This window comes from Polyodon spathula, chromosome 12 (assembly GCF_017654505.1).
Source record: "Polyodon spathula isolate WHYD16114869_AA chromosome 12, ASM1765450v1, whole genome shotgun sequence".
Classification (NCBI taxonomy): domain Eukaryota; kingdom Metazoa; phylum Chordata; class Actinopteri; order Acipenseriformes; family Polyodontidae; genus Polyodon; species Polyodon spathula.
The window spans coordinates 2,648,795-2,789,906 of NC_054545.1; the positions used below are offsets into that span (position 1 = coordinate 2,648,795).

Consider the following 141,112-nt stretch of genomic DNA (forward strand, 5'->3'; position numbering starts at 1 on the left):
TTGAATTCTCTGTTAAATCTTAGGCAATCTAATCCCGAACCTTTTTTTCAAAAATCCTATATTTTTTAAACGAGAAACTTCGCATGGCACTCGTCCCTTACCCCGCAATAGAGGGAGTCAATCACAAACACAATGGACACTTTCCAAACTAAAGCTAGACTCTAAATCGAGTCTTTTGCTTTTTAACTACACACCCCTCTCCCTTACTCCATTGTGAAAACGAGGGTCTCCCGGGCTACAGCGATACACGAGCGGCGCTTGCAAAATCAAGATGCAATTAATGCAATCAGCTCGCGTTTTGTAAAGAAATTGGAAGACAAGTGTCTTTTATTCTTGTCCTACGAGTGCGACAGGCAGCGGTCTCTTTAAGAGCTGGCAGTTACGTGTGAAGGCGTCAGGATCTGGGCTATACCCCCTTCTTTCAGAGCTTTTCAAAATCCTCCAGTCATGCCGGCTGGGTAAACCAGTAACAACAGACCCGTCTGAGAGAGAGGGAAAGCAGCCGTGACGGGTTTAGGCTACCAGAAGCACTTTCTCGGATTCAAAACAGCGGGTCTTCTTTCTTGTAGGAAATCTAACGCTGGTCGGCTCACTTTTTCTTGGGAATATTTTTTTTTTTTGCACAAGACAACGGACGACGTAAGGATCTTTCAAGTTGCTCGTGTAAGCGCTGTGGTGAGTTTTGAAACGCGCTGTGTTTTTGTAACTCTTTAAATTTAAAAACAAATGTAAGGGTGGACTAGGAGTGTTGATCAGTTTCAGAGTCTGTGAAGTTAGCTGACTACCACAAGACCATCAGATTACAATTACCAATGCAGTGTCTTGTTATTTGCACGGTCTTTGTATTTGATACACTGGAAATATCGTTGAAAGGACGTGGATGTAAAATGAGAGATACTTGCTTATTTCCACCGTTTGGTGTCTGTATTCCCAGAGGAAGACGTCAATCAAACTACTGTGCATTTAAAGAAGTGATTTGTTTTCTACCGTTGACAAATCTTGCAGTGCAGTTGATTGTGGATGTAGTTTATATCCTCTGCGTGTCGAATTGCTAGAATGCACTCAGCTGGCGGATGCGTGGAACAGCCTGTGGATACTAAGAGGCGCGACAGTACGCGTGGTCAGCTCTGCACGGCGGCTCTGAAGCAGCGAGATACAGGGCAGGTCCTGACCTCGGTAAAGCGCACCACAGCACAACGGTTGAATTTGTATCGCGTTATTATGATGACGGTTATTATTATTATACGCCCGGAAGCAGAATTGACTGGGCTGCGTGGAATGGGTGAACCGTCGTGTCTGTGAATTTGAACGCACGAATGTAAGTGAAATTCCTGTTGTACCTTATTCTCTGCGTTGAAAGGAAAATGGCTTTTTGTTTTGTTTTTCAATTCTGCACGGCCATGGGGCTGCAGTACTGCAATTCTTACCCTTGGATTTTACAGTGTGATTGTGAACGCGCTGCAACCCAAACAGATTGCACCCCAGCTGCTCAGAGATTTGACTTCACTGTGTTGACGGTATCAGCTGGGACTTGCTTTACAATCGCTCAGATATTGTTCTTGCTGTTGGTCGCTTTACGCAGCATAAAGGACCCAAGCCATTAATATGCGCTCTACAAGTGCCAGGTGACTAAGACATGTTTAAATCAGACTAGTAGTAATATGCACGCGTGTTCTTCTGTACTGATGTTTTTATATGAATATGAAGGTTTGTTTGCATGCATAGACAAGAGGCAACGGTGCACCGGATTTAATGCCAGTGTATTGAAGCCAGGAGCTTTAAAGCAGTTCCTTTATTTTCTTATCATGTGAGGTTGCAGAAGGCTTAACCGGCTGACAGTACTGTATTTGCAGATCAGTTTTAAACAGTGTTTCACCTAACCTGGCGTAGACTAGGGTATAGCAGAGTTAATTTTGATAAGGAGCTAAGGGAGGAGCCAGTCTAGGAGAAGTGGTGTCTGACCTACACAGAGGTTTCTTCAGCAGACATGCCATGCTTTACAGTCGCCTTCCTGTCGCTGGATAGTCTGCGTGGGCATGTGTGTGTCTGCTGCAGGGCTGGAGATAATGGGGAGGGGGGGAGGCAGTGGGAAGAGTCGATCCCTCTTGTCTCTGTCATGCCCCATCTGTGGCATTGAGCACGGTCTGAGATGAGAAGCTGGATCTGTGGCATTGAACACGGTCTGAGATGAGAAGCTCTGTCTGTGGCATTGAACACGGTCTGAGATGAGAAGCTCTGTCTGTGGCATTGAGCACGGTCTGAGATGAGAAGCTCTGTCTGTGGTATTGAGCACGGTCTGAGATGAGAAGCTGGATCTGTGGCATTGAGCACGGTCTGAGATGAGAAGCTCTGTCTGTGGCATTGAGCACGGTCTGAGATGAGAAGCTGGATCTGTGGCATTGAGCACGGTCTGAGATGAGAAGCTCTGTCTGTGGTATTGAGCACGGTCTGAGATGAGAAGCTGGATCTGTGGCATTGAGCACGGTCTGAGATGAGAAGCTCTGTCTGAGATGTGGCATTGAGCACGGTCTGAGATGAGAAGCTCTGTCTGTGGCATTGAGCACGGTCTGAGATGAGAAGCTGGATCTGTGGCATTGAGCACGGTCTGAGATGAGAAGCTCTGTCTGTGGTATTGAGCACGGTCTGAGATGAGAAGCTCTGTCTGTGGTATTGAGCACGGTCTGAGATGAGAAACTGGATCTGTGGCATTGAGCACGGTTCAGCACAGAGCTCTCCACTCAGCAGCCTGTCCCGTGTGTCGCTGTATTTCAGCTTCCTTCGTTTGGTCAGTGCGAGGGAAGGGAGGCTAGCCCCACTTTGCCAGTGTTCTGTAGCTGTGTAATCACTGTCAGGCTCTGGATCACATTTGGGGCACAGGAAAGGATTGTGGATTATGTCACAAACTGACTTTTAACAAATCGTTCCCAGAGACGTGGGAGGACTGGGCATTGCTGCTATTATAGCATGAAGGCGTTCCTGTCCCCTCTGGGCAAACCACTGCAGAACAGGAGTACTTTCAATTGGGGATCACTTTTCACATCTAATAATATAGAATATTTAGGCTCCAAATAGATTCAGATCAATTAATGTTTTATTGAAGCTTGCAAAATAAAATCCACGGTGATCAATAATCGATTCACCGATTGATCGATTTCGTTGTTGAATCTCTGTGATTCTCTTAAACATCCACTTGCTTGCAGTAAAAGGGTTTGGTTAGCAGGTGAATGCAGTGACAGGTTTGACGGTATCAAAGGAGACCTGGTTTTCTTTGCCATGCTAGTTTACAGATCATTTATTTGCAGTAATAATGATTTGGTTTTCCCTGAAGCCCCTGCAATGTTTTTGCTGTGGTAAACAACACAATCAGACAGACAGCCAGACAGCTTTACCTGCCGGGTGCCTGCTTTCTGAGCGAACGCCTCTATTCTCCCCTGTAACTGAGTTGGTAAATGAAACATAACTTTCCCAACACACAGGTGCAGAGAGGGGTGGAAATGACACCTGCACAACCCTTACTGGCCAATTCAAAAACCACCTCACTTTAGTAATTCAGCTTTAAGCTCTAAATGCATATTGTAACTTGTATGAAACTAAGTGTACACCAGTGAAGGCATTCGATGACTGGGGGCAGGGTGGATGAGGATGGCGGTCAGCTCAGTAATCTCTCTCTCTCTCTCTCTCAGGGTGGTACTGTGCTATGGGATGGACGGAGCCCAGCTGGATGAGTACGAGGTTCAACTGAAGGAACTCTTCGACGGTTTTGACGGCAATGGCTCGGGATCCCTGTGTCAGGAGGAACTCTCGGACCTGTGCCAGGCTCTGCATCTGGAGGAGGTGGCACTGGCACTGCTGAGGGAGCTGGTGCAGGAGGGCAGTCTGTCGGACAGGGTGAGGGGGGCAGAGACTGTACACACAGGGGGCAGTCACACGGGGAGAGGGGGTGGGGGAAGAGACATAGGGAGGGCAAGGAGGACCAGATACTAAACCACAAGCCGGACACAGGCAGGGCAGAGCAGGGGAGGTTGGGTCTCAACACACACACACACAAACACAGAGACACACACAGGCACACCATCTGGTTCCTATGGAGGTCTCTCGGGAGACTGGCCCAAACATATAGCTCCAGTTCCTGTAGAGGAGGATGAGGAGGGGTCTGTAAATCACTGCAGCAGAGAGTGGCAGTGCGACACACTCCAGGCAGCTTGCTTGTGTGCCTTGCACTGTGTCCTGCGTGCAGCGTGTGTGTTGACTGAAGAACGCCATTTTCTGACAGGGTGTTCCAAGCACACAGGCTGTATGCAGCCCATTGTAAGAGGAGGTTTGTTACGGGTGCACTGCTATCCTTGCTCAGTGTTTAGCTAAAGGTTATGAAGGAGGAATGCTTTCAGTGACCTTGAGCTGTAAGAATGCGTGGACAGATTAGCAAGGGTGGAGTTCAGGTAAGAAACTGCAAGGCGACACTGAACAAGGGAGCAAGCCTCTCTAACAGGACCCTCCCTGATACTCTGCACAGGCTAGGGGAGGAAGCAGGACACGTGCGGTGTGATCTTTCACATGCTGCGTGCCGCTGGCACATAATATCGAATGGAACAAGTCACTGAAACCAGCAAGACTGGCAGACGAGTGCTGTGTATAGTCGGAGAGAGAGCGTGCAGTAGCAGTGTGCAAAGAGGTTTGCATTGCGATTGCTGCGTTTCCCTTACGGCAGTACAGTTGCGCGGTGAAGAAAAGTCCAAGGAGGAAGGGGTGGGGATCTCGCTGTGTACCTCTGATCGTCACCCCAGGCATTGAGACCTGATCAGCAGGCCTGTCTATGACGACCAACCTTGTTATTTGATAACGTGGGGATGGATTTAATAGTGCCGTCGCTCGCTGCAGCTCAAGGTCATCTGCTTTAGGAAGGGGTGGGTGTGTTACTCAAGCCCACTACCTTCCACACTGCAGCCCAGCAGTTTCTCTTATCCACTGAACAACCCAGATCCACTCCAGTCCCTTCCACACTGCAGCCCTGAACTTCAGGCTGTAGCTGCTTAATGCTGCCCTGTACTGTGGTGCGCCTCTGTGCTTGCAGTATAGCCTTGTCTGTCAGTTAATAATCGCATGGAGAGGAGATCTGGGGAAACATCTGTTTTCTGGCCCTGGAAAAGAGGTGATTGTGCAGACTTCATGACAATAGCAGAGTTTTAATATGTCAAAGGAGAAGTGGGGGGGCTCGCATTCCAACCCAAGGAGTCACAGTGTCACGTTTCAACAAAGTAAGTATGCATATGTATGATGTCAGACACTGGCAGCTGTTACTTTATAGTGTGGTTCTCTGCTTTTCATTAAATTAAAAAAAAAAAAAAAAAACCCTGCTTTCAGCAGAGCAGCCTAGGACACGCCCACTCGAGACGGACTTGACTCCTGGGCAGGTGCATTGTGGGATTACAGGGTAAAGATCATCTCGCAGTTCTGCTGTTGCCAAGGCTCCCTCACAGGTGCTGTGGTTCAGTGCAGCAGGCTGCTCTGTATCTCAGAGTCTAAACTCCACAGCTGCTGCTGATGTCATTGAAGGAGAGTGTGAAGGGCTGTCGGTGACTGAGCAACAGTCTGGCAAACAATGAAACCTCCTTAGAGAGGCTTAACTCTTTCTGTTCTCTGCACGAGCAGTAAGAGTTACTCACTGTTTAAACTCTTTAAAGCACCTATATAAAACTCAGTAGTTTTACTCAAGGTGAAAATCATTGTTTATTTCTTTACAATTAGCAGTAATCCAATAAAACAAGTTTCTTGATTTGAACCCTGGCCCTCCCCCTTGTCTTCCGTTCCAGGTTCATTTTGAGCAGTTTAAGGACGCGCTGATCCTTGTGTTGTCAACGACGCCAGGAGGGCAGCTGTCTAATGAAGAGAACAGCCAGGAGCCAGGTGAGAGCGAGACAGACAGGAGGCACAGACACATCTGCGAATGAAACCGTAAAACAACAAGAATCCCAGGATGCACATACAGGGTGCTTAGCAAACCAATCGCAAACGCCAGCAATACACACACACGCACGCACGCACGCACGCACGCACACACACACGTTTATTAGATCCTCGCTTTTAATGTCTCCGGCATGGTCATTAAAACATTTTGTTTCTGGGTATTCTGATGTGCAGTATCGTGCTATAAAGTACTGGAAAGCAATGCAAATTATAGACAAAAATGAATGTAAACAAAAGAAAAAAACATTCAAATGATCACACCGTGTAACAATTTTTTTTTTTTTTTGTTCCTGGGTAGTAAGTGTTATTTCCTAATTGCTTATGCCTCAAAAGTATAGAAAATGGCTATTATTCCCCACAAACTTTGCTTTTGTGACCAGGACAGTGATATTTCAAAATATCACTATTTCCAATGGGAAAATGGGCAAATTTGTGTCTTTTCGTTCACATAAAGTCAGAAAAAAACAACATATGAATCCAAATTAACGTGTATTTATACTAAAGTAATACAAAAATGACTACAAAAGATTTAGAAGTGAGTAGTTTTTCGAGATTTACGATTATACTGTAAATTTACAGTATAATCGTAAATCTCGAAAAACTACTCGCTTCTAAATCTTTTGTAGTCATTAGTGATATTTCGAAATATCACTGTCCTGGTCACAAAAGCAAAGTTTGTGGGGAATAATAGCCATTTTCTATACTTTTGAGGCATAAGCAATTAGGAAATAACACTTACTACCCAGGAACAAAAATTGTTACATAGTGTCATTATGTTCTGTTGGTCTAGAAACGCTTTGAAAATATTGCCCTGTATCAAATAGACAAGCGTTTGGGTGGTGCCGCCTTCAGCGTTCTGATATGCACTTGAAGACGGCAGCTTCCGAAACGTTTGTCTGCTTGACTCCTGTTGTCCTGCGCTGATGTGCTGATGGGCGTGTTCTCTGCTGCAGACTCGTCCCAAGCTAACCCCAAGTTCGTGAAGGACGGGAAACGATACGGGCGTCGCTCGCTCCCTGAGTTCGGAGAGTCTATAGAAGGGTTTGCTGAGGTCAGCGAGACAGAGCCAGCTGCCCCAGAAGAGAATCCCCAGAACGCCCCCCCTCGGGACGGGTGCAGGGTAACACCTTTTTAGTCTCTTGTCTTGTTTTAAATCTATCGCTGGCTCTTGCCATTGCATCTGCGACACATTGCTTAGGTCGACAATAAAAAACAACGGTTGGGCGAACAATCTGGGGGTGCCATTGAAACGAGGGACTCCTTCTCAAATTATATGTGACGTGTCATGTGATCCACTGGTCCTGTGAAGCTCTGTGTGCAGTTATACAGCATGGGAAAGCAGAAGGCTCTCTGACATCACAAGGGGTGGGATAGTGGGTGCCCATGTGACCTGCTCACTCCTGCATTGAGCAACCCTCGAAGACGTTGAAAGAGTCCAAACGTCTTTGATTTGAGTTTCTTTTATTTCAGCCAGGCCATGGTAAACTGATCTGCACAGCTACGCTTCTCTGGGTATCTTCTGTGTTTAAAGTTTCCCACCACATGTGCATTCCAGTCCAGCACTGACTTAGCAACTCCAGTTCCTCTTATCTATCACAGTAATGCTGAGAGAGGTTGATATTATTCGATATTCAGCTTAGAAACTGTGCCTGTTGGGTCTCGGAGCTGAGCAGCACTCACACACACACACACACACACACACACTCACTCACTCACTTGCACAGACACACTTGCACTAACACACTCGCACACAGACACACTGCCGCCCATACACACTCACTCACACCCCCTCCCATGCAGAGCAGCAGCAGCACTGACAGGCTGCGTTCATTGCACAGCACGGTCATTTTGACTTTGCCTATTTATATGCCAAGAGAATTTATAGGCAGTACAAATACAATGAGTTACTTAGGAAACGGATTTAGTGCTGCAAACAGAGACACAGAGTGAAGTTGGTGTGCAGCAAACTGTGCTGCCTGAGCACCAGTTTAACTGCCCTGGACTGTCACTGCAGTGTGATTGCATCCCTGGAAGTACTCTGCTGTGCACCTGCACTGCAATTTACCCTGCATGCACTTATCAGCATTGGGGCTGTTGCAGTGCTATGAGTATATGGTCTGGCATGTCACTTGGATTAAACTGGTCTGGTTATCATGGAATGGGCTGGTCACACTGTAGGCTGAATCTGAAAGAATGTTCCAGGGATGAAAACATCATAATGAGTTTGAATGGGGGAGGCTGTTGCAGTGACTTGCTTTTTTGCATCCCTGCAAACTTCGAGTTGGATTAGGAGTATCATGAGAGCTACACAACGACAGTCATGAAAAGTTCTGATTGGGTTCGGGATTTTAAAGTCCTGTGGAGAGATGTTTGCTGCTGGAGCAGGACCGGATACCAGCAGCTGTACAGTTAGGAGTGAGGAAGAAGATTGCTGTGCCTGTGTGGGGAGGCAGGCTGAGTATTTAGGAATAGGTTGGGCTGCAGTAATTCATTATGTACAGTGTGTTGGTTTCAGGGGTGAAGTCATGTTGCATAAAAGAGATAAGAAAGCAGAAATATGTTCTTTTCATCGTAAGAAAACGACCATTGCCCCATTCTTAAAATCCTCTGCCTTTGATCATAGCCTTGACTGGGAGCCAGGCGTGTTTTTTGTTAAACTCGTCATGCTCCCTGCTATTGCCTCGTCACAGTGTGTAAGCATGTGGTTGAGATTCCTCCTGTCTGGTGTGTAGGACCCCAGCATTGACTCGTGTTCTGACTGACTGCTGCAGAATCAAACTGTTTTAGAAACTTCTCTCTCAGCCAGGCGGCTGGCTGGCTGGCTGCCTTACAGAGATCAGAATCCAAAGGCTTCCTCAGAAGACACGATGCCTTTTGTTAACACTGTGGTGTTACCAGCCTTTGTTTGGGGATTATGATTGACCATTCCTTTGTCTACTCATTTAGAATTTCAGAACACAGGCCTGCAACTGGTCTGTCCCGGGTTCGGTTAAGACGAGTGCAAAATGTTTTTACATGTTTTACAAACATAATAGAAAGTTCACCGCCTCACATGGGCCACAGAATTCCAGTCAAGGAATGTTCTTTATTTTGTGTTTTATAAGAGCGTCATGCAACACAGGTTGAGACACGGGCTGCTTAAAGGCCATCAACAGGTTGTGTGTGGAGAGGCTGCATTACACTGGCCGCTGTTTCAGGACAGAGGAGCTTCCATGCAAGCAGGCTGTTGCAGTCAACCAGCTCCTTGTGCTCCGTGACGGGGGGGCTGACAGCTCAACAAAGAGCACAATCTCGGGGTCGCAGGGACCTGCGTGCCATCTGCTCAGCTGTGCGGCTGAAACGACACGGGGGGGGGGGGGATCGCTGCCTATATTGAAGTTCTTCCTCGGCTGCCCTTGATTTAGAGTTCTGTCAATTTAACCCCGCGCCTGTCCTGTATTGTCATGTGTTTGGGGGTTGGGGGTGTCGCACAATGGCATTATGATGCACTTCATGGGGATTCTATTGAGTCGTGTGTCCCCCCCCCCCCGAATGCCACTTTGCTGCTGCTGGAGCTTTGACCCGTGTGTGGGCCCTGTGCCGTAACAATGACCCCATTCTGAGTATTCTAATACCCCCCCACCCTCGGTCAGCTGATTTGTAAAGAGTAAAGCTGTGAAAGAAGTTGCTGGGGGCGTGGCCAGCTTGTGACGATCAGAATGTGGGCGGGCCTTGTGATTTTCATAGTTAACCCTTTTGTGCCTGGCATCCACCAAGCTGGGCACTGAATCAGCGGGTTCAGAAAGCAGTGTAATCTGTAAAAAGATATTTTGTGGACAGCAAAATGTTATTTTAAAAAATAAAAAAAACTAAAAAAAAATAAGGTTTAATAACTTGAACTCGGCATCTCGTATAAAAGGAACTCCAGACAGGGAATCCATCCCACTACTCGCAAAACACGGGGTTAGCACTGTTAAAGATCCTCTTTGCTAGCACTGAGGTCCTGGCACCCACTCTGTTCAGCTCTGTCTACTCGGGGTGTGTTCCGGAACTCCTGGTAAACAAGATTCTACTGGATTCTGGGTTAATCCTCATATCCATGGAAATAGGGCAGGTTACTAGTCTGTTTACATTTCTAATCTGGAATCAGAAATATATTGAAAGGAGTCCTGTTGTCCCTGGCTACACTGTACAGTGCAGTGCATTGATTAATACAATCCAAGCGCTCTATACACCTCTTCAGAGAGAGGGCCATGCATTCTTTACAACTGTGCTTGCATTTTAAATATAGGACGCTGGCCCACACAAAACACTCCTTTAATAGCTGCGGATTGTGTCAATTTCATTTGCTTATTGAACCGCACAAAACTTGCATTGATACCAGCTATAAATACGTCTGCTGTTTCTCTCCACAGCACTGGAAGACATCCACACAGTACAGTGAGGAGTATGAGGCTGAAGGTAAGAATGCGGTCCTAGCGCATTGATTTCAGAGCACAGCTCCTCGCTTCCAAGGAATTCGTGGTTCAGACTCTGCCTGACCGCTCTGGCATCACTTATTCCCTATAGACAGGCTCAGTGATGGTCTCTGGGTAACTCCCAGAACTCAGATGGGAGATACAGCCTGCCCTGGCTGTGGTAGAGGAGCTTGTGTGTTTCCATAGAGTGACACCCCCCCCCCCCCCCCCCCCCCCCCCCCCCCCCCTCTCTCTCTCTCTCTCTCTCTCTCTCTCTCTCCCTCTCTCTAGGTCAGCTGCGGTTCTGGAACCCCGATGACCCTGGCACGCCCCACAGTGTGCCTCCCCCCTCCCCGGACTGGCTGGAGGAGCGGCTGGGGGCTGTCTGTGAAGAGCTGGGGGTGTCTCGTCAGGGCTATACAGGCTGCAGGCAGCCAGTTTCAATGTGCGAGCAGCTGGGACTGGCGGTGAGGCGCGCTCCCTCTAATAATACCCAGACAAACATGTTGCATTATTGTATATATTGTAACTGTTTGAATATATTTATTTACAGATAATTACTTAATTTTGCCTGTTAACGTTGAACGCATTATGATCCTGAACCATTACCACCTTCTTCTAATTGATGAATGTAGTTCTTAATGGTTTGCATTAGCTCAGTACTGCTATCTAGTGGGCAAACACAGTGTCTCATTCTCTAAGTGCTGTTCGTTCCTCTTGGTTTGAGTTGCAGGGGCTGGACGATATTTTTACGAATCTGGACCCTGACGGGATGATGAGTGTCCAGGACTTCATTTCCGGGGTTCTGAGGAACGGGAAGCCCCCTACCCCCTCTGCCTCGACCCCCTACCAGCAGCTCAAGAGACGTCTCTCCACACAGGTACACCCTAGGCCCCTCTGCGCATAGGCAACTCAAGAGGCACGATCACCCCCTGACCGAAGCTCTAACCATAACCCTAAACCCTCCAAACCCCAGCCTAGCCCTCTTACCCCTCTCGTTGTGTTTTCTCAGTCGTTTGACGAGAGTGGCAGGCGCACGGCCACCCCCTCGGCGATGACCAGCACCATCGCTCTGCGGCTCTTCTCGGGGCTGGACGACGGCTCAGGGTACACCAATGCTGAGCAGCTGCTGGACGCCTGGCAGGAGGAGGGCATCGACAACTGCCATGAGATACTGCAGGTACAGGGCTGGGAGCAGGAGAGCGGGGCTCCCTCTGTGGTGCAGCTTGATCCGCTCCAGCTTTCATTTGGAGCTCTCTTAGCCAGCGTGTAGAGTCAGTCAAAGTGCTCTGCAGTAGTATTATTTTCTGATGGGAATGTGATTAGAAAGATGGCAATGTGTGTGTGTGTGTGTGTGTGTGTGAATCGGTAAGCAATCTGTCCCAGGCTATCCTGTCTTTGCGCATTCCCCTCTCTCTGTGTTTCAGGCTTGTTTGTGTGGCTGTGAAATTGTTTTTTTGTGCTTGAGCCCCGCTGTCTCTCTCTGTGCTGCAGGCTCTGGATTTCAGTCTAGACAGGAAGGTGAATCTGAGTGAGCTGACAATCGCACTGGAGAACGAGCTCCAAATCACCAAGAATGGGATTCACCAGGCAGTGCTGGCCAGCTTCAAGAGTGAGATCCGCCACCTGCTGTGAGTGCCAGGGCTGACGCTGCCTGTTACACACACTCTGCACATTGCACTCTGTTACATACACAAATACCAGACAAGCTAACAGTTTGCAGAAACAATTATGCACCAGTTAAAGCAAAAACGAAACCAGTAGAAATACAGGGCATGGCAGTGCGTGTGACAGAAGAGCTTTATTTGTGAATGAGTACTTTGCATTGAGTTGAAATGTTGATGTTTTTACATGTGGTGCTATAGGGGGCCACTGAGCCAAACAGAGGTGCAGCACACCCTGATATAAACAGAGTCTCGCACTTGTCTCTAATCCATCCGTCCGTCCATCTGCCAGGGAGCGGGTGGACCGCGAGATGAGGGAAAAGGGGAAGCTGCGCTCCGACCTGGACAAGGCTGACCGGCTCAAGACACAGATGGCCGCCGAGATGGACGAACACCACTCCGCCATCGAGCGTCTCAGCAACAGCAACCTCAGGTATCCAGGAGCACCAGCTCCACCCTTTCCTCTTGTTCTGTCCTCTACTCGATCATACTGCCTCCTTCTCTTCCCCTTCTCTATCGCGGTCTCCTATTCATTCTCCCCTTTCCTGTCCCTCTCCTCCTGTGCGCTGTCCTGCCCTCCTGATGTAATAAAACGATCCCTACTGCAGGAAGCTGGAGCAGGAGTATCGGGACAGGCTGGCCGCAGTGAAAGCCGAGCTGACGAGAGAGAGGGACCAGATCCAGCAGCAAGCCAGCAAGCAGAGGTCTGAGCTGGAGAGGGAGGTGGAGAAGGTGAAGGAGGAGGAGCTGTACCTGCGAGATCGCCTCTCACTTGCACACAAGGTAACACAGTCCTGCCACTGCAAATACACACCGCGGAGACCTGGAGCCAGTGCTCTGCACTGCAAATACACACCGCGGAGACCTGGAGCCAAATACACACTGCCTAGGGTATACTCTCTGCAATATCTTTATAAACTCGAGTGACAGAAGGTATAGTATGCATATATAGTATACAGATCTGTGAGACCAGCCTTTCAGACTCCCACACATTACACAGTACTCCAGTCTTAGAAAGGTTTGCATGGATTGTGCTCTACCTTGGTGTTAACCTGTGCTCGTAGAAGACCTGGATTGAGAGCTCTCCACAGGTATGATGCCATTGCTTACTGCCTCCAAACTGATCTCTAAACCTAAACTCTCGCTTTCTCTCAGGAGAACATGCGTCTGGAGGCAGAGCTGCTGGAGATCACAGAGAAGCTGGTGGAAACTGAGAACCTGGCCAGCAAACTGCAGAGCAACCTGGATAACATCCTCAAAGAGAAGGTATAGCAGTGTGACGCACGAGGGGAGTCTGTATAGCTACCATTCTGCTGTACCTGTCTCTCCGTGAATAAACATATAATTAGAAAGCCATTCTTTGCAGTCTGTGTCTCTGCACATTACTGTGTTTGCCCCAGTGTATTCTCACGTGGCGTGTGTTTGTTTATTGCTCCACATTGCTGTGTTTGCCCCAGTGTATTCTCACGTGGCGTGTGTGTGTTTCTTGCTCCACATTGCTGTGTTTGCCCCAGTATATTCTCACGTGGCGTGTGTGTGTGTTTATTGCTCCACATTGCTGTGTTTGCCCCGGTGCATTCTCACATGGCATGAGTGTGTATGTGTGTGTGTTTATTGCTCCTCAGTTTGGTGATCTGGACCCGGGCAGCGCAGGGTTCTTCTTGCAGGAGGAGCGATTCAAACTCATGCGGAACGAGTGTGAGCAGCGGTGCAGGGTAAGCATTGCATCCCATCAGCTTCCTGCGACATGAGAATCGATTCAGTGAATTGAAATGCAGCGCACCCTCCTGACCTCCCTCTGTCTCTGTGTGTGTCTCTTTCTGTCTCTGTCTGCCTCTCTCTCTCTGTCTCTCAAGGAGCTGCAGGACCGTATTGATGAGCTGCAGGCTGAGTACTCCGCGCTGGGCAGGACATCCCGCCCCTCCCTCGGACTGTCCCTGACCGAGGATTTTGACAGCAAGAGCGGTGTTGGTGTGGAGTCAGACCCCGGTAAGCACCGGCTCGCCCCGCTCGGTACTGAAAACACGCTGTCCCTGCCGGAGGCATCCGAGACACCACTCTGCACCAGATCACTCGGCCTTTCTTTGCAGAACTCAAATCCAGTTCATTTGTGTTTCATCTAGACTTTATTTCAATAAATATTACATACATACATGCATAAGGGTGGAAAAAAGAATGCAGAGCAGTTTGATCCATTCCTGGTTTAATAAGACGCACCTGAGCTTGTTACCTATACAAGCTGATGGTAAAACCTGGAATGGTTAAAATTGCTATGCAACAGGATTCTTATTTCTATCAACATACATACATACATACATGCGTAAGTTTTAAAATCTGTATCATGTTGATTTACTTATTTATTCTATTTCACCTGAATTGAATCAATTTTTGCATGGAGATGAAGTTCTAGAACATGCCTGTCCATGTTGATCACCTAGCGCAGGAGAGAAGCATATCTGTATATTCTGCAGAGAGTGTTCTCTGTGTGTTGCTCACAGTCGCTGTCTGTTTTCCCCAGGTCTGAGTTTGGAGGAGGGTCATCCCTTCAACATGAGCCTGGAGGCGGAGATGCTGGTGGAGCAGCTGAAAGATCAGCACCAGCAGGACGTGGCAAGCGTGAGAGCCGAGCTGCAGAGCAAGGTGAGCGATCAGGGGTGGCAGCGAGCTCCGGGGGTACAGAGGCTGCTGGAGCATAATTGGACATTATTAATCAGGGTGAAAAATGGGAGTCAAATAAATTAAGAAAACAATATATACCCTTAGTGGTACCTTTTCAAACCATCTTGTTAAGAACTCTTATCAGAAGCAAGCTCGGTTGAAAATGTACATCAGGTATGGAAATAAGACTCCATTCCTGGTTTTACTAGGATTTTAATAAGACACACCTGAGCTTATTACATATACACTGTGGCTAATCAAGCTGGTAGTAAAACCTGGAATAGTTGAAGCTGCTATGCAATAGGAGTCTTATTTCCAACCCTGTATATCCGTGAGTAACTCAGATATAGCAATGGAAAAGTAGAAGGCAAAAATGTTATAGCAGTCTGTTTTAGATTGCCGTTGCCTAGCTGCTGTAGTATTAAAGTATGGTGAAAGTGTTTCGTGTGGTTTGCTGTGTTGCAGGTCAGTGAGCGTGAGCAGCAGATGGAGGAGTTGAAAGCCGGCCACGCTCGGGAGCAGAGGGCACTGGAGCAGCAGTGCCGGGAGGAGATGGGCCGAGTCCAGAACCACATGGATGAGCTGCAGAGCCAGCTGGAAACCCTGGAGAAAGAGCGCGAGAGAGCGGAGCAGCTTCGCATTTTGAGGAGAGGGCGGAGCTGGAGCGGCAGCAAGGGGAGGAGAAGAACCGGGCCCAGGCCAGGGCCTCCGAGATGCAAGTCAGAGTGGAAACCCTGGAGAGCGAGCGTGAGCGAGGAGAGGAGGAGAGACGGCAGCTGGAGAGACGGCACATGGAGGAGCGAGTCCGGCTGGAGGAGTGCGGTGAGAAGACCCTGCAGGGACGAGTGCAGGAGGAGCGCGAGAGGAAGCGGGTGGAGCTGGAGGAACGAGAGGAGGAGCTTGCGGAGGAGTTCAAGCAGGAGCGAGGCTCACTGGAGAAGAGGCACCTGGAGGCACTGGAGGAACTGACTCTGAAACACAGCGAGGAGAGAGAGAGGCTAACCGGCCGGCTGCAGAGCCTTGAGCAGCAGATCCTGGAAGAGAGGTGAGAGGACCCTGAGTAGCGGTCTCCTTTTGGATGGTGTAGTCCTGGTATGCAGTAGCTCAGCATGAGGTAACACAAGGTGTATAGATGGGTGATGACAAGAGATCAGTATCCTCTTTGAGCTGTGCTGTTGTGAGGAAACTACATTTATTTTATGTATTTCTCCGTAAAGGAACACACACATGTTTAGTTGCTGGCTTATCTCTGTGTGTCAGCAACATTTTGACCAGAATACTCCTGCTTGCACCATGCCAGGTGAGGTCAGTTTTATCGATACTTTCTTGGCCAATAAAACAATCGGTCAGTATTTCCATTAACTCTACACTGTGTGCACTGTCACAGAGGACACTATGGCTGCTCTCTAAGTTTAGCTTCATATTCTGCTCTTATGGTACATCTAGTATTACTATATATTCAAAATATAGATAAGGCAATGCTGATGAATGATTGTATGTGTAATTAATTGAGCTTACATGTTATTGAATGTATCTTACATAACACAGTGTCAACAGAGAAATGGGATTAGGATTTGATACAGTAAGGGAGTCTTTTAGAACAGAAAACAAAACACCTGTTATGTTGCAGCACCAAATGGATATAAACAGATGATCCGCCATGAGGGCACTTAGTGCTAACTGTTTATTAATGATTGCCATGTGTAGGAAGAAATTGGAAGGCCACTTCAACCAGAAGATCAGAGAGGTGGAGGCCAGGTTCTCAGGAGACCAGGAGGCGGTTTCAGAGAGATTCCGGCAGGACATAGCCCAGCTGGAGGAACGATATCAGCGGGAGCTCAAGGATCTCTCGGAGCAACATTCTGAGGAGAAGGCTCGGTGGGAATTCGAGAAGAAAGAGCTCAACCGTGAAGGCGAGGGACATCGGGAACGTCTGCGGGAGGCCCTGGAGCGAGAGAAGGAAGTGGCATCCCAGGGGCTCATCCTAGAAAGAGACCTCCTGGAGAAGAGCCACAAAGAAGAGTTAAATAACTTAATCACTAAAAACCACCAGCTGCAGAAGGACCTGGAGGATCTCGGAGCTGTGGCTCGGGGCAAAGAGACAGAGCTCTGCGAGCAGGTGTCTGAGCTGCAGAACGAGCTTCAGGAACGGCTGGAGGCCAAGGCTGAGCTTCTGGCTCAAGCTGAGGACAAAGCCCAAAAGCTGGACCTCCTACTTCAGCAGACAGTGGAAGACTTTGAGCAGGAAAGGTCCGAGCTGCAGTCTCAGCTCTGCAGCTTGGAGAAGAAGACCATGGAGGTGTGGGCCCTGGTAGAGGAAGGAACGCAGGTGAAGCAGGAGCTGGCAGCAGAGATCTGCAATCTGGAGACCAGAATACAGGAGCTAGAGCTGGAAGCCTTGACCTTGTCAGAGGGCTATGAAGAGGCCAAGAAGCAAAATGTGGAAGTGTTTGCCAAGGTCTCACACCTGACTGAAAGGATAAAGGAGCTGGAAGGTGAAGCAGAGGCGCTTGCTGGCTTGCAAAGGGAATCCGAGCAACTCTAAAGGGAGGAAATCAGCTCGACCTTCAGGATTCCTGATGGGACAGTGGTCCAAGTGGAAGAACACGTTCCCGGAGAAATCAAGGTCACCGAAGGAGATGGTGAGATGCCGGAGGTTGCTTCTCTCAAGAAGATGATCAAGCAGTTGGAAAAAGAGACTAAAATCATTCCTCAGCTGCAGGAAGAACGCGATCAAGCCATGAAGGAGCGTGATGACTGCTGCACTGAGGTACTGGAGCTGAGTGAGAAACTTCAGGATCAAGGCAACCTCAGAGTTGAGTTGCAAACAAGGATAGAGGCATCTGAAGCAGAGAACCTGAAGCTCCAGGGGTGAATAACTGAACTTGAAGAAGCAGTTGAAGGGGAAGATACCAGAAGGACATCTGTTGGGGAGCAAGCAGAGAGGGACAATGAGGAGCTCCACTTGGACATCTCCAGGATGATCGAATGCACTAAAGAGCTGGAAGACAAAACCATGCAAGTGATGGAACTCCAGAGCATGTACAAGGAGTGCTCATGATAAATGCAGGCTGAGGGAGGAAAAGCTGAAGTTGGAGGAGAGAGTCCAAAGTCTGGAGGAGGAGCGGGAGCAAAGGTTAGGGGACCTGGAAGAGGAGTGTGCCAGGTCTAAAACAGAAATGAGCAGACTGGCGGAGGAGAACTCTATTCTCCATACTCAGATCAGAGAGTTGAAGAAGCAAGAGGAGCTGCTCAGAAGCCAGCACCAGGAGACTGAAAGCAGCAGAAAGAAGGAGGCAGCTGAGGTGAAGGCCAGGAAGGAGGAGATGCTGCAAGATCTCAAAATCCAGCTGGAGGCCAAGATCCAGGCCATGTCCAAGCTGGAGGACAGCTGCGCGGAGTTCGGGCGCGAGAACACGGAGCTGAAGAACACTGTCTCAGACCTGCAGAAGAAATGCCACAAATTCCAGGAAAAGAGCCAAGCCAACAGGTAACGTAGCTTCTCATCTGGAGGAATATGGGAAGTCGTGGTCCCTCGTGCACATCCCAGCTCAACTAACCCAATGTTGCTCCTGTAGCCACTCCTGTGCAACTGGTCCTGTCGTGTAGGGTAGTGTTTCTGCCAATGGTCAAGCTCCTTTTGTCCTAACTCTTCCTCTCTAGTAGTGGTGTAGACAAAGCTTATTAACTCTTGGATGTGCATGGTGTAGTAATGCTCTTAGAACAGCATGTATCTTTTAAAGGTGTATATACCTTTGGTAGATGGTTTGGGAGCATCTGGTGTAGATGCTTTTGTCATGTTTTTTGTGTATTGTGTTTATACTGTAGTCTACCTGCTTTGTAGTTCTAATGGTAATTACACTGCAGCATTAACAAATGCCTTCCATGTTTGTCATTTATTTTAAGATTAACTTGTCTTTTTGATTACTCTGGGCACATTTTATATAAGTGAGTTTCCCACAATCTAAGGATGAATTGCAGCAATGCATTGGAAATGTTACTTTCCACAAACTATTTGGCACTACTACAGTGAAGGGCTGGCTGGTTCCAGACTTCTCCCAAAGTTGCATCATGCTGCAGGGATGGAATTGAGACTCCTACTGCACAGCAGTTTCCCCCATTCCAGGTTTACAGATTTGAGCCTCATTAGCCACAGCTTATAGGTAAGAAGCTCAGATATGTCGTCTTAACTCATGGATTGTATCAAAGCGTTATGCAGTGGGAGTCTTATTTCAATCCCTGTGCTGTGAGGCAGTAGTGGCTGGAAAGTTATCTGTTTTGATTGACTCATATGATCACATCTAAGTGCACTGTGCTGTAACTTCATTCTGTCCTCTCTGTTTCGCTGTGTAGAAGCGAGGCTAGGAGGCTGGCTGAGGAGACTCTCTCTCTGAAACGGGAGATCTCTACACTGAAGGAGGGAGGGAGCGGATGTTGTATCCATTCATAACTCTAAACACTCGCTCATAAATTCTCTCGTTCGCTTCCCAGGCGCAAGGAGGAGCAGTTTAAGAAGGAGAAGATGGCGGCGGTGAAGGCTGCAGAGAATTTTAAGAAGCAGGTACGTTTCCTGAATATAAAAACAGCTGCAGGGGATGCAAGCTTCCTTCCCCCTCATCTGATTAAGATTGTTATGCCTTCATCTAGTTTGAGCTGAAGCGAATACAGTAGGCCCTCGCTGATACAGACCCTGTTATGCTGTACATTCGGACATGCCGAACACAACAAATGCCCTCCAACTATAATGCTGGGTCATTGTAAATTGTTTGATTGTTTGAAAAAAAGACTGGGACATGGAGAAGACCAGATACAAGTAAATCACTAGAGTTCAGAACACCTCGTTATTTCAGACAGCCTGTCTGTCTCCTGACATGTCAGGTTTAGTGAGGGACTACTGTAATTTAAAAGGAAAGACTGTTAGCTTCTCAGTTTGTTGGAGCTGAAATGAATAATTTAAACACAAAATGAAAGGATAGGGGAAGGCTTCTCAATGAAGCTGGATGCCTGTGTGTTGCCTAGGTGCTGGAGCTGCGGTCCCGTGCTCAGCAGCTGGAGATCAAGAACGCAGAGCTGGCTCAGAAGAGCGGTCAGAACGCCAAGGACTTCGTGGAGCTGAACCGGAGAATGTGTGAGGTGGTGCTGTGGCACCACGAGAACGGCCGGTGCCACCACCAGGGGGAGCTAGAGAGGGAGAGAGCTGCACTGAGCGCCGAGCTCAGCCAGGGGAGGAGCAAGGTGAGCAGGACTGACATGGGGCACGGACACGGGTATGAGGCACGAGGTTGATGGCTTTGTAGACTGCTGTGATGATGGTTGATGGCTGTGTTGACTGTTGACAGCTTTGTAGATTGCTGTGATGAGTGTGTTGACTGCTTTGTAGATTGCTGTGATGAGTGTGTTGACTGCTTTGTAGATTTCTGTGTTTGGCTGTGCTGATGACTTTGGAGATGGCTGTTGATGGTTGTATTGATTGTTGTGTGGATAGCTTTATGGATTGCTGTGTGGATTTAATGCATTGATTTCAAAACAAGAAAAACTCTCCTACTCTCACCTTTACCATTGAGTACCACTTCCACATTGAGTGTTTTAGAAGCAGATTGGAAGCGAATTTACCTTTTCATCTGGGTCAGTTTTACTGCAGTATTGAGGCCAAATCAGCACATTAATGAATGGATTTATTTAATATCTGCTGATTTGTATAGACTTCTTAAAGGCAATTATGAATGAGTATCAGCACTGTCCTACTGGGTAAGCTATCGGGACTTGTACACACTCTCCTGCAACACAAAGATGATGGTGATATGTTTTATACACTGCTTTACAATAACGATGATTATATTCATCGCTGTATTCTCCGGTCAGATGGCGGCGTGCATGTCCACTCTGGAGTCTGAGCTCTGTAGGGTTGAGGAGAGGAGCCGAGTGCTTGAGCAGGAGAAGGCACTGCTGAGCCAGGAGCTGTCTGCTATGAAAGAGAAGGTGAGTTTAGAGGGCTGGTACTGGGAGTGATGGTGTCTGGCTGCCTCATCCTGATCAGTTTAGATGTGGGATAGCGGCCGTTATGCACTGTGCCCAGATTAGTCCCAATGTAAAGTAAGGGACTGGCTACAATCCCAGGGCTGTGTGTTGTCTGTTGTGTTAAGAGGAATGGGTGTCTTTTTAAGGAAGGTTGTGTCTGTCCTCTATGGCTCGTTCCTGACCTGGTTTGTCTGTGTGTTGGTGTAGCTGTCGGGTTCCAGTGACCTGAAGAAGGAACTGCTCAGCATGGTTTGCAAGAACGAGAAGCTCCAGAAAGAGAAGGAGGTGCTGAGCGAAGAGCTGAACCACTGCGTGGACAAGGTACCAGCTCGCTTCCAACACAACACTGTTCTTTGTGTTACAGTAAAACATATTGTACACTGTGACTGACCCCCAATAGCAGTGATCCTCGATTACCTGTGCAACCTTAGGCAAGGTGATTCACAGTAAGCACTAATCAGGGTCTGTGAATTTGCACTAAAAACGTTCTCTCTGCTCTCCTCCCTGGTTGCGAAGATCAGAGTGCTTGAGAACCAGCTCGCTCAGCTTAGACATGACCGGCAGGCAGTGGAGCAGCACGCACAGACACTGAGGAGCCAGCTCAGCGCCTCCCTGGACAAGGTAGAGACCGGGAGAATGAGGGGGGGGTTAAGTTACAGGAGCAACCTTTTTACGTTCTTTATATATATATTTCATAATATTTTTTACACTTTTTCAGTGTACTTCATTAATATGTTGCTTGGTTTCTTTTTGGACATTAAGAATCTCTTTAGAACTCTGTTTCACATGTTTTTTGTTTTTTTTTGTATTTGCTTACTTTATAAACCGATGTTGCATTGAACTCAATATAACCTGTATGTGTTTTCTGCAATCTCTTGCCCCCAGGTCCACAGTCTGGAAGAAGCAATATTGAGTTTCTAGAAGGTGGTGGTTGTTGGTATGGAGGGGTCTGAAGCAGGCCTGTGCCCTGACTCTGTCTGTCTGTCTCTCCCCTGCAGGTGAGCGAGCTGAGTGACTGCGAGCGAGAGCTGGAGAGGCTGAAGGTGGAGAACGAGGCTGTATGGAGCCGGCAGGCCAGACTGGAGAGCCAGGAACTGGAGGTGAGGGGCAATCGACACGAGCACACGCACGTGCACAGAGTGTAACATGAACTCACGGCTGCCCAAACAACAATGACAGACTGTATTGTGGCCAAAAGTTGAGGCATTCGGTATTATCAGTTCCAGTACGTCTTCCCTGCCCACCTTCTCAATGCTTAGTGCATTATTTCCTTTGTATTTTATGAATGACATGATTGGATGAGCTCATTTAATCTCATTCCCATCTACAGTTAAATACTGACACATTACTGATGAACAAAATAATCAAGATTGCTCTAATACTGTGTGCCAGTCAGGGTCTGTGCTGATGGGGGTCTGCTAAAGCAGCAGCTTGACACCTGAGTGCAGTGCAGGTCTACCAGTCTACTCCCTCATTACAGCCCTCCACCTCTCTGACCCTCTGCGTACTTCTCCCTCTCTCTCTCAGACTCTCTGTGAGCAGCTCGGAGGGCTGGTGCCTAGGGAGCAGCTGGTCCAGGCCCAGCACAGGCTGCTGCAAGGGGAGCGTCGCAGGCAGCACCGGCCCGAGGACCTGGGGCACCAGGCAAGAACGCCCGCCCCCACAAAGCCGATTTATTAGGATTCAGCCAGAAAAAGTGAAAAGATTAGATGGAAAAGTTGTTGTGCTATACTGCTAAGCATGGGTGTCGTATTCCCGCTCTGTGGTTTGTGCTGTGTTGTGTGGCTGCTAGCGGATTGCTTCAGGGTCAAGTGTACCTACCTTCTCTCTCCAGGGCGCATTACCGGAGCAGCGTACCACTCATACAGACACCTACAGGAGGATCGGCGGCTTGTGAAGGAAGTTAAACGCCAGCCCCCTCTCCCCTCCCACTCCTCTTCTTTTTTATGAACTGTTCAGACTGAATAAGCTGACAATACTCAAGACATTCTTCCCAGGCTGCACTCTGGGAACCAAAAACCAAAACCATCACAGTGTGCAATGCAGCAGGGAACTCCCAGTCTCTTTCACCAACCAGTGAGGCTTAGCAATTAGGGGATCAGTGTTCCAGTCACATACAAATACATGCACAAAAAACACAAATGAAGGGATGTAAAAAAAAAAGTTTGACCAGCACAGTACTACTGCCTCAGTAACTGATGTTAAACTAATTATGAATGCTTTTTTTGTTTTTTAATGAATTTATTTAATTAAATTGATTTGAATGTTACACTTGCCAGTTAACAAATAATGATTATATTTATGTATATGGTAGCCTACTGGCTTTGTTTCCTAGCAATTTGCATCCCAGTGCTGTTTTTGATTATTGTTACTGACCTGGATACTGTCATTGTCGGTGTTTTTTTGTTTTTTTTTAAGGGAATACATTCAGTTTTCTTGACCCCTGTACTGTAACAGAAAGGTCAGCAGGTGGCACTGTTTACTGCAAGCCTCTTCAGTTGCTGGGGCTTTGCGATGGAGACTGCTGCATTGCCCACTGTAATAATAATTGGTGATAACAAGGTATCCTTGAATGGAAATGGAAGCAGTACTCTTCAGTGCACTCCTGTTCTTGTTTTTATACAATGTTATTAATGTCAGGGTGGAAATGCACTCCTGTTTGAAATGTAAGTTTTGTTTTATTTAATTGTTGTCGTCCATCAGCAGCACTGTGTATATTGGTAGAGGCTTGTCCAAAGATCTGCTCGCCTTGCACTGTAAAGTTTATTGACAGTATTATCACAGGTTAATTCAATACCACCACCTTTTTTTAAAGCTTGCTTGTGAAGAAGCTGCTCTTGCAGTTTTGCATCTGCAGCGCTCCCTCGATATTCCATTGTTCACTCATCTGATTATTTCACTCTTGTGCCTTGACGACAGTGGAGTCCTGCATTTTCCTGATTCACTGTTGAATATGAGTAACTCAGACAGTGAAATGAGCACTGAAGTCTGTGTTTGTTTAGCTTTCACAGCTAAACAAACATATTTAATTGAATGTATCTTTCGTTTTGCTCTTCGCACATTCACATTGAAACCACAATGCTTGTTACAAAGCCGAGGTGCTCTGCACTAAAGCAGGGTAATCTGATATAGCGTAGAAAGTGCCTGTCTCTAATCTGTGTATCCTCCTCGCAGACGTTCACAAGCACTGAAATCCACTGTGGTTTTATATTGCATTATAATTTGCTGAACCGTTGATGACAGCATGTGGAGTGTTCACAGCAAGAAGAGTTTGATCAGAGGGGAGGGCTTGTTGATCTTGGCAGTAATGAGACTGATAACTAGGGTCAGATCTGGAAGCACATGGGTGAAAAAACAAGTACTTTTTGTATTTAAAAAAAAAAAAAATGTATGTAAATGATTATTCAAGTTAAACAAAAAATGACACTGATGGAATTTTGTATGATTATTTTTTTGTAAAAAAAAAAAAGAAAAGAAAATACACCCGTTAAAGACTAAAGATGCTTGGCCGTTAATATACAGGGTGTAGATTAATGCAGAGTGTTTTTTCTGCCTTGGCCAGTCATGCATGTGTTCAGGTGGATAGCCCGTTGATTCATTTTGCACTATTTGGAGGATTCACTAAGACTCACAAACACGGTGTCCCTTCATGGGAGTGTAAAGGACCCTTGTTTGAAAGGCCTCCCAAAGTGCTCTTCTCTGGAACCAGTTTGACAGTTCGGGTTTTTGTTTCAGCCGTTTCCTGAATACAGTGTAAACTGTAAAACAGTACAGCACAATGTCAGTTTCTACAGTAAGGCTGGATCTACCATAGGATCTGGTTAAAATGAAAACCTGGTATTTTGTAGGTCCCCAGGATTGGACTGGGGTCCTGAGTGAGAGAGTGAGCAGATCCTGACTTGCCTTTCCTACCAGCAGTATTGTTTGTATTTGTGTTTGTGTGTTTTATGTCATTGTTTTGTTAATGATCGCTATTTTTGTAGCTTTTGTTTGACGTTATTTATTGTATATTGTTTTTTTTTATAGATTTGTAAAATCAATTTTTAAATGATTGTATTATTGAATGTTTGTAATTTATTATATTGTTGATTGATTTTTATTTCTATTTTAAAAACATGGATGTATTTATTTTATTTTGTTTACCATCAGATAGTATGTGTTTTTATGGAAAGACTTTCTATTGTAAGAACTAAACAATAAACAGTCCTTTAAACAAATGGAGCTTTATACCTGTCTCTCTTATGTGTTGGTTGTCAATTGAAATGAGCTGAAGACCAGCTCTGATTGCATCTGAGGGGTCTGCCTTGTACAGAGGGCTAGTTGCAGTGTCAAAAGACCCCACATTAAAATGTACAGAGATATAGCCTCTGTTACATACTGCAGCAAAGGGACCAAACGGCTGATGTAGCGAGGGGTGGCAATATAATGAGGGTCATTAAAACAAATCCCACAAAATACAAAAACTGCACGTGTTAGCAATCAAAACGTTTTATTTTTCAGGACGTTGCGAGATTAGTGCAAGTACTGCACAGAAACAGTAATGAGCCCAACATGTCAAGCAGTTCATTTCTACATAATAACAGCTCGATTCTTGATGCTGATTAAACTGTGATTCATTTGTGCATGCTTGCTTGGCTTGATGCTCCACTCAGCTGGCGGATTGCAGGGCTGCAGCATAGAGTGTAGTTCATTGGTTTCTGTTGGTGCATGCAGGTTCTGGAGGAGTCGCTGGTGGAATGCAAGGGTGGCATAGTAGAGGAGGAGGCGGGGGGTATATGTGGAATAAATATCTTTAATGAATGCTGCTTTCTGGCAGTCGAATAGGGCGCAAACTTTTTTTTTTTCCTCCTAATCTGTGTTATTACTTCACCAGGTTTCACTGCAATATAAACCTAGTTAATGTCTAACCTTTTTTTAAATGTTGTGTAATTGTGCTGTGAGTGTATATGCAGTGGCATGTCATTCCCTCTGTGCTGACCGGTGTGTTTGTGTGTTCGTTCTCTCTGTGCGTTGCAGGAGGGGGATGTGCTGCTCAGGATGGAGGAGCGGATGAGGAATGTCGAGCAGAATCTCCGTAACGTCAAGCTGCTGCTTCAGGAGAAAGTCTCTCAGCTTAAGGATCAGGTAAACTACATTGAAACCCTTCCTCCTATTTTGTTATCCCAAACCTGCACCCCAGTACCCACTACCTCTCACCTGCAGGGCATGTTGTGTGTGTGAGGAGATAAGTGTCTTTAGTGAGGATACAATACCAGACTGGGTGAAGGCTTTTATACTAGCGAGCGAGATTGTGATCTCCCATGTACACTTGTATGATATAGTTATCTAGTTACAGCTATTAAATGGCAATGGCTTTGGGCTTTGCCAATCCCAACTATACTGTTTTGTTTTAAGATATGAAAGTGAATGGAAGAGAGATCCCACTTGTCCAGTAATGTCTTGTTGTGCCTCTCTCTCTTTCAGCTCCACAGGAACACCAAGGCAGACAAGATGATCAAGGACCTATATATTGAGAACTCTCAGCTCCTCAAGGCTCTGGAGGTGACGGAGAATCAGCAGAAAGTCACAGAGAAGAACAACTACCTGCTGGAGGAGAAGATTTCCAGCCTGAACAAGATTGTGAGGGACCTGAGTCCCTCGCCCGTCCCTGCCGTACCCTACCACTTCACTCGGTCCTAGCATGACCCTACCACCAATGTTCTATCTGAAACCTTTATCTATACCACAACCCTGAACCTACATCCCTCCTACTCCAAACTATTAACTACCTCCAATCACAGCACACCTGTACCTAGGAGTTTCTACAGACCTTAATAGTTGTTTTGTTATATATGTATATTTTTTTACTGACTAGTTGTTCCTTTTACAAAAAAAAAAAAAAAAAAAAACTTTTGACCCAACGTGCATAATGGCTTGCAAGGACAAAAATGATGTTAGACTTTTCTAGTAGATTCTCTGACTGTGATGCTGATCATTTTTGTCATTGGGTGGAGCTTTCTAGAGTGGTCCACATCAACCACTTTTACATGTGGCTTGTTAGACTGGTATAAGAATAGATTTTTAGATCTGAAGACGCACTTTATGCTGTTTGAAGAAATCAGTTTTTTTTTAACCTTGCCTGAAGCTGCCAGAGCCATGAGGCTGCCTCTTTCTTGAGTACCATAACATTCCTGGATTTGATCAAATCATTGCTTTAACTCTTTTGAGCCGTGTATGGCAGTGTGGTCTCTTCCCATTGCTATCAGTACCTACTTTACTTTTGGTTCCTGGAGGATTTTTTCAGTGTGAAAGAAAAGAAAGACAAAATGACAACGGCAACAACGACAGAAATACTACTACTACTAATAATAATAATGTTTCAAAAGGTACATACATTGTCAATATTTGCAATGCGCCTGTTCTTAAAACCATTTTTTTTCCTTCCTTTCACTAATAAATGGTGCATATTTCACATTCACATCAAGCCTTTCACAAATCTGCCCTCTGTAGAGGGCAGCAAGTGACAACACAGAAAAAAAAAAACTATTAGAAATTAAGTCCAGGAAACAAACTTTCATTCACTACCTTCAGCATGTGACGTTCAGAAAGATACATTACACTGACAGCAGATCAGGTGACTGCAGATCTAACCCAGAATTGAGCTGCTGCATGCGAGTCACGCTCTGGACCACACTGTATAATGCTAGAATTAGAAGGTGTTTATCTCTGAAGCAATTTGCAGATTTCTTAAGGAGAGATGCAAGGAGATCGGGGGGCGGGGGGGGCATCTTGTTACCACAAATTACTAACTCATCAATGAAAGCCAGGACATACTTAATGGTAATGTGGCAACTGTATTTACAGAGAGATGTTTTTTTTTTTTTTATTTAAAATGGTGTTCATCACAACTGAGTATGTCTATCTGGGATATGGCCAGTCAGATGGAAACATCTTGTTTTGTGGCATTGGTAGATTACACTGTAAAAATAATAAATTCAACACAAAATGGGTTTGAATAGAGACAACAGTGCAGGAATATATAGTATTGGTTTGCTTTTTTGTGTGCCCCCAGTGCTTCTAAACCAGCAGCCTACTCAAAGCTGTGTTATTTGTATGGCAAATTATAATACTGAAAATAAGACTAGTCTTGAATGCAAGACCACATAGAATGTACGTCTCTAAGAAGAAATTAATTATAATGTAGAAGAACCACAAAGACCAAACAATTTTTATTTTACCGGGGAAAGAAACATAATCTAACCAGATGCTCAATTTCCATGTGCCTGCTTACTAAACATATGTGAAATATAATATGCCAGCGTGCCTCAAAAATCAGAACCATGCATAACATATTTGCTGGGCAACATTTCTAAATAATTCAAGGTTTTTGTGCTTTCTCTTTGCTTGGTCACTGTATAGCAGCAACATCTGCATCCAGATTCTCTTTGCTCGGTCACCAGCAACATCTGCATCAGATTCTCTTTGCTCGGTCACTGTATAGCAGCAACATCTGCATCCAGATTCTCTTCGCTCGGTCACTGTATAGCAGCAACATCTGCATCCAGATTCTCTTCGCTCGGTCACTGTATAGCAGCAACATCTGCATTCAGACCTTTGCAATATGCCATGACAACATGGATGCCATTTGCATTTTGGAATGGATCTAGAATATCATTTAAAATTAATGTTGTTTTGTTTTGGGTTTATTTTCTGTCTAAAACACTGAGAATTTAGCAGCAGCAGCACAGGATTGCTTAACTGCAGGTGAATCATTTTGAGTCAGTGCATTTAGAAAATGGCTCAAGATAGTTCACCTAGTATAAAACAGGATGGTCTTTAAATAAACAGCAGCCTCTTCTCTGTATTGTTTTACATTACTGTTCAGCTGCAAGTGCTGCATCATAGAGATAATACTGAGCTGAGAAGGCTAGACTGGACAGGCAGAAGGTGTTTGTATATGTATTTTGCACATTGCAGGTATAAACACTAAGGAGATAGGCTGGAACCAAGCTAAACACAAGGTTGCACATGCCAATAAAACTGTACAGAAGGAGTGGCCCATCAGCCCTAATGTCAACAGGGATCTGTCAGGTGGAGTAACTTTTCAAAATCGATGCATTTCCATACATTTAAATATGAGGTTAGTTATGCAACTTTGGAAACACAGTACACTGAATAACATCCCAGCCTCTACCAAGAGCTGCGGTGGGACATTGCGAGTAGGTGAAGTCTTTCTCATTGAAGCATAGTGAAAAGCTGACGTTCTTTGGGCAAGTTGCTAAGCTGAGTAACTGGTTTTGCTGGTTCAAGAAAAAAGCTGTCATTGTTATGTGTGCCTTGTAAAGTCAATGCCATTGCAGTGTGCGCTCTGAAGCGTTAGAGTTGCTGTAAGCTTGAGCTGGCTTTGAATAAAGAGGCGGTCAACATGTTGGAATGCGGTTCACCAATAAGGATGTACACCTGCCACACGATGTGGCTTTGTTCTTTCTGAAATGAAGCGACGCTGGTGTTTTTATTATTATTATTATTATTATTATTATCTCCCCTACACCTTCAAGTATGCTTTCCAGAAACAAGAGTACAATTGAACACGCTTCAGTGCCACCCATGCTGCACGGAAAATCAGGAAAGAAGGAAAACCCACCCCTTTTGCGACGTGAGTTTCAGGACTTACATTATTATTATTATTATTATTATTATTATTATTATTATTATTATTATTATTATTATTATTATTTCATGACGTGTGTTTGTTACACCATGTCCTCCTACTCCTAGGAAGTTGTGGGTGCGTAGTCTACACCGATGTAGTACTGTTTACAGAACTACGAAAAACTTTTAATTAATTTGTATAGTATGTTCAGTTTTTACGACAGTACAAAATACATACTAGTATATTTCGAGCCGTATGACCCTATTACATGGAGGGAAAGCAGGCTTAAATAAATTAAGTGGTTTTAATGTACACGCCGTTCCAACTGGATTAGGCAGTGTCTGCCTGCTAGACCACTCTGCGCTCACTGGCGCAGCAGCTGCTGCTGGGAATTGATTTTCTTTCCTGCGAGATCCGATTGAATTGGTGGTATTGTGAGGCTGTGTTTGGGAATCCAAGCGGTGTTTGTGTTTTTATAAATCATCACGGTTCTTAAAATGACTATATTGTACTACTACTAGTCAGGAAGATCTCTAGAACCGTCAGATATCACAGTGCCAGTTTGATTTCTACCGGCACTAGCAATGCAGCTGAGTCTGCTGCTGCCAGCAGCTGCACAAAACACATTCTTAAAATCCCCCCATTGCGCTTTCTCTAAACAGCCAACAAAACCGAGTATCTTTCTTCAGCCCTGATGTTAAACTACTGGCAGCAGTCTTACTGGGGCTTCTTCCTGGCGTTACAATTCGCACAGGTTAAATTAACCCCCAGATTTTGCGTTGTTTTAAAAGTCGTCTTAACGCCACAGAAACACTTCACCTACCCAAAGACGCCGAGAGGTACGGTTATTTTTTTTGTTGTTTCTACAGTCAACGGGAATTGTAGGCTGTCGGTCAAACCCGCTCCCAATGTCCGAGTGCAGCTTGGGTTACTCTGGCAACCAAATCCTGGCCACCAGAGGGTTAACGTGACGTCACGACGTCCAGCTGTGCGTGAGCATTCCCAGACTTCTCCGCGCGCCACAGATCCCGGGAGAGAGAGAGAGAGAGAGAGAGAGGGAGAGAGGGAGGAAAGAAAGTTTGTGTGGAGACGGGCACTGTTGAAAAACAAGTCGGGAGCGGTAATCATTACACTACAAGAACACAACAAAACAACCCGGGAACTCCAACAGTGCAGAACAGCGACGGTTCAAACTGTTCAGCACCGTTCACTATAGTGGGGTTTTTTTTTTTTGGCAGAGCGACTAGTTGCTACTCTTTTTTGGCCGGTGTTGTTAATAACACTGCATTTAAACAAAATGCCCACCCCTGCTCCGCTTCTCGAGGTGTGGATTTTCTGAAGCGAGGGTGATTTCGTTTACTGCATTGATGTCTCCCCCGCATCTTCAGGTATGCTATCCCGAAAGAAGAGTAAAAACGAAGCGTCGAAACCAGCCGAGGTGCCCGGAAAATATGTGAAGAAGGACACCTCGCCGCTCCTGAGAAGTAAGTGTGGCAGTGCAGTGCCAATGCTGTGCTATTGAAGTCTGCGCAGAGCGGGGCTTGTTATTTTGTACTACTGATTACTAGTCTAGCAACAACAACAAAAATGATTTCTTAAACTTTTCCAACTAAGATCCATAAACAAATACTGTGGGATATGACTAATATCAATTAGTAAATTGGGCTTTTTCTTCATTCTTTTGCCAGTTAAGTGCGGAGCAGATAATATTAAAAAGTCAAAATGATTACGAAATAATAATCATTAAGAATTGCTTTCCTACCACGGAGTGACCGCCTTGCTTCGTTAGTAAGGCAGAGCTCTGCCTTAACCCGTGTGACTCGCTCCGCAGACCCCGCCAGACAGTTCAGTGCACGGTACCGGCAGAGGCAATCGGCAGCTGTCACTCGGTGTCTCGGGTACTGAAACCAGGACGTGGTTTTTCCGGCCATTCTTGAAATTATTCAAAATACATAAACACACAAGAGAAACTCGAGGGCGGTGATTAGCAGCTTGCGCCTTGTGAGTGGCATCCTGTCATTAACTCGCGGAGAGAGGCTGCACGTTGTAATTCCAGAGTCAGGGTGGCATTCCCGCTGCATTCGGGAATAACAATTATTCCGGTATTCATGCTGAAATGTTTTTCAACCGTCTAAGTTGCTTTTTTGGGGGGGGGTGAGGGTGTGGTTATCAAGAATCAAACTCTAACAGTCTGTATAATAAAACATTACCCGGTGTAACACCTAGATCTCCCCGTTAGAATAGGAAGCTCTGAAAATGCACTTTCATTAGTTTATGCATCAGCTGGATGCAAGTGGCTGTTTAATTACTGTGCAGAATTTACAGCCTAGGGTAACGTTCAGCTGAAACACACTGGAAAGTCATGTATCTATTAACCAACAGGAATTCGGGTTTAGCTCTGCCTATTTCAAGTTGTTGTTGTGCTGTGTTTTTTTTTTGCAGCTGTTCAGTGTACTTGTGTATTAGTCATTCAGTCTGAACTTACCTCAAATGAAGTATATTTCAGTTGTGAGGTGCCAGGCTGGTGCAATCTGTTAAACGAAGTGTTCCTCTGTCTGTAGCTGCTTGAATAGCTAATAGTAACCCTACAAACTCAGACTTCTTCATGCCCTGATAAATGCCATCAGAACTGGGTGCAAGACTAATGCAAGTTTCCGACCCTGCTGTTTATTATTGTCAGGGATGTCAGTAAGACTCCCATTGCATAGAAGTTTTTGATCCATTCCTGGTGTTATTGCGAGTTTAATAAGACACTCCTGAGCTTGTTACCTATACACTGTGGCTAATCAAGCTCGTAGTAAAACCTGGAGTGGGTGACACTGCTTTGTAATTGCAAAATTACTTTGCTGGGTAATTTCATCAAAAGTTGAAGAACAAAAAGTGTGTGCTGCAGTAATCCGCATGGATATTGTCTCTTGCTTGGTACTGTAAAACATTACATGTTTGCCAGCTAGACATATTCAAAAATCCACACCTACAAAAATCATTGAATTTGTGTAGTTTTATATACGCAAGCATTTGCAAGTATGCCCGTGCAAAATGAAGCTCCCAGTGCAAAATAAACAGAGAAGAAAAGGTACCTGGAAACAAGATGTTGTGTTTTTGAGGATCTCTCTTGTGGAGTCGGAATCGCTGGCCACAGCAGCAGGGTGGACAGTCCGTGCTGATGAGCAGCACTAAATGCACAGTGGAGTATGTACAGCAGTATTCTCCAGCCCTCACTAGTGTGCACCGCGAGCTTTTCCTCCTGAAACCAGCTGTAAATTGGACCTGCTTCTGGGTTCCTTTTCATGTCCCAGTGTTTGCTGTGGTGATGCTGTTTGAGTATTTTTCAAGGTATTAAAAACAAAAATTAAAGTGTACCCCCTCCCCCTCCACACTGCGTTATGTATGGGGTTGTGTGGTTAGTAATTATGTTGTGTATGGTGTTGTGTGGTTAGTAATTGTGTTCTGTATGGTGTTGTGTGGTTAGTACTAGCATCAAAGCATTTTAAAACCATTCAGGATTTTTTATCTGACGCGGCATCAAAATATATGTCCATCCATAACATTGATAAAAGCTGATTTTAACACTTGTGCGTGGTATTAGTGTGTGTTTTATTTTTTTTTAAATGTGCCTTTGTTCTGGTAAATGGAAGTCCTATTTGTTGCTAGGATGTACAGTTCTTGCAGTAAAGGCCAGGTGAATTTAACACCTGATTTGATCAGGTGTTTTACTGGAGGTTATGTCCACACTCTGATCTGATCAGCAGTGTGGGATACTGTGTGCTCTGTTTTCAAATGTAATGCATGTGACTAAGACAACATTGTTTGTGTTCTCCCCTGGGGGAGCAGGACACTGCTCTCCTGTATAAGAAAAGAACACAGTACTGTTAGCACTGCACCATTTAAATATTTCATTTGCACGTAGAAAAGTGAATCATTTATCATTTTATATCATCCCCCCTCTCCTCCCCAATTTGGTTGTCTGGTGCCACAAATAAGTTTTATTTGTTACTTCTGTTTTTTTTTTTTTTTTTTGCAGTACGGACATGAATGCTTAGTATCACAGACATACCTTTTTAAACAAATGTAGAAATTATTTACTTATATTGGTCTATCCCCGCAGTGATGAATTTCAGCAAAGCCCTGCTACTGTCCTGTCATACAATTCAGTTGTGCAAATGTCATCTTGCACCATTTCCACCTAATGTTGTATAACTTGAATAACTATATTGACAGTACTCTGGTTTTCCTCTCTGCTCTTGCAGATTTGATGCCCTCGTTCATTCGGCATGGTCCGACCATTCCAAGACGGACAGACGTGTGTCTGCCAGACTCTGGACCCGCGGGTTATTCCGTGGCAGCGGTGCCGGCCGTGGTGCCCAGCAGCGAGGCCGTCATTTCCCGGAACCAGAGTTTCCTGCGGCCGCCAGTGCAGCGGCAGCCCCGTGAGATTGCGCGGCGGGAGAGCAACCGCCTCTCTGCGCCCGCCTACATTTCACGCAGCCTGGCTGACATTCCCCGGGAGTACGGCAGCTCGCAGCCCTTCCTGCCCGAGGTGAACCCAGTGGCGGAGAACGGAGAAGCTAGCAGCGGCGGCCGCTATTTCTACCCCCCGGACCCGTACTACGAGGGCCAGCGGCGGCGGAACGTACCCGACCGCGTGCACGAGGACTATCGGTACTACGAACACAGTAACGATCACTTCCAAAGGGGGCCGGCGCAAGGAAGGCACCCTCATGGTAAGCTTCACCAAGCTGCTGCTTGGTTGTTATGTATGTAGTATATATCTCTTTTGAGTTATGGTGAGAAAAAGCACTAACTATTGTGGGTAATCGGGATATATTTCAGCATTACAAGAGCCAATCAGGTCGCATTATTTAGTATAGTCTTTACTTCAGTATGTTTAACTTAGAATCTGTGGTTGAGTGTTCTTCAGAGTTATGGGTGAGGTCTGTAATGTTTACGAGCAACAGAGCACCTTTACCCGAGTAAGGGGGGGGGGGGTGGAAATGAAGCTGTGGTCGCTTCCCAGAGATTGAGTGCTCCCCCAACTCATTTCAGTCAGTCTTACTAAAGAGCAACCAGATGTGAAAATTGAGAAAACAATAAAACCAAAAGCATTTCTTTCTGTGAAGTTTGTTTCAGCCTGCAAATGATCTGGCAGCAGTTCAATCCACTATCTGGAAAAGTTTAAGAGTTACATGAAATCAGTTTATTGTGGCAACAAACTCTCAGCGACATTTAACGCAAAACAGGAGTGGAAACAGGTCACTATTTTGGGTATTATTTTTTTAATCTCTCATCAGTGCTTCTACAGAGTGATTGGCAGCCCCATTAGACATGGTGATGGGTTAAGGCTGTTAACATGAAGTCTTGATTTAAAAGCAGCTGCTGTCCACACTATCCACAATATTTGCACGTCCTGAATTGACTTGGGGGTTGAGTTATAATATTAATAGAGTAAATAAGAGGCAAGAAATGTTATTTTAAGGCATTGGTTAGAGTTAGGTTTTAAGAAACCTGGCTTCATTGACGGATGGTCAGTTTGGCTCCTGTGTGTTTTTAACCTGCCTTGTGTGCTGCTAATTACAAGTGCACCAGAAGATGCAGGAAGAAGCTAAATTGAAGGGGTGGGAGGCTAAGAATAGCTCAAGATGATGTCAGCAGGTACAGTTAGTGTAACCTCAGGAAGGGTGAGGCTCTCTGGGGGTTCTGTATGTCGAATAAGCACCGAGGAGGACCCAGCCACAGAGAGTTTATAAAACCCAAACAGAGGCGTGCTGTGTAAGAACACGTCTCGAATAAAAACTGCTGCTTGTTTTATTAATAGTAATGCACATTGCAGTACTGGAATGCATTGCATTATTTGTTTCACAATGTGTGGAAAGACCCCTTTTTGTTACATGCTGCCACTTTAATTGCAGGATGTCCGAGATTAATTCAAGGAAAGTATTTAGAACAGTACACTGGCTGGAAAGGATATGGCAGCTTCTTAAATTCTATTTTCAGACCTCAATCATGTCATTCTGAAAAGGCAATTGTCTGTCATTCAGTGCTATTTTAGTTTAACTGGTACAGTTTACTGCATCTGAAGTTCTTGACAAAGAAAACTGACTACAGATTTACAACAATGGAATACTGTCATCAGCCCAGCAGACTTTTTAAATTTTTTAAAAAATTTTTAATGCATGCTTGCAAAATCCTTAGTAATATCCTTAATATTTAGTTGACGTGAGGAGATTGCTAAAGATATAGGAATGATTGACATCAGTGGAGATCGGTAGAGCCTTGCTGTACTGTACAGTGCTCGAGTGACCTCTGAATTACCAACACTCCTGGTACAGTGTGTGATCAGTATGAACAGGAAAGGTGTGCTGTGCTGTATTGACTGTGCGACTCACTGCTCCGTGCATTTACAGCACAGCACAGCTACAGTGTGTGATCAGTGTGAACAGGAAAGGTGTGCTGTGCTGTACTGACTGTGTGGCTCACTGCTCCGTGCATGTATAGCACAGCTACAGTGTGTGGTGCTTCCACTGTCACAAGCAAAATACTTCCCTTTCACTTCAAAAGGGCCCTCGCCATAATGACAGGCTAGTTTGGCTTTGAGTTGGTATTAAATGTATTTTCCCTGTATTCATGGGAATCCACATTTTAATACTAAATCATACAGTTAGTATAGGCCCTTTTCACAAAGGGTTAACCCAGGAGTCTAGACAGTCCTGGAGTTTGTCATTGTCGGCCAGTCCCGTGAAATAATAAACATGCTTCTCGTTCCGAAGTTCTTGCAATCGCCCGGCATGTTTGTCGTTGTTAAAACATTGCTTCACCTTATGAGTAAAGTGCACAAACCGAGCTCTGGGGTTGTGTGTGAACACCCAGCCTCCCTCCAGACACTTCCCAATATCTTAAACGCATTTGTTGGTGACGGTGGTGTGTCTGTCTGTGTTGATAATATTTTGGAAAGACAATTAGATAATTTGCAAAGATTTGAAGATATCTAATGTAATCTCTTCAATTTATAGCTGCATCCTGTCAGTACCCTGTCCCTGTTATGTGTTTTGTAAAGGCCTACTGTTGAAACAAAGGCACACATTTAAAAAAAAAAAAATAAAAATTATTAGATTTTATTTATTTATTACCTACAGAAAATGTGTTTCTGACAGTTGTGTGTGTGTGTGGTAGTTTTTTTGTAATCTTACATTAGCTCAATTGATTGATTTGTTTTTCGTAGTCTGTTCTGCAGTAAATTGGCAGCAGCAGCAGTGTGTCCCTGCCTGTATTTCCAGGGCAAGGCGAATGTGTTTTGATGTAGAGGAGGATGAATTGCAGTGGAACTGCCTCCCACATTCCAGCCATTCAGCAGCTTCCATTCACATACAGTGTCCTGGTGCTGTCATTCCAGCAAGCCTTTATTCTGCTTCAGCGCTCTGAGGGTTTAATACAGGGCAGGGATGGAAATAAAACTCCTGTTGCATAGCACTGTGATCCATTCCTGGTTTTACTAGTTTGACACCACTGAGCTTGTTACCTGTACACTGTGGCTGATCAAGCTCATTGTAAAACAGGGAAAGGGTTGAGACTGCTTTGCAGTAGGAGTCTTATTTCCATCCCTGCAGTGCATTAAGTGCTCTTGCATGTCCTTTTCAAAGAGTGCTGACTTAACCCCCTGACCTGTGCGCCTGAATTTTAAATCTGTGTTTAAATCAACATGAGAAATAAGGCTGCTGCAGCAGGAGAAGAGAAATTAAGAGGGGCTGTGCTGTCTTGAACAGACCATTTCTGTGTGCAGGATTTTTGTGTAAACTTTCTACAGAGCGAAATCTAGTACTGGATAGAGTGGCTTTTAGGGACTGATTTGATCTGTTGGCAGTGAATAGTGTGTTCCTCTCCTGAGGGGAAAAAAAAAAACGTTATGCTTCCCACCATTTACTCTGAATTCTGGCCATGAATGCTTGCGTACATTTTCAGCAGCCATTAATCGTTTTTCTTTTTTTTTTCTGGCCTGTGAAGAGCTTCAGTTAGTCAGCATGACGTCTGTATGCTGAGACTATTGCATCAGCCTTCCCATATTGGATTGTTCCTTACCTTAAGAGCTGCCAGGAGCGTTTAGAAGATTTTATTTCCTATGTAGACCCTCTGGTCTATATATGCAATACATGTCCAACCCCAGAGGTTACAAATGAGGTCAGCATTTTACAACATGCAGTGTGCAACACGAAAAGCTTATGTATGGATCATTCCAATTCAGGTGGTCAAAGGTTGTTTCCTCCATTTTTATGTTGATATATTTACCAAGTGTGACTGAGAAAATCGTTCCAGGCAGTGTGTGTGTCTTTCTGAGTATGTCTGTGTGTGCAAGTGTGTTTCAGAGAGTTCAAAAGGAGAGCTGTGTAACTCATTAGTCCCCACGTCATGTCTGAAGATGCCATTTTCAATGTCTCTACCTTTTAATTGTGGAGGTGGACCTAGACAGTTAGCAAAATGTTAGTATGGAAGATTTCAAGATAGGCAGCTAAACTGTGAGCACGTGTTTTGATAATCCAGAGTTAAACCACCTATCCAAAAAGCCTCAGATATGCAAATGATCTCTGTCCTGTAGCTGACGGCACTCTCCTGACAGCCTCCTTTGTTTCACGTGAAGCTGCGTTTGCGAGTCCAGCCTTGGGGTTCACATCGTCTCGGTGCTGCAGTAGCACCCCGGTTTCCAGTACGAGCAGTAGGTTCTTTTGGATTTTTTTTTTCTCCGTATTGGTTTTTCAAGAACACGTGAGGTCTGTCTAATGCACAAGAATGCGAGCTGTGGGAAAGCAAAGTATTTTGTTCTTTAAAGCAGGAATTTGACTTGTGAAACAGGATATAGCCTGTATCGCAGCGTGCTGCTGGAGAACAGTTTCCTTGCTTTTTTTTTTTTTTTATCACTGATGGATTAGTGGCATCTGAAATATTTAAATTAAGCCAGATGTTTACAGACAAAACTGTGGCATTTCTAAAGCAACCCCCCCTTGTTCTGGTTCATAAGGACCTGTAATGATTTCAGCGTTCAAGCAGCAGGTGATTGTGGGCACCACAGTTTAAGGTGGCAGGGTAATTATCTTTTTGTTACACATCCAAAATGCAGATTGTATTTAAATAAATTGTGTGATTTCCCTTTTGCTTGAATGCCCCTCAACTTTATTTCTCCTGCCGTAGATCTCTGTATTGTAGCTCTAAACCTGGCGTGCACATGCAGCTGTCTGAGAGTGTGAGTGAGCCTTTGGTGTTTTACTTGCTGTCTTTGAAACTGTTCCCAACTCCCGAGACGGTTTAAGGGCGTTTGCTACCTAATTAGTTGCAGGTTTTTGTTTAGATTTCAGAGACTTGCATTGTTACTGCTTGCATCAGTTGGTGGTTATAATGGAAGATTGGTGGTCCAGTGGTTTTAAATAAATAAATAAATAAATAGAGCACTTGTAATGGCTTATGATGCCAAATAAAAGGATAAGGTCTATATGTACCTGGGTTTACTCAGCTGAACTCAGCAGTGGTAAGTAGAGGGCCCTTGCTGTACCAAGGATTCAAGCAGATCTAGCCAATCATGATGCAAGACTGTTTCTGTTTATGTAAAATCCAACACCAGAGAGCGCACTATTTATTTATTTATTTATTTATTTATTTATTTATCTATGTGTTTATTTTTAATTATATAAAAAACAGTGGCAGATCTAAAAACAACAACATTTTACAAGCCCCCAGCAAAGCTGATATTGTTAACATTTATCAGCTTTAAAAGGCATTAATTTAAGGAAATGTGTCAACACTATTTTTAACACCATAAGGGTGCTGTACCTTGTCTGCAGGCGGCGTGTTTATAAGAGTCTTCCCTGCATGACATGGGGAATGCAGCACATCCTCGCGAGTTAGAAGTTTGGCATAGAGATGTATGACTAATTTTTTTCAGGTGGGTGTTAAGCAGGGCACTTTCAGCACTCTGCACAGTGACGGCCAGCCAGACCGTCGGCTGCTGTTTTTAAAAATGTTCTTCTGAGAAATTGTGTAGCGAGCTCCCTGCAGCTTGAGAGATCCTGTTCCGTTTCCAGCTCTGTTCCAGAGTTGCGTCTGGTTTCTGCGCTGTGCTGTGTGACCTCAGGACCAGAGTGATTGCTGAACAGTGTGTTGCAGAGCTCACACCAAGAAACTAGGTTGGTTTGCTGTAATCTGCCGCTACTTGTCTCAAACCCTGCCTCAAACATTTATCATTACAATCAATGAAATTTCCAGTTTCTCCCAGTACTGTTCAGTACAGTATGTTGATGCACACTGGCCTGTCCTGAGGACATACCTAAGGGAATTCAGTGCATTCGCTTTTCTATCCTGAGGAAAATAATGTGGTCTTGAAAGCTGGTGTGTGTGTGTGTTTGTTTGTGTATATAGTATAATGTAATATCTATATTATTTATTATGTATTTTATATAGCTATTAGCTGATCCTACTGAAACGGTACTTAATCCTGGTACTTATTTGGTTCTCCTGTTATTGTTATTTTATTTTCATTTTTGTTTTAACTCAGCCATCGGAAGAATCCAGGCAAAGTCTCTGGGGAACCTGACCAGTCCGGGCGGAGATGACCTGCCCCTGCCCCCAGGCTGGACGGTGGACTGGACGATCCGCGGCAGGAAGTACTACATCGACCACAACACCAACACCACCCACTGGAGCCACCCGCTGGAGAGAGAGGGCCTGCCGCCAGGCTGGGAGAAGGTGGAGTCTGCAGAGTTCGGGGTCTACTACGTGGACCACATCAACAAGAGGGCACAGTACAGGCACCCCTGTGCACCAAGGTACGGTCTGCACAGGGCACCGCACAATCACAGCAGCATCGCTGTACACACATGCTCCATCCTGAATCGGTCCACTTGCTTCAGGACAAATGCGCTTGGGTGCATTGAAGTTGAAACGCTTGTCACAGAATTCACCAGTGCTTGTGAATTTTAAAACTAAGGTTACAGACACCTGCCGAACCTATGCACTGGAACTGAAGTTTATGGGTATTGAGTTTCCTTGTTGGTGATCCAATGCATCATATATCATTTATTTACTTATTTTTTATTTTTTCTCCTGCAGTGTCCCTCGCTATGACCAGCCTCCCCCTCTCCCCCCACCTGTCACTTACCAGCCACGGCAGGCAGACCGCAATCAGCCTGTTCTGGTGCCAGCAAACCCCTACCACACTGCAGAGATCCCAGACTGGCTGCAGGTCTATGCCAGAGCACCACTCAAGTGAGTACAACATCACAGCTACAATCACTGCGTGTGCGTGTGTAATGTTAAAAATACATAGTGTAACTTCACACCGTCACAACCATCTCCCAGAAGCACGAACTGCCAGGAGTAAGAGAACACTTCTGCAGGGTAGACACACATGGATTAATATCGTATACAGTAAGTATGACTCTTCAAATTAGTGCTTGTAAAGCACCCACAGGAAAAAAACACGTATTGATGTACTTCAACCGCTTTTTAAACATGAAATTACTTGATAATTGACCATTTAATTTTGCATTAAACTTCTTGTAATTGCAACCCATAGTGTGCCTGTGTGAGGTTAATGCTTAGTGACACGGTTCTCCCTACCGAAATCATGTCTTGATTTATGTGCTGACCTGCGGTTCAACATGTAGAGAGCTCCTTTAACCCCTGTGGTGCCCTGCAGAGCTTCAGTTGGAACAAAGCCAGCTGTTCGTGCCAAACTTCGCTTGTTTGTTTTTTTACCCTGAATCAAGATTATGTAGTTATTTCAAATACAACTATGTGAACAGCTGCATCCTGTTGCATGTGCTGTAGGTCACAAGCTCTGATTGCAGCTGTAGGTCAATCTTGCCTTTTGAACTACAATGCAAGTGTTGATTAGGCAGCAGGAAGCAGCTGCAAATCTACAGCATTGCATTTGACACATCTGCATATCCCAAAATAAAGTATAACAAATAATTAACATGAGGAGGGGGAGCTGCAATTAGTTCTAATTTGAAAATGTGATTTAAAACCATGGTTCCTTTTAAGGTGTTCCAAGATTTCTGTTGTGTTTCACAATGGCTGTAGACACTTTGCTTTTGAGAACAGATGTGCACGGATGGAAATAAGACTCCTATTGCATAGCAGTTTCACCCATTCCATGTATTTTAAATGAGCCTGATTAGCCATAGGTTATAGTAAACAAGCTTAGGAGTGTCTTATTAATCTCCTAGTAAAACCAGGAATGGATCAAACCGCTCTGCAACGGGAGTCTTATTTCCATCCCTTGACGTGTCCCCAATAACCCTCCTTTTGCGTTGCTGTTTCCGGGCTGCAGGTACGATCACATCCTGAAGTGGGAGCTGTTCCAGCTGGTGGATCTGGACACATACCAGGGCATGCTGAAGCTGCTGTTCATGAAGGAGCTGGAGCGCATCGTCAAGTCCTACGAGGCCTACAGGCAGGCCCTGCTCAGCGAGCTGGAGATGCGAAAGCAGAGGCAGCAGTGGTACGCCCAGCAGCACAGCAAGAACTTCACAGGAAACATGTGAGAGGAGGAGGAGGACATGGGCTTAATCTCCCACTTCCACAGGTTCTTGGACTCGGGGGTTTCCTCCTACACTTACCAATGCGCTTTTGAATAACTTGCCGCCCGTTTGTTTGGTTTCAGATCTGAGATGTAACGAGGTTTGGGGTGAGGAGGGGTCCAGCTAGATCGAGCCCATTTAGCACCCCCCCACCGCCCACCCCACCCCAATTCCACTGCACATTCGAGGTGATGTGCGCTGAGAACTGAAGTGACCAAACGCGGAGGGCAGAAAGAGGGCATCTTATAATCATTTATTTATTGGCTGCAGGGTTGTAGACAAATAATACAAATAATACGTTGCACCTTTGTCTTTGGGAGGCTGAGTTTTTTTAATTCCCTGTTAAATGATGGGCTGTGCAACCTTTATTAATAATGAATAAGCTAGAGCAGGACAAGAACACATTCATGTCTACTCTAAAGGAGTGATTCTTGCTGTGAACACCTGGACTGTCTGTCAACCTGTTTTTACGATTTGAAATGTCCTGTATTTCTATCTGTTTCATGCTGCAGTGTTTTGTTTGCTTGCTTGTTTTCAGTTGAACAGTTTGTGGCGTGGGCCCTTGCTCTGCAATGAGAATCACTTGATGATGTTGCTTAGCAGCGAGCCATTCCTAGGAGCTTAATTAACCACTTTCTCAGAGATCAGGTAGCCCCAAGGCTACATTTGCAAGTAAAAAAAAAAAAAAAGAACCCTGTTTTGTTTCCATCGATTAGTTTTTTTTTTTTTTTTTGTGTGTTTTCTTTTAGACCATCTTTGACTGGTGTTTAATGTCTAGTTGCAGATTGTATTGTATTTCAGCGTGGAACTTGATGTGCTCTTATTTACAGCCTGCTTTCCTTCATGGTGCAGAAGAGTTGATCACTTGGGGAAGTTATTTTACAACCAAAGGATTTCTAAGACATGGGATAAGAAACTTCAGCCCTTCCAGTCTAGGTCTTTGTTTCAACTACAGGGTTTGAAAAAGACCTGTTTGCATAGCGGTTTCATTCATTGCTGGTATTACTGAGTTTAATAACACACCTGTGCTTCCTGTACAATATGGCTAATCAAGCTTGTATTAAAACCTGGAATGGGTGACACTGCTGTGCAACAGGAGTCTTATTGCCATCCCTGAACCATGTTCTCCACTGCAATCTAGTGAACTAGCTGTCCGTTGCATTGCTACAAACAGTGCGTCTGTGTAGGTCCTGGGGCCAGTGCTGAAGCAGTCGTCTTCTGCATTTGCTGGAGATAAGCTGGCCCTGCCTGCACTGGTCCTTGGGAAGGTGTTCCACACCAGTGTGGTTACAGTGAGCATGCACTGCAGCCTCCCAAAGCTACTTTGCCATGCTCCAGCGTTTCGTCATCCCGCATCGAGTTTCAGCTTTGAGTCACTACTTTGCGCTTGCAGATGTCTAAATTAGACTAGCTGCTCCCTGTTCAAACAGTCATGTCCTGCACTGTCAGGCCTCTCCACAAAGCTCCAAGGATAACAAGAACATTCATGAATGAAGTCAGCAGACCAGCTAGCCATACACACTCCCTGAATCACGGACTCATGCTGGGGGCTCTATTTTGTTACCTGTAATGACAGATTTATTTTGTACAGAGAATATTTCCCTGTAATTATTTACATACTGTGTTTGTTCTTTTCCTAGGTCATGTGGGGCGAGGGGTTGGAATTGGGCTGTGCTCCCAGGATCTTTTTATTTATTAATTCTTTATAGTGCAATATGTGTGTAAACATTAATCCTGCAATATCAGCAATCTGTGCCCTTTACTTTATATTAAACAACAACAAAAAAAAGTTTTGCTGTAAACGGTTTGTGTGAGGAATGATTGTCTTTCTTTACAAACGGCCAGGAGGTGGGCAGCTAGCATACCAGTGGGTTACACAGATCGGAGTGCCTGAGGTATTAAGAGTCCCTAATTGTTTGTGGTGGGGGGATGAGGAGCCAATAATTTGACTGCAAGTCTTTTTAAGTGTCGTGAAGACCTTTTAGTATTTCTACATTCAGCAGTATTTACTGTTTTAATAATTACAAATTAAATACATATTTGTTGCAGCAGCTGACAAGTATATATGCACATGGGGAAAATAAATACATGAGACTTGAATCACTCAAACACTTTTTTTTTCCCATTATAAAACAAGATCAATAATAGTCAGCGCCTCATGAGAATGACGAGATTACACAGCATGGAAGACAAGTCGATGCTTACTGAAAAGCATGTTGCTGTCCTTGAAGCTTGTTTTCTTTTTTTTTTCCTGTTAAATCGCAACAGATTCATGTTTGATAAAGTATTACAATATAATAAGTGTCTTTGGTAAGACCCTGTTGGGGCTACCTGACCTGACCTGTCTTGTCTCTCATGGGTTCTGATAACAGGTGTTTGCTACACGGTGTCGAGGCAGCCTTGCTAACGTTGCTTGGCAGCAGACAGTCGCAGAGCTTTTCAGCAGTGCGGAGAGGCAGCGGCAGCAGCAGCGACGGCTCTCCTGGAATGCAGTGCAGTACATTCTACAAACTGAATTATTCAACCAAATCAACACACTTAAGAGCTTTCTACACACCACAAGTGACTGTTTTACAAGTAGAAGCAATAAAGCCAGACCTGTGCTTGTTTACGGACTGACAGTCAGCCAGAGAGAGGTGCCAGTGCAGTTCCAAGTCTGTCTAGGTTTCAGAAGTTGGTATGAGTTGAATCACAGTATAAATTAAGGGGATTAACACTGTCGGAGTTTGGTTAAAGGTCATGTAATACCAAGCAACTTTTTAAACAAATTTACAGGAAAAAAAAGTTAATGTGAAAAGAGAAAGCAACACAAGCTAAGCATTTTGGAAAAAGTTATGAAAAAGGGCGAAAATATCACTTGTAAAAAAAGTTGCCTTGTGCTGAATGTCCTTTGATCCTCAGTGCTGTGAAAGCTGCTCAGATCGCTGTGTTCCACTAAACCTTTTCCCAAGACAGAAGCAGTTCTAGTTCTCTTTTAGCCTTCCACTGATATTATCAAAGTCTGAGCTATAATATACGAAGGCTGCTGCATTGCAATGATCTAGTGTTGCTGCTGCTTCTGTGAGCCCAGATCAATTAAACAATAAAAATCAGGGCCAATGCGCTACCGTGGAGCAAAGGATTGCTCTGAACAGTGAAGCAGCTTGCGAGGAGACATCTTATTCCAGGCATTGTTAGGCTCCCCTACAAAATATGCAATTCAGCATTAACCATAATAATGTGTGTGTGGTTTGTTTAAATGATTGTTCATTTGGTGGAATTACCATTACCTTCAGATGATGGGCTAACTCTAGCTAAATAAATAATGCGACCATATTTGCCATACTAGATGGTATGATTGAACTGTGTTTCCGTCTCGCTGGTCGAAACCAAACAGAAAAGGCTTCTATAATTTTGCCTACAAGTGATGTCCTGAAATGAAATATTTACTATGCAAGTTGTTCTGCTGTTAATGGAACTACACTGGGTGCACTGTGGCCACGTGGGGCTCGGCTCCTGTGTAGCCCGACTGTTGAGCAATTTTGCTACTTCTGTTTTTTAACTTGCTCTCCATCTTCCATATCTGGTACAAAGCACATGGCTACCCAGCCTGACCGTGATCCTGGACTCGGAGTTGCACGCTTATTATTACTGTTATTACTGTGAGCTCACAAGCCCTTTCGCTTCTGAATGTGTGCTTTTAAATATGCTGCACGTAGTCCTACAAACTCCCTTCCTTCTCCGCTCTGCAGTGGTTCTGTGTCGGCACACTCGCTACCTCCTGTGCTCCGCTGCATCGAGCTGTGCTAAACAAGTGCTGATCTGATGGGACACATTCAAATGTGCTCTTTTATTTCATCCAGATATGCCAGTTGGAGACGTGGGGGGTTAAGAGCAAACACACGTACAAACCATGTAAGAAGAACCACTGCAGCTCACTGGCTCTGAGCAAGACTATCTCATGAAAACGAGAGCTTTGAAAATGAGAGCTTTTAAGCCCAGCCAGCGCACTGTACTAGCTGACAGTTAATATAATTGGGACAAAATTTTAGTGCCACTGGGGATGTACAGAACTGAATAATTTTACTCCCTTTAAAATGGTCATGTGGTATCTAAATTGCTAATTGGACTTGCCTCAATGTTCTCATGCCCAGGCGAAATGTTAACAGTGCAACTGCAGTTCCTTTGAACAAGAATAAAACATGAATTTAATGATTAAATAAATCAATCAGTAAACGCATGTTGACTGCTAAAGTGGTTTTGATACCATGTTGGCCCCTGCACCTGTGGATTAAGACTAGCGATATACAGTGTATGAATCTCACATTGTTCCCCATTAGCTATATACAGTAAGTGTATGCATCTCACACAGATCCAATCAAGTAAATTATAGTACAGTGACCAAAAATAACAGCTGTATGCTTTGTGCCTCTCATGCACCCGGAGAGTCCCGCAGGGTGGAGGGCGAGGGGGGCGGTGGTTTGGACAGTCAGTTCTGCTTTCTGTCGGGGTGTGCGTGTGGCTCGGGCTCAGGCGTGGGGAAGGCATGGTGGTACAGGTGCCGGTGCCCGGCTGCAGCGTTGTACAGCTTGTATAGAGCCTGCGGACGAACACAGATTGCATCAGCATGAAGTCTTAATAATAATCATCACCACCATGATAAGAATCATAACGCATGCATGCATATTGAGAAGGGACCCCTCCTTCAGGGAGCTATCTCCTTTAGTTCTCTCTCCCCCATAGGAGATCTGCCTTTCTTGCCACTGAGAATCCTGCTGGAAGATACAGGCCTCCTCATGACCAGTGTGGGGCTGACACTCTCCCCGCCACCAGCCTTATCTGTGCTGGGTGTTTTCTATCTGGTTCCAGGTTGGAAGCTCTGCTGTGCAGTTCAAACTGTTCTGTGTTTTACTGTAAGCTTCAGTTTCACACACGCCATGCACAATCTTTAGTTGCATGCAACACTCGAAAACCCAGAATGGATTAAATTGCTGTGCATCAGGTTCAATGCTAAAGATCTCCCAGAAGTAAACTGACGATCTTTACAGAATGAGTGAAATTGTGGTGCTTGCTGCTGATTTGAATGTAAAAGCAGAAGTGTGCCACAAAGTAAACCCCCCTTTCCCTTCCTTACCTCGTTAGTGCTTCCCTAAAGAAAGCGGGGAAGAAACAACAGAAGGAAACATCATTGTAAAACTACTGAGATACGGCAACATAGAATACTCCACACACTGTTAGACATGCCCCCTAACCCAGTTCCACAGTCTCCCCTCACCTGGTCCCACAGCGCCCCTGCCACCTGGTCGATGACGGCCCCCAGCTCCCTGTACTCCCCCGAGTAGCGGATGTAAGCCCAGGTGCAGAGAGTGATGAGCGTCAGCCCCAGGATCATGTTGCAGAGGCTGGCGATGACGTCCACGCCCACGAAGCCGGTGACGCCAGCCACCACGTACATGATGAAGATGACCACGAAGAGCGTGGCCGGCGTGCGGGCCGCATGGAAGATGTTCTTGGAGTCGTTGTGCTTGATGTACTGCAGGAACACCTCGTCAATCTCGCCCTCCAGCTGCTGCAGGTAGCGGCGGCTGAACTCCTCCCCGCCCATCTTCTTCACCCCGCGGAAGAGCCGCAGGGCCGCCTCGCGCAGCTCCCCATGCCGCGCCTGCAGGGCGGCGGGCGCCAGGAAGGGTCGGTCCCCCCCGCACACCTGCAGGGGGCGCAGTAACACAGAGAGTCAGGCAAGGAACATGCAGAGCAAAACAGGTCAGCAATCACCTAGCACACTGGCTCTCAGCTGCTGAGAGGGTATCTGCAAAGACTGACCAGGCGGTTCCAAGTATATTCAAGAAACCTCTCTTTTGTGTCATCTATATTGAGCAGTTGTCCTTTTTGTTATTTTCCAGGACCCCCTTGTTAAACGAGGCCTCAGTCTCAATGGGTAAATCTCCTGGTTAAGTAAGTGCAATACTCAGGTAGCAAGGTTGCATTAATAAAGGGGGAGTGTTTGAGGTCTGCGTGGCAGCGCTCTCACCTCCTCCATCTTCTTGTTGTACAGGTCCTTTGCTGCCGCTACTGCCGCCAGATTGTTCGCCTCTGCTGTAGCCTGGGACACACACAGAGGAGACACAGTGAGACCCGAGACCCAGCGGACCCTGTGTTTTCCACTCTGCTGCCTCTCAGGAGGGAAGACTACAAGGCCTATCAGGGTTAGAAACACCTGTCTCTCGTTTAAAAATGTATATCTATATATTAATAAATGTGAACACAGGAATGAGAATACAACTCCCACTGCATAGCAGTGTCATCCATTCCTGGTTTTTACTATTAGTTTTAATAAGACACACATGAGCTTGGTACTTATACACTGGCTAAAAAAGCTGGTAGTAAAATCTGGAATGGGTGACACAGCTCTGCAATAGGAGTCTTATTGCCATCCCTGCAACAGGGCCCAGTATCACTTTTTACTTTAACTGTGCGGATCTGTCAAGAACGACACTTTGCTGCAACAGTAAGTGAAGCATGCTTGTGAAGGTTTCGTGCTGCACTGCTGGATAGAGCGTACACACCTGCAGCATTGACTTGGGGTGAGGGAGCTCCTCCCCTTGGTAGATCTTTATGTAGGCCTGAAACAAACAGAGGAGAAGCGGTGACAACATGATTGCAGAGCACAGCCAGGGGGAGGAGGAAGAGGAGGAGACAGACTTCAATTAGCTCTCAAAGGCATTCACATTCTTCTCAAACGAATCCTCACTCATGAAATGTTTGCTCTGGTACCTTGAAGTACTCGACGAGGCCACGGCAGGTGATGTTGTTTCCGTTGATCTCTTTGACGTCGAGGTTCTGAGGACTGAGCAGCCAGGGCACCAGCACCTTCAGGTTTCTGATGAACTCCCCGTCGATCTCTGAGAGAGAGGATACACAATGCATCCAAGAGCTTAAAACAATCAATGCGAGGGGAGGCATTAACACAGAGGAGCGTCAGACACCTCTTTACTAGAGCTGCACCATCCCACTGTCTGATTATTTAGACTGAGCTCTCCACTGAAATCAGAAGAGGGACACTGCTGTTGACTGGGGTCATTTACACAAGTGAAGAAACAGCTGCTTGCATTTGTATGACTTGCTGTTCTCCACAGAGCCGCAATCATCCCAAATCCAAGCAGCTGTTTCTTCACTCGTTGCACTGTGAATGACAAACCAGTCCAATCAACACTGATGGCCATCACCTGATTATAGGCACCCGACAACCAAACAGAGTTTTCTAGTAAAAGGACGAGCTGCAAACACTCAGGAGCAGCTTCAGCTCCTGGGACAGACGTACCTTTGAGCCGGCCGTCGAAGTTGGGGTTGGTGGCCACCTTGAGCCCCGGGTGTGGCATGAGGAAGCAGGAGATGTTGGTGAAGCAGGAGTGGATGTGTTTGCGCACGTTCTGCAGCTCCTCGTGTTGGTTCTCAGAGATCTGTGACACAGAGAAGTGGCTCGTGAGCCACAGCGCAGGGGCAGGCTGGAGGAGACACTACCCTGCAAGCATTCACTGCACCATGAAGGACCGGGAGAGGCTCCTTCCCGTCAGAGGAGGGGCGTGGTTTCAACTGTGGCACTGATGTAATTGGATACATTTTCTCAGATTTTGGAATCTTTTTAAACTCCTCGGCTTGCCGGTTTAAAGCCCCTAGATGGACCACAGATAATGTCAATGTTGTCTCGGAGTTGGTTACACTAAGTTTGGGGGAACAGCAGTCCCTCGGCTGAAACCACACACTCGTCCCTCCCGTGGGGGCGTGTCCTACACGTCACATGACACACACAGGTCCTTTCCCCTGAACTAGACTGATCTGTGGAGGTCCAGTAGGTGTGTCTTGTCTGTGACAGAACTCCACAGTGAGGCGTATGCAGTTAATGAAAACACTGACACTCGTGGTCTTGTTTGCTGGCATATCATGGAAAAGTAAACTGCGATTGTGTCTGCCCATGTAAATATACATGAGCGACTGACCTTGAGCCTCTTCTCCAGGAATCTCATGCCTCCGTCCTGTCCGTAGGGGAACTCGTAGGGGAAGCTCCAGTCCCGCACCAGGAAGATCATGGACTGCACAAAGAGAAACATGGGCTCAGAGAAATGACTCGAGACTAGAGCTACACGGACCAGTCACTCGATTAGTTGGATCAAGCTCTCCACAGCTGAGGGGCATTGGCGTCGATCGGGCTGATTTAACATTCTGAGTGAAACAAGTGAGGAAACAGCTGCTCAGGTTTGTGTGGATCGCTGTTCTCTACGCAGTCCAAGAAAAACAGCGATCATCACAAATCCAAGCAGCTGTTTCTTCACTTGTTTCATTTGGAATTGCAAATTAGGCCAGTCAACACCAATGACCCTCATCTGACTGTCAGCAACTGATTTCTGTGGAAAGCTTTCAATCAAAATAATTCTGAATCAGTTCGCCCAGCACTAATGAGCAAATACGAGAACTCAAAGCCAGGATCGCTCAATCTGAAACACGCCAGCTTCAATTGAGTGGCCAGAAGGAGATTGTCATATCTGTGTCCACCAGGAGGCAGCAGATAGAAGTAAATTATTTTTATTTTATTTATTTATTTATTTATTATTTTATTATTTTATTTTTTGACAAAAGTTTCAATCAGTAGTACAGTACACTGTTTTCATAGAACGTGTCATTTGAGAAGCACACACTGACACACACAGACCCTGAGGAATGTCGGTTTTCACACACTGACACACACAGACCCTGAGGAATTTTGTTTTTCAAACACTGACACACACAGACCCTGAGGAATGTTGGTTTTCACACACTGACACACACAGACCCTGAGGAATGTCGGTTTTCACACACTGACACACACAGACCCTGAGGAATTTTGGTTTTCACACACTGACACACACAGACCCTGAGGAATTTTGGTTTTCACACACTGACACACACAGACCCTGAGGAATGTTGTTTTTCACACACTGACACACACACACCCTGAGGAATGTTGGTTTTCACACACTGACACACACACAGACCCTGAGGAATGTTGGTTTTCACACACTGACACACACACACCCTGAGGAATTTTGTTTTTCAAACACTGACACACACAGACCCTGAGGAATTTTGTTTTTCAAACACTGACACACACAGACCCTGAGGAATGTTGGTTTTCACACACTGACAAACACACACACCCTGAGGAATGTTGGTTTTCACACACTGACACACACAGACTAAGAGGAATGTCGGTTTTCAGACTCCTTACCTGGAAAGGCTTCAGAAACGTCTCTTCCATGGCCAGCCGGCCGTACTCTGTGAAGAGCTGGGAGACAGCAAGCAATGAAACAGGGTTGAGGTGCACTGATTCATTACAGATACGTACTGGTAAATGCATAAATACATATATACATGCTATAGCAACTTAGAAGAGCCAATTTTATCATATTGTATTTAATGTATACCTGCAAATGTTGCAGATCGTCCTCTTGTACGTTTTGGGATATGTTGTAAACCTGGATAATGAAAGACAGCAATCACTCTTACTGTGTAAGTGTGTGTGGATGAGTTCTTTTGTGTGTTTGTGTGTGGAGGGTGCTGGAGGGGTTCTTTTGTGTGTTTGTGTGTGGAGGGTGCTGGAGGGGTTTGTGTGTGTGTGTGTGCGGAGGGTGTTGGAGTGTGTGTGTGGTGTGTTGTGTGTGTGGGTGTGTGTGTGTGTGTGTGTGTGTGAGGGGTTTGTGTGTGTGTGTGTGTGTGTGTGTGTGTGTGGGGGGTGTGGGGGGGTTTGTGTGTGTGTGTGTGTGTGTGTGGAGGTGCTGGAGGGGTTTGTGTGTGTGTGTGTGTGTGTGTGTGGAGGGTGCTGGAGGGGTTGTGTGTGTGTGTGTGTGTGTGTGTGTGTGGGGGGGTGTTTGTGTGTGTGTTTGTGTGTGTGTGTGGGTGTGCGAACACAAACACAACCCCCACAAGTGTGTGTGTGGTTGGTGTGTGTGTGTGTGTGTGTTTGTGTGTGGTGTGTGTGTGTGTGTGTGTGTGTGTGTGTGTGTGTGTGTGTGTGTGTGTGCGGAGGGTGTTGGAGGGGTTTGTGTGTGTGTGTGTGTGTGTGTGGGTGTGTGTGTGTGTGTGTGTGTGTGTGTGTAACCACACAGCCTCCCCACTACTGTGCTATTGTGTTCGTGGATGGTGTGAGGGTTTGTGTGTGTTGTGTGTGGTGTGGTGTGAGGGTGCTCCCCAAACCACACACATAGGGTGTGTGTGTGTGTGTGTGTGGTGTGTGTGTGTGTGTGTGTGTGTGTGTGTGCTGAGGGTGAACGGGGAGGGGTTTGTGTGTGTGTATGTGTGTGTGTGAGGGTGCGGAGGGGTTAAACAACCACACTGGAGTGTGTAGGGTTTTTTTGGTGTTGTGCGGAAGGGTGTTGGAGGGGTTTTGTGTGTATACGTGTGTTGACTGTCGGGGTGTGGTAGGTGCTGTTGTGTGTGTGTGTGTCGTGTTGTGTTGTGGAGGGAGGGGTTTGTGTGTGGTGTGGTGTGTTTGAGAGGTGGGCTGTTTTGTGTTAGGGTGAGTGGAGGGAATGCTAGGGTGTGTCTGTTGTGTGTGTGTGTGGATGTGTGGGTGGTTTTGGAGGGTGTATGGGTTGTGGAGGGTTGCTTGTTTGTGTGTTCGATGTGTGGTGTGGAGTGTTGCTGGAGTGGGGTTTTGTGTGTGTGGTGTGCGGAGGAGGGTACACACAGGGGTTTGTGTGTAGTGTGTTGTGGAGCGTGCTGGAGGGTTTTTTGTGTTGTATGTGACACCACACAGGTACCCACGACCTGGAGGGTTTGTGTGTGTGTGTGTGTGTGTGTGTGGAGGGGTGCTGGTGTGTGTTTGTGTGTGGTGTGTTTGTGTGTGTGTGTGTGTGTGTGGTGGGTGATGTGTGTGTGTGTGTGTGTGTGTGTGTGGGCGTGTGTGTGAGGGTCCCCATTGGAGGGGTGTAGTGTGTGTGGTGGAGGGCAAGGGCACGGGGTACCACACGGACACCCCCACTACCTTCAAACCACTGGGTGGTGGTGTGGTCCCAGAAGGCGCACTGGTACCACACTTTGTGTGTGGTGTGCGGTGCCAAGGAATGGGTTATTGTGGTTGTGTTGTTGTCCCACACCTCCCACAACACGTGTGACACTAATGGGTGTGTGGACCTCGCTGGAGGGGTTTGTGTGTCTATTCATTGTCACAGGGTGGCTTGGAAGGGTTTGTGTCTGTGTGTGTGTGTGTGTGGACGGGGTGATGGAGGGGTTTGTGTGTGTATGTTGTGTGTGGAGGGTGATGGAGGGGGTTTGTGTTGTATGTTGTGGTGTGGAGGGGTGCTGGACGGGTTTTGTGTGTGTATGTCATGGTGTGTGGTGAGGGTGAATGGGAGGGGTTTTGTGTGTATGTGTGTCGTGTAGGTGATTTTGAGCTATTGGTGCTTGGAGGGAATGTGTATGTTGTGTCTTGTGTGTCCTTTTGGGAGTGGTGGTGTGTTTGGCTGTAACACCACACAGGGTTTGTGTGTGTATTGTGTGTGGAGGTGGTAGAGTGTGTTTTGTACAATCGGTATTGGGCACCCTTTGGTAGGGTTATCTGGATAGCTCCCCAAACACATGTTGCACCACGTGGAGTCCGAGGTGGGTGTGTGTATTGTGGGTGCATGCAGGGGTGTGTTGTGTTGCAGTTGTGTGTCCGTGACACATACACACGGACCTCCAGGATGGCTGCGCTGGAGGGGTTTGTGTGTGTGTGTGGTGTGTGTGTGTGTGTGTGTGTGTGTGTGTGTGTGTGTGTGGAGCGTGCTGGAGGGGTTTGTGTGTGTGTGTGTGTGGAGGGTGTGAGAGAGGGTTTGTTTGTGTGTGTGGTGTGTGTGGTCCCACACCTCTGGAAACACATCCCACACCACCATGGGTGTGTAGACCTCCCCTGGAGAGGGTTTGTGTGTGTATGTTTGTGTGGTCGAGAGGTGCTGGAGGGGATTTGTGTGTGTGGTGTGTGTAGGGTGCTGTGGAGGGTCCCACGACCGCCCCAAACACAGTGCCGTGTGGACCACACACCTCCCACATACATCCCCAACACCACCCGGGGATGGAGACAGGGTTTCCTAGTGTCACTGACCACACCAAACAACACTTCACGACACACCTACCCACGTGTGTGGTTTGTGTGTGTATGTGTGTGTGGAGGGTGCTGGAGGGGGGTGTTGTGTGTGTATGTGTGTGTGGAGGGTGTGCTGGAGGGGTTGTGGTGATTGTTTGGTTTTGGTCTTGTTTATTACTAAACCCAACATGTCTACTGCTTCCAGTTATGTCAGGGGTGGGGTCCATTGCCTTTACCACCCTATTGGGTACATGTCCCTGCCTCCCCAGTAACCGAGGTGTGGTCCGCAGTCAATGACACTTATCCCCTACATTCAAACACTGGAATCCACAACAACTTCCTCTGCCTGTCGGAACTGTCCACATGGATACACACCTCGGTGTTTTCCGATTGGTGGTGCCTTGGGGGTATGTGTTTGTGCACCCCTCGACCTTGACACACTGCCACACACTATGTGTGGCTGGAGGGTGTCTGTGTGTGGGGGTGTGTGTGTGTGTGTATGTGTGTGTGGAGGGTGCTGGAGGGGTTTGTGTGTGTGTGTGTGTGTGGAGGGTGCTGGAGGGGTTTTGTGTGTGTGTGTGTGTGTGGGGGGGTGTGTGGAGGGGTTCTGTGTGTGTGTGTGTGTGTGGAGGGTGCTGGAGGGGTTTGTGTGTGTGTGTGTGTGTGGAGGGTGCTGGAGGGGTTTGTGTGTGTGTATGTGTGTGTGTGTTTTTGTGTGTGTGTTTGTGGTGTGTGTGTATGTGTTTGTGTGTGTGTGTGTGTGTGTGTGTGTGTGTGTGTGTGTGGAGGGTGCTGGAGGGGTTTGTGTGTGTGTGTGGAGGGTGCTGAAGGCTGAGCTGGGCTCTGTACCTGCATGGAACTGATCATGGTGCTGAGAGCGAACACAGTGGCCGAGTCTCGCAGCGTCGACTGGCTGTCGAAGGTGCCCTGCGTGTCCATCAGCAACACCGCCACCTGGAGGAGAGACAGAAGGACACAACTTCATAATGAGCCTCGAGGTTCCACAGATTCTTCTTCTTCTTCTTCTTCTTCTTCTTCTTCTTCTTCTTCTTCTTCTTCTTATTATTATTATTATTATTATTATTATACTATTATTATTAATTAGTCATTTAGCTGTCCTCAGCATGACTGCATTGTTATCCTCGTAGTAACCCTGTACTGTGGTGATGCTTTTATTACATAAAGCTTTTCCTTCATCAGTTATGTCAGGTGGGGTCCATTGCCCTGTACCTACTTGGGACAGTCCCTGCCCCCCAGTACCAGGGTCCGCAGCACCCCCACTCTCACCTTCCTGCCGTCGGGCTTGTCCACCAGGAAGACCTCGTTCCAGATCTGGATGCCGGTGGTCTCTCGTTCGGACCCCCCTCTCCACGAGAAGCCAGTGAGGGGCTCATCAGGCAAGCCCAGCCACTCTTCAGAGCCCTGGACACAGAGCAGAATCAGGGACCCCCTGCCAGCAGAGCATCCACACCCACACACAAACATGCAACATGCGCGCCTGTGGAAGTGGTACACATACAGCAAACAGAACTCGGGCAAAAGACTTCCCCAAAAAAATTTAAAAAAGGTTTTTAACCCCAATTTAGAATATCCAGTCATTTTTTCCCCACACAGCTCAGGAGAAGTGAAGGTTCAGTGGGAGTCCTCCAATCCCATGACCAAGCCAGCTTCCTCTTCTACACCCAGGAACTCAAGAGTGGAGGTCAGCGAGCTACCGGCCTCTGGAGGTCAAAGGCCAGCCCTGCAGGTGTCCACCGAGCTCACTGGGTGCCTGGCCAGTAGGGTCTGGGAGGAGGAGAAAAACAGTCCTTGCTGGTTTTGCCTCCCGAACACGGAATCTCCAGTGAAGACCAGCGACTTTGCACAGCCAGGACGGGAACCTGCACTCCCTCTGGCTGTATGACTCACCCTGCACAGCACACGGCCGGGCTTTTACCAGGGAAGCCACTCGGGGACCCCATACATTAAGAATTTTTCCTAAATGTTTAACCATTGTCAAAGACATGCATGTGAAACACAGAAGTCTGATGTAGTGTTTCTACACAGAAGATATATCACGTTAAACCATGACGTCACGGGCAGGGTGCGGCGATAACAAATGAGCCCTTTGGCAGACAAATCGGAGAAGGCGTTTGGAGCAGTCTGGGGTTCAGGCAGTCCCGGGTTCAGGCAGTCTCGGGTTCAGGCAGTCTCGGGCTCAGGCAGTCTCAGGTCAGACCAGGCGGCTCTTACCAGGTTGTACATGTAACGCAGCATGAAGTCCATGAGGAAGGACTTGCCCTTGCGAAACGCTCCGGCCACAGAGATGGCCACCACCTCCCGGTCCCGCACGGCCTCGGACAGCAGGATGCGGTTCAGCGCCGCCTCGTCCAGCTCGAAGGAGTGGTCATCCTTGACCACCAGCACCTGCACCGGCTCCGCCCTCGCCACAGGCTCCTCCTCCTCCGAGCTCCAGTCATAGGCCCCGCCCTTCTCTGTGAAGCTGCCTGCTGGAGGGGAACATACAGACAGAGACACACCACAGCCACCCGGTTACTGAGGACACCACATCAATTCAAAGACAAACTACTGATTGAAGACACTGAGAAAGACTTGTAGTCTCAACGTTTGTCATTGAATTGATTACTGTTCTAACATGAGCGCTGATGAGGGTTTCTCAGTTATGGATGAATCCTTCTGAAAAGCCCCAGGACAGGGGCCGAAAAATGCAAGAGAATATTCAAACATTCTTTAAGTCTAAATTAGCTGGAAAATTAAAAAAAAAAAAAAAAAAAAAATGAAAATTTGCATAATATTAGTTTAAAGAAACCATCCTGGAGTAAAATGAACCGGAATTGTGCAATTTATTTACGATTTCATTTATTGATTGTTTTCTTTGCTTGACATCTGTTTGAGAGTCATTTATAAATTATTTAATGAACGAATAGAAACACAGTCATTTCAAGCAGTCTGTTCAGATAAATATTTGTTCCAGCATTACAATAAACAAATCAAGAGTTACTATTATTATTAGTAGTGGTAGTACAAGAAGAAGAAAAAGTATTTTAATGTATTTTAGAATGTGTTAGCCCTTGTGATGCCAGTCCTGCAGTTTGGCCTCAGTGCTCGGTTTCCTATCTGAATTGAACAGACTGTTGAAACAGCCTCGGTGACTTGACCTGGCTGGAGACGCTGTGCTTTATGAGTCACTCAGCACTGGATTTGTATATCTAGTGTCTCACTGGTTTGGTTTATAAACAGGACTCTTTCATGAGTCAACGCTTCACAAACACGGCCAGTTCATGGTTGAGACTGAAAGAGCTGCAAGTCAGGACCACTGACAAGGCAGCACATGAATTATAAACAGACAGGGAGGAGGACGAGAAAATCAAACATTAAAACACATTTCCAGGAAGAGATTCTCCACGGAGGCCTTCAGTTAGTCTGAAATCAAGAGGCTGCTCGACGGCATGCTAAAGCCTGTAATGATGTCCATTCAGAGTCTGGTCCACACTGCTACATGCGTTCCAGGATGTTTAACCCTAAAGCTGGGGAGAGGAGAGAGGACAGGGGGGGTGGACTAACTTGCCCAGTGGCTGCTTCAGATTCCACTTCATTGCAGCCCACAACACAACCTCTACTGCCTGACTGCCCTGCAGCAACTGAGCGAACTAGTCAGGTGATCCACGTCTTCAGAAGTCATTATTGCTGCAACCTGATGGGGCAAGTTAATGAAGAATGCCAGGGTCAGACAGCGCCCACATACAGCTTTTAAACTGACTGACCAACAATGAGAAAATCCCCTAGTATGTGAAACTGAGGTGGTCACGTGATGTGTGCCCTGGACAGAAGCCAGGTCTGTTGTGCTCTTGCCCTGTAACAGCTGATATAATTCTGTGTGTTTTTAAAGTTACGCATGAATTTCAAACTTTGTTTAAGTCATAATAACAAGACTCATGAGTTGAAGAATTGGGAAACCAGCCTGATAAGGTTAAACCTTTTTTTGGTGCTCTACATCTTTAACAAGACGTTCTATATCCTTTAGGGAACGAGTCTGGAGACTCCATACAGAGATCTCTCAAAGCCTGTGCTTTTCAAGCAATGGTACGTAGGAAGGCTACGGTATAAGAAAACACGACAAAAATTCAAGAAATGTCTCGCATGTGGAGTACAGAGCCAAAGAACTGAGCCAAGCTGCTAGAGAAAGTCAACTTGTGGTTTTGAAAAAGTCCCAAGAACAGATGATAAAGATACTTTCAGGAACCTTCTGCAAGACAGGGCTGGCTCAAGCTGGCCCTTCCACTCCTGGTCTTTGAACCAATTAAACCTCCATCCGGACCCTGATGTAGTTAATTATAGCTTTTTACCAATTAAACCTGGAGTGGGACGGCCCTCCAGGACCGTGACTGGACACCCCTGCTGTAAAAGAACTACACATTCTCCTGGTTAGATCATTGTTTCCCCATGCTTATTAAACACTCCAGCAAAAACTGCTTCTGAAAAGACTCCTCGGGGTTGATTCTGCGCACCGAAGATCGTAGGTGACACAGCAAAGCCTTGCTTGCCCACAATAAGCCCATCCTTGGGGTGGAACGGCCCCTGGGGCCAGGGGTTGCCCTCCCTGCTTCTGTTACCAGACCAGCGACTGAGCTGTTGAAATGATCACAGTAATGAACCAGCTGCATTTATCAGTGTCACGATCTGAAACGAATTAAAGGAGACAGCGAGACTGTAGCGCCAGCCTGGTGAGCTGGGGAGCAGCAATTTCAACACAAAGGAATGCATTACACGATACTCAGCTGGGATTTCAAACACCAACATCACAGGCTTTCAGAAAATACACACTGGAAACAACCGGCAATTCACTTGTGCAGCTACAGTCAAATTGAAGTGGTTTTGAAATGTTCTCCTTGAACCAGCACAAGCTGCTCTCCAACCAGCATGACCAGTTGAAAACCAGAACTATGAGCCCTGACCAGAACCAGTCAGTTGCTGCAGGGCAGTCAGGCAGTAGAGGTTGTGTTGTGGGCTGCAATGAAGTGGAATCTGAAGCAGCCACTGGGCGAGTTAGTCCACCCCCCTGTCCTCTCTCCTCTCCCCAGCTTTAGGGTTAAACATCCTGGAATGCATGTAGCAGTGTGGACCAGACTCTGAATGGACATCATTATAGGCTTTAGCATGCCGTCGAGCAGCCTCTTGATTTCAGACTAACTGAAGGCCTCCGTGGAGAATCTCTTCCTGGAAATGTGTTTTAATGTTTGATTTTCTCGTCCTCCTCCCTGTCTGTTTATAATTCATGTGCTGCCTTGTCAACCAGTAAGTAATGACAGGGGCAGTGTGGCCTATACACACACTGACATGCACGCACACACAATGACATGCACCCACGCACGCACACACACGGTTTTATACAACACTTTCAATAAACCACTCAGTTCCTATGCCAGGAAGCTGTCTTCACTCTCTCACAAAATATTAAAGCTGTTTGACTGTTCTAGAATTGTGATTGTTTCTCATATATATTTATATATGGCAACACATCAATCTACCAACAGATTTTAAATAACAGACAAACTGACCTATATATAAATCTGCCCAGCACTGGAATGTGTATTCATTATTAAATCAGTATTATAATATATATATATATATATATATATATATATATATATATATAGATATATATATATATATATATATATATATATACCTGGACCTCACCTCCTCAGAATGTGGGTGGGTGATATCTATTTTAATTGCAGATTGCAATCCTACAGTATGACAACAAACTGGTGCAGTGAGCGAGAGAGGGAGAGAGAGAGAGGCAGGCTCTCTTTAATCCCCTCATTTGCTGGCTGTATACACTGAAGTGTTTCATTGTATAATCACTAAGGCAATGTGTGCATCCTCCTAACCATCTGCCTGTCTATCCAAATACAGCCTGATCATACAGAAACCAGCCGCTGGCCTAGACAAACTGGGCTGTGCGGCGATAAACATCATCACAGCGGCAGGCTAAGGGCAGGTTAGGGAAGACATTGTGTTTGTAAGCCATATATGTGCGCGCAGGGATGTGATGTCGCTTGAGTCGATGTGCACAAATAGCACTGTACTCGTACAGAAACACCAACCGTACCCTCCATTACTAATGTTCAATGAAGCTACCAGCTGCACTGTTGAGAGACGGAACCACACAGGCACCAGTATATCACTATACCTCCAGTGCTGTCAGATTTCGCTCTCCGTTTCCAAGTGTTCAGTGCATTACCACCACACTCTAGCTGATGTGTGTAGGTATACACATAATAAAACGCGACCTACCCCAACTATTTCTTTCTGTGCGGTTTCTGGCCATGGTATCGCGTGTCCTGTCCCTCCCTGTGTTGTCTGTGATGAGCACCAGAGCAGTCTGCGTGCATGCAGATGAGGGAGGCTCCCTGCTCGCTGCCTCGCTGCTCGAAGATGCTCTCGGATTTTGGGAGGATGCTTGCCGGAGCCTCACTCTCAGCACCGAGGTGCAATACCACTGTGGAACCGCCAGAGGCAGCACTGAAGAGCGAAACTCTTCGGAAAACCTCGGCATCGTCCGTTTTGTTCTGTTTACCACGCTCACCGCAGACGGTTAGAGTTCTTTCGTTCTTTAAAGCTGTATAAATACTTATTTAACACGCAATTGCAGGCATGTGTGCACAATGCGTGCCTTTAGAATCATTTTAAAAACACCAAACCATAAATCTGATTTTAAACAGCACGTTAACGCGCTGTTTAAGTGTTGACGCCGTACAAGATTAGGAGTTGAACGGGCAGAATTTTTTTTTATTGATCACGTTTTCTTTCTACTGTAATGTTTAACTGTTTTGCCACCAAGAATTCTGTTGTGTTTTGCCATGGCGACCTCCTGTTAAGGAATAGAGTAACGCCTTGCTTTACAGGTATCGACCAGTCGGGGGCGCTATTAGCCCCCTTCGTTCCTGGCGTCTGCTTTAACGATTATACAGAATGAGGTGACGTTTGTGGACCTGGAACGGTGGTTGGATTTTAAATCTGAGCATTCTGGAATCTAAAAAACAGACAAACAAACAAATGAGCGACCAACCGTCTTTTAAAACGAGATGTATTTTGACATAAAGCCACACTGATATTTATTGTATTTGAATGTGTGAAAGGGAAACTAATACTCTGCTTTTTATTTATTTTTTATTTTTTTAATGAATTAATTCCAGGGAAACTGAAGCTATACAGAACACGAGTTTCTTCATTTCATTCCGGGGCTGCATTTCTTTGAAGCTTTTTTTTTTTTTTTTTTTTTTTTTTGGTCCCGAGTTTGGCCATGGCGTGAATGTGTGGACTGGTGTTGTCAACAGGAGGAAGTGACATTGCAGTTCAACGCCGAGGCAGAGGCAGACCAGTCCTCTGGGAGCAGAAGCGGCTCGGTGCTGCTCTATTTAGCGGAGTACATTTCTTTCTGTGAAGTTTGGGTTGCAGGAGCAAGCTGTTTTTTAAAAGCACATAAGACATGCTAAACTCGACGGTTAATGGTTTGTAGAGTTCAAATGCTACTGGGAGAAAGGCTGTAAGGTAAGGTTTGTGGATTCGCGTTTGAATGTTACAGACCGTGCTCTGCGGTGCAGCTTTGTTTTTCGTGCGGCTGAGCTGCTGCGCAGTGTAGGTGAGATCTGACTGCACAGGACCAGAGCAGCCGTGCACGAAACGCTGCACTATATAATAGGCAGATACGTCCGATATTTCCTGGCACTAAGGCAGCAGATTCCGCTGCACGAAACAAGTTCGTAATATAAGATAACATTTAACTTTCTCTAAACTGAAAGTAAATAAATAGAGAAACCGTGTGAACAACGAAATGATCCAAGTCGATGAAGGCTTTTCAGTGTTGGCATCCTACAGGGAATCAGTCTGCCTGCACACGTCACGGATTGTTTACACAATGGAAAAGGGACAAGCTTTGCAGAAAGTCCTCTCGCTTACTACAGCAGCGTAGTATACGCACATAAAAACATTACTTCAAAACTGGAACTGACAGGGTTAACCTCATAATAACAAAGCATTGTGAAGATGTTAATAAGAGCATTGCGTTCCATTTATTTAAAACAAAAAAAAACACGCCATTGAGTTATTTACTGGACCTGCAACTTACTAGGACTGTGATCTGTATTATGGTTATTGAAGCCACGTGAAAGCATTCACCACATTTCGCTGGCGCTTGTTTGCGTGTGTCCGGTGCTGGGCAGGATGTATTTTGCAGTGTGTGATCGTCGTTTCCAGCGAGTTTCTCGTCAGTAATGTGTGAGTGCACAACACAGCGTACTGTGCAGCACCAGCGGCTCTAATAATAATACACACTCGCTTCTCTTCTTCTCTACAGCAGGAAATGGCCCAGAAGCCATATTCGGAAATAGCTTTGCAGCTTTAGAAGAAAGAAAAGAAAGGACGGAGCCCCTGACACGGAGTGGCTGTTTGTACAGAGGGACGAGGGCTTTATTGAACGGGTTTCAATAGACACCACTTTTAAATGTGAAAGGCATCCAAACAGGCAACAATGGATGATCTTGCGCGTCCCAGCGCGGAGATTCAGAGAAGAAACCCACAGCAAGATTTCGAGCTGATTCAACGAGTTGGGAGCGGCACCTACGGGGATGTGTACAAGGTGTGTGCGTGTTTATTTCAACGGGTTGCGTGCTTCCAATCCTTGCTGTATATAATGATACACACAGCCTGGTTGCACTATCGACTCATCGAGATGGACTGGAGTTACTTAATAAGCATCACAGTCATGGTCGTTTCAGGGAAAGCCTGTTTTGAATTTCCTGGAACGATAAATGGTGGTATTGTTGTTCGACTTGGTGAACATGCTGTTGTTTTGATTGCAGGTTTGGGAATCGGATGACTTTGTAATTGCAGTTGGCTTGTGGTTTGGGAAGCTGCGTTAGGAATGTGTATACAGTGCACTGCTGCCGGTGTTTCCATTGGCATGTGAACTGTGTGTCAGATCAGGCTTACATTGCTTCAAACACGCTCTACCAACAGCAATTCCAGAAAAACATCTATAAGGAAATAAGACTGCTGTTGCAGTGTGTGCAATCATTTGTACAGAGTAAAGTTTTAAAGTATAATTGCAGTATTATTACTGGCACCGGTACAGTCCAACATACAGCAGTACACATTTGTAATGCGATCTCTTAATGATATTATGAGAATGCTGGTGGCTTTTCCTAAAATGTGTACTGTATTGTTATTAGGAAGGTCAAGGGAATGTAATAAAGTCCATGCATTGTCAGTGACGGGGGTGTCACTAGGAGAGGAGTAGCAGTGTGCCTCACTCCCTAAGATTGAACAGCATGCTTGGATATTCTCAGCCTGGCACAATGCAGTTCAGAGAAGGCAGAGTCCAGCAGAAAGTAACTGCAGACTACTGCATGCATGTGACCTGCACACAACATGCATATACCTGTCAAGAAACGAGCTGTCATACTGCATGCATCTTTATTCTGTGCCAGGCTCATTTGATGACAGACATGGGGATGTGCAGGGACGGAAATGACTCCTGTTGCATAGCGGTTCGATCCGTTCCTGTTTTCACTATGAGTTTAGTAAGACGCACCAGAGCTTGTTACCTATACAGTGTGGCTAATCAAGCTCATAATAAAACCTGGAATGGCTGAAACAAGGTCCACTGCAACACAAGCTCACTGTAAGAAGGAAATAATAGTAAGGACTGTGTTCCAGTGAAGGATGTGCAGCATTCTGGTTTAAAGAAGTATAGGTAGTGCCGTGGTTGGAGTGGATTCACTCAGCGTTTACATGAGTAATACTTGTACTGTGTGAACTTCCCTGTTCAGAGTGTATCACTATCCCTCAGCTCAGAGAGCTCTTGTGCTACCCATGTTCTCTGATACACCTGCCTGTTTTGCTGTCTGTATATGAACGGTGTTGCATTGTGAGCAGGATCTCTCTGAGTGGCTGTGGGATTTCAGTACTACAGGAGACTTGATCCATGGCCACTGTTTATTATGGGATTTGTTGAGCCAGTCACATGTCTGATGAAAACTGTAACTATGACTGTTAGTAAACATTAACCCACAAAAGCAGAGTAGTAATAAAGCATCCGTATGCAGGTGTGATAGGACTGCATGCACAGAACTGTAATGTCTCAGGAAGGAGTGGCTGCTCAAACCAGCACACAGGGGGGTTCAGTTAATGGGTCAGCATGACACCCTCCTCTCCCGGTCCTGCAGGTTTTGGCGCTTTAGTTTTTATGAAGTCATCCAAAGCCTTTGTTTCAGTCATTTCTTTGTGCTTGAAGGCTTGTCCTCCTTTTATAGCGCTGTGGACTAACACAGTAATAGTGTTTGTAATACCTACCCATAGCTGTTCAAGCTGAGTATATTATTACTTTTATTCTAAAACAGCTCCAGGTAGTAGTCTTCTGAATCCAATTCACTTCCATAAAAAAAAAACACCTTTATCCTTTAATCCAGACTAGCAGAGCAGATTTCTACTTTAAAATATAGTTTTTTTAATCAGTTAATAGTAAGACGGCTTGCTAGCTAGCAGCCTGCTCAGCGGTGCTTTGTGAAGCTGGCCCCTGGATGCTGGATGTCTTTTGGAGGTTCAGAAGAGATCTTGGAGGGATGTTGGTTTCAGTGGTCTGATATTAACGGTTGAATGGGTGACACTTTTGTTTCTCCAGTCTGAACTGATTCCAGTGAAAGTAAACAGTGTACTGTATGACTTTTGAATTCTTTTTTATTCTGTTGGTAAAAGCCATCCATGAGATCTCATTGTGCAGTACAATCTTGTGATGAGAGTTTAGTTAATACAAATAAAGCAGACGACTCTTGTCAGTGTGATTTGCATGTCATTTAACAATCCTTACCAAGTGACCCAACACAGCAAACCCTGTGAACTGTGAACGCACTGCACTGTACACACTAGGCTTCCCAAGATGACCTATTTCCATAATTTACTGTAACTTCAAGATTCCTGGTAGGACTGGTTCACAAGAGATCAAGCAAGTGATTGAACTCTTAACGTCAACAGACAGTGTCAGGCTTGGAATCTTGCTGTCGTGCACAGGGTGTTCAGTGAGGTAATATAGGTCTAAATGAACTATCATGGCTCTGTCTCAGAAAGATTGAACAAAGAAATATCGGGGTCCTTTGATCGTTCTGGGGTTGAAACCCCTTTAGTCAGCAATACATGTGGCAGTGGTATTTAGACATGGGAAGATTGCTGTTACTGTGAATTAACCCTGTGGGGCTGTTCCTAGACAGAACCGTTTGGTATTGTTTGAACAGACAGACACCAGTTGAATTCTTGAATTAACTAAAACCTGGAACAAGAAACAAATAATGTTAATTACAGTGTCCATTGAAAAGCAAGCCTTTGGTATTTGTTCACTAGTTTTATGGAATTAATTAATTTTTTTCCTAGAACATCTGGTCTGAAAGCGACAAACATGAAACCTGAGCTTCCTCGTGCTCTGGTAACATTGTGATTTTACAAAGACACGTTTGTTACACAGTGGTGTTAGTCTCGTGCAGTTATTAGCACTCATCCATTCAGCAGTGGTGTTGAGGGTCACAGTCTTTTGCTGTGTCAGCTGATGTAAAACATGCCCAGCAGTGTGGGGTCTCCCTTGGGGCGGGTCTTCCCGTGCTGGCAGTCCTGGCTGCAGACACTCCAAACCCTCTGTTCATGGTTGTTATGTGTTCGGACAGAGCTGCTTCTTCTGAGGGCAGGGAGGTGAAAACAGACCTGGGTCAGTCACAGTTGGAATTGTGCAATTCATAATTCATTACAGTTACAATGTCATTGCAGTTAAACCTCGGTACACCTATATCATGTAATTCTAATTCTGCCATATAATCAATCTTTTACAGTTCACTTCCCCGTTTGTCATTCGATCATTATTCTGTGTTTTCAGCTGCTTTCGGTGATCCCATTTGGTAAAGAAAGTTCTAGGTTTGTTTGTATGTTTGTACCTGTGATTATTGCTTGGTTATTTACAGTAAGCATGTTAATGTGAATAATAATTACTGCAGCATAGTTGTAACTGTACAGTAATTGAACAACACAGCATTGTAAGTGTAACTGTAATTGACCCCAGGTCTTGGTGAAGATCGCTTCAGAGTTATCACCTGATTGCCTCAAATCAGTCATATTAATAACTGAGTCATACCATTTAAAAAGTCAGTCTGGAGGGCATGAGCAAGTACTTCAACTGGATCCTGGGACAAGGGAGTGCCACAGTTGGTCAGTCAAAGGACAGCGAATAGACATTGGGGGTTCATCTCTGTACATTTACAACCTGGAATAATAAGTTTAATATCTGTTGAAAGAGAGTGTAGGGTACAACATTTTGAGATGCACACTTAAAGGATTTCTCTTCACTAGATGGCATTAGCCTTTGATTGACTGATAGACCCAAATAAATCGACTCATTTACTTCAACTGTTATATAACCACAACAAACACAGTGCTGCAGGAATTTTAGAAGTGAATGCAGTTCGACTTTCGAAGGAGAATTTTTCAGTTTGTTGTTGTAATAGTAGCATGATATTGACAGTAAACAGTAAGCTGACTGAAATTTAACCATACAGGTAAAACACAACTTCAATAAACACAAAGGCTAGATTGTGAAAGTGCTTTACTCAAGCACAGTATTTTATAGACAGGAGAAACACCCTCAGCACAGTTACCAAACCAGAAGTAAGTTCTCGGACATGTAGTGGAAAATTGTTCCTTACTAATTGTTGTGCTGGGATGAACACAAATTATCTTTTTTAAATTGAAATGCATATTCTTTCATTTTGAATTGGCTGGGAAACAAAATTATAATTTGTACCATGTTTTAGTAAGAACATAAACTGGTACCCCATCAACTGACATTTGAAATGAAGGAGAGAAACACGCTTCTGTACAATAGAGCGTGTGTTCATTCAGATGTTATTTTAACATTGGATTTCTTTATGGTATCTAATGAATAAGAACTTGGTCAGGTTTTCCACTGAATGCGTTTCAAAGAGTGTTTGTTCAAGTATTTGAATAGGCTCATAGCCCAGCCCTACCAATTTTTGAATTGCAAGTGAGTAAAGCGTTTCTTGAGAGCTTGGAGAATGTGACCCATGGTAACACACGGTAAGCTGGGTTTGTAGCGCCCAGGGTAGCAATGCTGTTTCTTGCCCACAGTGCAGTAGCCCTCTAGACGGTGCTCTCTTCAGCCCTGTTTTGCTGTAGAAAGCTGCGTCTCCTGGCACGGAGGCTGCTCCCAGTTTGCAATGTGTGGTATTCTCCCGCAGCAGCAATTCAGGGCCTTGCTCTGCTGAAACCAGACCCTCTCTGTCTGTACATGCTCTTGGTCTTGGTATGTGCACTTTCTCATTTTAGATGACATCTGAAATATTTTGACAGTGAGGCATGCTGCATGTAGAAGTTACATGCATGTCCTGTTTTGATTGCAGTCTGTGTCTCTGGTTATTGAGGTGGTTCAGCTTGCAGGCCCTATTCCAGTGGATTTTTTGTTTAATTGCTTTTTTTATTGGAGAAATTGAGCCAATCCAGAATTTACTATTAATCTAAAGTTTACATTACAGTACAACAGTGCTTGATACCTTGACATGGTGGCTAATGAAAATCGTATTCAAAGTAAAACCTGCAGTGGATCAAATTGCTCTGCAAAGGGATTCTGCACCATAGACTGTCTTTCAAAGAGCGACTCTGGTTCCACAGAAGCAGCTCTGGAGGTGGATTATATCAGGGTTATCTGCTGGCAGTGGGGCCTTGACCTGGGGCTTGTCTGCCAGTGGCATGGGTCCTTCTAACTGAGACAACAGAGCTGTACTGTAGCACTGTGTCTTATTGTCCCTGGCAGTGCATACAGCCAGTCTAAAGAATCGCTTACATTGTCATGAAACTTGCAAAGGACATTTTGTAGTATGGCATATTGAGCATCAGAATCTGGCTTTATGTAGGGACAACCTGCCTGTCTATTTATTTGTTGTTATTATTTGAGCATAAATATTTCCACTTTGGCATGATGTCTTTATTAAATGTGTCAGTATAGCCCTAGCCCTCTTCCTGCTTTTGATGCTTGACTGCACTTGTGGTTCTTTTGGAAACGGAGCAAGTGACTGGATTCCTTGGCTCCTGACACGTGCTGGCTGTTAAATAAAGCACACATTTTCATAGATCTTATCGTGCTGCTTGCAGTGAGACTCCGTCTGCCAGTTTCAAGGTGTTCCAGGTAGTTCTGTGAGGAGCTGCGTTTGATTTCTGCAGTACAGTAGTTTGCAAAGGAAGGGTCTCCTGTGTTAAGATAGTGCACATGGAAGAGGGCTGTGTCTTTGAGGACCTGATTTGTGGTACAGTGCTGCACACCTTACAGGGGACAGTACTAGCCTCGGTGCAGCAGAGCTCTGCACTAATGTTTATCAAGCTTATATACAGTAGCATTGAACACACAGAAGAGTCTGGAGTCCGTCAACACCAGCTTCCTAAAACATATTCAGCGTCACAAAAATATTGCTGTGTCTTGAATCCAGTTTTTAAGGTAGTAATATAAAGGCTTGTTTTATTGCATCAGTATAAAATCTGTTATCAAGTTACAGTAAACTCATTATTACAGTTATAAAAAAAAAAACATCATGCCATTTTCCACTGTAATTCAAGGCACTGTAAAGCTGCTAAGAGAACAAGAATATCCTTGTAAAAACACAAACAGCTTCCATACCTGAACACTGCATACAGATATATATATATATATATGTTGTAGCTAGCGAGCATGCAGTGCAAGCAGAAATATGATCATGGATGTGTTTCATAGTCCCAACCATTGTTGACTCATTTTGGTCTCTCCACCTGTTCAGTAGACGATGCAGTCAGCACTCTGAGTAGAGCCTTCAGGTTTATGGTTTGTGTGCCTGCCTGTGAGCAGTTTGCACGTGGCATGAGATCCTGAAAGAGCTTGATCCACCTTTGTTCTCCACATCGATGTGTTTAATTGGTGCCCGTTTACTGTTGTATGAAGTCAACACCAGTTTCACTTGCTAGCATCCTGGGTTGTCATGTGGCAATTTCCACAGTATCCCCTCTTCTACACTTCCATGCAGTCTGCATCCAAGTGCTTGCTCATGAGGTGAAGGCTCACATTAAACCTGCTATTCTTAAACTATCATGTTGTTTCTCTGTAAAGTAAGTGTGGCATGTTCCCCCATTAATGTGTGTGTTTTATTTATTATTATTTTTATACAACTGCAAAAGTGAGCACCTTGATTGCTGTCTGTAGTGCATCATTTAAAAATAACCATCTTTTCTTGAGCGTTGCATAAGTAATTGTTCCCTATCTCTCTGGAGGTTGCGTAGTGGTATTCTTTGAGGGTCTCGTTCTACCCCGGGTGGAACCCTTTCTAAACCCGTCCCTTTCTTTGGCTTGGCACTGCCTCTCGTGTTGTGCAGACAGTGCAATCAAAGGCTGCATGCTGCAGATGAGAAATACCAGGCTGGGGAAAAAATAATAAAAAAAACAAGTTTGACCTGCTTGACTGTTTTCCAGTTTTATATCAGATTCTCTTGTCTCCCTATAATTGTTATGTGTTTGTTCTTTTTGGTTTTTTGTTTTCTAAGCTTGTCAAGGTGATCTTGGCCACACCCATTTTCTCTGTGACTCATTACTGTAGGTGTGAAGCCCTCTGCAGGGGCTGTGAGCAGCATGACTGTTGAAGTGCCAGTGTCTTATTAATGCCAGCAATATTAGCACTGCAGTATTAGCATGCTTTGGATGTTTCAAAGACAACACGTTGTGCTGTAGTGAAAACTCACTAAGTTGCAGAGGCTGGTCAATTACTGGTTTTCAGTTCCAATTTCTTTTAATTCCAGTTCTTGCGAAATGAATTGAAAATGACATTTTAGAGACATAGTCATGGTTGTGGCTGTTCAACTGCTTTCATTTGAAGCCAACTGAATTGATGAACAGTGACTTCAGTACAAGTCATTTGTTGCCACTGAGAAGCTCGTTTTAATGCTGCTGACTGCAATTTTGACCAGTGAAGTGTAGGAATGTGTGTTATTATAGTATGTTATTAAGTAGGTGTAGAGGTGCTGCTCTTGGGCTCCTGTGGATGGGTTGGTACAGTATGTTAAGGAGGTGTAAAGGTGCTGCTCTCGTGCTCCTGTGGATGGGTTGGTACAGTATGTTAAGTTGGTGTTCCATGACCTTGATGCCTCCCTCCCCTGCTGTTTGACTGGGAACTGGATCCTGGAATGTTATCTGTAATGATCATTCTTGTTTCTTTCCTCTCGTTTATCTTTACAGGCCAGAAATATCCAAACTGGGGAGCTGGCAGCAGTCAAGATGATCAAACTGGAGCCAGGTGAGCTGCTTCTAAACCCACCACAGATCTGTGCTTTCAGGTCAGGGGCTCTGGGTTATTTTACGTTTAATTTATTAGTATCAGCTATTATTATTTAATATGTTTTCCAGAACTTTAAGTCACTGACTTGCATTTTGGAACGCACGCTCAGACTGAGAAAGACGAGCAGCAGGTATGGAATACAAGGGAGCATTCTTGTGTGCAGGCAGAGATTATTGCTGTTACAGACCCTGACCCCTGCTGTGACATGAGATACCAGCTCTACCCCACACCAGCAGACAAGCATGGCTCTCTTGCACGGCTGTTAAGACTCATGCATACTTCTTAGACACAGAGGAGTTCATTTCTGTTAGTCTAGATTGTGGAAAGTTTCAAAGAAGAAATTGCAAAATTCATGTTGCTGCGCATTGTCTGTGAAGGGGCAGTGATAGTTGAGTCTACTGTGTGAGCAAAACTAATGTGGTTTTATAATGTGGAAGTTATACAGTAGTCTCCACGTAGAGGAACACATCCTAAGAGAACACTTAAACTGATTTTTCCCATTGTAAATGCTCCTGCTAAAGGAACAGGAACTTCACTTAAAAGAACACCTTCTTGGCACTGCTAGCGATTCGTTCACAATGCATACAGCACTGTTTTATAACCTGATAACTTATCATCATCAAACTGAAATTAAAATGGTTTATTCAGTCTTTTCAAAAGCGACTTGTCATCACTAGATATGTCATTTTAGGATAAGTGAAGTGCTCTAGAAAGGTAAGAAGTTCATTCATTTCCACCTTTTAATATAAATTTCAAATTATTATTCATGACGTATCATTCTGTAGAAAGACGTTTACAGACTTGTTGAGACGAGGTGACGACATCTCCCGTTTTAAAAGAAAAGTTAAATACTAGAAATATAGTTCAACATTTTTATACCAGTTTTTCTCAGTGTCTCTTCTTGTGATATAAATTAGCAGAAGAGTAGTCAACAAATAACTGTTTTAGAGATTTCGATGTTGGATTGGACTGTCACTGTAAATGGAGTTTTTGCAAACTCAATTCAATTAGCTGTGCATTGAATACATCACAGTGGAAGTTAACACAATAAGATCTGTGGCTCAGTAAAATGGGAGGTGTCTTTTGGCAGTATTAGTTGATCCCAGCACTGGCCCACACATCTTCAACTAGCTGAATCTTAAGGAGAGGGGAGTGAATGTTCTGCTTCTCATTTGTACTGCCAGTTTTCTTCATGGAGCCAGGCCCATATTTACAAAACAATTTTTTTTGCAAAGCAAATAAATCATGATGAATGGGTCTAAAAGGAGAGAGGCAAAGGAATTCTTAACAGTTTCTTCCATTTAAGGATTCCGAAGCTGTCCACCAGCGATACAGTTGCGTGCAGTACAGTGGCTACAGCATACAAGGCTGCTGCTGCCCGAAACTGAGTGAGGGAGAGCAAGCCTTTCGAAAAGCAGCACCGGAGAGTGAGGAATTGAACACTCACTGTGACAGCGGAAGTGGCCAGGTTCTGTGGTTTCAGCACTGCGTGAAATACTTTGTTTTTAATCATTCATTTGGTGCTTTGACTGCCCCTGTAAAGTTTGAACTTGTCTGCGGAAATAGCACATTGTTTTTTTATTTTTATTTCATCTCAGTGCAGTGCTACTTTCTCAAGTGTGTGTGTGTGTGTGTTTCATCGGCTGCATTTTGAAACATACAGATTGTTTATAGGTTGTTAGGTGGTAGATACTGCTGCGGCTAACCAAAGGGATGGAAGTAAGACTCCTATTGCAGAGCAGTTTCACCCATTTCAGGTTTTACTACAAGCTTGATTAGCCGCAGTTTATAAGTAAAAAGCTCATGTGTGTCTTGCTAAATGCCTAGTAAAAACAGGAATGGATCTGTACAATGGATTTGTTCTTTCCGACCCTGAACTAGTACAGTATATGATACTGTAGAGTACTTGCAAAGCAGTGGTTTACATTGCTGTTGATGACTTGAATGGGGGGTGGGGGGGGGGGGGTGGGGGTGGGGGGGGTGGGCTTAAGGGGTAGGTTTTGTATATCCTGGCAATCTCAATAATACCCAGTGCCTGGAGAAGAAGAGGCTAAAATGATCCGTCTGCTAATCTGGTATGAAGATAACCCAGACAGAAATAGTCAGGATGTGTCTGTAGGAAAGGAGCGGACCATTAAGCTGCTGGTTAGTTTGACTGCATCTCTGTCCTGACGCTCTTTGTCTAGCTTACTGCCCCTTTATGACACTGGTTGAGACTGATTCCAGCATAACTAATCTTTACTGATATGCATTATTCATCTGTAAAGGGAGGTCTTGTAAAAAGAGCCCTCTTTTATAGGTGTTTTGACAATGATGTTAAAATGAGCTGATCTTTTGCCAACATCATGTAAGTATCAATGAAATGTTTTTATGATGATTTTAAAAATCCTTCAAAATAGTTGCTGTTGGAAAATCCAAAACACTACACCCCACAGTGTCTTATTTTTTCATGTTTAGACACTACTGGGGTCGGTTGACAATGTTGCGTCCGTAACACATACATGCACAGGCCTTGGATAGGACTAAGTACTCTCATGATGTGCATTTTTCAAGGGTTTCTGTGCACTCCCTCCTCTCTCTCTCTCTCTCACACACACACACACACTCAGGCTTGTGTAGTGCATCGCTCATACCTGTCTACAGCACAGTGCTACTGTACGGGTGGATGCAGAGCTACAGCGCAAAGTTGATCCTTGTACTGTTTTTCAGTGTGGCTGTATGAGCCCTGGAGAGACTTTTGAACGCAGATGCCTCCCCCCACTAGTGTCTGATTGTGCAGAAAATGACATGACAGTGAATGCACCGTGAGTCACCAGCAGAGAAGCACAGTTGCACAATCACAGTGGGACAGGCAGTGAGGGAGCCGGTTTAACATCATGAGTGGAGCTTCCTCGTGCCAGGGTTCAGAGCTGGAGCTGACCGGCTGGTGTGCTGTCTGATTACTGCAAACTAGATTTTACTCTAGCATCCTGGACATTGTGGCATCAACCATGTGATATTGCTGGATCATGTTGGAACTGTGGTTAATGTATACCCAATAGCTGATGTCGTTTGTTTGTTAAACATTGACCTAGCAGGTCATTTAGTAACAAAATCAATTGAATTTGAAATCTCCTTTCTATCGACTGGTGAAGCTGCAATATGTACAGTAGTACAACACCATCTTCCTGTTTTCAGTAACGAGAATCCATAAACATTGAATCCTGTTGACATTAAAAGTTTATAGTATCTTTGCGTTAGTTAACTGTTGCTACGGGAACCAGATTGCCTATTTATAGAATGGCAAATGGTAATTACAGTGGTGACTAGGTAACACTTTTTATAGTTTGGAGGGAGGAACGGCTGCTTCTCTAGGGAAGGAAATAAGACTCCCATTGTATAGCAATTTGATCCATTCCTGGTTTTACTATGAGTTTAATAAGACACGCCTGAACATGTTACTTACACACAGTGAGTCGTCAAGCTCATTTTAAAATCTGGAATGGGTGTTATGCAATAGTACTTCTACTACCTGGTAAAATGAGTCACGAGGAGAGGTTGAGGGAATTTGGGGTATTTACTGTAGTGTTGAAAGAAGAAGGATTAAACTCCAGGCAGTCACTATTTTTGGGGGCTTTGTATCCTGACAGTTCCAGTTTATCTAGCTCTGGTTCTCGTCATGTTTTGCAGTTGCTGCGCCCTGCATGGAAGGGAGCACTTCTTGGACGGACGCACGCATGCACGCACGCACCCACGCACCCACGCACCCACCCTGTAAAACCTGGAATTAATCTAACTGCCGTGCAACTTCTATGAGGCCTCCTTGCTTGTGAATACTGTATCAAGAATAAAGACCTACAGTGTTAAAATAACAGGAAGTAAAATGCATGAAAAAGCATTCCATAAACAAGCAAGCGTTTCATTTTAATAATACCCGATCTGCAAATAGCTTACATGGTGGTCTGGTCCGAGGCTAGGAAATGTGATGCTTGTATCCAAGTTGTCTCAGGTGAGTTATTGCAGTAATGGAATGACTGTGAGAATCAGCACTGGGGCTCTTCACCTGCCTGCAAGCATGCCCTGCAGGGCTCCAGCTTGTGTGCACTTGCAGTATAGGCTATAGGGAGGGACTGCTTGAAAAGTACTGGCCATTGCTTTGCATGGAAGCAGAATGTATTTGCATCTGTTGGGATTTCACTTCATACCCCTTATAAGAATTATAAGGTAATGCTGCATGCCTGCTGTTTACAGGGCTTAATTATACAAATACAGAGGAAGCATGTTCTGCCTACCCTTCCACTGTGTAATGTATAATAATCCAAATCATTAAAATGAGTTTGTTTTAATGGAGCCCTTGGTTTTCTCTGATCACTTGGAAAGATCTTTACAACACAAGCTGACGTGATCATTTGAACACTCCACTGAATCATGCGTTCATTGTACCTTTTTCTATTAATAGAGTTAAACATTTTAAAAGTGACAGATCAAAGACAAGTTTCAGGTCTCATGTTTTTCTTTCTTTTTTCTATAAAGTCAGTGGGTGGGAAGTTCTCTTTTTTTTTTCAATGTTGACACTCTGGTAAGTTCTCAATGTATGGTCTTGGAGTCTACCCCCCCCCCCCCCCCCCCCCCCGATCTATAGCCTTGTAAAAAGTGATTACGCTGCCCAGCTCTGCATTCCGCGCAGTGCTGCCCCCCTCACACCCCCGCGTCAGATGTACTGGAGCCAGTCTTTGAGAAAGTAGTAAACCCTAAATGTTCAATTCTTTTGTATTTTTCAATTCCTGTACCAGTTTTTTTTTTTTTTTTGACCAGCTATTGACATTTTTGCATTAGATCCTAAAACTTGTAGACTTACTGTATTGCTGACTTCTTTTTGTTATAGTGATACAAGTCAACTGTATTTAGATCCGTTGGGGTTTTTATAGACCACAATATTCTTTAGTTAGTGTATTTCCTATGAAAAGCACAACTGCTACCAAACGCTATCTGGGACCTTACCAGTGGTACTGTAGCTGCTGAAGGCCCAGTGTAGTTACTGGTTAATGTGGTTGCACCTGGGACACTGCTAATGTAACTGTAGAGTGTGCTATTAGAAAACCTTCATAGTTTTGCAATACCGTACAGGGAGTCAAGCATGTAGCGCTGTGGGCTCTTTAAGAAAGCATTGAAATTCCAGTGCTGGGAGTAAGCAGCAGGGAGAAATGAATCTCTGTGTTGGATCTTATACTTAAACTAATAGGTTTCAGTGCAGAAGCTTGCTGTTCAATTGGTAGCAGATGCTGAACATTTTTGGCATGTGAAGCTCAGTGTGCAGGTTTTTCTACCCTGTTCTGTGGTAGATTTAAATTTGTACTGTTGCTCCAGAATTTAACCTTCCACCTGAGCCCCCTCCTGCATCTATAACAGCCTCTCTCCTGTGTAGATCCATTATCCACAGCTGCACAGTATCAGCCAGGCTTCAGGAGAAGGCTTCCTTGTCAGGCAGTTCCAGTCTGACTGTGGCTTCATTGTACTGTGCTGTATGAACTGCCTGGCAAAGTAAGAGGAAAGAGGAGATGTAGCATGTAGCAGCATCTCCAGTGAATCTCCACATGCAGATTCCTCTCTCTGTTTTTCATGATGTGTTTGGAGCCGCTGATGGGGAAGGCATGGGGGTTGTGGGTTTGGAGGAGCAGACTATCTGCTGAGAGCTTGTTTATCACGATCAGTGCAGGATGTTATGGTGACGTCATCAACCTGAATCTTATGAGAAAAACCACCAGAGTACAGTGGGGGGCCTGTGCTGCTGCAAAACAATGGTACAGTAAAACACCAGCATCTGAACTAAAGAGGAGTCCAACCACAAAGAGATTTATTTACATGTTTGGAAAGTTTCTGGAGAAACAGACATAATGTAACTGTGCAATGACACAAGTATTAATATTGTAATAGATACTGAAGAGGCAACAATATCATTTACTGCGAATGGGATCTTGGCATCGGTTCTGTTTACTGTAAATGCATTCCTGTTTTAAACATGCTCACTCCAGTCCCCAAGCACAGTTACTGTTAGTGGGGGTGTATCTGCGTTGCAAAGCTGCAATATTTACTCGCGAGGAAACCGGATTCCGGCTGTTCTGTAATCCTGCGTTGATTCTTATTTAAAGCACACTGAGCTTTTGTTTTTTTGTTTTTTTGTTCTTTGCTTTCGACATTTCTGCCAGTTATTAAGTTGCCTAAATCGTTAGCCATTTCTAAAGCCAACATTTCATGTTTTACATGCAGCTTTATTGAGAACAGCAATGTGTGTGTTGGCTTCTGACACTGTATCAAGGGGCAACACTTTTTGCCTGCTGTTTCTGAAGTAAAACCAGCTTGAAATACAGAGCGGCTACTAATAGATGTCCGGGATTGAAATAATACTCCTGTTGTGTTGCGGTTGGATACATTCCACCAGACACACCCGACTTTGTCACCTACAAATGAAGCTCCTGCCAAACCCTGGAATAGACCAGGCTTTAAGCAGTGGGAACCTTATTTCCATCCCTGTAATGAAGTGTAAAATAAAAATAATTACAAGTGCTGTATGAGACTGTATCTAAAGCTATCTCCATTCTCATTTCCAGGAGATGACTTCTCCATCATCCAGCAGGAGATCTTCATGGTGAAGGAGTGCAAACACAGCAACATTGTCGCCTACTTTGGCAGTTACCTCTGGTAAGGTCCTAGCCAGGAACTCAAACTTACCTAGTGCAAAGTTTACTAGACTAGAGCGAGGCTTGAGACTTGATGCTGCCCTCTAGTGAGTGTAGAGGGAGATCATTTGGCACCGTTGTGAACAGCAAGGTCTCCATTATGTATAGATAATACCTTGTGTACAGTGACAGGCACTAAAGGGTCACACCTGATGCCAGGTGTTTGCTTTGTTTGTGCTGCTTTCCTCTGCGTCACTCGCTGTGCAGAAATACAGGCTAGACCAGCTGGGATGATTGCAGCAGAGTGAAAGAAAAGGCATTTGATTATTACTGATATTGGATGGGTTCATTTGATTTATAGCTCACATACAGGACTGCCAGCACTGGATCACAGCACGTCATGGAGAGAGTAAACTGGGATTTGGGCTCCTCATCCACTGGGGCTTACTCTGCCTCTCATTTGTACTGACTGGCCTGGTGGCTGTATGAACTGTTTTATCATAAAGGTATTTTAATGATTTGACAATACACAATTACGCAGACCAATATAAAAATACAGCACTCATTTGACTAGCTATTCTATACTTCAAGTGGAAGTGTTATTTTTTAGGAAGATCCTGAATTGATGGTGGTACCTTTAGCCCTGTTGTAGCTTTGATTTTAATATTCATTCTTCAGTTAAACTGGCTCAGTGTTTTCAGATCTTTGAGCCAAGCATTCCTCAATAGGTATATGTACTTGGCAGCTGATCAAACAGTACAGATGTGTTAAACAGTGCTGCCACCTATATGTTTCATAACAACTGTAAACCATCTGAAATAAAACATTTCTGTTGTTGTTTTGATTTTGACCCCTGATTTCCTTGAACGAGTTTAGTCAAGAAAAGCCAGTTACCAATCAGCCTGCACCTGACTGATCTGAGCAGCCTGTAGCACCTGCATTAACACCAGTAACAGCTATCTGACTGCGCCTGACTGATCTGAGCAGCCTGTAGCACCTGCATTAACACCAGTAACAGCTATCTGACTGCGCCTGACTGATCTGAGCAGCCTGTAGCACCTGCATTAACACCAGTAACAGCTATCTGACTGCGCCTGACTGATCTGAGCAGCTTGTAGCACCTGCATTAACACCAGTAACAGCTATCTGACTGCGCCTGACTGATCTGAGCAGCCTGTAGCACCTGCATTAACACCAGTAACAGCTATCTGACTGCGCCTGACTGATCTGAGCAGCCTGTAGCACCTGCATTAACACCAGTAACAGCTATCTGACTGCGCCTGACTGATCTGAGCAGCCTGTAGCACCTGCATTAACACCAGTAACAGCTATCTGACTGCGCCTGACTGATCTGAGCAGCCTGTAGCACCTGCATTAACACCAACAACAGCAGGAAACAACAGAGAAGATGCAAATTGACAGACTGAGCTCAAGGTTCTAAATAGACCATAAACAGGGTTCGAAATGAATCCACATCAAAGCATAGCCTGTTGACAATAAAAGTACAGATCCGCCAGGTAAAATAACCCCTGGATTCATGGATTTAAAATGTACACATTGTATTGCTACTATTTATTTAAAATATATACTTGTGTTTAAATAGAATACCGAATGGCTGTTGCCTGTTGGCGGTTTATGGTTTTTATTCCCCTTAGTATGTCCTGCGATAAACCACTCCCCTGTCAGGGCCCTTGATTTACTGGGACGACATCCTGCAGTGAATAAAACCATACACCACGTAACTGAACATCCAGTATCCTCTATATAATGTGTGTGTGAGAATTTCATTAAACAGGTTCATTACAAGGTTTCTATGTTGGTCTGTACGACTCCTATTGGCACATCCTGGGGTGGTCAGATCTGGACTGTTTTGTAGCAACCTTAAGAAAAATAATCGACTGATGGGCCAGTACTGTACTGTATCAAGGTTCTGTTGAATACAGCAGATAATTGTAACACCTGGGCTTGAGGTCATTCACTGATATGTTATTGTAGACGTGAGGCTTTATACTGTAGAAGTCAAACATCAACACTGAACAGATCCCAAACAGCGGTGCATTCATTTTGACAGGATTTATTAGGACGTGCTTGGCAAGAAGTGGAAACCCCATGTGTGAATGTAGCCATCATTTCTGGAAACAGTTTTTGCAACCCCCTGTTTACTTTGATGGTTTAGCCCACAGTAAAAGTTTTTGTCATGTCCTGACTCCAAGGCAGTGAGTCATGAGCACCGTTCAGTTCTAGCAAGTGAAGCACTGGAGCATAGTAAGTCCAGTCAGGTATCTGTTGTTCTGGCAGAGCGCTTGTGGCTTGTGTGGTGTGTACGGCATGCGAAAATAACAGCTGGTTTCTTGTTTCCTCTGTGCTTTCTCCAAACAGCCGGGAGAAGCTGTGGATCTGCATGGAGTACTGTGGAGGAGGATCACTGCAGGATATCTACCAGGGTAATGTAGCCACCCCGCTCCCCTCTCTTTGCATATTCAAATAGAGGTAGAGACTTCTATATTCCCACATCAGATACAATGTTACTCAGTACATCCCGAGCGGGTTCCACACGGCTCCAGCTTTCTTCCCGTGCACGTTGATTAAACCGATCGGGTGGAGTGATGCAGCTGCTTCCCTGTTTTCATCCAAACCTGAAGTGAGATTTGCTGCTTTCATCCTGCTTTCACTTTCCAGAAAGAAAAATTCCCAATAATGATCAGGCTAATCTCCTAAAGCTAGAAGCTGTTTGTGAGGTGTATAGGTGCACCAGGGCTGTGTGAGTCAAACCTTGCATGGTTGCACTTTAGTAACTCGTGTGTATGTGTGAAGTGCTTTGAGGTCGTGTGTGGATGAAAGGCACATTGTAAATGTGAGTGCAATTCCATTTATTTCTGTCTTTTATTGTTTTGTTTGCTTTTCTAGTGACTGGACCTCTTTCTGAACTGCAGATCGCCTATGTCAGCAGAGAAACTCTGCAGGTAAAGTGACTGCTTTTGAAAAGCAGAATATTTATCAGCAGCCTGGTTTAGATAGGTCACAGGAACTGTGGTTTACTCAGGTTCAGACCAATTTCACACCAATTTTAATTAAACTGAAACAGGTTTAATTTAAACAGTATCAATTTTTAAGTTTTTCAAAACTTTTTATATTCTAATAAAAATGTACTTAAATGCTTGAATGTTTAGCAAAACTTTTTATTAACTTGCATATCATTCTAATTTCTAATAAATAAGTACTATTGTCTGGTAAGATCTGATTTTTGTTTTATATTTTCAGGGCCTTCAGTATCTACATAGCAAGGGCAAAATGCATCGAGACATTAAGGTAATTCCCTATGCAGCGGATCATGTGATATGTATACAGGTGTTTGTCTGGGACGATGGAAGTATGCTGAGCACACATACTGTGCTGCAGAAGTCAAAAAAATATGATCATCATTTTAGTTTGAAACTATGTGTAATATTTTTATGGTTAAATAAAGTGCAATTGCTACCCAACAGGAATGGAAATAAGACTCCCATTGCTTTGCAGTTTGATCCATTCCTGGTTTTACTGTAACACACCAGAGCGTGTTACCTAACCTATACACTGTGGCTAATCAAGCATGTAGTAAAAACTGGAATGGTTGAAACTTCTATGCAAGAAAAGTCTTATTTCCATCTCTGACCCATTCAAGTTTATTTTATCTATAATAGTTTCAGTTTTGTGTTCAAGTTGTGTGCGTGCGTGAGAGTCTCTCATCGGTACTTATCAAGGAGTGCAAGTAGAATTCATTTCTCAGAATTGAAAATGTTAAGGCATGGAGCAAAACCACAGGAAATTACAAATGACGGCATGCCCTCAGACACTGATGTGCTGGGCTGGTAAAGACAGCTGAATGACAGTTTGTATTCTGGGCACCGGTTAGGCAGAAAACAAAAGCCTCCTGCAACAGATCTCAGTGGGCCTTATCGTGGTCTCGCCGGGTCTGTCGGTGTTTGACAGATCATCCCGGACTCCGCTGAGTTCTGTCTGCACACAGAGGCTCATCTGTATCCTGTTTGCTGCTGCCCTCCACTGCAGGATGCAACCACCATGTATTCAGAATTCACATTCAGCACTGTCACACATTCATTCCTTCTGCCAGTGTGTTGTCTAAACTAATGACCCATTTAAAAAAGAGGAGAGCCTTCTTTCTAATTCTAGGCTACATTCATCATATAGGACTTATATCTTTTTTTTTAAGCACCTTAGAATTAGGAAGCTTCAGGGGTGATTCTTCAGGGATGGAAATAAAACTCATGTTGCCCAGCAGTCTTATCCATTCCTGGTTTTACTATGAGCTTTAATTGGAATAGCTATTGACCCATGTGTTTTTCTTGTGCCCTGGTTGGAATAGCTATTGACCCATGTGTTTTTCTTTCTGTCCACATACAGGGTGCTAATATACTGCTCTCTGACAATGGGGATGTGAAGTTAGGTGAGGTCCTGAGCTGAAACTGTTCAACATTTCATTGTCAGTGTTCTGGGTTGATGTGAAATCCCGTTTCCACGGGTAACAAGGCTCTTTCTGTTGCAGCTGATTTTGGAGTTGCAGCCAAAATAACGGCGACCATCGCAAAGAGGAAGTCCTTTATCGGCACTCCGTACTGGTAACAATCTCTCTGTTTTTTGTAGCTGACATTGTTCATTTATAATCCCTGGTGTTAATAAAGCAACTACAATGTAGTGTAACCACTCCCTCGGATCCCATATTTTCACGTTTCCGATGAAATCCTGGAACCAGTACAGTCAGATATGGCAGGTACTTCAGTATTGGTGGAAATTCTATAATATGTATACTGTATTACAATAGGTACTGAAGCCTTATCACTGTATAAACTTTACAAGAAAGTGTCCTCATATTGAGCTCTCTACAGCATACTGTAGTTTACATTGATGCTCGTTTCAATACTAATGGGAACAGTAATGCTTTCTAGTGTCTTTAAAAGGGAAACAGTATTATTAATAATAATAATAATTATTATTATTATTATTATTATTATTATAAGTGACAAGCAGGGTTTAACGCTATAATTCCATCTCGGGATTCCTACAGAAATAGAATTGCACTGTTCTGATACACTGCCTTTGCTCTCTTACTCTCTTTGTATGAACAGAGGCTCTCTGGGCTGATTCGTATTGTTGCAATGTGCTCCAGGTTTTCTTGTCTTGTGTGGTTAATCTGATCCCTGTAAGGTGACTCGAGTGGGTTACACAGGAGTTGGATGCATCTCTAGGTTGAGATGGCAGGGGGGAGTAACATTGAGTCCTTGGCTGGTCAGACCTGCAGGTATAAAGAGAGCCTGATGTCACCTCTGCATGGCGCTAGATCAGTTTTCTACACTGACATGTGTGAAGTCAGTGTTAAATAACAGGTTATTTATAGACCTCAGCTTGTGTGTGATGCAGTTCAGTTCTCCAGACTGCAGAACTGCATCCAGACTCGGCCACTAAGGTGGCAAGCTGCTTTCATCTTTATTTTTTCCCCTGTGTGTGTGGCCCCCAGTGTAGCCCAGCTGTGTTGCATCACATTTCCAGTAAGGTGGGTGGGGAAGCGGGTGGCTGATTCATTATAATGAGGACTCTTCTCACCACCTTGCGATGCACGTCATATTCCACTCCAAGAACCACACTGCAACATATCAGTAATGATACACCATGCACACAATGAGAATGTGGTTTTCTGTCTTTTTGTAAACTCCACTGGGGATGAAAAGCTACACTGTATAAACTCATTTCTGTAGTGTGATTTGAAGAATGTGGCGGACAGAATTAATATGTTTGTGAGCTACTAAAAGCAGCAGAACTTTCCTGAAGATCAGGCTGCACTGTGAACCCTATTCACAAAGCTGCTTTATTTAGAGACTGTTTTAAAAGCTGCAGAGCTCTCCTGAAGATCAGGCTGTACTGTGAACCCTAATCACAAAGCTGCTTTATTTAGAGACTGTTTTCCTCACGACTGTTTGTAAATGCTGTCTGATATGTAACTGTTTAGAAATGTCTTAAAATGGTTTCATCTTATCTAGTTCTGACTCAGTGAAATACAGGATAACATTTTAATAATGTAGTGTGATCTTTGGAGCAGGTAACCTGGCCTCCATTGCCCTGGCCATGCCCAAGCTGTGAGACTAGAGACAAGCAGATTGATTGGAAACCAGATATGTTGAGCTAACCCAGTTTCAGATGACATCCTTGAAACACGTAATGGGATTTTTTGTGTTCATCCATAACTTCCAAACACGCTTGAGTAAACTAAAGAATCTTCTTAGCAGAGAAGCCTTACAGTATGAGCAGTGTCTTTTAGATCGACTGGCGCACTTTTTTAAAAACTTTTTCTGTGTCTTCTAGACTGATTGATTATCTTAATGTTTTGTTTCCCAAAGGATGGCTCCTGAGGTGGCTGCAGTGGAGAAGAATGGCGGTTACAACCAGCTGTGTGATATCTGGGCCGTGGGCATCACCTCCATCGAGCTGGCAGAGCTGCAGCCGCCCATGTTTGACCTGCACCCCATGAGGTACACTGCTTCAGCACGGCTGGGCAGCCTGACTGCATCACACCTACATAACGTGCAGTCAACACTTGGCATAGATCATTCCAGGAGACTTTCAGTGCTTCACTTAAACAATGTGATGCTCTGAACTTTCACCTTTTGATACCTCTTTGTACCATGTCTTGTATCCATGAAGAATTAGCCTGCCAGTAAATATGTAAGACACCAGTGCATTTATCTGTGCTTTTTCAAGACGACCATCACAGATTCATAAAACCTTACAAGACTGTGGCTCTGTAATAGAGATCATATAGTCCATGCAGAAATGTGTGCTGTAGCATAATTAAAATCACTGTTATAGTAAATATATCATTAATATCCAACAAATCATGCTGCTTCCTTTTCAGAGCCTTATTTCTAATGTCAAAAAACAGCTTTCAGCCACCCAAACTAAAGGATAAAACTAAATGGTAAGCACAACTTTCTTTACTTCAAAATTAGCTGTTGTTTCTCAAAGTAAAATAATCAGTTTTACTGAACTTGTATTGTGTTTCATGTGTATAGATGTCTTCATTATATATTCTTTGCGTTTTCTATTGCAGGTCAAACGTATTCCATAATTTTGTGAAAGTATCACTGACGAAAAATCCAAAGAAAAGGCCCACTGCTGAGAAGCTGCTCTCGGTAAAGATCTCCCAGTCCTGGTTTGACATTTATTCATAGCTATTGAAACTAACAACACACACAGACTCCAGTGTGGTATGTGACAGTGACCTACGATTTCCCAAAGTTACACTACATTTTGGTCATCTAACTGGAACCATAAACACAAGCCATTTCACAGATTACATGAATTTGCTTAGTTGCGCTTGAGTGAAAGGGAGCCAAGTGCAGCAGCCAGGTTCATACTGTATTCAGTGAAGAGCCATGTTCTAGAATCGAGGCGTTCCAACCTTGTTCTTCGCTGTTTAAACCTTAATGCAGGTTCTAGCAGTTTCTAATGTCATTATACATGTTAAACCAGGTGCAGAATAGCCCACCAGCATTGCCCACCTGTGCTGTGTTGGTATAGATGCCTATCTGTAATGAGAATGGCTGACGTGTCTCCCTTCTGATTCTGCCCCCTCTCCAGCACATGTTTGTCGGACAGACTGGGCTCAGTAGAAGGCTGGCTGTGGAGCTGCTGGACAAACTGAACAACCCAGACCACCCTCCCCATTACAGCGAGGTGGATGATGACGACCTGGAGGTAAGGCAATCATTTGTGTTAGCGAGTGAAACAGTAATCCATGGTCACAGTGTATTGCCCGATTTATTTATGGAACTGAAAACGTATTCGCAATAGTCGTATTCTCAGCGATCATCATGCTTTTTCTCATTTGCCGCTGAAAAGCGTAAGCACCGCTGCTGCTAAAGTATCTGTTACCTTCTATCTCTTTTTATATACAAGCTATTTATCTTTCTGTAAAGAGATTCTAGGGGTTGTTAGTAGTTGTAGGGGAGCCAGTGTGCTAAAAGCAGACAGAAAAAAATTAAATGGGTGTGAGAGAGAAAGCTAGAAAGAAAGTTCATGCCAGTTTTGTATTCCATAGCTGATACTTGAAAATATCATTATTGTCCAACCAGCTGGCTGTGCAGCAAATGGACTCCCCTCATTAGCAGTGCTGAAACCCTCTGCCTCCCAGTCCTTCAGCTCGAGCCACTGGACCATACAGCCTTCCAGACCATTTTCAAAGTGTCAGCCCTCCCCATTCCTTATCTTACAGACCTTTGCAAAGCACCGCATTTTGATTTTGGCCAATTGGCATGTAACATGTTTCAGTTGTCTTGCAGTTCTGCTGATGTTTATTCCTTCATAGGACATTGTTGGGTTGACGGTATAAACACCAGTAACATCTCTTGACCTCCCGGCCTCCTTGCTTAGTGTTGGAGGCCTGCCTGACTCGGGTACTTGCCGTGCCTGGTGTCGGATCTTCTTGGCAGGGGATTAGACAGTGATGGCACTGGTGACTGAATGGCAGTCTTTGTGCAGCTTGCTCCCACGCTGTCTGTGGCTGCAGTGCTCTTGAAAACCACAAGACCCAATTAAACCTGTACTAGGTAGACAGGGATGTATTTTACTTTGGAGCAAATTGGTCACAACAAATGTAAACTTTAAACATCCATGTAGTTTTATTAAACTGGCAGTCTTCTGTTTACGGGTTATACTAATCTGTTGGCAATGCCTGTGGATGTTCACGTATTGCGATCAGAAAAGCAGTTGTGTTGCAAGTTTCCCAAGTGGTTCATCAGATGATATTTTGGCATGTCCTTTCTTCTAAAGGAGACAAGCCCTTAAGGGTCTCAGTGGTACACTGTCATTGATCTATATTCAACTGAGGCTCCCAACAAGAACAACATTAACACGCCATTCTTTAGTTCATTGCTATGAGGACCCACCTCTACAATTTGATTTTCTATTTGATTATCCAGCTTCCTGTGGCACCAGTTACAGTAGTTGAGTAATCTAGATATCTCCTGTAGCTGATCTTACTTGATTTCTTTTGCAAGTCGATCCAGCAGTGTCCATGACAGAACTCTACAATAAGGGTTAACCATCAAGTAGATTATTGAAAGGATTTTAAAACATTTTCAGCAGTGTTTCTGTGTGTTATCGGGTAGCCTTTTTGCCTGTTTAGTTCATAGTGGAATACATGTGTCAGATTGAGCAGTTTGTTCTGATCTCTCTGTAGCCTCTCTCAGCTGTTCGGCACACCATTCGTTCCACTAACAAGAGCTCCAGAGCAGAAAGGACACGCTCCGAAATTAACTGTAAGTGTCCTGGGGGTTGGCGGGGTGTGTTGTGCTTCTTGCATACCTGCTTCGTGGTCACGATAGATAGATAGATAGATAGATACTGTGTGAGTATATAGATAGATAGATAGATAGATACTGTGTGAGTATATAGATAGATAGATACTGTGTGAGTATATAGATAGATAGATAGATACTGTGTGAGTATACAGATAGATAGATAGATAGATAGATACTGTGTGAGTATGTATACATGGCTATGTCTCCACTGCACTGCCAGTTATTAAATCCAACACAACTATCCTGCTTTACTGCATGCTATCGCCCAGCTCAATGTTTAGCTGTCAAGAACAAGTCCTTAGGTTTACTGTTAGGAGGAGTTCTTCATGCACCTATTGGGAGACACAGTGTGTGCTCAACCCCCTTGGCTCCTAATCATTTCAATAATAAACCTCATTGACCAGAGTTTTGAAACTGGGTGCAGGTCTAGTGCGAGTGTCTAACCCTGTGTATGCGTGTAGAGACCTCCCTAGTCCTGGATTACAGACAGAGTACATTTCTGAACGCATGATGTCATGCAGGGTTGTTTTTATAGGAGAACACCCAGAATTCACAACCCGCATGATTCAATATCCCAGCCAGTGTTTCCTGTATGACATATTCTGAAGGGTCTATTATACAAACACGTACAGTGAAGAGAATAACAGTGACAATCTGAAAACCAGGCTCTATACTCTAATACCTGTACATTCATCTGACTCATACAGTGAAGAGAGTAACAGTGACGATCTGAAAACCAGGCTCTATACTCTGATACCTGTACATTCATCTGTCCATACCAGGGAGGTGACTGATATTATATTAAAATATGGCTCAGTGGGGAAGCTTTCAAGCTTTCTGTATGAACAGTTATCCTGCTGATAACAGTGTGTCTAACCCATTCTATCAGGTGGCACTGACACAAGCCTGGCATGAGAATTTCTCTCTGGCATGTTTTTGAGCACTTGTGATCTGCAGTTTGTCTACTACCGATGCTGTATCTTGCGCTGTTCCACGCTTGGAGGCTTTAGACCAGCGCATGACTACCAACTAATACTGGGTGTGCAAGATACTCTTTGTTTAAAACATACTGATCGGCAGAGAGGAATGTGTTACTATTTATACCTGTCAGCGTTTATCTGGTAAGAGCTGTTGATTTTCACGTCTTAGTTCAATGCTGTGTCTCATTTTTATGTCGCTGTAAATGCTGTTTTTAGGAGCTCCATGTGTAGAGCAGTCCAGCCACCCTTGTGTTTTCAGGGAAAGTTTTGAAATTATTTTATACTGTACCCCAGGGGAGACCAAAGTAGGCCCTTCCACTCCTGGTCTTTGTTCCAGCCCTGATCTAAATTGTTCAGTTGAGCCAATGAAACCTCCACCCAGATCCTGAAGTAGTTCATTTTATCATTTTACCTGTTAACCCTGGAGTGGAAAGGCCTGTGATTGGACACCCCTGCTGTACGTGGAACTCCATTACATCACAGTACACAAATCTGATTGTTCCGACACACTATATTATAATCAAGACCCTTGTTTACAAAGCCTGTAGGACTTTTCTGTCCGTTCCCAATATTGCTGGGAAATGTTGTATAAATAAATACTGAAAGTAGTTCACACTGGAACAGCTGAAGCTCTGCAGTGGCTCCAGTGGTCTCTGCTGACCTCTAGTGACTGGAGGGTGTTATGCCAGCAATGCACACAGTTCTGAATATCATTTTGTGTCTGTTCTTTAACAGTTGACAAGGTGCAGTTTGAGCCTCCTCTACGGAAAGAAACTGAAGCTCATGCTGAGATGGTAATGTAGATTTATATATAAGTGCTCTAGAGATATAGAAACATTCTCTGTCAATAAGTAATACATTAAAAGTTAGAAAAAAGTGTCTCAAAATCCCTTGACTCGTGTACTGTATAAGCCTTCCTCTTTTCATGTCCTGTATTGTATTCTGAATCACCTGGCCTGGATTTATTTGAAGCACCAGAAGTCAAACAACATCTTCATGTTCCCTATTAATGTTCTCCATTTATTGTTAATATTGTAGTTTTGGTTCGACCTTCCTTTAAAACGCAGTTTAAAAGCTAAATCCTATATAACTTGTATTTGCAGGACGTGACCAAAGACAACGACTTCTCTTCCCCGTGGAGCCCTTTCTCAGACGGAGGAATCGGCAGCAAGTAAGAGAATCTCAGTAATAAGTGACTGTCTGGTTTAGGTCCTCTGAGACTGGAGTGAGCAGCACGGCTGACCCTCCAGTAAGGGGACTTGAGGCTCCGAAGGGCAGCCTGTGAGCACAAGCTCCCTGCCATTTCAATCAAGTACTTCTAGAGAGACATTCTGCTTGTAACTTGTGTGTGCGTGGAATTCAGCCGCCTAGCGCCAGTGTTACGGGACCTAGCTCGTCCCATCGGAGCGAAGGGTCTTATCTTTGTGATTCTCACCGGCTTTTACACCACAGCTCAGGTGGCGAAAAATTTGTGTCGTTCTGCTTTTGTTCCTGAAGTCTTTATTTGGTCAAGGAAACAAAATAAAATTAGAGACCTCCATAAGTCAGTACGTTTACAATTATCAGATTTAACAAAACAGACGTTAAACTGAGCTAAAATCGATTTAAACATTTGGAACTACCTTGCATGTTTTATATATAAATATATATATATATATATATATATATATATATATATATATATATATATATAATTATTAACTTACATGTACAAATACAGTTTAGTTTTTTTTTTTCTTGTTGCAATTTGAAGTACAATTTTCAGAATGCATTAATTAAAGCAGTATATTTAGTAATAAGACTCTTCAGGGTGTGTACTGTTTGAAATGCACTATGCACACCTTGGCGTGTCTTGGCGCTTCATTGGGGTAGCATAGCAGCCACTGATTACTTTAACCCTTGAGTTTTATTCAGTATTGTTTTCTTTTACCAGTAAGAGTTGGAAAAGGCTCACAGTGACCTTGTAAGGATGAGCTTATGTATGTTACCTCTCTGGGTTACAGATGTATCCATCATCCATTAATACTGGGGAGCTCCTAGCAAAAGCCTGTGCCCCACTAAAATCCCAGGTTAGGCAGAGATACCTGGCGGTGGCGTTGTATTGTGAATATTAGTGATTCCTCACTATACACTAGCATTGCCACTGAATCTGAACTGCTTCCTCAAATGCAACACATTCCCTTTGTCTGATGCAAGCTTAGTGGCGTGTCATACCAGACACTAACAAGTTATATACAGGACAAGCCCTGTTGTCAAATAAAAATCTAGGGCCATTCCATGAAAAGAGAATGCTACATTGATGAGCCATTGATATCAGTGGCAAGCCCAAGATTTCTTGGTGATTTTTCTTATTTGAATGCTTAGACGTTTGATCATCAGAAGGCTTGGGCTTGCCAGCAGTCAGATATGGATGACATTTTCATGGACCGGTTTGTTAATTTTAAGAAGAATGCTTTGGAAGGGACCGGCTTGCCCTTTTAGTTTGTCTTGGCTTTGGTTCCCTGGGTATCTGCGATGGAGCTGCTAATCAGGGATGGGAATAAGACTCCCATTGCACAGCGGTTTGATCCATTCCTAGTTTTACTATGTGTATCCTGAGCTTGATACCTAAACACTGTGGCTTATCAAGCACGTAGTAAAACCTGGAATAGGTGAAACAACTGTGCATTAGGAGTCTTATTGTCATCCCTGCTAATGCTAGGAACTTTGCAGCATATTCACTTCTGCCCTATCCAGTGCATTGGTGATTTCTGGTTAGTACCTGCCACTGGTCTGTTAATGAACTCTGAACATAGTGTCCCTGTGCTTTGACAGTGTTTCCTTCTCCTTCTTCTCTCCCCCTGCCCAAGGAGCCTTCTCAAATGCGTAGAGGAGGAGTTGTTCCAACGGTAACTCTCTGCCTGACTGTGCTGTGGTGGTGCTGGTGGTGGGGGTAGCGGCAGCTCCAGTGCTTGTGTTGTGTTGTGCTCTGTACAGCCTGGCTGCACATTCCACCCCATGTGTTTTGGCTGTAGTTTGGACAGTGGTCTTTCATAGCTCTCTCAATCTGGCACACAAGTGCATTGTGATCCCTTGCCTGCACTCAATTGCACAATCATTCAAACAGGCCTTGCTGTGTGTTCCAGTGTTACAAACGTCACACACAAACAGCGCATGGAGACTATATAGCACACTGCAATCTGTAAAAAAATCTGTGATATGGGTGCGCAGCTGTTTGAAATTGTTGGGGAATAAGCGTACAGAACGTCATCAACGCTGTTAACAGAAATCATTGCGTCTTTCTCTAGTAAGCCTGGAGCATCTCTTTTTTCCTTTTTTTGGTGGCAGCCTTCTCTTCAGTCATATCTTACAATCATCATCTAACAGAATCTGAAATGCGTTTAAGTGAAGTATGTATGTTATTTCTTTTCTTTTTTAATGCACCCAGTTTAGTAAAAATGACTGTATATAGTTTAGTATCCTTTACTAGCACATGGATACCTGCACAGTAATCTACTGACAGTGTTTCCTATATTGGATTTAAGAGGTAGTAGAGACATACTGAAGTGCTGTGTGTTTTGTTAAGGGACCTGCAGGATTTTAGCTGTATTGTAGTACATGAAAGTATGATTTCAAAGTGTAGGGGGTGCTGTTGTTATACAATACCACATTCCACTCAACTGCCTTGTGCACGGTTTAATGAATCGTTCCTCCTTTTGTCGTACAATTTATAATGAAATGTTTAATATTGAGCAATAGACGATGCACTGTGTTGTGGAGTTGCTACTGTATTTAGATAATTGGGGACAGCATTTAGTTCATGGAACAGAATGAAGCAGTCTCCTCTGATCTGAACACGTCAGACTGCAAGAGCAGTGTGTTTGTTTAGAACAGGATCCAGGTCACATGGAGAGACTGGCACCGATCCAGGAAGTGTAGCAAAGTAAATGGGCAGCCCCTAAAACTCCATCCAGTCAAGCTTGTTGTCCTTCAAACAGAAGCCTGGGTTTATAGCCTTATGCAGCTGCAAATTCAATTGATTATCGAGAGCATCAGGCTTTGCGAGATGTACTCTGGAGACAAAGCCGTCCACACAGTCCCCGGATCCATCAGCGACTGGCACAGTCTCCCCCAGCCAGGGAGACTTCATTGAAACAAAGATGCAGCACAAGTACTGCCCAGAAACAAGGGGCATTGAGATTCAAATGGATATTAATCCAAGCCAAGGTATTCCATCAGAGCCGTCAGTGTACAGGAGTAGCTTGAGTGGATTAACCAGAGTAGACTCTGGTCAGTGTTCTGAACTAGGGGAGAAAGACTTGTGCTTCTTTATTTGGGAGGCTATTTTCCTTTTTATTATCAAAGAAGATTGGGAGTGTGTAATGTGTAAGACAGTGTATAGCAAGCTACAATACTTAACAACTGAGATTTCTTTTTTAAGTTGATTTTATTAACCCCCCCTTCTCTGAGTCTCTTAGCTGTTTTTGCTGCCTGGTCTCATTCCATGTGCTCAGTTTGCATGAACAGTTGAGCTTGTTTTCATTACAGTCACTCCTGCAGCTTGTCTGAGTTGATTCAGCAATGCTTTTGTAAGCAAAGGCTCTTGAGTGTGTATGTTGCTACATGCGTAAGCTCCTGCATGCACACACTGTGCAAAAAGCAACACACACTTCAGAGGAGCGATAACCAAGAGTTTTCCATTTTCTTACACCTGTTCGCGTTAGCAACATCATTATTATCGGGATCCCCTATTTTCTGAGGTTTTATTTCAGCAGCTTTTAGATCCAGTCAGAACAGGAAGTGATTTGATGCCTGGATTCAATTTTTTTATTCCCCCCCCCCCATCCACACCATACAAACAGAAATCGATTAAGAACCAAAATGTATTTATTGTAATGAATAGTGGAAGAGTGTAAAGGTTGCGAAACCCTTGGTTATCTGTCCTTTAAACAAGCCTTGCTGTGTATATATAGGGTTTATTAATCAAAATGGACCTGGAGCCTGTTAAAGATGCAGTCCCTGATAAACTGTGGATTTGTAAATCACAGTGCCTGCCTGTGTGTCCCTGTTGAAATGGGTCATAGTTTCCAATGTCTTTGTGTAAGTGTATTATAATAACTCTTGGTTGTGGATAAGGCTACCTGTTCACTGCTCTTCTGTTTGTGAGGGATCCAGAGAAAATCTTGTGAATACACATCCGGAAGCAAAGGAACCGTGAATAAGATTGGTTCCCCCTTTTTAAGTCTGTAGAATTTCTACAAGAGCAGTGAAAATGTAAACCGTGGCCACCACAGGGATAAAAAGCTATTAGAAGCAAGTCACTTATAAGAGAGTTCTACATTAATTGTGCACAAAACTATATAAAATAATGTCTCTGTATTCCAGTTGCAGGCAATAAAAACACTATATATGTTGTGTTTGTGTAAGTGTGTACAGAACTGCTGGTTCATGGTGGGTGTACCTGGTCAAGGGGGTCAATGCCAGTGTTTTGTCCAGGAACAGAGAGGCTTAGGGTCCCAGTATTTGTTGTGAGAGCAGTCACTTGACCTGCAGTGTGTCCCTAGAGCTGTGTGCCAGCTGCTGACCCCTTTTTCTTATCCACTAGGGGCCACGTTGCACATCTGGAAGACAGGTTTGAAAACTTGGATCTGTAAGTCCCCCTGAAAAGGGAAGCACACAGTTTGAATTCTAGAGGGGGACTTATTTAACACGAGTGACATTCAGCTGGTTTGACTGTACATGGTGTTTTATTTTGTAGCTCAACCTTGAAACAAGGAATTCCTCCACCACTACCTCCAAAGGTCAGTAACAGTGTCACACTTTCACATTGAAAGGCATACGCCCTCCCTCCTTCACTCACTCACTCACTAGTATTTTAAAGCCGTTCCCCTACCTCTGCGTAGCTTTTGTACCATTTCCCCCCTTCCCAGATCTCTGTGGAGTTGTATCAATGTGCTTTAGAAGGTTTGTACTGTATGTCCACTGTTTATAGTACAGTAAAGTGTACAATGATTATCACTGTAGGTATATGGTAATACAATATTACATATGATAACAGTTTGTAATGGAAATTTAACACAATAGCACATCATTTCTCAAGACCAGGAAGCAAGAAAGAAAATGGTTAACGAAGCCACAAAGTCAAATTTAGATGAATAGATTAAAATGATAGGTAAGGGATTGGTAAAAGGATTTCAGTGCAGTGTATGGTGGGGAGAGTCTCTGAATGAACTGTGTCTCTCTCATGCAGCCTCGGATGAGCAGCAGCCCAGATGAGGGCGGTCTGGATGAGGAGAAGTCCCTGACGGTGCGACGCTTCCCTCTCTCCGACAACGGGCACTCCTCGGGCCTGCGCAGGCGGAGCTCCCCCACGCCGGGCAGCCTGCCGGAGCTCGTCTCTGCCGGGATCCTTTCTGCCAGCGTGAGCAGCCCCGTCCTGCTGCACCGCGCTGCCGCCGAGCAGGGTGAGAGAGCAGGGAGACAGGGGAGGGGCTGCCTGGGGCTCAGAGTTACTTTGATTACATTTTCTATTTAACCAGGAGAGTCCCGTTGAGATTAAAATCATGTAAGATAATACAAGAGAAAACACACATTCAAATGAGCAGAACCAATACAAACAAATTCATCAAATTACAAGAAATAATTTAGGAGCACTGGCCAAAATAAGCTGTTTGGAACTGAGTAATTTGTTACAACACATTTCTTTACTGTGGTAACATATTGCTTTTTAAATAATAGAAAACTAAATAATAACCAAAATGCCATTATACCTTTTTGTGCTTTTTTTTTTTTTCCACAAACGGGATGTAAAAAAAGCTCAGCAGCGTCTGTGACAGCTAGAATATATTCAGCTTGCTTTGTGTTCCAGCTGACGTGGAGAGCATCCCCAGCCTGAATGGTGACGGCTGCATGCAGCCCCCTGTCCTTCCACAGAGGAAGGAGAAGAGGGAGTTCCCAGTGAGTTACAGTGTCTTCACACTTACAAGTGCAATCATCCGTGCAAGGTGCTGGAACATAAGTTAAAATGAACAATTCTTTTCTTTTTGCAGAAACCAGCCATCAACGGCCTTCCACCTACACCAAAAGTTCTTGTAAGTGTTCTTCTTTGAACATCTTTTGTACTGCCAGTGCTGCTTAATCCTGTAAAGTACATGTGTGTGTCTCACAAATAACACGATGCTAACTTTCTTGCTTTTGTAATGAGGTATATGAAAAACAGAGTTTCAGATTTTAAATGGATCTGGTCATCCAATTTGTCAGTTTCCTCCTGGTTGTATGTGATGGCACTTGGTTTATAAAGTTTGCATTGAAGTCTGTAAGGCTGCTGTGAAGTTACTGAAGTTGCTGTGCTTACCTGACTGCAGTGATTCTGATTCTCTTCCAGATGGGCGCATGTTTCTCGAAGGTATTTGATGGCTGCCCATTGAAGATTAACTGTGCAACGTCATGGATACACCCAGATACCAAAGGTATTGTCCTGTACATTAGAAATTATGTTTGTGTGTCCCATGTCATTGAACACAGAGGGTTAGTTCAGCATTTCCATTCATTCCTGCCTGACTGTTTGCCCTGTTTCAGACCAGTACCTAATCTTCGGTACGGAAGATGGTATTTACACGCTGAACTTGAACGAGCTGCACGAAGCCACCATGGAGCAGGTGAGGAGAGGATTAGCTGGAGAGCTGGTGGCTGTGCTGATTAATAACTGTAATCTTAGAGGACCCGGGGAACAAGGGGAACAGTCCAGCCACTGACAACACTGAGTGGAGCATTGACCCAATGGGAAACCCACCAGGCCCTTCCTGTAACACACACAAACTCGGCTCTTTGTTATTTGTTTTTATTTTATTCTTTTTTTAATTAAGAAATATACATATTTAAAATCCATTCATAAATGTGGTGCCACCGCAGGCTTGCCTCCCAAACCATTTGAGATACAGACTCCATATGAGCTGGTGACTTTGAACTTGTCAGATATGAAGACCCACAATTCAAGTGACATTCATCTCTTGTTGCTGGTAGGATTTGTAGCCACTACAGTTCCCAAATACACGTGCAATAGAACAGATGCAATCAAATATGTACCTTCAATAGAAAGTTGCTGTGTGATAATTATCTAGGTATGCATTGTATTTGTCTGCTTATCTGCTGACTTTGATTGTCAGTGTCTTTTTTGAGTTTCAATGCAACTCCAGAACTTTCTCTTTTAAATAGATTGTTGTTTTGTATTTCTCCCAGCTGTTCCCTAGAAGATGTACCTGGCTGTATGTCATCAACAATAATTTAATGTCTTTATCAGGTATGTAGAAATGCCACAATGAACTTCTGGAGAGTTATGGTGTATTCAGAAACCTAGCCATAAAGATGTTCCTGTGAGTGGGGTTGTTACTGTGCCTCAGGTTCATTTGGGAGGCATGGACTCTGCTCTGGCTCTGGTTTCTTCTGTTTGGTTTGTTTTTAAGTATTATCTCCCATCAAAATAAATGAGCCGTTTAAAGCTGCAGTGCGAGCAGCTGTCAGTTTACTGACAGGAACTAATGAGAGAAACAAGATATTGAAGAACGGCAGGGCTTGGGTAAATGTTTCTGCTGCTCATTGTTCAGAGTGAGGTAGCAAAGAAACAGCTCAACTGGGCTGAAAGTAACAGAAGTGAGGAAAGTCCAGTCTGAACCAAACGAGCTGCAGCCTGCATCCGAGCCGCTGTGATTAGGCCAGAGCTTGAGGGGGAGTGGGGAATGAGGTTGATCACGCAGAACAGGGCTCTTCCAGTCCTGGGCTTTGCTCCAACCCTGTTCTAAATTGAACCAATTAAACCTCCATCCAGACCCTGACGTAGTTCATTATCTCATTGTACCTGTTAAACTTGGAGTGGAATGGCCCTCTGCGACAGCGATTGGAAACCCCTGACAAAGAATCATTTCTGCTGTCTGGATAGGAGCTAGCAGCATGCGTCATAAATTGTATTCCACTGAGGATTACATTTTTTTTCCTCTTGAGGGGCCTTTAGGGACCCCCCCCCTCCAATGGTGCCTTGACACCCAGAGCAGTGACATAATTTACAGTCAGAGACATGTCTCTCTCCAGGGTCATGGGTACCAAACACACTGATTTATTTGTCTGTATTCTGAGAACGCCAAACCACAATGTGCATGGGTTCAGCTGAACATCACTACTGTATTTATCATAGACAGCATTACAGGTTTCATAACACTGGCCAGTAGCAGTGTTATCATGTCCTTGGAGACGTGGTCAGCCTGCCAGCCCTTGCATTGTTCTGCTGTATTACTGAAGCTTGCCAGCGTCATTGTACTGCTAAAGATTTCCTTTCCTGGAAACTAACCATTGAGATCATCACTGTGCCACCTTTTCAACGCAACCTGACTTTTGGTGTGTGTATTAATCTTTATTTTTTGTTAATCTCTCTCTCCCCCTTCACTCACCCACCCAATTTGGCTTCCTGTCCTGGCTACCTTGTGTTCACCTTTACTAGAAGGTAATTGTGCTTTGTTAATGTGTGTGTGTTTCCATGTTCTGTACACTGTGTTGCTGTCGTCCTGCTCTCTCTTCCCTCGCCTGAGATTGTGGGTGCTGCCTGGTAACAGTCCACTGCGCTCATCAAAGTAACCTGCAGGTCTGATTCCTTCTGCTCTCCTGTTCCTGTCGTCATTTCTCTGCAGGTGCTCTGAATCTTACAGCATTCTCTGCAGGCAGACTGGTTAAAAGTATTAAGTGCCCACAGCTGCCAAATTGACCCCTCGGGGACCAATTACTAGTGTAATGGTTATCTCCTAGGTGGCTATGAAGCAGTTAAATGCATTATTTTTGCTTTGCTGCAGGTGTTTGCCTTCAAAAATATACCCTGAAAGATGGATTTTGATTGATTTTTAAAAAACCAGGTGCTGATCACAGGTCAAAAAAGAACATTCATTCTTTAAAAAAAATGTAAAAAAAAGATAAAAATTAAAAACGATTATTGTGAAGAGTCCCAAAACATTTCCATAGCCTCCAAGATCCAACAGTACTTTCAGTTGGGAAATGGGATTCCGGTAGAGTGAGGTGAGTGTTAGATATGATTTGTACTTAAAGTGCAGTCCTTTACATAGACTGACCAAATCCTCATCTCTGTAATGATAAACCTGTTGGTAAACTAACCCTATTGTCCTGCATCCATTGTGACTCCATTACTGTGAAAAGCTCATTTTAACAGCATGTTGGAATTGATTAAAAGGGAACAGGAATTGGGAATTGATTAAAAGGCAATGGGAATTGAAAAGCAGGAATTGATCGCAATCCATTACTTAAATTGAAGTCTTACATTCAATTTGAAGCCAATTTAATTATTTAAATTAAATCAGCTTCAAATGAAAGCAGTTGAACAAAAACAACAATTATCATGTTTCTAAAATATCAATTCCGATTCTTTAGAAGGAATTGGAATTGGGAATTGATTTTAAATGGAATTGGAATTGGGAATTGATTTTAAATGGAATTGGAATTGAAAAGCAGGACTAGACCCAGCCCCTGACTGCCTGCGTCACTGGTGTTTGACAGGCAGGCATTAATCCTCCTCATGTCACTTTTCCAGGAAAAACTTTCCAGTTGTATTCCCACAACCTCATCGGCCTGTTTGACCAACTCAAGAAGCCCGGTCTGGCAGCACAGTTTCAGACGCATCGATTCCCTGATAAGATACTCCCCAGGTGAGCAGCACTGTGACCTGCACCTTACCTTCATCACTGCAGACGTGTTCCTACACTGGCATGAGCTCCAGCCATCTGGTGTCACGCTGCTCTGCTTTATAGATCTGTTGTAATAATGGTCTATACAAAACCCACTTTGATGGATTCAATGCTTTTGATAGCAATCATAACCTTTATTCTTGAGCTGAGATGAGAGGAACATCGTGTCCCTGGTACATGCAGTCCCTATCCTCAACAAAGAGAGAATGCAGAGGTGTCTGTGTGTTTGATCTGGAGCCCAGGTCCCCAGGACTGGGGTGACAAACACCCATACACATACTGCTATCTATGAGAAGGGAAGCTTATATTCACAGAGCCCAAAGCACTTCTTGAGCTGAAATGGGAATTCAAGTGTCACAATGTGCTTCCTTGCAGGAGGTTTGCCTTAACAACAAAGATCCCTGACACCAAGGGCTGCCACAAGTGCTGCATTGGTAAGTAGAGGAGCAGTCTGCTATGCTCTGAGCTCATCTTTAAAACCAGGCTGCTTACTGGACCCCTACCTCCTCAGCAAGGCTGCCCTTTGTAATTCAGGACAGTAGTTCGGCCCTGTTAAGGAAAAGTATGCCTGTAACTAAACGTTAATGGAAAATAAAATTCAGATTCCATGCAAACCCAGAACAGTCTCTTGTTTTTACAGTGTGTGTTGGGGAAGGCTGAAGAAGTCAAACCCAAAACACATCTGCATGTATTTATCAGTTTATTCAGTAGTGGATGTTAACAGCATTACATTACGAGGCGGGTCATGAGCGATGTTTGAGCTCACTTAACAGATGTAAATGCACAGTAGATAAAGTGTGTGTGTGGAGTGGTGCCGAGCAGTGCTGAGTGGTGTTGTGATTTCATGTGGTAACGTGCGCCTTGCTGTCGTCCTAGTGAGGAACCCGTACACAGGGCACAAGTACCTGTGTGGAGCGCTACAGTCTGGCATCGTCCTGCTCCAGTGGTATGAGCCCATGCAGAAATTCATGCTGATCAAGGTCAGCCTCCCTTTAACTCTCACACAGTGTGCTGAAGTGAAGCATTTCTTGCTCAGCTTGAGGATTTGCTTCTCCCATGTATGTGTGCTTGCTTTATGTACAGTTTGGAGGAATACATTCTGAGATGGTCAATATAAAATAAATGACTGGATATGAGAGCCACTGTTGCCTATAGGATTTTATTGCCTTATCCCAGAGATGTCTAACAAAAAGAGCCTGAGAATCGCAAACATGAATTGAATAAAATGTAACCACTTCCAACTGTAACTTTGAATAGGTGTAGTTTTCTAAAACTGAAAAGCTGACTAAATTGAATTTTTTTTTAACAGTACCTTCTAGCAAAGACAATAAATTGTTCTTGAATTCTTTCTGAACTCCTTAACATTCTTAAATGAATGTTGTGAAGCTCAGTGCACTTTTAATGCTTAAGAGTCATTCTTGGACAGCCCTCCCTTAACCTGAACACTGCTTCAAGCATGTTTCAGCTGTATGGCTGAATGCTTATTGTATATAATCAGTACTGATACAACTTCTTGTCAGTGTTTGTCCAAAATAAGTCCCTGTTTCTTTTTTCTAGTACTTGTACGTATTTGAAGTGTTGAGTGGCTTAATGCCCATATTTAAAGTTGCTGGTGTTCCTGTCCGCCCTCTCTCTGCAGCACTTTGACTTCCCCCTACCCAACCCGCTCAAGGTGTTTGAGATGCTGGTGGTGCCGGAGCAGGAGTACCCCATGGTGTGTGTGGCCGTCAACAAGGGCTCCGAACCTGGCCAGGAGGTGCGCTTCGAGACCATCAACCTCAACTCTTCTTCCTCCTGGTTCACAGAGATCGGTTCAGGTACGGGCAGGACAGACCCACAGGGACAGCACTGTTCATTATCACATGTACTCCCAGTCCCAGGGATAGGACAGACCAACAGGGACAGCGCTGTTCATTATCATATGTACCCCCAGTCCCAGGGACAGGACAGACCCACAGGGACAGCACTGGTCATTATCACATGTACCCCCAGTCCCAGGGACAGGACAGACCCACAGGGACAGCACTGGTCATTATCACATGTCACCCCAGTCCCAGGCCTGATTACATGTTTCTGTCCTTCAGGAGGAAACCAGGTCGATGCCATCCATGTGACCCAGCTAGAGAGGGACACAGTCCTGGTCTGCCTGGACAGTGAGTATGGGACTATGGGATTGGGATATATATATATATATATATATATATATATATATATATATATATATATATATATATATATATATATATATTATAAGCTAGCATGGGATCTAAGCTCTTGCTGAGCTCTGGTACAAGCAGACCTGGCTGTTTTTCTTGGTGGTGTGACCCAGTATTCAGCTCACTCTGTACTCATTTTAATCCACCACACAGTAGCCTGTTCACTGTGATTACATATATCACAAAAAGGTTAATTTTAGATTTACTTTGCTAATAAGACACCAATGCACTGTCTATAAAACTCAAAATGTTATTGTCAAACTTTTTTTTAATACTCTTTTTTTTTTTTTCTTTTTAATTTTGAATTCAAGTTTATTGTGTGACGATCTTCTGAATGAAAGTTACGTTTCCAAGTCTTGTGAATACAGGCAGAAGCCCATCAGAAGCAGTATTTGTTCTGTATTCCTGTCAGATATGCAGGTTATCAGCAGTGTCTGATTGCTGAAATTAAGTAGGCGAGATAAGGGAAAGCTCTGAACCAACAAGAGAGCGTTGGCCTCAGTGTGGCAAGCTGAGTGAGTGAGCCTTTAGTCATATTATAGCACTGGCTGATAAAACTGCAAACACTAAAACGAGTTAATCATAGGGTAACTATAGTGCTGGAGTGATTAACCACTCTGAGCTATATATAAGATACATTGTTTAAATTGCTGTGTGTGTTGTCAAAGCAGAGATAACAGCATCACAGAGCAGTATGATAGTCTTTAGCAATTATACCTGACACAGAGGGGACTTCCTATACTACAAACATGAGCTGCTCTAGTCTTCTAATAAGTGGAAGCGATTCATTCTTCCCTTTACTATAAAAACTTTAACTCGGGAGTTATTTAAAGAATGTTTTTCCCAAAGTCTGTTTTATGAATAAATTGCAGTATGAGATGAAACTTGATGGGGGGCTGTGCATCTACTTCATGTCAGTGCCATCAGGATATGGAAATTGAATCTGTATATTAATTTTTAGTGCATTCATTAATATTTGAGTTATACCTGTCAGATCATTCTGTTTGATTCTTCTAGCTGAGAATAAGCTTGCCTTCCACTCCTTGTGTAATCACTGTGTTGCTGTTTAAAGCGCAGTGGCAAGCGCTCTTTCTTGCTGGTCCCTGGAAGTTGTGAAACACTTATACAAGGAGCTGAACTGGGTTAGAGGAGCTGCTTGGAGTAACTGAATATGCACAGGCTGTCATTGGGTATTTACCTTTTTATAGAAATGTAATTAACAAGCAAGTATTGGGACACACACAGTGAGGTGGGGGTTTTCTCAGGTGTATAAAATGAAGTAGCTTTCCAGGACAAGATCTCTAGATACGTTTGCTATAAAGTTTGAGGACATGTTTGTTTAAATTAGCTTTAGAGGGTCCTTCATGAAAGCAGGCAGTGTTCCTGGTCTTGTGCTTGTCATTCTTCCATTCTTGTCTTTCTTCCAGCACTGGCATGCTTTGAGATGGATGGCAAATGAAAGAAGCACATTGTCAGGAACCGGTTTGGTTTGTGTAAACTGATAAAGGTGTTTAATCCCTTCATGGGGATTGCTACAGAAAGTCTAGGTAGCTGCCTTTACTTTCACTGAAAACTGAGAGTGAGTGGCTTAGTGGAAACACACACACGCTTTCACGTTTAAATTTCATTGCTTCTTTTTTTCAGAGAATTTAAAAATTGTCAATCTCCAGGGAAAACTGAAGTCCAGTAAAAAGCTGGCGTCCGAACTGAGCTTTGATTTCTGCATCGAATCTGTTGGTAAGTGGTGTTTCCCTGCAGGAGTAATGGTTAAAGCTTTTCATGCTTCATCGATTCTGGAAGAACATTAACCGCTGTATTGATACAGTATTTGGGCTCATGCTGGTCTTAGTTTATCACCCGTTTTAGATATTTTATGGAACATTGTTGGCTGGAATTTACTCTCTGGGACAGAGGCTGTTAATTTGATCTAATTTTGATTTTAATGCAGTAACTCGAGAGCTGTATTTGTTTTCCTAATTGCATCTACTCATCAAGTTCCTCCCATTCTTAATTCGTAATTAAGCAATGCAGTGGTATTGAAGGGGGTGTTTCTTGTTGTTTCAGTGTGCCTTCAGGACAGTGTATTGGCCTTCTGGAAACACGGAATGCAGGGGAAGAGCTTCAAGTCAAATGAGGTAAGCACAGGGGGGCAGACTGACTGGAACATTGCTGAAATAAGAACTTAACAAACTCCCTGGCTCGTGTCTGGCCTCTGGCCTGGCTATTAATGGTGTCATCACTTTAAGAACAACCAAGTGTCATGAAATGCTCAGCTGAAAATGCTGTGTGTGCAAATGTCAGCTGTCATGCAAAATTCATGTTAGAAAAAAGACCGCTGCGCAGGCAGGGGCTGCGTGTTAATTATTCATTGCTTTTTGATATGATTCTTTTGAAGGATGCCACCAAAGCTGCATGATCCAAATGCATCTGCTCCATCAAATGTGTGGTGGCTGGCTATGTGCCGACCCGACTCCTGGTCTGTTTAAATAGGACATGCACAATGAGAGGAAGTCCAAAGTTCTCTTCACGGTCTTTGTGATTGTTGCACAAACAGTGGTTGTTGTGCACAAGATTAATATGAATGTGTATGTGGGTAGCTTGTGATGTAGAAGAATGCTAGTCATTATGATGACAGATGCCACGAAGCTGGGAGTGCCTTGGTTACTGTAAACTGCACTTGACAGAGCTAGTATTTGATTTACTGCAGATGGATGCGGTTTGGTTTTTGATTGCACAGAAACACTTCTCAGATGCATGTCGCTGTGTTGCTATTGGTTGAAATTTCTACCAATTCCCGTTGAGGTGCAGTGCAGCAGTGTGGATCCTCTGCACTGCCCTTGCTTTCACTGTCAGTTACACTGTTTATCATTTAAAGATGAAACAATAACAATTTGCAAAGCAAATGTACAGTAGCGTTAGCCCTCCATGTGTGATATACTGTGGAGTCACATTAAATATGTATTCAAAGTCTTTTCCATGCACACATGTAGTCTTAAACTATACGTAAATGTAACTTGCTTTTTATTTTTTCTCTGTTGGAGAGCTTCTCATGATGAGATTGCGTGGGAACGCATTCAACAAAGAGAGACCAATATAATCAGGTGATTTCTGCCACCAGCAAAATCTAGAACCTTCTAACCGGCAACCATGATGTACAGCACTTCCTGTCCCCATTGCCCATCCACTGACCATCTCGCTGCCCCCCAGACCCACAAACAGGACTCTGGGTGTTGAGGATAGATGGTAACCGCAGTGTCTGCTGCCAACACAGCCCGAGCGCCAGTCCTGTGCTGCTAACTGTTGAGCCACTCAGCTCGGCAGCTTGCTTCTCTCCAGTGTTTCTGTGGCATTGTTCCTGTTGGTGCCATCTGTTGCTTGCTGGGCCAGGCTATGGTTAGGGCTGTCTTCCCTTCCACAAGTGCTCGTAAAAATTAATTCACCTTTTTACCATTCTCAGTCAATGTTGTCCCAGCAGCCCCTGCCTGTGTTTGTTGTAGTTCTGCTTGTGAGGAATGGTTTAAAGCAGTTAGGGAATTGTGACAGTGAACTCAAGGCCACTCTCTTCATTGTGTTAAGCTGTGGTCTGGGAGTGAATCAACTGCACTATACTGCGCTATAACACTTTGGAGATCGATAACACAGCAGCTCAAGAAACAAGCGACTGTATGAGCTTTCTAATCTCTCTTTAAAGATGTACATGTTTTATGAGTGTAAAGTCTTAACAACAGTATCTACCAGTACTTGGAGAGGCTGCAGTGTAAGTATGTATGCTTTCAGGAGAGTGCTGGGAGTGACCTGTTTGAAAGAATTTGTAAAGGTCAAAGTGGTCTTCACTCTGAAAAAGGTTAGAAACCACTGGGCTTATGATAGAGGAGACATTGTGTGTGATAACCCTTGTCTGAATGCAGGTCTACTTTAGATCTGCAAATTGCTGTGTACGTTTGTGTGTCTGGACTTCCCATTAATGACTTCCATCCCTTTCCATTACAAATCATTCCATCCTTCACAGTTCATTTTGTGGAAAAGTAATTTAATTGCAGGGTCTAATGAAACGCTCTGATAAGCTGTTTCCTCTCCTCTTTGTTTCTGAACAGGTTACCCAGGAGATTTCAGATCAAAGCCGAGTCTTCCGTCTGCTAGGATCTGACAGGTATGGCATGAAAGGCTTGTCTGTCTTTATTAGCATACTGGAATATTAATGACCCGCTGCCAGGTGAATCTGATCAAACCTTCTGGTCACTTTGCAAGCTTTGCTTCACTATAATCTTCCTGTTATCATTGCAGTACACCAGCGACACACACCATGAGTCTATTTCAAAGGATTAGATCCGAATAATTCCTTCCATACAATGCGACTCAGTCAGTCTGTCCCTCAAGGAGCCTTACTGAAGTTGAACAAACTTACACAGATAAGTGATCCTGCAATATGGGTTTAGGTTTCTGTGCAAAATGCCGTTGTTCACAATTTGTATGTTAAGTAATGCTTTATTTAATGGTAAAAGGCTATAGAAGCTTACATTTACATATTTTGTGCAGCAGATTACTGTTTAAACAGAAGCAACATCTAATCAGCAAACAGAGACCAACCATGTTAATGTGGCATGTGCATCCAATATTATATCAGCCCTATACAAATCCATAACATATTGCAATACACCATGGTCTAACCCCCTCTCCCCACTGTTTAAACGTTATAAACAGTACTTTTCATTTAATTACAGGGGTTCACAGTTAAGACAGAATTAAGTCTTCTTCCCATTGTGTACAGAGTGAAAGATCTGAAAACCTGCTTCTGTCTCTGCTTGAGAAGCTTGCCTCCAGGCCTCAGATTCTTGTGAAGGAACTGAAACCCTCCAATCTAATACCTCCATCATTCCCTCAGGCTGATGTGCAGGGGAACAGGCTGCCTGAGAACACAGTGACTGTCCATCTGGGGAGTGTAGGTGGCTGGACCCAGTGTGCAATAAGCAGATCCATCTCTTAAAGAGATTTTAATGGGTAAATCCCAGGTGATGCCTGACAGATTCCACAAACTGTGTCCCTGCAGTCTCTTGGGAGCCAGGCGACACCTCTCTGCCCCCCGAGACCCTGCTTTAGAACGGAGACAAGGGCTTCTCTGTATCTTTCTAAACAGCATGCATTGTGTGCTGTGCTGTGTAGTGCTTCCCTACAGGCGTCTGGCAGGCTATTATATTTCACAGCCTTGCTATAGAAAGCACTATAATTAATAGCTAAACCTCCATACAAAACTGTGTCCTGAAACTGTCTTGTACTCTCCTGTAGAAGCAGCTTAACATACTGTTTTTGTATGATTGGCTTCATATCAGGCAGAGCTTTATGCTTCCCAATAAGTAAATTTATTCTATAGTGTTGTCTTGGGTTTTAAAAAAAGTTTCACTGTAGATTCTAAAATTCAGCCAGGCTCATCGGTCTATTAACCTTTATTGCCACGAGTGCAGGAGTAGCTTTAAAACTTCCTGTTGGCATAGTAATGCGTACTGTATTGGGGGCTATTAACTTAAAGGGCAATTGTTTTTTAGATGAGAACTCTTTTCTTTATAATGCACAGTGAACCCACAGCACAAATGCTGTTTTGACTCCTGTTACAGAAATCATGTGTTTGTGATTGCTGTGTGGGTAATGGCAGTAAACAACTAAAAGGCTGTAAACTTGTCAGCTGCTCTGGGCTGCAGTTAGTGCTGCTGCATTAATTGCAAGTGTCAGGTTGTGTAGGGCTTTAAATTATTCCCTCCGGAGACAGCTTAACTCGATTTAGCTTAACCAGTGATACATTTTACCCCTCTGCTTTGCAATATCCTAGCAATGCTGTTTGGGTGCGTTCTTCCCCTTCCCCTTCTGCCACTTTTATTCTCTGGTGTTTTTGGCAGAGCCAGCCTGGCTTGGGTATCTGGGTCTTTGCGTGCGTCTGAAATTACATCCCGCTGATAATGACCGGGAACAACAGACTTGCTGCACCACATCTCACCTGGCAACCAGTCCTCCATCGAATGCCTTTGGATGGACCAGCATTGAGCTCACTGAGCCGGGAGGGCTGCAGTTCATATGCTCTCACTGACCTGGAGCCAGTTCATTCTCTGCCATGTTATAAAGCTAAGGATCCACATGATGTAGCTCACTATTCTATAAAGCAGCCCACTCGCCATTCTGTGTGTAACAAACACCATCACAAATTACTGTTAATTCCATTTGTTAATTGTGTGTGTATATATAATAATGAAGGAAAAAACAAATCTCTCTCTCTCTCTCTCTCTCTCTCTCTCTCTCTCTCTCTCTCTCTCTCTCTCTCTATATTCTATATCGAGCGATATATATATATATATATATATATATATATATATATATATATATATATATAATATTTTATCCTAGGATTTTAGATTATATTTTAGTTAAATAAGGAAAATCAAAGTAACTGTTTTCTACAGTAGAGATCAACAATTAGTCAGTATTGTGCGTGTGTGTATATATGGGTACTGTTTGTAGCATCTGTGATATAAATAGAATGAGTTATTGTTCTTTCATGAATTAGGGGGAATAAACCTGCTATCCAGTCTTGCTTTGATGTGAGTTGTCAAAGATGCAATGTACACATGATGTAAACTAAAGCAAATGATCACTCCTTACAGTCCCGTTAATGTTGTTAATTATTACTGCATATCAAATCACATGTTAGGCTCTGGGAGTCTTTGTTTAATTCCTCTTGCAATGATTAACAGCTCTGCTCCTTTTCTAATTGCACATGGGATTTTTCTTTTCTTTTTTCAGAAAGCTGAAACGTGGTGGGAATGCCTGACCTCAGTAAACCAGGCTCTTTCTATTGCATCTCTTTACACCAGTGTTTGGTTACATTTTTCTTTTGTTATTTTCTTCCTCCCCATCCCAGAGTTGTTGTATTGGAGAGCCGCCCCACTGATCACCCCACGGCACAGAGCAATCTCTACATCTTGGCCGGACACGAGAACAGCTACTGAGCGTAGAGCCCTGCCCTGCCAGGAGGCAGAGAGACATCAATCTGCTTCCAGCTCGGGAGGGAGTGACGCAGGACAGCGGGCTGCTCGCCATCCCTACTGCTTTATCATGTCTGTTGACTCACTGAGTTTGCCGCATTTGGGAGCAGATCGCTGTCTGGGGACGAGACGGGGCACTGGGAACAGATCACTGTCAGAATCTGTGCAATAAAGCCAGATGTGTCGCTGTCTCTTTAGAGAGTTTGCTCCACAGTATCAGCCTTACATTCCCCTTTGGATCAGAGCGAGGACTGTGCAGGGAGACAGGGGGGACAGACTTGACAAAGCTTTCTGTACTGCAGACAGCTACTCGTAAAGATGCAAACCGCTTGCCACTGTGTGGTCAGTCAAATCTGATGGCTTCATGCAAAGCTGTTAAGATGTAGAAATCTGAGACAGTTAATTATAAAAATCACAGCAGCAATGGCAATAAAAAATAACTTATATAATATTACACACACACACACACACACACACACGGTATATATATTTATGCGCATATACTTGTTCAGTAAAGTGCCATTAAATTGTTCATGCTAATTCCTCTTTGCTCTAGCTTGTAAACTGCTGTTACTTCAGATACTGGGTAAAGGGATAGACGCCTTGTTTCATGTGATATAATACAATATCATTTTAGTGTTATTTTAATGGAGGGGGGGGGGGGCACGCCATTGTTTAGCATACCAGTATGAAGACTAGTGCATTCAAATAGATAAAACTCCAGAGCGTTTTGTAAAGTGGAATATTAAACCCTTATTTATGAATGTGCCAGTAGGAGGGTATAGCTGTTGTGACTCTAGTTCTCCTAACCATGGACAAACCCTACAGTTTAGCAGGGGCAAGCTATAACTTGGATATATTATGTTAAATGTCTAACAGATTTTTTTTTTGGAAAATCTGTTACTTTTATTCCATGTTTGCACCATGTAAGTAAGCACTTTTGTACATCTGCCTCAGTTTTGTCTTTTTTTTTTTTTTTTTAAGGCTTGGATTTCCGTAACATTATTGGTATTCCACTGCTAATTTTTAATAGGGGTAGTATTTTTTTGTATAAGATCTGTTATTCTGTTAATAATAAAACTATAATACCATAGAATTTTAAAGTTTTTTTATTTTTTATTTTGTTGTTATTTCTATATATCAAAAGACTGGCTCTGACTTCAAACACTCAATCAGAAGATATGAATAGAACTAAAGGGACAGTTAGCTGTGGAGCTATCGATTTGCTTTATCTCTATCCTGTCTTCCAACACTACTTAAGCTATTGCAGGCAGTGCAGCAGGCTCATTTCTCAGGACCCTTTGTTCCATCATGGCTTCATACAGTTGCTGGATCCCACAGCGCTGCTGGCATGGTTACGGAGGGCTGTGTCTGCAGCAGAGGGTCTGCGTGCTGCTGCTGCTCCATTGTGCAGAGCCACTGTAGCGACTACACCTCCAGGACAACGACAGGAAGACAAGCTGCTGCTCTGGCACTGCTCGGCGCTGGGCATGGAGGTGTGCAGCGGGCAAGGGAACGAGGAGGATACAAACAGGGAAACTGAGCGTGAAGACTAAATATTTAAACAAGGGGGCCTGAGCAGATCCATTTCATGCCTCCAATGCAAATGGGGGTGGGACACGACTCTTATGCAATGAGGTGTGAACTCAGGCCAAAGAAAAAACAGAACCCCCCCCCGCCCCCCCAAACTTTTTTTTTTTTTCCCCCCCAAAATTAAGGTTTGAACTTTCAGGCATACTTAACCCAGGGGTATCCAAAAATGGCATTCCCACTCCTGGTTTTTGTTCCAACCTTGTTCTAGATAAGTCAATAGAACCAATGAAACCTCAATCTGAACCTTAAACCCTGAAGTAGTTCACTATATAATTGTACCTGTTAAACCTGGAGTGGGCACTCATGATTTAATCTATGATCAGAATCATTTTTAGAAAAACGTAAACTATATTGTAGTGTAGTGCGATTTCAAATGCGCCCTTGTTCCTGGGCTATAATGAGCTCTCGCTAACATCTGATTACAAGCAGAAGAGATTTGTTGCAGGGGGTTGGTCTGTTCACCAGGGTGCTTCATGCAAGTGCAAATTACCTGCAAGTGGTAAAATTAATCAGCCGTCTAGAGAAAGCTTAATTAGTTTCATTGAGACTCCGATCAGTAATTTTGCAATTACAGCTTTCCATGAACAGTTATTTACTGATCCCAAATGTCTAAAGAGGACGACTTGTCATAAACTGAGAACACCTGTCATAAGAAATGACAAACAATATAGGGTGAAAAAAATATAATTTCATAGTCAGAATAAGTGTTGGTATTTAAAATAAAATCATCTTTAATTGAACAATAAACACGGATTTGCTGTGACATCTTCAGAATTAAAATATTGCTTTCGATATCTGTGCCCGATTCTGTTAAAATAACCCGCACCCTCTATCAACATGAAATACTCAATCCCGTGCTAAATCTAGAAATATAAAATGATAAAATATCATTCCAATGACACGTGTTAGAGGTATTTCTCAATGTCTTCTATTGAGACCGTCGGTGAAACGTGTAGCTTAGAAAGATAATTTGTGTTTCTAAAATAAACCACTCTGTGAGGGTTATCTGAAAACTCTACAGTATGGGATGCATAATAAATACATGTATATTGTTAACTGTGCCAGACCTTTCACTTAATGATGCGCTTGCTGCTTATTTTTCAAACTGAAACGTGCTGTGAAACCATGTTTTCATTGAACACCAAATGAATGATGCAAACCTCCCGTTACAGCTGAGCGGACACGTCTGAACACCGAACACATGTTTGCGGGTTTGTGATTCTGCCTGTTACGGTTAACACATAATGGGGGGATCGGCTCCAGTCGTGATGTGCAAATCTAGAGCCGTGACTCCGAGCTCTATTCCGGTCAGCGGCTCCAGTCGTGATGTGCAAATCTAGAGCCGTGACTCCGAGCTCTATTCCGGTCAGCGGCTCCGGTCAGCGGCTCCTATCGTGATGTGCAAATCTAGAGCCGTGACTCCGAGCTCTATTCCGGTCAGCGGCTCCTATCGTGATGTGCAAATCTAGAGCCGTGACTCCGAGCACTATTGCGGTCAGCGGCTCCTATCGTGATGTGCAAATCTAGAGCCGTGACTCCGAGCACTATTGCGGTCAGCGGCTCCTATCGTGATGTGCAAATCTAGAGCCGTGACTCCGAGCACTATTGCGGTCAGCGGCTCCTATCGTGATGTGCAAATCTAGAGCCGTGACTCCGAGCACTATTGCGGTCAGCGGCTCCTATCGTGATGTGCAAATCTAGAGCCGTGACTCCGAGCTCTATTCCTGCCAGTCTTTCCAAGGGCTTGCATTCCCTGCTGCCATTAGTATTATTCCTCACCATACTGTAACTTTGAAAAGATCCCCCCGTGCTTTAATTGCTTGAAATGCTATACAACGAATCGTTAATGAATTCATTAGAATCGGTAATGTGTTGAGTTCAGCTGCCAAGCGCTACGCGGCTCGGAAGAATCGTAACGCTCACGAATCTCTGCACGGGTCCCAGCTCGAACCTCATTACACTGGGCATATGAACTGAAATAGAGACTCTCCTTCCAGCTATACTCCTCCACACCGTGCTATCCTGCTTCTGTATGGACGCTGAGGGGCCGTTGAGTAACACAGTTAAATACTGGAGGAGCATTGCGCATTCCGCCAAGTCAACACCATGTGTAAAATAATCAGTTAGAAAAGGACCGTCTTCTTTTGCATGTAAACTAGTGTTAAGGGTGTGTGTCGTGTTGCCCTCTGTGTTTCAAGCGGCGTTCCCAATAACCAGGCGCACTCCGCCTCCCTGCCTGCCTCCCCCCTCGCTCAGACTGCAGTGTTGCGCTGTTCTCTTGCTGAACTGTGCCGATTGGAGGGGTGGAGCTCACGCCGCAGTTCCTATGGGTACCGGCTGAACAGTATCCATGAGCCAAAAAAAAAAAAAAAAAAAAAAAACCTCTAACAGACACATATACACGCAACCCACCCCGTCTCCATCCACACGGGGCGAGAGGCACACGCACTACTGCAAGGCGAGAACTACAAAACTAAGGACAAAAAGGTGCCTGCTATTATTATCATTATTGCTGTTTTTCTGTCTTTGTTTTTACATTTCAGTATGTGCAGGGCTACCGGCTGCTAACTGAAGTGCTGTGGTCGTTATTGCTTGCGAGACCGCAGTTGGGGATTATCTGCAGGGCACGGGTTGTTTGTGAATTATTTGATACCGCTGCAGTATAGTAAATTAGTGCTTTGCTTACACGAGCACAAAGTGCTAAGCCACCTTCTCTCCGCTGAACTGGTTCACGCATGGCTTTCATACTCTGTGTTTGTTTTTATTTTTAGCGGCTGTTTTTATGTATTAGCTAAGGAGAAGCGGCTGTATTCATGTTTTTTGTAATTACTTCTGTATTGAGCATGTTGTTTTCCGTATATTTTTCTGGCGTGTTGTTATTAGTCTCGTTTTAAGCCGGCTGGCAGTGCGGGTCGAGGCTCTGTGTGTTTCTGTGGTGTGAGGCGTTGTGTAGTTGTGAAGACGCAGCCGTGCTGTACTCGCGTTCGGCACGGTGTATATAGTGAGGCTGCATTGGAAATGAAACGGCGCCGAGTCACAGACTGCGTTCTCTAGCTGTGTCAGCCAATCGACACCGTCAATGCAAACGTTTAAAATAACAGAAATCAAACGGAACGCTCTGTAAATTTACATTTTAGTGTAATTTGTTTTTCAACTGTACACAAGTTATCAAAATAAACTTTACATTGTAAAGTATTTAAATGCTTTAGGTGTTTATAATCAGCTGCATAATAATAGTTTAATTCTGTCAGACTTGATTTAGAATGTATATTATTATTATTATTATTATTATTATTATTATTATTTAAACGAGGTGTGTGATGTGCACAGCAGTGTATATATTCTGGAGGCAGCACATACCTGTCGCAGCATGGCTAAACTTACAAAACACTTTCTAACAGCCCATTTAAGCCGCTTTTATCAGCAGTCTCCTTGTGACCCCCTGTTAGGATACAGATACGTGCAGCCTACGCGCGTCTGCGCTTTAGCTGGCAGGATATTCGGGGAAGCGGCCGTTCTTATATCCCAGCTTGTAAACGGGCTCAAAACCCCCTTCTAAAGAGGGCGGTAAACAGAGGCAGCGCGTCCAGTTTAAACGCGTGTGGAGCCGGGGGAGGAGGCTCTTCGCCGGGGTATATGGTGTGCAGTAAGTCAATAACAGTCAATGCAGTGAAACAGCGCTCTTTCTCTAACAGTCAGTGCAGTAGAAGCAGCGCTCTTTCTCTAACAGTCAGCAGCTCTCTTTCTCTGCAGTGAAGCAGCTCTCTTTCTCTAACAGTCAGTGCAGTGAAGCAGCGCTCTTTCTCTAACAGTCAGTGCAGTAGAAGCAGCGCTCTTTCTCTAACAGTCAGTGCAGTGAAGCAGCTCTTTCTCTAGTGTCAGTGCAGTGAAGCAGCTCTTTCTCTAACAGTCAGTGCAGTGAAGCAGCGCTCTTTCTCTAACAGTCAGTGCAGTAGAAGCAGCGCTCTTTCTCTAACAGTCAGTGCAGTAGAAGCAGCGCTCTTTCTCTAACAGTCAGTGCAGTGAAGCATGCGCTCTTTCTCTAACAGTCAGCAGCGCTCTTTCTCTGCAGTGAAGCAGCGCTCTTTCTCTAACAGTCAATGCAGTAGAAGCAGCTCTCTTTCTCTAACAGTCAGTGCAGTAGAAGCAGCGCTCTTTCTCTAACAGTCAATGCAGTGAAGCAGCGCTCTTTCTCTAACAGTCAGTGCAGTAGAAGCAGCGCTCTTTCTCTAACAGTCAATGCAGTGAAGCAGCTCTCTTTCTCTAACAACAGTGAAGCAGCTCTCTTTCTCTAACAGTCAGTGTCAGTAGAAGCAGTAACAGAAGCAGCGCTCTTTCTCTAACAGTCAGTGCAGTAGAAGCAGCGCTCTTTCTCTAACAGTCAGTGCAGTAGAAGCAGCGCTCTTTCTCTAACAGTCAGTGCAGTGAAGCAGCGCTCTTTCTCTAACAGTCAATGCAGTAGAAGCAGCGCTCTTTCTCTAACAGTCAGTGCAGTAGAAGCAGCGCTCTTTCTCTAACAGTCAGTGCAGTGAAGCAGCGCTCTTTCTCTAACAGTCAGTGCAGTAGAAGCAGCGCTCTTTCTCTAACAGTCAGTGCAGTAGAAGCAGCGCTCTTTCTCTAACAGTCAGTGCAGTAGAAGCAGCTCTCTTTCTCTAACAGTCAGCTCTTTCTCTAACAGTCAGTGCAGTAGAAGCAGCGCTCTTTCTCTAACAGTCAGTGCAGTAGAAGCAGCGCTCTTTCTCTAACAGTCAGTGCAGTGAAGCAGCGCTCTTTCTCTAACAGTCAGTGCAGTAGAAGCAGCGCTCTTTCTCTAACAGTCAGTGCAGTAGAAGCAGTGTTAATCTGGTGTTAATCTCCTGACCGCAGTTTTATTGGATTGACAGTGCAATCTGGAGGAGGAAACCCGAACAAGACTGCTGACAGTAGATTTTCTACTGGTTCTAATCACTCCGTCACATATCAAGTGCAGCTTCCAGCCTCTGCAAACATGTGCTTGAGAATCGTGCTGTTTACAAGTACGGTCATTATTAATACATTTGTGTTAACCCTGTACAAAAAACCACACCCCAGTACAGTACATTGTGTGCGTTTATAGTGACACTGGATACAACAGGTGAGCACGCACTGCCGCGCTTGCCCTATTTTAAGACTCATTGTTGGATGCGTGTCTTGAATCCATCGGGCAGCTATTTCAGTCGCTCATAAAATATTCATCGTGTTAAAAAAAAAAAAAGAGAGAGCTTTTCCAGTTCCACTCAGCTGGGACTCCCTCCAGTAAGACGATTGTTTTTCTATTTCAAGAACAGTGACCCTGTTTTTATTTTTGTATTTATGTATTTTATTTTTCCGGTAAGACCTAACGCACAGCTGAATGGCTTTGGCTGTGCTACAGTGTATTTCTGTGAGGTCAGAGCAGAATGTTGGCATGGCTCTAAGGATTAATGGAAAGGTAGCGTCACTATTCAACACTCGATTCCAAACCTGTGTGCGTGTATCTGGGAACTGTAGGACACATCTATGCATCATTTAGGAGGCATTTGGTTTTTCCGTAGAGCTTTTGGTCCTGTGCCACAGTACGATAATCACCCCTAGACAAACAGATGGTCATTAAAGGTTTCTTTGTAATTGCAAATGTATTAATTTCATTGTTCTGGAGTGTAGCATTGTATAGTATATTAATATAATGTAACAATAAAATAATAATTAAAAAAAAAAAAAATCACATTCCCATTGGAACCTGTTAGCAGCAGCTGCAGACCTGCTTCTATTCTGCTGAGTGTAGATCTCACACTCTGTGTCCACGACAAAGCATTGGACACGTTTCACACACAGCATGATCGATGCAGATGAAGGGCATTCATTAACGTCAGGGTTTTGTCTGTTTTTTGTTCAGGTTTAATGCCATGGTATGGTTAGAAGTGTTTGGTGGATCCTGCTAATCAAGTTGAGAGCGAACGTTCCATTGCAGTCTTTGTGTTTCAGACCTCTCAACTTGATTAGAGGGAGCCCCTTATAATCCTTTCACAACAGAGGAGGCTCCACATCACTGCGCCCTGCAGGACCCGGACAGATTCCCGCACTGAGGGTTAACCCTGAAGCCCGAAGGAGAGCGCCGCCCTGCCGCTGTCCCACAGCAGCGAATGGAGAAGTACGAGAAGCTGGGGAAGATCGGGGAAGGCTCGTACGGGGTCGTGTTCAAGTGCCGGAACAGAGACACGGGACAGATCGTGGCCATCAAGAAGTTCGTGGAGTCCGAGGACGACCCTGTCATTAAGAAGATCGCTCTGAGGGAAATCAGGATGCTGAAGGTGCCTGCTTGTTTGTTTTAAGAGAGATTGCAGATGATGCCGCTGTACAGAGAGTATTCATTGGAGGGGAATGGGAAAGAGTCCCCCTCTGCATAGCAGTTTGATTCCATTGCCATGAGCTTTAAAAGGCATACTCTGCTAGAATAGCCTAGACTCTGCATACTGCAGGGATGGGAATGAGACTCCAATTGCACAGCAGTTTGATCCAGTGCTGGTTTTAGTATGAGTTTAATAGGGCACATCTGGGCTTGTTACCTCTACACTGTGGCTAATCAAGCTCATAATAAAATCTGGAATGGGTGAATCTGCTATGCAATAGGAGCCTTATTTCCCATCCCTGTATTGGCTTACCAAATTCAGCTGAGTCTTGGATAATCTGGCTCTAAAAGCACCTATCAAATGAGGGGAAAACCCTGAATTTAAACCAGGCCAGGCTCGATTGCTGTCGTTTTTCAAATGTGTAATAACGATAACGATCTGAACCTCTTCGATATGGATCTGTATATGTTTGAGTCGTCGTGTCTAACCATCTGCAGTCACTATCTATCTAGTATATCTACATTCATCTCTCTGTGTGCTGTATGCCACGGCTTTCTGTGTATGTAACGTACCTTTGTCTAATATTTACCTTTGTAAGTGTCAATAAGGCTGAAGCTCAGCCGTTCTCAGAACAGGGTGTTATTGTGTAGATCACCCTGCTCTGTTGCCAGTCCATTCCTTGTGCTCTGTTTGTGCAGGCTGTGGGTTTGCTTGGTACACAGTAAGGTATACTGTGCTTCTTTCACACAAGCGCAGTGTTTCAGAGCTGCTCTGATTTTGAAAGTGTGCCAGCAAATGATGCTGATGATTGCACTGTTTTATTGCAGAACGGGTTTAAATGTTTTATTGTTTAAAATACATTATTATTATTTTTTTTTTCCGACTGAGTTGTATTTGTCATTTTTTCACATGTCCAGAGAAAAGGCATTTAGAAAAAGAAAACACATTTATGCCAAGACTTGATTTTATAAAGTTTGCAGGACATTCCACATCCAAGCTATTATTATTATTATTATTATTATTATTATTATTATTATTATTATTATTATTATTATTATTATGTAAGTTCTATTTGAATTATCGACACTCAGAAAATAAAATTGAAAGATTCCTGAATCCCAGTAAAGACTCTCAGTTTACAAGCTCATTACGAAGATAATAATCTTCCACTCAGCTTCACAAACACACAGCGCAGAGGTTAATGGCTCTGGTTGGTACTTGGATGTAAACATGAGGGAAGGACAGCGTTTCTTGTTTTGAAATCAACATGTTAATGAATGATTTTATTAAACACCTACCAAATTTTTAAATTTAAAAAAAAATATTTCACCAAGACAATTGTGAGTGCGAGTAACGTGTCTTTGCACAGCCCTCTTGCCTCGCGTGACAGATCATTTCACAGCTATTACCCCTCATAGAAATGTGTGTCACTGCTGCGGTCTCAGCTTACAGCAGCGAGACCTGCTTACACCCTCTCCTGCAGCCTGGTCAGGGAGACAGGCAGGAGGGAGCCACTCTGTGTGGCTCCAGCCTTTTCTCCCTGACAGGTGACTCTATCCAAGTGCCGGGCTTGACCTTTCAAGTTGAGTCGACTGCTTGTTTGAATTTGAACCCAGATGACCAGGGTCCCCCTTTTATAATGTGCTGTGAGCAGTTTGACACATTTAGAAGGATGTGACTCACAGGGCTAGAGTTAATAAATAAAAGAAAAAACGAAGTCCTCATAATTGAATGGTATGCCGGTGCTAATCAGTCATGTTGTTGTTGTTTGTTATTAAGCACAGATTGTCCGTGCTGTTTCTTCTTCCTCTAGGCATGTATTCTCAATAAGATGTTTGCAAATTAAATTGAGATCCTGCAGTTTCTGTTATTGATTTAGATGGCAGCTGAATCTTCGATGGACCCATTGTCTAGATCCAGTGGATTATCCCCTTTATTTTCACTCCTCATGTCTCTAATAAAGACACTGCAAAATCAGCAACTGACCCTGCCTCCCGGCGAATAGATTATTTTGTTTCTTCTCTGCGGCCCGTGTAATTGCTTCTGTTGAAAGGTTTGCCGCGTCTGTGCCTCATTTTTGCGCAGTCTGTAGTAATGAATTACCCTTGAGCATCCCATAATGCCAGTAGAGATGCCCCAGGGGCAAGGCTAACAGGGAGTCTCTTCATAGTGAGATGGAAAGTGTGTCTAAAGCCCTGAGCTGGGCGGCGGCAGGTTGACTATGGAGAGCCCTGTTTGTTTGTGTGCTTGTTTGCTCTTGTTTTCCCGAGGCTGTTTATTTGAACGTGTGACAGCTTGTCTCTCTGAGCGGTGGTGTAATCAAGTAAAAACTGGTGGAGTGAAAATCGTTTTCCGATGACGCAAGCTGGGGTACAGGAGCTGTCTGTAAACACAGGGCCCCGCAGCTTGTCCTGCATGTGTTTGTGTGAAGCGGGGGACTGGAAAGCACCTGGCATTCTTCCTGGTAATATCACCCCAGGCATTGAACAAGGTGAAGTAAGACCTGGCTCCTCCTAGGAGGAAGGGATCACTCTAGTTTTACGATGTTTGGATGTTAGTCGAGTAAATACTTTCAACAAACCCCAAAGACAGAATGTGATGATCATCTTTTTTTATTTGTTTGTTTTTTATGTCACGCTTTCATTTTAAGGATCTATTTTGAAAAACACATATATAACACATATATAACACATATAAACACATATATAACACATATAAACACATATATAACACATATATAACACATATAAACACATATATAACACATATATAACACATAGAAACACATATAAACACATATATAACAGAGATAAACACATATAAACACATATCTAGCACACATATAAACACATATATAACACATGTAAACACATATATAACACATGTAAACACATATATAACACATAGAAGCGTGCTGTTCAAAGCTTTGACAGTTATTAAAAAGAAATAAGTTTATTACAATAGTATTTTTAACATTATTACTAGTATAGGAGTGTGGGCTAAATTCTCAGCTGTTTACTCTAAATCATCATTAGGGAATCTGAAAGAAGAAAAAAAAAACATAATTTGCATTTCTAAAATGAATAAGAAGACATTTAAAACAAATCACAAGCCCCTAAATTAAATGTGTGGGTTGTTTTATTTCTGATTTGGGCACGTTTCTGCTTTCTGCTGTTTTATTACTCTTCATGACAAATAATGTCCTGGTGAATATTCAGGGGCACAGCGTTGTGAGGAGACACACTGATCCAAAGATCCCTCTGTGGAATTGTATTTAAAAGTTTAAAATGCGTTTCAGAGACTCACACACACACACACACACACACACACACACACACACACACACTATTAGAGATGCTAGTTTTCACAAAATCCACATCCGAATGCTTTTTGAATGACTGCTTGTCACAGATGGCTAGAGTGGTGCGTGTGGGTGGTGACGTCAAACCAGGAAATGAAACAAACAGAAACGTACAGATGAAACTGAGGCGCTGTGGCTGCGCTCAGGGTGTTTAAAACAGACAAAACACAAAGAAAAGGGCACGCTGGCCAAACAGAACAGGGAAATAACAAATAATTCCTCCGTGTAAAACAAGTTCCTTTGAGGCTCTTTTTATCCTTATTTCTCCTCACAGCAGCTCTCTGTCTGAGCCCGGATTAGTGGCTACCTATTAGACAATGACCTTATCAAGGCTCCAGCCACATTCCCATGGGCTTTACTGGGATGGGGATTCAGCCCCATCAGCTACACCGTACGAGACCATCTTTCTTCCATCTGCAAACGAATACAATATACATCATCATAATAATACAACACAGATAATAAAACATAACTAATAAAAGGGACGGCACCTTGCCACTCTGCTGGATTGAGATGAGTTGACTGGACCCCACTGGTGTCTCGTCCTGCTTGGCCAGTGATCTTTGTAAAACAGCAGAGTAGTGATTAGTATTTTCCTCTCTTGATTTTTCTCTTCCTCTGTTCTGTTCTCCAGCAACTGAAGCACCCGAACCTGGTGAATCTGATCGAGGTGTTCCGACGCAAGAGGAAGCTGCACCTGGTGTTCGAGTACTGCGACCACACAGTGCTGAACGAGCTGGACCGCTACCCCCGAGGGTAAGAGACCTGACGCGCAGCCCGGTACAGCCCAGCACAGCACAGCGCGGCACAGCGCGGCACAGCTCGGCACAGCTCGGCACAGCACGGCACAGCGCGGCACAGCGCGGCACAGCGCGGCACAGCGCGGCACAGCGCGGCACAGCGCGGCACAGCGCGGCACAGCGCGGCACAGCGCGGCACAGCGCGGCACAGCGCGGCACAGCACGGCACAGCGCGGCACAGCGCGGCACAGCACAGCACAGCGCGGCACAGCGCGGCACAGCGCGGCACAGCACGGCACAGCACGGCACAGCGCGGCACAGCACAGCCCAACATAGTAGTACAGCAGATCCGAGCACAGCCAGGCCGAGCGCAGCCAAGCACAGCCGAGCACAGCAGAGCACAGCCCAGTGCAGCATGGCACAGCCCGGCACAGCCTAGCACAGCTGATTGCAGTACTCCTAAATCTTGTTATGACGAAGTGTCCCTTGATGTGTTTATGGCACTGGCAGTATTAATGCTAATGCTGATAAGAGCGAAGGCGAGGGATTGTAGTCACGGTTCACACTCTTTTGTACTGTGGATCCAGGCTGCAAACCTTCCGAGTGGCAGAGGGCATTGTTTAGCTGTTTCCAGGGAGCTCCTCCTGTTTGTCGCGGCATTTTTACGATATGCTCCCGAGCGGCAGGACGGTCAGTGTTGCGGGGCACTGCAGCCTGTGTGCAGGGCGGGGGTGAGGGGGCATCTCCCACTGACAGGGCTGTGAATGACGTGTTTGTTCCGATCCGCTGTGTTTTCAGTCCTGTGGGTGATTCTTGGCAGCTCGGGGCCGGGGTGTCAGGGTATCACAGCTTCGTTATTCGTGGGGGGGTGAGGGGTGGGGGTGGGGGTTGAATTTAGTGATCACTGGGCTTGAATTAACTACAGGGCTGATTGATGGGGGGGTCCCCTAAGTCAACAAAGCACCATTGTGGCGAGAAGCGGCATTTATGACGGGCGCATCAGGCCAGCCTGTCCTCTGCTGATAAAAATCCAAGGAGAAGGAAAGGGAGCTGGGACACGGGCGAGCTGAGGGGTTTTTCAAAGTGCAAGGTGACGGGAGAGGACCGATGATTGGGGGTGGGGTGTTGGTCCATTTGAAAACGTCCAGGCCTGACTTTGACTTCAGCAGGAAGGGAAGAAAAGGGGGAGCTGAGATAGTGGTTTGTTTTTGCGCAAGGCGAGGGTGCAGATGGGGTGGGGTGCGGGTCTGTTGAGCTGGCTGGCTCGCTGTGTAATATATCAGTGTAATCCATGCAGCCAGCATGCTGAGCTTACTGCAGTGCTGTGATAGCAGGAATTCTAGTCAGAGAAAACGCTGTGCGGTAGTTGATGCTCTTCTGTTTTTCTTGTCGTACATGCCTTTCTGAAGAGCTCCTCTTAGAACTCTGCTGCTAGGGCCCTAAGGGCTTGGATTGGAGTTCAGCAGAAAGGGGTTGAGGGAGCAGCACAGTGTCAGGCTGCTTGTCTTGCCCTTTTCCCAGCGCTGGAATTCCAGGAGAGTCTTGTAAAAGTTAATGACCTTGACGGCTTTCTTTCTCCTCCTCTTTTTATTTTACAGTTCCTGTGAAGCCCAGAGGAGTGCCTTTTAATTAGAAACGTTTGTTACGTCTGAGCTGGGGCTACTGAGTTGGTTCACGGGCTGTAAAAAAAAAAGAAAAAAAAATAGAGAGAAATGTAAGCGAAATGTAAGCGACGTGTTTCACCACGCTCATGCTGACTGGCAACACAAGCACCCAAATAAGCACAAACATCATCTAGAAATTGCTACGCTTAGGTTTGCTGTAATGTAACATCCTCTTACTATGCTTTGCAGTGCTTTTACTGCAATACGCCGCAGTTAAAAGGGAAGTCAGAGCAAATGTAGGTTTCGTTTTTGTAGTTTTTAGAAGCAGTAGTTGTTTAAAATCCGTGCTGACAGGTTGGGTGCAGGAGCTGTGAGCAGTACCGTTCTCTTTTTAAAAAGGTTGAGCTGCATTCTGATGACTTCAGAAAACACTTGCTGTCAGTCCGATCAGCGTGTGAAATATTGTGAGAGTCAGCCCAGCGAAAAGAAAAGGAATTCTAATCTCGCTGAAATAAACACCCCCAGCTTTCAGATGGAATCAATAATTCATACAGGTGACTAATGGTGCTGCCATGTTTAAACAAGGCTGTGCAGAGCATCACACACTGCAAACTGACAGCATGCTGTGTTTAAACAAGGCTGTGCAGAGCATCACACACTGCAAACTGACAGCATGCTGTGTTTAAACAAGGCTGTGCAGAGCATCACACACTGCAAACTGACAGCATGCTGTGTTTAAACAAGGCTGTGCAGAGCATCACACACTGCAAACTGACAGCATGCTGTGTTTAAACAAGGCTGTGCAGAGCATCACACACTGCAAACTGACAGCATGCTGTGTTTAAACAAGGCTGTGCAGAGCATCACACACTGCAAACTGACAGCATGCTGTGTTTAAACAAGGCTGTGCAGAGCATCACACACTGCAAACTGACAGCATGCTGTGTTTAAACAAGGCTGTGCAGAGCATCACACACTGCAAACTGACAGCATGCTGTGTTTAAACAAGGCTGTAAACAAGGCTGTGCAGAGCATCACACACTGCAAACTGACAGCATGCTGTGTTTAAACAAGGCTGTGCAGAGCATCACACACTGCAAACTGACAGCATGCTGTGTTTAAACAAGGCTGTGCAGAGCATCACACACTGCACTCACACACTGCAGACTGACAGCATGCTGTGTTTAAACAAGGCTGTGCAGAGCATCACACACTGCAAACTGACAGCATGCTGTGTTTAAACAAGGCTGTGCAGAGCATCACACACTGCAAACTGACAGCATGCTGTGTTTAAACAAGGCTGTGCAGAGCATCACACACTGCAAACTGACAGCATGCTGTGTTTAAACAAGGCTGTGCAGAGCATCACACACTGCAAACTGACAGCATGCTGTGTTTAAACAAGGCTGTGCAGAGCATCACACACTGCAAACTGACAGCATGCTGTGTTTAAACAAGGCTGTGCAGAGCATCACACACTGCAAACTGACAGCATGCTGTGTTTAAACAAGGCTGTGCAGAGCATCACACACTGCACTGACAGCATGCTGTGTTTAAACAAGGCTGTGCAGAGCATCACACACTGCAGACTGACAGCATGCACATTGTAACAGGGAATCCAGCGTGTTATACTGCGTTCATTTTGTATTGAAAGTGTGCTTTCTATGCATAAACAAACAAACAAAAAACATTTCTGTATAATTTAGTACTTTTTTTCACTCATGGGGTTGTAGTGTTTTATTTTATTGAAACTTTGTTTTGCAAAAGCGAAGAATCAACATTCTTCAAATTTTAACAAGTGCAAAATGGGCAGGGAAGCCTGGTAAAGTGCAAACGTAGTGTTTAAATAACATTGTAAACCTTTATAAGGGTACATCTAGCAGAAAACAAAGGGATGGAAATCCAGGCGATACTGTACTGTATTGTTTCATGGGAAAAATAACTGTTCCTGTCTTTCCTTTTGTTTAATAAAGGACGAGAGGGGCAGGTCTTTAAATCGGCAGCGTTGTTCATTTCTGCTCTTTCTCGTCTCTCAGGGCACCGGAGCACCTGGTGAAGAGTATAACTTGGCAGACGCTCCAGGCTGTAAACTTCTGCCACAAACAGAACGTAAGTCTGCAGCTGTTTCTTTCTATTCTACACTTTTTATTTGGATTCTCCTTTTATAGGGCTGGCTGGCAGTAAAGTCAAGGCAGACACGACAGGGCCATACTGGCCTGGTAACTGTTTTTCCATGAGGCATAAAAACAACGAGCATGGCAGGCAAGCACCCCAGGGGAGTCTCTCCCTGCTTGCCAAGAGTATAGCATGGCAGGCAAGCACCCCAGGGGAGTCTCTCCCTGCTTGCTAAGAGTATAGCATGGCAGGCAAGCACCCCAGGGGAGTCTCTCCCTGCTTGCTAAGAGTATAGCATGGCAGGCAAGCACCCCAGGGGAGTCTCTCCCTGCTTGCTAAGAGTATGGCACGGCTGCCAAGCACCCCAGGGGATTCTGTCCCTGCTTGCTAAGAGTGTGTGCAAAATCCAGATGGGACTTTCCCTTTCACTGTAATTACCTGCTTGTGAAATTCACTGTGGGCAGAGTGCTACAGAGGGGCTGGGTTAATGGTTACACTCAGGTGGACCAGCTGTACTTAGAGAAACGCATGTTTGAGACTGGACTGCTCTATCAACCTTGGCTATGCACTCCCCATGATCTGGAGGCTAATGGATGAATTGTGTTTGTTTGTTACAGTGCATTCACAGGGATGTGAAGCCAGAGAACATCCTCATCACCAGACAGCAGGTCATTAAACTGTGTGACTTCGGATTCGCCAGGATACTGAGTAGGTTCAAGAGACTCTCATATCAGCAATAAGAGCGGCAGGAACCAGGATGCATTGAAACCCTGTGGTTGAGCCCATCTGGAATCAGCCAGAGGAAAATGCTGCTTGTGAAATGACTAGAACAGCACAGGCTTTGAGGGCAGTGTTGCAGGAAGAGCTATTCCCTGCTGCAATCACACAGGGGGAAAGGGCACTTCAGACACACCCATGCTTTCGTTTTAAAAGAAGGCTTACTTTGCAAAAATGGCTGGCTTGCACGGTGAGTGTGGTAGCCAGGGCTATGGAGCCAGTGTTACAAGCTTTTTTTTGCTTTTGTGCAAAAGTGCTCCACCTCTTTAAGTGGAACAAAAACTTGAGCAGATCAGTGTCAGTACAAACACACACGCAACATGCTATTAATTGTGTACTGAAAGTGCCCTTTCTACACTAAACAAAAACAACGCAGCACATATTCTCATACAGTTCAGTACATGATCACTCCTCTCCCCGACGTTCGCAGTCACAGTGCTTTTTTATTTAAAACGTTTTACAAAAGCTGAGAACACTGAAAGGTGAAAATAAACGATTTGGTGCAGCCGCTGGATCCTTTAAATGAACAGCTCTGAATGGAGTCTTTCTAGTTCTAAAACTCGACTGCCCTCAACATAGGAGGCTGGGAATAGAGGTTGTAAATATGCTGTTGTTTTACACTTCTAAAAGAGTCGAAACATACTGATTTAGAATGGATCAAATTACAGAAGTAACAAAATTGTATTTGGTAACTAATGGGTTACCACTAGTCACAAGCCTAAAACATTATCCACAAATGTGCATAATAACCAGTGCGCTGTTTATCTACAGGCAACGCACTCCTGAACAAACGCTGATCATTTTTGGGTTTGTCTCGAGTAATTGCAGTTCGTTGCTCGCTTCCCTGATTTGCCGTCTTGTGTTTTTTTTTTTCTGAACGAACTGGTCGATTAGTTTAGTTTTTCCAGCAGCTCTTTGTAGAGAACTCGCTCTACAGATACTGACTGTGCTCGGCTTTCAGAGGTGCTCAGCATTCAGCTGCATTTGAGCTTTCACAAAAGCCTTTTGCGCAGTTCAGTTTCAGAGACAAACAAAGAGAAATAGATAAAGAAGGGTGTGGGGCTGCTGGTTCTGTGCAATCTGACCCACTCTGTTGAATCCCATTACCTGGCTGTGCATTTTGAGCTGTTTTTTGTGACCAAGCATCAGAGATGCCCCGCTATATCTAACTGGCCTTCGTGTTGGGAATGCGAATACGAGGTTGGGCCCGGCTCTCTGCATTCCCTGTTTAATTAGAGGTAAACTGAGTCAGAAACATACTAATGCCTTTGTCAGTATCATCATAATGGAAATGCTAACCCTACCCCTAACCATTCCAACAAAGAGCTGGGTCTGGGGCTGTTTCTTTAAATAGTGCTGTGACTGAACCACTGTCTGTCGCTGGGATGACTGCACAGCACAATTAAAACTAAAATCCATCTCCACGTTGGTCTGCAGTTTTTCTTGTATTGTACTGTGTTGTTTTTTTATGTATTTTTTAAAATTCTTTTTAGAGCTTTGAGCTGGCTCGTGCCCCCATGCATATTTAAATCTATTGTCCCTTTATGTACCTGGTCCCCGGCTGTACTAACTGTGGCCCCTACTGCCCCTGCCCACAGCTGGCCCCTGTGATTACTACACAGACTACGTTGCGACGCGCTGGTACCGGGCCCCAGAGCTGCTGGTCGGGGACACACAGTACGGGCCCCCTGTGGATGTCTGGGCCATCGGCTGCGTCTTCGCAGAGCTGCTCTCTGGCGTCCCCTTGTGGCCGGGGAAATCAGACGTGGACCAGCTCTACCTCATCAGGAAAACACTGGGTGAGGAGGGGTAGGGGGAGGGGGAAGAGGTGTAGAGGCAAACTGAGCAAACAGGCTCTCAAATTGGAATACACATGTAGCTGTGCCAGATCAAGCTTAACCTTTCCCTTTACCTGTGGAAATAAGACTCCTATTGCATAGCAGTTTCACCCATTCCAGGTTTTTATCCACAAACTTCATCAACCACAGTAACAAGCTCAGGTGTGTCTAATTTATTTAAGGATGTTTCGGACAAAAGCCCTTCTTCAGCTGTGTAGAAAGAAAAGTAAACACAGCGCAGTAAACCTGGTGGTTATGTCATAATTGTCACAATAGAATGTTCCTTTCAAGAGATTCCAAGGTTCCTAGTTTGAAGATAAACTGTGGTTCCCTTTGTTTATGGGTATGGCCAGGGTGTAAATGCAGGGCTGATTAGCTCGGTGACAGCTGATATTACAATGTTGTCACTGTTGCTCAAACTGTTGCCATGCAGCTTTATGTATTTATTTAGTTAAAGCTCAACGGGATAAACTTTACTTTTTGAGTTTCGGTTGTGACGACCTGTTTACGAGAGTGTCCATGGGTTACTGAGCCCAGCACACTGTGGACAGGAGCTCCCAGGGGAGGAATACACAGCAACATCTCAATAACAGAGGATAATAAATCGGCTCTGTATGAAATCCCCTCAGTGATGGCAGTGCTGTTATGAATAACACTGACCCCTGCAGGCCAGGGGAGGCAATGCTACTGCATATAAACGCTGTGTTAAGCACCCATGCAAGCGTATTCACACGTTTGCACATCAGTTAAGGGGCTAGCTTGGGTGACCAGGATGCAAATTTCAATTCAATCGATTAATTAGTTTGTCACAAAATAATGCTGGTTCATTTCTCACTGTCTGTTCTGTGTTGGCAGGTGATCTCATTCCTAGGCATCAGCAGGCATTCAGTACTAACCAGTTCTTCAGTGGAGTCAGCATCCCTGTGCCAGACAACATGGTAAGAACCGAGCAGGGAGTCCTGCTCCATGTGCTGTCAGTGTTCTGGAACAGAATGGTTTCACCAACGAGAATTCTGCATTCTCTTAGGTTGAGTTTACTGCTGATCAAAACCTTATGGTGTCCAGTTAGGGTATGTGGCAGCTTCCAATAAAAAAAGAAAGAAAAAAACAGTGATAAAGTAGCAAGCTTCATGCTATCTGCAGACCCCCTACAGCTGTGCAAAGGCAGGTACGTTCCCATTTAGCCCTACAGGCTCAAACCCATACAGCTGTGCTCACACTGTCTCCGGTATCTTCAGTGCATGCACTTGTGGAGTGCTGATGGGTTCTGTTTTCCGTTTTGTAACTTGTGTTTTTTTTTTGTTTGTTTGTTTGCTTCCTGCAGGAACCTTTAGAATTGAGATTCCCGGGCGTTTCTTCCCAGGCGCTGGGGTTAATGAAGGTAGGCAAGAAGACTAACAATAAAACATGCAAAGGGTTACTTTGGAGAAACGCGCATTGTTGCTTATTAACCACAGCCTCTGCTCTGATCGCACACACAGTAAGAATACAAATAGCAGCTCTGCACAAACTGTAATGTGAAAGAAACCCACCCATCATCCACCCACACAGGAAAGCCCAACTCCAGCACATAAACATTCTGATAGGAGAGAGCTCCATTCAGCTCGGCCTCTTTCCTGACAAGTATAGGGACTTTAAGTGGCGTTCTGCACTGTAGTGTATTTTCTGTTTTTGTATCATTTTTAAAAGCTTTGTTTCTCTTGGTAGCAGATCAGTGATCAGTGAGTGGTGGGGCAACATTTGATCTGGGTAGAATAAAGGGTGGGAAAATCTATTTGTTTAAAACGGGGTTAATATAATCTGTGTTTAACACTTTGTATTTCCACAGCCTATGGGCTGTCTGTGTTTGTAGACGCTGTCTGAATCCATTCTCTCTCCAGGGCTGTCTGCGGATGGACCCTGCGGAGAGGCTGGCGTGTGGTCAGCTCTTGGAGCACCCGTACTTTGACAGCGAGGCGGCGGCGGGGAGGGAGCAGGAGCGCGCCACCAAGAGGAGGGCCAGACTGCCACGCAAACACCTCCCGCCCGGGGTGAGTGATATGAGCCAGTGCTGGACCAGCAGGGGGCGCTCACGTGCCAATACTCCATTCAACTCAAACAGGCTGGAAAACAAAAACGCCACTCGTACTGTATAACTGGACAATCTCTCTCTCTCTCAGATAAACGCAGTACCCCAATCACATGCTACCAATGAATTAGGAGAAATCTTAAAAGGGAATTTCTGTGACCCTATTATTAAGAATGAATACATGACCTATACTTATGTTACTTTATACAGTCACTATAAACCATGACATATCTGGCGAGGCCTTATTGAAATCTCATTGTTATGAGCTGCTACCAGTTAGCAACAGCTTTTTATTAACACGTTTAGAGATGGGTTATTAATGTATGTAAAGTTTACTGCCTGTATGAAGTACACTTTTACAGAGTATTGGGAGTTCACTGCGATAGCTCTATTTTAATTTGAACATAGATAATTATGAAATGTGTATTATTTATTAAAACCAAATGAAGGGTTAAAACGATTACATTTAATTATTTATTTATCTATCTCTATCTCCCCGTTTTTCAGTATTTGCCTCAGCTCACCAGCAGCAACATATTCCCATCTTCGGACAGTAAGAAGCACTACAACTTGAGGAAATTCAATTACCACTTTCCCAACATCTAACTCCCACGCAGCGAAGCCTGCAGGGCAGGACACCGGCAGGGACTCGGGAGGGCTGGAAAACAAGCGAGGCAGGTGTACACAAGCACCTACTGCAATATCAAAAAACAACACAAAGCAAAGAGGTGTTGAGTTTTTCCAGTGCAGTGAGACCAATGAAGACTGGCGGTTCTGAGAGGGGCTGCAGTCCGATGGGGTTCTCCTGGGCACTGATATTTATTTATTTCCTCCTTGATGTAATGATTTCTTTAGTCTTTGTGCGTCTGTGATGACAAGGTACTCTAAACACAGTTCCGCGGATACATTTCATACCCGACACGCTGGGCAAAGCAGAACCATGCTGCCTTCAACCAATCTACTTGCAGTACAGTGCGTCAACTAAAGTTTGCCAATCGATACTTTTAATGTATTTTTATGCAAAGCATGGGCAAACCAAATCCTATGCATAGTGGTCAAAACGGTCCTAATAGGGACCACGACAGGGGCTTCATGTTAAACAACACTGTAGAAGCTGATGAAATCGGCTGAGCAGTGTTCAGTGTCAGCTCAACCCCTTGGATAATCAGATTGGCTTGCCTTGTCTTTCTGTGCAATTACAAACCCCTCACATTTCAATTGCCTTGTTGGCTACTTTTATAGGGAAACAAAAAGCTTTGCCATGTTACAGCTGGGGATGCACACAACAACTGCATTATACCACTATGAGGACTTTTACTGAGCACAAAAATACAGATTTTTGGATTGAGAAACTCAGCGAATCCTCCCCAGAATTCTGTCCTGTCTGCGAGAGCAGCCGTCTGTCAGAGAGCTGCTGCTGCGTCTGTTTATCTGTGTCTCGCATGGCCAGGACTGCAAATTGGAATTATTAGATATTTTTCCTTGGTTGTTAGGACCACAACATGCCAAATTAAACAAAATAATAATAAATCACATTAATAATATTATTATTATTATTTTTAGCAAATCCACTCAAATCATAGACTTTGGATTTGTGTATATATAAAATGTGTGTCTATATCTAGCTGTACTTTTTGTATTGAGTAACGAAGAAGAGGTATCAAATACAAATATTGAATATAAAAAATAAAACAGCTTGTAAAGTGCTTTATTAAATCTGTGGTGAAATAGCTTGTTTGATTTGATTTATTTAATGAGGTACCCCCTTCACACAAACACAGTTCAGTTGTCAGCATGGCTGTCTATAGGCATTTGAGGATCGTTTTTACATTCAGATTTCTTGCACAAAGCAGAAACAAATAAACTAAAATAGCAGGCACCTGTCAAAGCAAAACACGCATTAGCATACAGATGCATTATTCCAATCTCTGCAGCAAACGAGATCCTGCAAAACACGTTCACAGCTGTTTCCTCACCACTTAGAGACCCTGCGTGTCTCTCACTTACAGGAAACACACAAAATCAGAACTCATCATTGAAATGAATGTCGTGCTTTGACATGTTTCTATTGGGGTTCTTAACACATGCAACGCAAACACTGTTCTGTATAATGAGCTAGTCTCATCCACCCAGCCGCAATGAAACACAACGAGCTAGTCTCATCCACCCAGCCCCAATGAAACACAACGAGCTAGTCTCATCCACCCAGCCCCAATGAAACACAACGAGCTAGTCTCATCCACCCAGCCCCAATGAAACACAACGAGCTAGTCTCATCCACCCAGCCCCAATGAAACACAACGAGCTAGTCTCATCCACCCAGCCCCAATGAAACACAACGAGCTAGTCTCATCCACCCAGCCCCAATGAAACACAACGAGCTAGTCTCATCCACCCAGCCCCAATGAAACACAACGAGCTAGTCTCATCCACCCAGCCCCAATGAAACACAACGAGCTAGTCTCATCCACCCAGCCGCAATGAAACACAGCGAGCTAGTCTCATCCACCCAGCCCCAATGAAACACAAAGAGCTAGTCTCATCCACCCAGCCCCAATGAAACACAAAGAGCTAGTCTCATCCACCCAGCCCCAATGAAACACAACGAGCTAGTCTCATCCACCCAGCCCCAATGAAACACAACGAGCTAGTCTCATCCACCCAGCCCCAATGAAACACAACGAGCTAGTCTCATCCACCCAGCCCCAATGAAACACAAAGAGCTAGTCTCATCCACCCAGCCCCAATGAAACACAAAGAGCTAGTCTCATCCACCCAGCCCCAATGAAACACAACGAGCTAGTCTCATCCACCCAGCCCCAATGAAACACAAACGAGCTAGTCTCATCCACCCAGCCCCAATGAAACACAACGAGCTAGTCTCATCCACCCAGCCCCAATGAAACACAACGAGCTAGTCTCATCCACCCAGCCCCAATGAAACACAAAGAGCTAGTCTCATCCACCCAGCCCCAATGAAACACAAAGAGCTAGTCTCATCCACCCAGCCCCAATGAAACACAAAGAGCTAGTCTCATCCACCCAGCCCCAATGAAACACAAAGAGCTAGTCTCATCCACCCAGCCCCAATGAAACACAAAGAGCTAGTCTCATCCACCCAGCCCCAATGAAACACAAAGAGCTAGTCTCATCCACCCAGCCCCAATGAAACACAAAGAGCTAGTCTCATCCACCCAGCCCCAATGAAACACAAAGAGCTAGTCTCATCCACCCAGCCCCAATGAAACACAAAGAGCTAGTCTCATCCACCCAGCCCCAATGAAACACAAAGAGCTAACAATCCACCCAGCCCCAATGAAACACAACGAGCTAGTCTCATCCACCCAGCCCCAATGAAACACAAAGAGCTAGTCTCATCCACCCAACCCCAATGAAACACAAAGAGCTAGTCTAATCCACCCAGCCCCAATGAAACACAACGAGCTAGTCTCATCCACCCAGCCCCAATGAAACACAACGAGCTAGTCTCATCCACCCAGCCCCAATGAAACACAACGAGCTAGTCTCATCCACCCAGCCCCAATGAAACACAAAGAGCTAGTCTCATCCACCCAGCCCCAATGAAACACTTGAGCTAGTCTCATCCACCCAGCCCCAATGAAACACAAAGAGCTAGTCTCATCCACCCAGCCCCAATGAAACACAAAGAGCTAGTCCATCCACCCAGCCCCAATGAAACACAAAGAGCTAGTCCATCCACCCAGCCTCAATGAAACACAACGAGCTAGTCTCATCCACCCAGCCCCAATGAAACACAACGAGCTAGTCTCATCCACCCAGCCCCAATGAAACACCCGAGCTAGTCTCATCCACCCAGCCCCAATGCTCGCTACTTAATCTCCAAGAAAAAACGAAAAAAGTGCCAGAAGCATGGTATTAAAAGCTGCAGTGTTCAAGTTCTATGAAAAACAAAAAAAATTCCCTGGGCTCTGCTCACTGTATTCTTTATCAATCACTCACATCTCCTGCACCACAAAGTACACCTTTATTCACATTCCTCAAAGAGGTAGATAAGTAAGATGCAGGGCACTAGCTTGCCACATGCCACTGTGTGGCACCAGTGGCCTACTTGCTACTGATCCCTCTTGAGACTTGAATGTTCTGTCCCACTGCCATGCTGTCCAGTCAAGCCTCGCTCAGTCCATCCCATGCTGCTGTCCTGTGCTAGTCCAGGTCCAGCTCAACGTCCAGGTTTGGCAGTGCGGTGCGCAGCATTTGAACCGTCTTGTCTTTCTCCCGTACTCCTGGCAGGTCACTGAGAAGCAGCCTCTCCAGGTTCCTACAAGGATTTGCAACCCAGGTCAGATTTCATCATCACCGCTATATTCATGAGTGATTTAAAAAGGTATGTGAAGAGGCTGTTTTATGTTTGAAGACAATGAATTCCCAAGATGAGGTGCCAGCAATTGGTTCTGTAATGGTTAGAATTGGTCAGACTCACTGTATCACAGGAGTTATCCCGCTCAATGAATTACCTGCTAGAAATGGTTTTGCAGTACCTTTACCAGTACAGAACAGACAGCATTTGAAGCATGGGCCTGCTTTATCCAGCTCTGCTGATGCGATGTGCAGTCTGGAATCTATTTTCTTAACGCCTGGCTGGGCTCTTGTCAGCGCCCCCTGTGGTCAGCGCAGTTTGGGGGTGCAGGGGTGGCTCACCTGAGGTGGTGCAGGGCGAGCAGCCCCCGGTCAGTCACATTGCCGCAGGACACCAGCTCCATCCTCAGCAGGCTCTCCTGCAGCTTCTCCACCTTGCTCAGTCTCTCCAGGCACGCGTCCTCGATGTAGATACACTTGCACAACTTCATCTCTTCAACGTGCTCCAGGCCATCTGGAAACAGTCAAATCACATTTGCAAGTAAGCAAACTGCAGGAGGCGTTTGCCCCAAAAAAACAACAACAAAAAAACACAACAGTCCTGTACGGTCAGTGCCAACTATTTCACATTCAGATTACTGAAGAGTCAGGAATGCAAGGCTGTACTGACATGAGCACACAATGTGAAATGCAATCAAGTCGTTTCGCACGGTTTAACCAGCTTCGTTCTGCACTCCTCTCGCCTCTAAACTGCACAAGATGACGAAAAGAAGAGACACCAGGAATGGAAATAAGACTCCTGCTGCATAACAGTTTCAACCATTCCAGGTTGTAATACGAGCTTGATTAGCCACAGTGTTATAAGTATCACACTCAGGTGTGTCTGATAAAACCAGGAATGGCTCAAACTGCTGTGCAATGGGAGTCTAATTGCCATCCCTGGACACCACTGCACACTACATATCACTTTGGCGTTCGTATTTACTCACCCAGGTGGTCGAAGCCCCTGTACATGATGCAGGACTCGGTGGCGTCGATGGCCTGGATCTTGTACCTGCTGATCGGGCCGGTGGGGAGGCCGTTGTAATCGTGCTGCCACCTGTCGAAGCCCTGGAACCGGACCTTCGCCCCGCAGCGCAGGAGCCACTCCGAGGCAGCCCGGTCGGGACCCACCGCTTTGATACGCTCGTAATCCACCCTGGGGCGAGGGAACGGGAGAAACAAGGAGGGAGGGGGCACAGTGGAGTTAGGTACAAGCGACAGTCTCATCTCAGACCCACCGCTTTGATACGCCCGTAATCCACCCTCTTGAAGTACTAGTTAAATAGGTTGTTTTGTTTCCACGTTCTTTTTTCTTTAATCTCTAGCGACACCTGCTGGTGGTTATTGATCACAGCACCACAGATCTACACCTGCTGTTTCATTCTGACACCAGACAGAATGGAATTGGGATATAACCGCACCCTACTTGTGACAAAGAACCTCCAAAATACATTGTAAAATATTCAATACCACGATACATTAGATTAGAAGGACTGTCACGTACATAATAGGTAGAGAGTATAATAAAAAAACAATGGCACTCCCAGAATGAACCCAGAATGAACCTTGCTTACTTGTTGAACACTGCATTCAGCCAGCCCCAGAAATGCCTGCAGCCGCTGGGTAGAGAGGCCTTCTGTACTGACAGCAAAGTCTGGGCTGTCTTTACCAACAGCTTCATCGTTTCAGACTGAAAGAAAGACTGCGTTACACAGAGAGACAGAGTTTACACAGCACTGGGCTGTGAGCCTGGTGAACAACGTGAATCGGTGGCTCAATCAAATTCTCTTCCGTAAAACATGTGCTATTCCAAACTGAATGAGGCAGGCTTGGTAATGTAACACTATAGTCTGGGGCCCGGGGATTAACCTGGAACACTATAGTCTGGGGCCCGGGGATTAACCTGTAACACTATAGTCTGGGGGCCGGGGATTAACCTGTAACACTATAGTCTGGGGCCCGGGGATTAACCTGTAACACTATAGTCTGGGGGCCGGGGATTAACCTGTAACACTATAGTCTGGGGCCCGGGGATTAACCTGTAACACTATAGTCTGGGGCCCGGGGATTAACCTGTAACACTATAGTCTGGGGACCGGGGATTAACCTGGAACGCTATAGTCTGGGGCCCGGGGATTAACCTGGAACGCTATAGTCTGGGACCCGGGGATTAACCTGGAACGCTATAGTCTGGGGCCCGGGGGTTAACCTGGAACGCTATAGTCTGGGGCCCGGGGATTAACCTGGAACGCTATAGTCTGGGGCCCGGGGGTTAACCTGGAACGCTATAGTCTGGGGCCCGGGGATTAACCTGGAACGCTATAGTCTGGGGCCCGGGGATTAACCTGGAACGCTATAGTCTGGGGCCCGGGGATTAACCTGGAACGCTATAGTCTGGGGCCCGGGGATTAACCTGGAACGCTATAGTCTGGGGCCCGGGGATTAACCTGGAACACTATAGTCTGGGGCCCGGGGATTAACCTGGAACGCTATAGTCTGGGGCCCGGGGATTAACCTGGAACGCTATAGTCTGGGGCCTGGGGATTAACCTGGAACGCTATAGTCTGGGGCCCGGGGATTAACCTGGAACGCTATAGTCTGGGGCAGGGGGATTAACCCTATAGTCTGGTCTGGGGCCCGGGGATTAACCTGGAACACTAACGCTATAGTCTGGGGACCGGGGATTAACCTGGAACGCTATAGTCTGGGGCCGGGGATTTGGAACTATAGTCTGGAGCAAGGGGATTAATCTCACCCTACAGGCATAACTGTCACGTACATAATAGGTAGAGAGTATAATAAAAAAACAATGGCACTCCCAGAATGAACCTTGCTTACTTGTTGAACACTGCATTCAGCCAGCCCCAGAAATGCCTGCAGCCGCTGGGTAGAGAGGCCTTCTGTACTGACAGCAAAGTCTGGGCTGTCTTTACCAACAGCTTCATCGTTTCAGACTGAAAGAAAGACTGCGTTACACAGAGAGACAGAGTTTACACAGCACTGGGCTGTGAGCCTGGTGAACAACGTGAATCGGTGGCTCAATCAAATTCTCTTCCGTAAAACATGTGCTATTCCAAACTGAATGAGGCAGGCTTGGTAATGTAACACTATAGTCTGGGGCCCGGGGATTAACCTGGAACACTATAGTCTGGGGCCCGGGGATTAACCTGGAACACTATAGTCTGGGGCCCGGGGATTAACCTGGAACGCTATAGTCTGGGGCCCGGGGATTAACCTGTAACACTATAGTCTGGGGCCCGGGGATTAACCTGGAACGCTATAGTCTGGGGCCCGGGGATTAACCTGGAACGCTATAGTCTGGGGCCCGGGGATTAACCTGGAACGCTATAGTCTGGGGCCCGGGGATTAACCTGGAACACTATAGTCTGGGGCCCGGGGATTAACCTGGAACAGCTATAGTCTGGGGCACCGGGGATTAACCTGGAACGCTATAGTCTGGGGCAGGGGGATTAACCTGGAACGCTATAGTCTGGGGCCCGGGGATTAACCTGGAACGCTATAGTCTGGGGCCCGGGGATTAACCTGGAACGCTATAGTCTGGGGCAGGGGGATTAACCTGGAACGCTATAGTCTGGGGCCTGCATTGTTAACCTGGAACGCTATAGTCTGGGGCCCGGGGATTAACCTGGAACGCTATAGTCTGGGGCCCGGGGATTAACCTGGAACACTATAGTCTGGAGCAAGGGGATTAATCTCACCCTACAGGCATAATCCTTCTGCTCCAAGATGATTTGCCCTGGCAGTTGTATTGACATCACTTCAACTGTTGGTGTCGTATTTTTTAAACTGTATTTATTTATTTATTTTTAGCCTGCACAAAGTGACGTTGTGCAAGTCGCTATAGATGACAAGGTCAGAATGGCAATGGGCCTTGGCAATGAAACTTTAAAATATAACATCGGGATAACCTGAAACACACACCGAGGCCAGAGCTGCAGCATTACAGGGAGGTCGAAGATAAAAACAGCACAATTATAACCATACACGTCATGATAAGTCTACATAATATATGGCATTGAAGACTACAATAAGGAAAATAAAAAAAAATGCTATCGTCTTTTCATACAGGCAAACTGCAGACACAACAATAAAACAGACCACAATGCACAGTGATACTATTACTAAATGCAAATACCGCACAGGACGACTGTCTCACAAAACCGCAGTGCTTACCGAAGAGAAAAATACCGACCTATCTTTAATTGCTTTGCGTTGTTCTCCAGCAATGCTGAGTTTGCCCGTGATAACAACCCTAACCCCCTCTCCTCGGGACAGTCCCACACGCCTTACTGACAAACTCCCAGACCACGCCCCGAGCCGACCTTTCACCCAGTCACGGATCAGCCTTCTCGTCTCCCATTGGCCGAGATTCCTGCTTTCGCCGCTTGTTCGATTTCAATGGGCAGAGGCGGCTGGATTATTTTGGGGATAAACAAACAAACAAACAAACAAACAAACTTGTTTACAATGCTGCTTAATGCAATCTATTTTTCTTATGTGTGGGGGTTTTACACATTACCTGACACCAGTTCAAAATAATTACTGTGGTTGGCGACGTGAAATAAACACGCGGAGCTGTCCATAGGTTATTACAGGACCCCGCTTTATAGATCTGTAGCAAACGATATAGGAAAATGTAACTATTTATAGAAACTGGTGTGACCTTGTGACAGCAATACAATGAGTTATGGTTGTAAATCTCCCTCCCGGCCTGTCAGGGCGCTAAATAGCGAAAGGAGAAGTCTCTGGACGGGCTGCCGGACAGTTCGTAGTCTGGAAGGAAGCGGAACGTGTTGACCTGGAAGGTAAACGAGGTAGCAGCTGAAAGCTATAGACTCAGCTGTAATAGATTACCGAGGGGTCATGCGGGGCAGCATAAAAGGGGCCAGAGAAACGCTATTTGCTTTCAGCAGGTCTGTAAGCAGCAGCTCGCTGCCCGTGACATTTGAACCCGATACCTGCTCTATCATTTGCATTAAGGGCCAGTGTCCCCTGCGTCCATGCTTCCGGTAATGTCTGGACAGCGTCTTGGGTTGTCCTGGAAAGCAAACTGTAACGTGAAGCAAAGCTGAATGAGTAAGAGCTGTGTGAGTAACCCTATCTAACACTGCATACTCTCATCTCCGCCCTCGTTTTATAAGTGCTGGTAATAGAAATGAAATAAACAAAAAGCACGGTTATGAAATCCTGTGCAGAATTGAAGGGCCCTGAGGGAGTCTTAATCGCCAACAGTGAGTGAGCTCCAGATCATGGAAAATATCCTGTTGAGTGTATTCCACTGGGCATAGTCACAAAAATTGCAAGTTATATATATATATATATATATATATATATATATATATATATATATATATATATATATATATATATGTATGTGTGTGTGTGATTTAAATATAGTTTCTTGAGTGTCCTGACGTTAATTGAATTAATCAAAGCATAAGTTAAAAGGGGTTTCCTTGAAGTGTCTCCAAACAGCTGGCTCCATAATTCAAGTCAAGTTGGCATTACAGGTAGTTAGAAAATAGCAGATTTTAAATTGAAGAAGCACAGGCTTATCAACTGAACTCCTCTTGCAAATGAGTTTGAGAGTACAGACCCTCTCTCTGTTTTAGTGCCCTTCCAGACCCAGTTTGGAGGCCATCAGGTCACAATCCTTAATCTTCAGTCCTAAATCAACTGATCAGCCTGGTTGGTTTGCAGTCCACAGAGGTCAGGTCTGGGGGGAGCTGTGTGTTGGACGGATCTCACTGACTGTGTATCTGTGGCTTCACACGCTGACAGCAGGGCCGCTGGGTTCCAATCCGCTGGATTTTGTTTACTTGTTTACCCACAGCAGTAACTGGCACAGCCATCTCGTAAATCAAACACAAGTAACTAGAGTGCAATTACAACTGACCAGATTCAACTAGAGTGTGATTACAACTGACCAGATTCAACTAGAGTGCGATTACAACTGACCAGATTCAACTAGAGTGTGATTACAACTGACCAGATTCAACTAGAGTGCGATTACAACTGACCAGATTCAACTAGATTGCAATTACAACTGACCAGATTCAACTAGATTGCAATTACAACTGACCAGATTCAACTAGAGTGCGATTACAACTGACCAGATTCAACTAGAGTGCGATTACAACTGACCAGATTCAACTAGATTGCAATTACAACTGACCAGATTAAACTAGATTGCAATTACAACTGACCAGATTCAACTAGAGTGTGATTACAACTGACCAGATTAAACTAGATTGCAATTACAACTGACCAGATTCAACTGGATTGCAATTACAACTGACCAGATTCAACTGGATTGCAATTACAATTGACCAAATTCACTGGCTGGCTCTCTGTGAAGCTCAAACCTGAATCAAAAGGTTCTGTCACTGCGGTGGCTCTCATGCTTCACATGCAGGGTAAGTATTTGTGAATGCCTATGGATTAAGGTGATGAGATTTCTTGGTGAAACCACCAGAAAGCTATTATATATGTAGTTCTTGGTTAACAGTTAAGGCTGCTTAGTCCCTGCGTGGGGTTTCATGTCCAGGCAGGTGAATAATGGAAGGTCGTATTAACTCAGTGACTGCTTTCTTTATTCTGTAATTTCTGGGTTGTCAGTAGAAGATTATTATCATTGTGTGTGTTACAGGCAAAGACCAAAATCCACACATTCTGTTCAGGTTAAGAACATACCAGGCACTGCATCAAATTCACTGAGCGTGATTGTTTCTGCAGCTGTGGATCCAAGCGCTTTCTTTAAAAACAACAGCCACTGGGTTTGCAGCCTCACCAAGCCAATACAGGACCATGCCATGACAGGGATGGAAATAAGACTCCTATTGCATAGCACTTTCACCCGTTCCAGGTTTTATTTCAAGCTTAATCAGCCACAGTCCATAGGTAATGTCTTATTTGGGTGTGTCTTATTAAGCTCATAGTAAAACCAGGAATGGATCAAACTGCTATGCAATGGGAGTCATATTTGCATCCCTGCATGAAAACAGTACAGTACACATGTGTTACAAGTCCTCAATATCCGACTAATATCCGCAAGTGCAAGGTTGTCAAGGTGACAGGGTCTAATGTAATAATACAGAAGTTCATCTGCTTGCTGGTGTGTTGATGTGTTATCCAGTGTCACAGATACTAACTGAACGACCCAAGAGTCACACGTGGTCAGTGCAGATCAGTCTCCACCAAACCCCCTGGAAGAGAGCTACAGCACACCAGGAGATGAGAGTACCGGAAAGAAGTATCACACAGCTGGTGTTCGAGGAGTGAGGCTAGGTGGTGCATCGCCCTGCTGTGCTCCCTAGTCTCTGTAGTAGTGTGGTGCATCTGACTTTGCAGGTGTGATGACTCTGTGTGGTGTGTTGATGAGCCAGTTGGAATGAATTGTTCAGGGAGTGAACCCGTCAGGGAGTGAACTGTTCAAGGAGTGATCCGGTCTGTGTTCTCCCGGCAGGGGTCTGCGGAAACTGGTCTTCAGGAACCTCGTCTATGGAGTGGGTGAGATGTACAGGGGGATCTGACAATCTGGACATTGTCTATTGATCAATATGTAGTACTGTACTTTTTTCTAATAGTTTGGTAATAATGAGTTTGTATACATTTAAATAAACGTTTTTTTGTACACGTGTGTGTGTACTTCCAGGTTTGTGTTCCTTTTTTTTTTTTAAAGAGGTCAATTGAACTGTGTACGAGTTGACTGAATGTTTGATAGTAATTGCTTTGTACATATAATGTATTTACAGAGACACTTATTAATTGTTACCATCTGTCCAAGCAAGCATGTAAAAAGAGTTATAGTTTAATATTAAATATGGGGCTGGATTACCTATTACTTTCGTGCTGTAAGTGCTGTACACATTGAAATGGGAAACAGGCTTTGTGTGCTTGCATAATCAAGTCAATTGGAAAGATTTGTCCGCAGGGGGGCAGTGTTTTAAAATGGACAGACATATATCGAGTCAACCTGGCTGCGGAGAGAGAGAGAGAGAGAGAGACGCTATCTCCGCTGTGCACCCACACGCACTGGGCAGGACGCTTTTCACACGATTATAAAACGTGGGATAATACGAGCTATTATTAGTGGAGGACATACATACGATGCTCCCCTGATTGTTTGTTTTTTTTTTAAAGGTCTTTTTTGAAATGAGTCATGTCACTGAATGAAATAATAATTCGTGCTTCTGGGGTTTTTTCACAGATGATTCATTCAACTCCACAATATTATTTTGTTCGAGTGGTTTATTTTGTGTTTTTAAAAACTATTTTTAACAGGCAAAGCCTGTATATAACTGGTCAATATGAACAGTGTGTGTGTGTGTTTAGAAGTTGCTCCATAAGTTATATAGACTGTACGATTGAAGTGCCACAGACTGCATGAAGGGATCTGGATACGAGAGAGGCTGGTAACTTCACACTCTATCTCTAGTAACGTGTAAGTAGTTTCAACCCAACATTTCCACTTTGCAGGCTCGGTACACTATGTCTTGACAGTGATCGTATGGGGTAGGGTTGGTGAAGCGTGTTGATTTGAATTTGAACTCAAATGACCAGGAATTGACCTTAACATGAAACTGACAGCGTTTCACACAGCAGGCTGGAGACGCCTCCTATCGTTTAACGATGCATTGAAGAACCTCGATCTCGGAGGCATTGCCTTTCTGAATGCGGCAGTTTTTATTTGTTTACTAAACCACAGCACAAGACCTCATCCGTCTCGTCTCCCGGTATCTCATGCACTTGAAATAATTCTCTCCTTTGCAATAAACTGGAGCTTATTAAAGAATGAAGGAAAAGAAACGCTCTGAAAATATGGCCCGTAACCTTAAACCCGATTCCCACCCAAGCCGGACTGTATCATCTGGGTAAGCGCAGCTGAAGACTGACAGGAG

General features: G+C 44.6%; 7 protein-coding genes across 19 annotated transcripts; 5 read left to right on the top strand and 2 right to left on the bottom strand.

The window, feature by feature from the left end:
* Positions 1-3,690: 3,690 nt before the first annotated feature.
* Positions 3,691-24,720, top strand: LOC121323815 (ninein-like). The gene is given in 23 exon segments (XM_041265042.1): positions 3,691-3,888; positions 5,811-5,904; positions 6,918-7,084; positions 10,359-10,404; positions 10,692-10,867; positions 11,134-11,280; positions 11,413-11,580; positions 11,895-12,031; positions 12,357-12,497; positions 12,673-12,847; positions 13,220-13,330; positions 13,690-13,779; positions 13,921-14,053; positions 14,583-14,704; positions 15,188-15,364; positions 15,367-15,767; positions 19,214-19,283; positions 19,742-19,957; positions 20,585-20,701; positions 20,948-21,061; positions 21,257-21,361; positions 21,739-21,840; positions 22,268-24,720. Coding segments are annotated over 23 exon segments (3,348 nt in total). The 5' UTR covers positions 3,691-3,702; the 3' UTR covers positions 22,421-24,720.
* Positions 24,721-25,369: 649 nt separating this feature from the next.
* Positions 25,370-26,633, top strand: LOC121323816 (ninein-like). Its single transcript, XM_041265043.1, has 2 exons — positions 25,370-25,864; positions 26,204-26,633. The coding sequence occupies exons 1-2, from the start codon at positions 25,778-25,780 to the stop codon at positions 26,417-26,419; spliced, it is 303 nt and encodes a 100-aa protein (XP_041120977.1). The 5' UTR covers positions 25,370-25,777; the 3' UTR covers positions 26,420-26,633.
* Positions 26,634-29,068: 2,435 nt separating this feature from the next.
* Positions 29,069-43,709, top strand: sav1 (salvador family WW domain containing protein 1). Its single transcript, XM_041265698.1, has 6 exons — positions 29,069-29,375; positions 30,761-30,856; positions 33,623-34,096; positions 39,907-40,177; positions 40,461-40,616; positions 41,686-43,709. Exons 1-6 carry the CDS (start codon positions 29,279-29,281, stop codon positions 41,897-41,899), a joined length of 1,308 nt encoding a protein of 435 aa, XP_041121632.1. The 5' UTR covers positions 29,069-29,278; the 3' UTR covers positions 41,900-43,709.
* LOC121324158 (atlastin-1-like) lies at positions 41,977-60,500 on the bottom strand. Of its 4 annotated transcripts, none has more exons than XM_041265695.1 (14): positions 60,312-60,499; positions 56,244-56,497; positions 55,299-55,433; positions 54,861-54,965; positions 51,373-51,423; positions 51,177-51,233; positions 49,912-50,004; positions 49,236-49,374; positions 48,689-48,816; positions 48,481-48,537; positions 47,946-48,017; positions 47,190-47,621; positions 47,049-47,063; positions 41,977-46,514 (listed from the first exon to the last, which is right to left on the bottom strand). In XM_041265695.1, exons 1-14 carry the CDS (start codon positions 60,343-60,345, stop codon positions 46,404-46,406), a joined length of 1,683 nt encoding a protein of 560 aa, XP_041121629.1. In that variant the 5' UTR covers positions 60,346-60,499; the 3' UTR covers positions 41,977-46,403. The 4 variants fall into 4 exon arrangements, with proteins under 4 accessions (XP_041121629.1, XP_041121627.1, XP_041121631.1 ...); XM_041265693.1 differs by having other exon boundaries at positions 56,244-56,500; XM_041265697.1 differs by lacking the exon at positions 47,049-47,063 and having other exon boundaries at positions 60,312-60,500.
* Positions 60,501-60,928: 428 nt separating this feature from the next.
* map4k5 (mitogen-activated protein kinase kinase kinase kinase 5) lies at positions 60,929-108,421 on the top strand. Of its 6 annotated transcripts, none has more exons than XM_041265168.1 (35): positions 60,929-61,568; positions 62,374-62,655; positions 70,321-70,378; positions 77,008-77,098; positions 79,456-79,520; positions 79,984-80,039; positions 80,338-80,385; positions 81,478-81,520; positions 81,620-81,692; positions 83,466-83,597; positions 83,981-84,043; positions 84,176-84,257; positions 84,706-84,822; positions 86,306-86,384; positions 88,142-88,200; positions 88,510-88,577; positions 90,256-90,294; positions 92,991-93,035; positions 93,144-93,186; positions 93,636-93,849; positions 94,254-94,342; positions 94,435-94,476; positions 94,770-94,854; positions 94,964-95,043; positions 95,624-95,684; positions 96,876-96,878; positions 97,971-98,085; positions 98,500-98,558; positions 99,001-99,104; positions 99,764-99,941; positions 100,209-100,277; positions 101,985-102,077; positions 102,405-102,475; positions 104,435-104,490; positions 107,245-108,421. In XM_041265168.1, the coding sequence occupies exons 2-35, from the start codon at positions 62,548-62,550 to the stop codon at positions 107,330-107,332; spliced, it is 2,676 nt and encodes an 891-aa protein (XP_041121102.1). In that variant the 5' UTR covers positions 60,929-61,568; positions 62,374-62,547; the 3' UTR covers positions 107,333-108,421. The 6 variants fall into 6 exon arrangements, with proteins under 6 accessions (XP_041121102.1, XP_041121103.1, XP_041121104.1 ...); XM_041265169.1 differs by having other exon boundaries at positions 62,377-62,655; XM_041265170.1 differs by lacking the exon at positions 96,876-96,878.
* A 2,909-nt stretch (positions 108,422-111,330) lies between these two features.
* LOC121324331 (cyclin-dependent kinase-like 1) lies at positions 111,331-129,539 on the top strand. Of its 3 annotated transcripts, none has more exons than XM_041266057.1 (10): positions 111,331-111,448; positions 114,944-115,269; positions 119,304-119,425; positions 123,050-123,122; positions 123,746-123,836; positions 125,504-125,704; positions 126,599-126,681; positions 127,068-127,124; positions 127,624-127,773; positions 128,319-129,539. In XM_041266057.1, exons 2-10 carry the CDS (start codon positions 115,102-115,104, stop codon positions 128,415-128,417), a joined length of 1,044 nt encoding a protein of 347 aa, XP_041121991.1. In that variant the 5' UTR covers positions 111,331-111,448; positions 114,944-115,101; the 3' UTR covers positions 128,418-129,539. The 3 variants fall into 3 exon arrangements, with proteins under 3 accessions (XP_041121991.1, XP_041121994.1, XP_041121992.1); XM_041266060.1 differs by having other exon boundaries at positions 114,992-115,269; XM_041266058.1 differs by lacking the exon at positions 111,331-111,448 and adding an exon at positions 114,094-114,410.
* A 1,991-nt stretch (positions 129,540-131,530) lies between these two features.
* Positions 131,531-136,538, bottom strand: LOC121323941 (ATP synthase subunit s, mitochondrial-like). 3 transcript variants are annotated; one of them, XM_041265281.1, is made up of 5 exons: positions 136,405-136,538; positions 135,030-135,157; positions 133,139-133,347; positions 132,492-132,663; positions 131,531-132,111 (listed from the first exon to the last, which is right to left on the bottom strand). In XM_041265281.1, exons 2-5 carry the CDS (start codon positions 135,134-135,136, stop codon positions 131,997-131,999), a joined length of 603 nt encoding a protein of 200 aa, XP_041121215.1. In that variant the 5' UTR covers positions 135,137-135,157; positions 136,405-136,538; the 3' UTR covers positions 131,531-131,996. The 3 variants fall into 3 exon arrangements, with proteins under 3 accessions (XP_041121215.1, XP_041121214.1, XP_041121213.1); XM_041265280.1 differs by having other exon boundaries at positions 135,030-135,145; positions 136,405-136,536; XM_041265279.1 differs by lacking the exons at positions 135,030-135,157; positions 136,405-136,538 and adding an exon at positions 133,766-133,904.
* Positions 136,539-141,112: the final 4,574 nt, after the last annotated feature.

Bases quoted from the DNA above. Each gene is read 5' to 3' on its own strand.
- LOC121323816 (XM_041265043.1), top strand. From the start codon at position 25,778: ATGGAGGAGCGGATGAGGAATGTCGAGCAGAATCTCCGTAACGTCAAG. The intron at 25,865-26,203 runs GTAAACTACATT...TCTCTCTTTCAG, and splicing joins TCTCTCAGCTTAAGGATCAG to CTCCACAGGAACACCAAGGC.
- sav1 (XM_041265698.1), top strand. From the start codon at position 29,279: ATGCTTTCCAGAAACAAGAGTACAATTGAACACGCTTCAGTGCCACCC. The intron at 30,857-33,622 runs GTAAGTGTGGCA...CTGCTCTTGCAG, and splicing joins CACCTCGCCGCTCCTGAGAA to ATTTGATGCCCTCGTTCATT. The intron at 34,097-39,906 runs GTAAGCTTCACC...GTTTTAACTCAG, and splicing joins GCAAGGAAGGCACCCTCATG to CCATCGGAAGAATCCAGGCA.
- LOC121324158 (XM_041265693.1), bottom strand. From the start codon at position 60,345: ATGGCCAGAAACCGCACAGAAAGAAATAGTTGGG. The intron at 49,375-49,911 runs GTCAGTCGCTCA...TCTGTGTCACAG, and splicing joins TCCTGGAGAAGAGGCTCAAG to ATCTCTGAGAACCAACACGA. The intron at 47,622-47,945 runs GTGAGAGCGCTG...CGCCCCCTGCAG, and splicing joins ACAACAAGAAGATGGAGGAG to GTGTGCGGGGGGGACCGACC.
- map4k5 (XM_041265168.1), top strand. From the start codon at position 62,548: ATGGATGATCTTGCGCGTCCCAGCGCGGAGATTCAGAGAAGAAACCCA. The intron at 83,598-83,980 runs GTACACTGCTTC...CTTCCTTTTCAG, and splicing joins TTTGACCTGCACCCCATGAG to AGCCTTATTTCTAATGTCAA. The intron at 99,105-99,763 runs GTCAGCCTCCCT...CTCTCTCTGCAG, and splicing joins AGAAATTCATGCTGATCAAG to CACTTTGACTTCCCCCTACC.
- LOC121324331 (XM_041266057.1), top strand. From the start codon at position 115,102: ATGGAGAAGTACGAGAAGCTGGGGAAGATCGGGGAAGGCTCGTACGGG. The intron at 126,682-127,067 runs GTAAGAACCGAG...TGCTTCCTGCAG, and splicing joins TCCCTGTGCCAGACAACATG to GAACCTTTAGAATTGAGATT. The intron at 127,774-128,318 runs GTGAGTGATATG...CCCGTTTTTCAG, and splicing joins GCAAACACCTCCCGCCCGGG to TATTTGCCTCAGCTCACCAG.
- LOC121323941 (XM_041265281.1), bottom strand. From the start codon at position 135,136: ATGAAGCTGTTGGTAAAGACAGCCCAGACTTTGCTGTCAGTACAGAAG. The intron at 132,664-133,138 runs GTGAGTAAATAC...GACTGTTTCCAG, and splicing joins CAGGGGCTTCGACCACCTGG to ATGGCCTGGAGCACGTTGAA. The intron at 132,112-132,491 runs GTGAGCCACCCC...AAATCCTTGTAG, and splicing joins CTCGCCCTGCACCACCTCAG to GAACCTGGAGAGGCTGCTTC.